Below are 128,581 nucleotides of genomic sequence, written 5' to 3' on the forward strand. Positions count from 1 at the left end.
AAGTGTAGATCAGCCATTTGTAACTGTTGTTTAACATTGTAGTCGTTCTATAAAATGTAGTAATTTTTATATCAAAAAGAAAGAAAAAAAATATAATCCTTTTAAGGTTAGTTTTTAATTTGGGTGAATATTAATTTGGACCTTTATAAGTGAGAACCACGTGTAATTGGGACGTGAAGAGGAAAAATATGGTTTTTTTTTTTTTTTTTTTTTTTCGGTTTTGTTTTTTGGGCTATGCCCCCAGGCATCTCCTATCCCCCGAGACTCGAACCCAGCGGTTACTGGGCGGGCTGTGGTGTCCTAACCACTGAGTTCCCAGGCGAGTGTTGAGGGAAAATATGGTTGGGAGCTTAATTAGAAAAGACAAATATTTGATTTGATAGCATTAAATTACTTAAGTATTAGATAAAAAGGATGTTTAAATATGTATACAAAAGTTGAAAAAGTCAAATATACACCATTAAATTAGATTAATGAAAGGTCTAAATGATTTGTTAAAAATTATTTGTGTGGGGGAATGCACTTCTATAATTTATATAGGAAAAATTGATCATATAAAATGGTTTTTTATGGTGGCCGAAATTTTTATTTTTTTTTTAATTTAATTTAGATTAATTAATATATATACATCTTCTTTTTTATATAGTATTTTTGACAAATAATCTAGCTTTTAAACTAATTTAATTTAAAAAGAAAAATGGCTTTTTAAAAAATCTTTTTAACCCTTCTATACCTATATCCAAACACCATTAATCCTTTTATAGGAAAAATGTATTTTTAGAAAACAAAGGGAAAATGAAAAGAGAAAAAAAAAAAAAATCCAACAATTTGGCGTAAGAACCTATTACAATCCATAGCTGCGTCATCTTTTTGCTATCATGAAATAAAATTGCAGCAGAAATTTGTGTCAATATTCCTTTAGCATTTATGAAATCGTTGCTACTGGCCGTAGCCTTTTCTAGACATAAATTTTAGATCTTTTTCCTCTTTATTTAAAAATAGTAATATCGAGATTGATTATATCTTTAAATTAAAAAATTAAAAAATTAAAAAAAACCAGAAAAGCAAACATATAGAGATGATGCAGGCATGCAGCTATGGATTATAGTAGGCTCTCGGACCAAACGTGATTGTTGGATTTTATTTTATTTTTACAATACGTTTCTTTGGAATTTTTCTGGTAAATACATTTTTCCTTTAATTGAAAGTGTTTGATATGGTAAAAATAATTTAGATAAAAAACAAATTATGGTGTTTGGATCTAAGTACAGGAGGGTTAAAGGGTTTTTTTTCTTTCCTCTTTCTTCCCTTTTTTTTTTTTTTTTTCCCCTCTTTAAATAGATCTCAATCTTTAGATCAAATTAGTTTAAAGGCTTATATCATTTGTTAAATTATTTGTCAAAAACCTTGGTATATGAAACATATCCTATATTAAAAATATATGGGAACAGTTTCCCATACAAAACCTTTTCACGAATAACATAAGCTTTTTAATTAATATAATCTAACCATATTTATTAAACCTATTTAAAAAACCCTAATTCCCTCTATTTTTTACCCATCTAATTTACTGAAATGAAAACATTATATCTCTTTCTCTCTGTGCCCCCTAACTACGTCCCCAGCTATTTGATTTTCAAATTAATAATCTAGACGACAATTAATTTATATTTTACTTCCATAGCAATGATCAAGTAGGGTCTCTCTAAAATTTTACAAAAAAGAAATTTTCTTGCTATTTGATAATTTACAATCCACTTTGTTTTTTTTTTTTTTTTTTTAAAAAAAACCACTTTTCATATTTAGGAAATAAATCTATAAAATCACGAAGATTTTCTTTTTACATATATATATATATATATATATATATATATATATAAAGCTCTTGTTTTACTGGAAACGAAAAACAAAAATAAAAAATTATAACAAAAGTGCAGTAGCTTTGGTGTCAAGTGCAATGGCTTCAATGAGATATATGTGTATTTTATAACAGTATATCCATGCTATTGTCCCTTAATATTTAGTAAGAAATATGTATCAATGTCAAATACTATAACTATGTTTTCTTTTATGGATATTATGGATTTTGTAATGTATTCTACCATTCCGAGTTGTAGTATTAAATAAAACATTCTCTCCTTTAAGAGAGAGAGAGCGAGATAGAGAGAGCTGTATTATTTAAAAAAAAAAAAGAGAATTGTCTATTTCAAAAAAAAAAAAAAAAATTCGTATAGTTAGAGATTATTTTTTATTAACCGGATAGTTAGAGTTGAAGAGCGAATATAGTTGGAGTTTAATTAGCAGAGAGAAAGAATATTTTGATAGTAGTAAATTACTTTGATAAAAAAAAATGGAGAGATTTAATAATTTTTAAATAGGTTAATATAACAGTTAGATTAGATTAACTACAAGGTTAACATTATTTGTCAAAAAAACTTCGTCAAAAAATTTTGTACGGAGAACCCTCCCCCATATATATATATATATTATATAATCATAACTCTATTATATATTTTCAAAAAAAAAACTCTATAGGTTTGAAAACCTCAAATAATTTCTTAGTGCCAAAAGTTGCAAACCAAAATTACATTATTTCGAATTTGACTAATATGATCATTAGTTACCTACCAATGACTTGTCTGCCGGTTCAAAATGACCTGTTTCTCTTTTGGAATGGATCCATTCATATTAAGCAGGCCATGAATCAGGAAACAAAAGCCACAGCCACGGTCAGCACCTATACTTCTTATGTTCAGGCTATGAATATTAATTAATTACATCAGCAAATTAATTAACAAAGTAAAAAAATTCAGGTATGAACTGCCTAAAATTGTTTAAATCTATACCGTGTTCAAATCTGTGGTTTTGCTAACGATATAAGTTCTCCCCAGAAAATGAAAATTAAAAGTTAATTCTTGTGTAGAGTTTTTCAAGCGTGTGACATGAGCTGCTCATGAACAACAATATTATTGTCATCTATATATATATATATATATATATTTGACAAATCATCTTCTCCCTAATTTAATCTATAGGTGATATAACATTGAGAAATAATCCTCTGTATCTGAAAAGAAAGAACAGCTAACTAGTAAAAGAACCAAAAGAAGAAGAAGAAGAATAAGGTGAATCTTATATGGCTTAGAAAAAGCAAAACTAAAGGGCACTAAAAAAGATAAACTACTAGCAAATACATTAAATATATTATATTATATTAAATTATATCCTTTTAAAGATAGGCAATTATTTCAGAATATATGTATATTTTTAGAAGAATATGTTTGAATTTGTATAATAATTTCAAATGGACATTTTTATGAGAGTCGTATTTATTATATATATATATATATCAACATTCTAGGATGAAGAAAATTCGTAAACATAATACAATGAATCATGTGCTATACATATATATATATATATATACGTTTGACAGAAAAAATAAAGTTTCATATTCAGACTGTTTGAAGCAAAAATATGTGAGTAATGTTATACGTACTCTATAGTATATAAATATGTTTATCAAAAATATAAATATTATTATTTAATTGGTTTATATTTAGTAGAAGGAATAATATTATAGGTACTATATAGTATACAAATATGTTTATAAAAAATATACGTGTTATTATTTGATTGGTTTATAATTAATGATATTTTTTTTAAAGATTTATTTATCCATTTATAAATTATATTACTATGTTAAGAAATCAATCAGTGATATATGTAATTGTTTTTTTTTTTTTTAATAATATATAGAAACTGTTGAAATTTATAATCATATACAGTACATCCAACAAAAACCGTTGAAATATAAGCCCACAGTGTAAGTATCCATTCTCTTAAGATAAGACAATTAAATTTAACTTTATTTTCGGAACTATATATATATCTATACTCTAGCCATTACATTGTCTCCTTGTGCGTTAGTTTCTAGTTCAGTCAACACAATTAAAAAATAAAATAAGACTGGAATTAACAACTGATAAGTACAGTAATAAATAATTAAACAACTTTCCTTTGATATATAGGCCATTGATGGCTTTATGTTATGGGGATAATTTAGAAAAAAACAATGGTCAAGAAATGAAATAATTAATTATGTTGTATTATAAATAAATAAATATATATATATATATATATATATAGCAAATGATAGAAAATTTAAGATGATTCTTACGACCATGATTTGCTCAAGATATAAAAGTGAAGTTCACCATAACTTGGACTTAATTATTGACAAAAATTAATCAATAAATTAAAAATGTGATCATCTTGAATATTAATTATTCAAATAATAATTGATATCCTTGCATCATTGGATTCCTGCCCTCCACCAATTTCTGACTTTTATGACAAAAGAAGACAGAAAATTAAACGAAGACAAATTAAAGTTACCAAGCATATCATCCAAATTACATGCTCCATAATGCGCCATTCTAAATCAATTAAACTAACATTTTTTGAATGAGTCACAGCAAGCAATTTGCAGAGATAATGGCAAGGCCACTAAAGAAGGATTGCACTTTTTACTGTTTTTGATTATATTTTATGGTGTGATATATAGCCAAGTAAATTAATTAATATTATTTGACCAAAACAAGGTTAATTAATATTATCATGATGGTCAAAGAGATGATATTTATGTATGGAGGTTAGCTTATAACATCATTTGGTGAAAATTTCCAAAACTGATCACGTTAGCTTTAAGATATTCTTGGTTTTACCGACTTTTTTTTATTCACTTATTTCTCTTTCCAAAAACTCGATGAATTACCTAATGAGTTTTTAACCAAAAAAAACCAGGCTTAGGAACTAGGAAACTCAAGAAAATAATTAAGATTAATCCACACTCAAAGCTTAGAATCTAATTAATGAATGACTCAAAAGTTAGCCAATTAACCCAAGTCAATTAGTTCAAGAGCGAAGTTGGTAATTAAAGGACAAATTTTGAAAAGCAACCACTTATGGACATAATGTTTTCATCACCAATTTGAAGAATATATAAAAGCCCTTCGGATTATGTCAGGAAAATATTTGTACAGATTTTGACTGACTAACTAAACATATGCAACAACCCCCACCAAAACATGGACTAAATTAAGCAAAATCAAAACAAACTGCCTTCCAACAAAATGATCAATTTTCGTTTGATTTATTGCTTTTAATCGGATATATATAATATTAATATCAAAATTGTATCTGGTGCAATGCTTTTTTTGTTATGTGCTTCTATAAGCAATCTACCAGCGAAAGCTTACAAAAGCAAATTAACAGTATTACTTGGAGTGTTCAATCTTAACATTCCAATAGCAGTTGACAATGGACAGTCATAAATATTTAGCCCTTGTTTGGCAATTTAATATAACTTGAAAACTGTGTTATGGTTTAAATGTTTTTTTCTTTTATTATGATTATCATTATTTTTTATTTAGGAAGCAACATTGAGATTTGCAAAGTGATGCGGTTTATGTCTGACATTTTGAATTTTATATGATTTTTAGTAGCCAATCTTTCACGTTTACGTTGAACCCTACAATATTATTGATCTGAATATTATTACATACATCATATAATTAGAGTATAAATTAAAAAAATAAAAGTAGTAGAAAAGTAAGAAAGTAAATGAACGAGTAGGATATCCTTGCAGTCTTAGTTAACCAAACTAGGGACTAAGTCATAAAGATGGAAAAACTCTTATAATTAGCGTCTAATATTCCTATTTATATAAAAAGTAGGATATATATATATATATATATATGTATGTATACGTAACTCACTTTCAACACTCATCTGCAACATGACAGGGCATAAGGTAAATCCATTGTTTCTTCATACCATAATTCCGATTGGATTCTTAATATCCTTAATTTAAAAAAAAATAAAAATTGAGAGGAATAATACGTATGTCAGTAAGCAGTAAAAGAAACAAGAAAAAATAATTAAAATTATATTTTTTTGCTATTTATAAATGCTTGGTTTTGTGATCAAAAGAACAAAAGGAATATTATTGATAGAGGTTGAATTGAAGATACGAACAACAGAAGCAGAAAACCAGAAACTAATTTTGTTTGCAAGCAGTCCAACCTGCATACACCCGTTCTGTTTTGGGCCTGCCCAATTTCTAGACAATATGTTTTTGGGTTTACGAGCTGAAACCTTATCAAACCATGACACGTGTTCTAAAAGAAAATTGATAAAAGAGAATATATATATTTTTACATAATTTTAATATATATAACTTACTTTTATAATGTTAATATTAAGGAAATAAATATATAAATTGGTAATCTAATTATACTAATTTAAAAATAAATACTGTAATTATATAATATTTCCAAACATCTCTATTACCGTCGACATAAGAAGCTCTAATTGAGAGTCAGAAAATAAATAATACAGTAACAATAAATAGTAATTAAATTTGATCAGATTTGGTTGAACCCTTATATATATATATATATATTTGATATTTGATCAGATCTGGTATCATTTTAATTCCGATGAAGGACATAATAATGCCAGATAGGCTGATGATCCAGCAACATATACAAGTAATTTAGGATCTGCATTCTCTCCATTTCCTTTGAATTAAATCAAATTATTTAATATTTGATCAGGTTAGCACATGGAGATCCAGAACAACGAACAACTAAATGGATTAATTTTTTTCTTAAGGATATATATATATATATATATATGTATGTATGTATATATATATATATATAATTTTTTTTTCTGCTATATATATATATACTTTTTTCCTTTTTTTTTTCTTTTTTTTTTCTTTTTTTTTCCTGCCAGACTATGTATTAGACGGTTGAATCCAAGCTTTTCTTAGACAGTTTCGTCTTCTTCTTCTTCTTTTATTTCCAACTGAAATTTAATATGAAAATTTAAATGTTAAGGTAACTAAAGATATAAGTGGAAAAAAAAAAACTAGTAATTGTACATTTAAAATTGAAAAATCATAATTTGGTGAAAGTTAACATAAAATATGCAACAAATTAATAAATAATTCAATATTTTAAAATTGAACTGACAAATCAATCTATAATTTTAATCCACAAAAAAAAAAAGAACAATATATAAATTCAATAAATTTAAAGGTTCATGCAAGGAGTGACCATATCAAACCAGATAGGAGTTTTTCTTTTAGCAATAGAAGCTCAAATGAGATTTGAAAAACTCCTAGAAGTAGGATAACATATAACGCAGCTTCCAGCGCTGAGCCACAACACTAAAAGAAGATAAAGAGAAATGAGAATTATTTGTTCAAAGCAGTAGTTTTGGACGCTTGGTTTGTGAGCTGATACAGATCAGATCAGTTTTATGGAAGCAGGAGTTCCTCTAGCCAGGAAAATCTATCAAATTAAAATTCTACCATTTTCACAATTTGATTATCAGGGAAAGTAACTAAAGGAACGATTAATATGTTTTTTATTTTATTTTGTTTTTTTAGGAATAAAGGAATGATAAATATGTCGAATTGCAGATTTATAAAAAAGATAAACCAAAAAGAACATAATGATACATTTTAGCTTGTCTTTTTTTTTTTTTGGGTAATGGGCCTGCCCACTTTTGTGGACACTACTGGTATAATTCATGGAACCCAATTTATATAGATATAGAAAACAATCACAAATTGTCAAATACATGACCAAGTTGTTTATAAAAATTACTATTTGTTCATTTCTATAGATAATTAGCTATGTTTCATGTGCGAAAAATAAGTGAAATTGTATGGTACCATAATTTATACTACCGTAAAATTATTATCGAAGTTAATGAACGATAAGTTACAGCACTGAACCCATTTATCAAAGGGAACTTTGTGCCATTTAATGTGAGAGAATTTATTGAGTCGCCAACCAGTGTAGTAGTATTTTTTCCATTCCCAAGAATTAACTTTGTCCACTATTCGTCGATCGGTTCCGCTTGCTGACTTTGTCCTGGACCAGCATTGCCTGCAGATTGAACACTCAGTGTCCCTTTCTCCATGGCATGGAAAAAGCACCAATGGCAATATTATCCTTTTCGAAACTCAGATACAAACCTTTGGTCCCAATTGAGATGGAAATAACGTCAACTCCATCTGAAATAGCATCATTTAAAGCAGCCAAGATATCTGTATCGTTGCAACCTGAATTAGGATGATGCAGCAATCCTTGAGGAGGGAACAGCTCCTCTAGCAGTGCCCTTTGCTAATCTAAAAAAGCTTGCAACCTTTACTTGGTTCCCTGCTGCAGTTGAGGCAAGTATGAGTTCCATGTCCCTGGTTGTCCCTTGCAGAATCATTAATACCAGGTGTTGATTTTGGGTTGTACCATGATCTTTTTGTTTCATGAAAAGTTGTTTCCACCTCTACAACTTCCCTTCCACTTTTTAGGAGGAGGGCCAAAACCATCATCATTGAAACTTTCTGATTCAGGCCGGATTCCGGTATCTATAAAACCACTTATGACATCACTCTCCGTTGTGAGATTCCGAATTACTTTCTGGTGGAAACCCATGAAATCCCAAGATCATGTTGTTTGTGGATGAAGATTTCTGATTGGGAAAACCGATATACCACTTCGTTCATGCTTGCTGGTTTGTCTCTTTCATCATCTGCATGTGAGTTTGGCAGCGAATCCATTGAAACTTCTTGAATAACTTGTGATCCAAGCATCATCTATTGAAGCACCCTCGACCGGTACTTGCTGTAGCATACTACTATGGTAATTGGATAGTGTTGAATAATGATCAATATCCTCAACGTTATTCAGTACTGAACCCCAAATACACGACACAATGATTGATCGTAACAAATGACAAGTATGAAAAACTTATTGTTCCAAACTTGGCCATTTTCGACAATAAAATCTCAATCACTCGAAGAGCAATATTTTATAAGAAAACTAAGGAGACAATTAGCAAAGGCTAATGCTATTGTATATCTACCTGTTTTACTTTACTTTGGTGTCTTGTATGACTTTCAAAATCATGCCAAATATAGACTCACCATTTTTTCGAACTTACTCATTTTTTTAAGGATTTTTTTTTTCTTTCAAGGAAATATTTTAACTAATAAAAAAGAATCCAAAATTACATCAGCATGAAGATAAAATTTGTGCCCATAAAAAGAAAGGTTAAAAACAGTGTGAAATATATATATATATATATCTTAAATAATGTATTTGTTTGATTTGCTCATCTTCATCATCATCATCCATCATCCATCAATTTTAACTAACTTCAGGCTCTGCTTTTGTTTTGTTTTCTTTTGTTTTTTGAGCTTGGAGGGGATCTATGTTGATGTCGTTGTATATTCTGGTCCTAAATGTGGCGCATCTGGCCTCACCGATTGTGTGAGCCCCTGCTTTGCATGAAAATGAAAAATGAAACACAAAAATCATCAGCAGAAATTAGAATATTTAATTATAGTAATGAATTTAATAAAAGACAAACCTGATAATGTTTTCACAACATTGTATAATGGTTATACTATCAGTAAAATAAAGATCAAGATAATTGTACATATAAATATATATAATTAGCTAAAGGGGAATTTAACTACATGGGTGTATGGAGAGCTGGGCCACATTAGAAGCTACTGAGGAAGCTAGGCAGCTCCATAGGAACATCAAGAGCATTAATATGGAAGAAAGTCCAACTTCCCTTTAAATACTTTCCCCATTAACATTTGTCTCACCGTTGATGACAGTTGGACTTTCTATGCTGTAGGCTTGAACGAAATCTGGATGGCCCTTTCTCTAACAAAAATACGAGGAAGATTTATAAAGGCTAGGAGGAAAGGAATTGTGTTTCCTTTTTTTGTTTTGTAGTAGGGAAATTGTCTAGGTACAAATTATAATAACACAAATCAAATATTAAGAAGATCAATAAATAAGAGAACCAAAAAATTAATATCTCGTGAGATTAATTAAATTGAAAATATAACAAAAGGGGAAAAAAAATTTTAAAAATAACCTTGAAATCGGTTTCCTAGATGAGTTGAGACTATCTAAAAAAACAAATAACCATCTTTTGCTGTTATAGATATATTAAAGGAAATTATTTTTTACCCAAATATATATATATATATATATATGTGTGTGTGTGTGTGTGTGTGTGTGTGTGTGTGTGCGTGTGTGTGTGTGTATATATATTTATATATTTATGATACTGTCAAATATATTATCATTGTCAAATCGGTTTCCCAGTTTTCTTTTTTCCATGGCATTGTGTAACCACGTACACGTTGTGTTACATTTTTAGCATGACTCTGAAATATGCTTTCCCAGAGGAATTAATTGGGAAACGTTACGGCTGGATAAGCGTTTCAAGTCGTATCAAATATTTAATCCAGGACTCATTCGAATTTATTTTTAAAGAAAAAGTAAATAGGGATTGAAATGTAAAACATAAAGTGTACGTAAAATTTAAGTAATTTCAGCCACAATATATATGGAGGAATCATGCCCTGTATATATGTATATATATATATATATATATATTTGAAGCTTTAGTGATGACTTGTTTTCTATACTTCGCAAGTTATAGTAATATATATCAAATATTTGATCGAAGACTCATTCAAATTAATAATTAAAGAAAAAGTAAAAAGGATAGAAATGTAAGACATAAAGTGTCTATAAATTTTAAATAATCTCAACTACAATTATTTGTGGAGGAATAATGCCCGATATATATAAATATATGTATATATGAAGCTTTGGTTGCAACCTTTTTTTTTTTTTTTTTCCCCCTATACTTTGCAAGTAATAGTAATACATGATCTTCAACCTTTCAACTATATAAGCCAGCATTATTCCCTTCATTTTTTTACCCCCTAATTTATGTCAAATTGTTTTCATTTTTTGAATCATGCCAAGAAAGAAAATTGGAGGCCACAAACTCACACTGCTATGCATATTTAATTGGTGGAGTAGTCCATTAAGGAATATATATATATATATATGTATGTATGTATGTATATATCAATTTTAAGATTAATTGTAGCCACTTGCACCCTATTAATTCTTGTACTCATGTAGAGCTCTTGCGGAGTTGTTTAATTTTGTAATTTCATTGTTTGAATGTTGCAATGACCCAAAACTGTTAAAAAATAAATTAAAAATAGATTTAAGGACTAAAATGTAATGAAAATTGAAATTTATGAATGAAAGTGCCAAAAAAAGTTTAAAAACCAAAATGCAAATATAAACATAATTTAGACACTAATAATCAATTAATCATAATAACCCAAAAACTATATAAAATGCAAAGAGCTAACAATTATGTGCAAATAAGTATTTGCTTATTTAGTAAATTCATGAATAATAAACATACAAACATATTTTTGAAAGAAATTTCCCTTTCCCATTTCGATTTTTAAATGTACAAATTTTTTATTTTTTATTTTTATTTTTTTGCTTTTAAGTGGAAAGTTTAAAACATGTATTAAACATATCATCATATAATACAAGTGGAAAAAAAGAACATATTTTTAATTATTTTTTCTCTTTTAGAATAATATAAAAATTGTGCATAAAGAAATTTTTTTTATTTTTTCTTTTATTTATTTGCTATTTTTGATTTTTTAGTACATTAAACTATCAGTATCTTGCTAATAGTTTTATTTTTATCATGTATATTTAATAATCATAATTTTATGCCATATTTTTTTTTAATTTATAATGTATTATATATGTATGTATCGAATTTATAAACTATTTATTTGGTCAAATTTTTCTTCATATTTTTGAATAAATAAAATGATTGATAGATAAACATATTGTTTATGTACTTTTACCATTACATATTTTTAAATTTGGGCTTATATATAACTCTAAAATCTCAATTTCAAAATAAAAAATTATTATTATTTTTAGAAAGTTCAAAATATATATTCCGTAAAACTAAAGAACAAAAAAACATGCTAATCCTTTCCACTATTTATTATGTTATACCAAACAACCAGAAAATCTATATGTTCCATTATTGCTATTAAACTAAAGAATAGACATAATAATTCTATTCCATCATTTTTTTTTTTTTTAACGAGAACTACTAGTCTTATTTCTTAGGATTAATTATTCTTTCAAACAAATATGCCCCAAGGGATTTTTTTATTTGTTAAGGTGATAATAAACCACTCATATTCTAATACTTTTTAAAAAGTTTAATATAGATTGACAGATTATAATATACATGATCGGTCACCTGTAATATATTTTTTTATTTTTTATTTTTTTTAAAAAAGGTCAATATGTCACATATATATAACAAACCAATATTTTTTTCTCTACACAATTAACTTATTATTTCAATTATTTAATAACTAATATTTAATTACAAGGAAAGCTAATAAAATATAGACAACCAAATATGTAAATATAAAATGAATAAAACATTATTTTATAAGATAAATATGGCCGGCTGATAAAATGATAAGGCACATGTTTTAAGATAAATATAACTAAATATAACATTATTTTTTTCTTCTTTCCTTCTTTTTCCTTATTTAAAATGACACATCATCACTTGGTTCACATTTTTTTTTTTTAAAGTAAATCACTTGTTCTACATTTGTCAAAATCTAATAAAGCACTTCTTTTTTCCGCTGAGATTTTAATAGAAAACCCAATAATAAACTTATCATGAAGAGATTTACAAAAAAAGAAAAAAAAAATATATATATATATATATATCTTCTTCATAGAGCCGGAATTATTGTTTTTCCAATTTTTTATTTTATATTTATTTGGTTCATATTGCTATTGTTGTTTATTATAAATAAAATTGCAAGCATAATATTATTGTTAATATTAAAAATTTATGCAAATATGAAATAAGTTCTGATGATATATAATTTTTCAAAAACATATATACAGAGTAAGACGCATGATTCAACAACTTTTCCTTCAAAGTTTCAACATTTGTAACTTCTTTTTGTGGAACATTCTTAGCCCCGGTTCCAAGCACATGGCATTTACAACCAAATTTATCTGCATTATATGCAAGTAAAGCAGTAATAACAAAAACAAAATAAATCCTAAACTTATAAACATGGACTAATGAAAAGGCAAGGAACATAGTTAGCTGCAATAATTGAATAGTAAAATACATGATCTAATTAGCTACACATCCCAACAGCCTTGCAAAACCCCTTCATGGTTTTCTTGTCATCCATCAAATATCAATCCACAGACGAACTGGTTTCTGCAGTTTCATCATCCTCACTAAAGCTAGATGGCATCTCCATGGTAGATCTACAGAATGGTCATTGCAGTCAGAAAGCAGAAAGCCATCCATAAAGTGTTTATGAAAGATGAAGGAATAAAATTTCTAGCTTCGGTGTTACTATATTTACAGCACAGACAAAAACCATAAACTCTTTAAGCAATGAAAAACAGTTTTTTCAAGGACAATTTATATTGTTTAAGGGTGTGGGATGGATGATAGAAACTTGTCCTTTATTCACCTGATCAGATAAACACATTGATAACATGACTTTGTCAACATCGGAGTTATAGCGGCACCACTAACAGGATTGAGCCTAAAACAATAAAATCTAATTACTTTGTTTATTGAGACAAGCATCTAGTTGACGGGTGTTGTGAATTAAACGACAAGATGTCAGGACTCTTGGAGCAGGATAATTGCTATACATTAAAGATTTCATCTATCATTTGGTGTAAGATATGGTAGTGAAATTTTCCCTAGTTAAATATTGTCAAGTTACCCTTATAAAAAGTTTTGCCGTTAGAAAGTGGCTGCAACTACATATATCAAACTGACAGCACGTTAAATTAGGGATTAGACAAATCAAGGCTTTGAAACATGCTAAAATTACCCTTATTCCCTGAAGTTTTTGATCCCTATGTAGATCAGAGCAACACTAATAGACAGATTTAGCAAAATGGCAGCACCACTTTCCTGTACAATTGGAAGTTTATCATGGTAGAGGAGGGGATTTCAATTACTGTACCAAGAATGTAAGACACCAATCATCATGAGTAGAATACAACTGTCCTTCAATAACAGCCCGCCATCAACTGTATTTGTATTTCGGTTTGACACATTAAATCAACAGTGACAAAGTAATTTCATAAGCTATCTCAAAAGAAAGCCCCAAGCAAAGATTGAGAAAACAAATGAAAATTTTGATCAATCAAATTTGCAAGAGAAATACAAGCACGTAGCATACGATGCATACTGGTGGAAACATGCATCTAGAGATTTTGAAGATACTTTTGTACGAAAGAGATTACAATCATAGCAAAGATCATACTAACCCTATAACGAGATGACTACGTGGCGGCAAAGGAGCAATGGAAGAATTTGTACCATAATCTTGCTGTGAACAATCAACCATAACTTTCTTTCCAGCCTACAATATTGAAGAAAGAAAATGAGTGTTAGTGGCAAATTACATGTACTTGCATACATATTATAATTCTTCAAAAGTGAACTAATTTTACAAACCCACCATCATCTCATTTGTTGGCTTCATCTTTACTTTAACAGGACTGCATTTCTCTTTTGTGGCTTTAGCTTCTTCATTATATATATCCTCCTGAGCCTAGCGGTAATAGACAGAATTTAAAGCAGGTAATTCAACATGGTTATATATAGAACACATAATTTGCGAGGTGTAAAGCAGAAATCCGACCTTTGCCATAATCTTAGATTGCCTTCTGTCCTTCATATCAAACATCTCATGGCCATAACGTTTTGAAACTGAAGGCTTCAATTTTGAGTACTCACTCCTTTGGAGAATTTTTGGGCTTGTGTTATTATCCTCATCTAACCAAGGAACTGATTGCTCCCTAGAGATTTTCCCACTATATTGACCATGATGTTTTAGGGCAGAGTCAGATATCATCCCTTCAACACCATGTTTAGAGCTCATCCTACTATTCCTGTTGTAACCGGATTCATCATATGTATTCAAGGTAGAGTTTCGTCCAGGTAAAGAACTAGTACGATTAAGATAAGTTGATTTTTTCCTTGACTGGTTGCCAGATTTAATCTCCTGACCTTCAAATACATGCATCATAGGAGCTTCGTGAACATAGGAGTCCTTTGAACTGACCTTTGAATTATATACTTCATATCTCTGCACAAGCATGAAAAGAAGTAAATAAAGAAATTAAGAAGAAACTACAGTTGTGAAGATAAATATTATAAATAACGTTTCAAGATTGTTGAGCATGCAATCCATTACATGTTAATGCATAAAGCAAGCCACAGGTAGACTACAGTTTGACCAAAAATCAACATTATGAAATATTATTACATGCTGCAAAGTTTAGGAGTAGGGGGAAGCACAAAAAGATAAGCCCAAAACCAAAGGGCCTCTTCCTCTACCTGAAACCCCTACATAAAATGGCCATAATAGAAATCAGAACCTGAAGTGAAGCACCAGGCAATAATTGATATTCAGAGACCACAACCTTGTTTCTGTCAAAGACAATGAAGTTACATCCAAAGCTTATACACCGAAAAGATTTAAAACATATTTCCCATGAAAAAACTTTTTATTTAATCATTTATTCATTTTGGTTGCAGTAGCCTGACCGAAAAGGAAATAATATCTTGATTAGTTTCCCAATCGATATCTGTAGAAACCTAACACATGTTCTCCTTCAGAAAGGTATCCTTATAGCTAAAAAAATGGAGAATAATCATTCAAAGTAGACATGAAACAATTTAATGTATCGTCAAGATTAGACAATAAGGAGACAACACTAAACAGATCTAATAAACACAGTATTTGTCCTACCATATTTTAAAATATAACAAGAATGTCTCAGATTTACTTACAGTGCTAGGACTGGGTTGCCTTTTCACTCCAGAAATGTCAGGAGAATCGGGAAGAACAGAATTCTCAACGTAGTATCGCTCTGCCATGGCATTCAGCAAAAGAAATGTTATATAAGTAGTGAAACAAAAATATTTCTAAAAAAAAATCTAGAAGACTGTGAAATTTACTAGCATGCAAGACAGAAACTTTACATGCAAAAGGGCAGAGAAGAGCTACCTCAGCTCTTTTAACCAAAGTAGCAAATACATGTGGCTTTCAACTAAACATTTTTCTTCACTTTAATTTCATAAATACCTTACTGCCAGAATATTATTCCACAGCAAAAGGTTAAAGATGTAACATTCTCATAGTTATTTGATTAGTTGATTAAGAAAGATACTCCTATGTTCTTTAAAACCATCTCTCTCTCTCACTATCTTTTTCAATCTGTTAAAACAGAACCCAATATCATCTTCCAACTAAGAAAAAAAGAGAACCAAGTACAAAGAAAAAAACAAAACTCGACAGGAACATTGCAGCAGCAAAAAATCAGTAGGAGACATTATGCATATAACATTTAAAACATTAGCACTATTGCTCTTAGTTTCGTTTTCCTTTTTCATGTGTTTCATATAGTCTAAATTGTATTCCATCATCCATGGTCTGAGTTTATTTCTTCTCGAATACAAGCGTACAGCTATAAAACGCATCACAAGAGAAAACAGGACAAACAGTGCAAGTGTAACCAAAACCAGCAGTTTGGTTTGGCTGTAACTGGGAATTCCCATGCCCATACAATTAAAAAACCAGTCCACACTTCAGGTGTCAGGTTACGAAGTTCTCAGTGTCAGCTAAAAAAACCAACCTTTTATGAGAGAAAATTGAAATAGATTTCAGAATGACAAAAAATCACAACAGCTTCATCTTAAGGAATTGAAACTATGAAGCATTACCATATAGCACAATTTAATAATTCCAAATGTTCCAAATGAGACCTAAATAGTTGTTCAAACATACACAGAGGATGAACAGAAAGAAAAATTAAGATCAAAATTACAAGGATCCATAATAAATAAATAAATAAATAAAATAATAATGAAAAATAAATAAATAACATGAAGTTTGAAACAACAGTAAGTAACTCACCATGGCCGGGATCCCCTGGGGATTCAAATGCACCAGGAGGAAGCGGTTCAAATTCTACAGCGAGTGGTGGACCATCCTCCCGATAATGCCTCCCCAATTGCCTCTTGACAGCCGTAACAGCAGCATTTTCTATTTCACCCTTAACTTTCAGATATCCTGAGGGCTTATATCCCATGTTTCTTGAGACCTTTGGATTTGCGCCTGCAATAACTCCATCATGTTTTAGGTACCTAGAAGTTTCCATATCATAAGGATCGTCACTTTGAGAAAACAACCTATCTTGTAACGATGAGCTACTTTCTGAAGATGTATTATCTACACCACTAACTCTTTCGGTATAATGACTTCTTTGATCATGACTGAGTTCCGCAGTCGGAAAATCATGCCCATAAAGCCTTCGACTTTCAACTTCCCTTGGATCGACATGCCTATACTCTGCATTCTTAGTACTGCCACATGAGTCTTGCCCAAGTCCACTGCCACGATCCTGTATAATTCCGCTTGAACGATCTTGTCGTCCATTAGTGAACTTTTCATCTCTCAACAATTTTTTATCCTTTAACCTCCGGTGGCAAAACCATCCAGATATCTGCTTTTCTGTCAATCCTAACTCCTCTGCAAGTGCTGATTTCATTTCCTCTGTAGGATATTTGTGCTCTGTGGAAGTCAAACAGAAGAATCCATAAAAGATTATAACTATGTTCTTTTTTTTTTTTTTTTTTAAGTTGGGATTAATAATTGCATATGAATTTCTCAATGGTTATTTAGATATAATTGTCAGGATAAGCATCCTTACCATTATAAAATTTCTCTAAAGCCATAACCTGGCCAGGTGTCTTAAGCCGTCTCTTCTTGTTATTATCTTGAGAAACTTTATTGTCCTCAGAATGCGCTTCACTTAGTTCTAAACATTAATCGAAAAGCAGAAATTAATCTATTAGCAAGAGAAGTAATATCTGTAGTATGTTAGCTAATAAATATAATATGCAAGGGTCATATCTAAAACAAACGTTTTCTAGCAGTATTAACACAAAATTAGTAACACATGCTGCAATATAGAGCCAATTCTCCATTTGATGATGGGAGACATGAAAAAATTTCTTTCCACAGGATAGACAATTTGTAAACTGTCTCCATGAAATTTTAGTTATTATTAGCTAGCTATGCAATAAGGAATGTATGGTTTAATTTTAATTAACACTTTCATATCCACATTTTTCTCTTTCACAAACATAACTGCCTTTTCTGCACCACTCATGCACGATCTTTGCAACTAATATCACTTCAATTTCCTATTTTTGTTTCATGCAGTGGTTACAACTTAAATAACTTTCTTCATCTTTTATCCAGTTCCTAAATGTCCAATTTCCCGATGAGATCATGAAGAGAACATATTCTGTAACCTACTTTGTATTTCATACATGTGAGCCATAGTTAAACTTCTAAAAGCATCCAGTTTTCACAGGCTCTTTCAATCATAACAATTTCTATTCCCTTCAATTCTATAAAGCAATCAATGATATACTTCTATTCTATCTATACCAGTGCATCATTATATTTATAAACTCCAAGCAACATTATCAGAGACCAACCATCCACATCTTACTTGTCACATATATTCACTAGAAAAACTGGAAAACTTGCTCTGCATAAAATTCCTTATTCCATAATGATTTTAGATAAACGGATCACATCAATTGAAATTTGGCATGTTGATATAATTAGAGATTTCAAAATTTAACAATAACACAATTCAGATGCGTATACTTTGGTTGAAGGATTATTAAAAAAGAAAAAAAAATTAATGCCCAAGTTGGTTTCAAAGTAAATGAAGAAAACTGGAAATATTAGTAACACATTGAACTGTACCATCTAGGGGACGGGAGAAGGGAGCAAAGAAACAAGAGAAGACCAAGAATAAAAATTTCATTATTTTTCCTTCAATTTTCTCAGCAGCCAATCTAAAAGAATTCAAAAGTCAAGATGTGTCCTTGTATCATTGTAAAATCTGTTGCTAGCATGAAAGTGATTCAAATTCCCAAATATTCAATCACAAAATCAAAATGCAACAAACCCAGAAACACAACGGGAAACGAAAACCCAAATCCCTAAACTGATATGAGATTGAGAAAATTGCATCAATACCTTCCATGGTTTGTGTCAATTTCTGAAAGTCCCTCTTCCGTTAAAAGAGTTTTCTGACTTCTACAGGCTCAAAAAGCGAAACCCATTAGACAAAAATATTGAAGCAAACAAATATGCAATTGGGTTTTGCATGTTTTTGTTTGCATCTAATTAATTCCTATGCTGTAGAGAGAGAAGGCAGAAAGGCAGAGGGAATTTTTCTTTTTTTTTTTTATAATTTTCTCTTCTCCCTTTTTCCCCTTCATTTTAGTTTCTTCTTCCAATTAACTTTTACAGTTGGAGTTTTGTCCTTTTTATTTTTTTATTTTTATTGTTTTATTTATCTTATTTAAATCTAATTTTGGCTCTTTTTTTCATAGTAATAGTATCCGTACTTTTTTTTTTCCCCCAATTGTTTGTTTTCCCGGAAATATATTTTAAGAAAATATAAAATAAACGCCACGTTTTTCTTGCCATGAAAGGCTGAGTTGTAACGATCCTATAGTTCTTGGAAGGGTCAGATCAGATTTTGGACCCACGTTCAATTTTTTTCCTTCTATGGTTCTAATGCTAGCTCAGGCTACCAATCATGCTGTTGCTTCGTTATTCTCCATCTTATATTTATATACATTTATATGTACCATCACAGGAACAGATATATTAGTTTTTAGGTCAAGAAAACTTAAACCTTTTGATTTGTAATATATTCATTGGATTTGGACATGAAATTTCCGCCACTTCTCTGTCTTTAGAAAAAAAGAAAAAAAGAAAAAATGACATGGTCTGCCCATTGAAGTAACAAGAGTCTAATAACCAAAAAACAAAAAAAGTTACAGAATCTGAATATAAGATTGTATTGAATTGTGGGTTTTCTTGCTTTTTAGAGTTGAAGAGTGAAAAATACATGAAGTTTCATAAAAGTTACCCCCATGACCCTTGGTGCTTATAAAACTGCCTATAACCCAACAAATTATGTTACCCCTTTTTCTTCGGGTACATCAAGAGGGGAAACTAAATCAAATTCGGTAAAAATGGAAAAACTTGACCTTTTTTTTTTTTTGTTTTTCTCTCCCTTTTTGGTGAATGGAAAAACTTGACCTATTATGTAATCTTGATAAACATTACATTTAATCTTAATTTTGTAAATGTTTTCTTTTTCTACAACTTTTTTTAGTTTTAGAGATTGCAATTCATTTGAAGGGAAAAGCTGGATTCTTTGGAGAGATTTGTTGTCACTCAAGCTATCTCATGCCATGCATGAATAAAAGAGTTTTAACTCAGCGTATCATACTAGCATAAATATTGAGAAAACTGAAAAAATAGGAACCATAATTACATTGCTATGGGCTCTCAATTGATGTGAGATATCAGAAATGCTACAAATTCCAACTTAGCATCCTAATTTTTTTTTCCTATAAAAGTCAAAAATTATAACCCCAATATATGATTGGAAATTAGAGTGACAACTCATCAAACTTTACAACAACATATTCAAAAAAAGAAAAAAAAAAAAAAAAAAAAAAACTAACAACACGATCTCCGTTACATTGAAATTATGTATACACCCATCACTAACTCGATGCACACTGTTGAACTTAAATTTTCGTGCTTAAATAGTAAACCACCTTAATTTTTATTTTTGGTGAAGTAAACCACATTAATTTTACGATAAAGAGTAATACTAAAAAATAATATTAAATATAATAATATTTAATGAAATTTTTTAATTTATATATTTATTTTATAATTTATACTCACAAAAGCATCCTTAAGAGTAAAAAATATATATATATATATATATATATTAGCAGCCAAAGATCATTGTTTCCGTCTTCTTCTTCTTCTTTTGTTTTTCAATAGAGAGAGTAGATCCTTGAATGGGTTTGTGGTGTTTGTCCATGTGAAGAAAGATTTTATATGTTTTATTATTATTTTTTCAACTATACTAATTTTACTTATTCCATTTTTATTTTTATTTTTATTTTTTATCATTAGTTATAATCTAATTAGTTAAAAAATTGATGTTCTTATCAAATTATTATACCGTTGAAGGGTTAATATCCAAAACTATATATTAGTATTGGAATAATATAAACAGGAAGACAAGCAATAGGAGGAAAAAAAGCAGAATAAATAATAATGTAAGGATGGAAATCAGGAAATGCAAGACAAGTATTTTTTTTTTTCTTTTCTTGGTGAATAATTGGAAGACAAGTATGATTTATAATCCGTTTTGTATCTTTTATTTCTTTATACATGATAAACTGGGGGATAAAAACAAGGACAAATATTGTGATTTTTATTTTTGAAAATACTAAAAATGGAAGACAATTATGATTTATATATATATTTTTTTTTCCTACAAAACTAAATGACAATTACATTTTTTTTTTCTTTTGTATTGACTTGATAATATGCCTCGCTATCATTAATTGATATATTTATTAATTAATTGAAGAATGAAGAGAATATAGTAGCGTATGTTTATTAGAGAAAAAAAAAAAAAAGAAAGAAAGAAAGGAAGAAATGTCGCATGTGTAATTATTAAATTAATTTAATAAATTAATGAATAATTCAAAAATAAAAGACAAGTAAAAAACAAGCAAAAGCAGAAAAATGGACAGGTTTATAATTTATAAATAAATAAATGATTGGATGAAGAAAAAGACGATATTCCAGACACACTTCACAAAAACCCATCTGTAGAATGTAAAACCCTCCATTTTTAACTCTCTTTCCGAATCCATTGTTATGGTTTAAGCTTCTCAAATGGCGGCTCAACGACTACATTTTCAAAACCTCACTCTCAGAACTCCCAAAACCCTCGTAAAACCTTCATCAAGACGACGAATCTTCTTCCCTCGCGGAGCTCACTCCCTACCTTCTCCTCCAGACTTCCATTCCAACCATGAGCTTGGAACCCTGCAAAACCAACAATACCCAGAACAAGTTTTCTCGTCGGATTCTCTATCGGACTCTTTCTTCGTGGAGAAAATTTTGCTGGGCTTGAAGCAAGGTAATCCCAATTCCTTGCGAAATTCTCTTTCCCGTTTGAACCAAGTAGTTGTGGTCGAAGTTCTTTATCGGTGCCGTGAAAATTTGCAACTGGGTCTGAAATTCGTTGATCAAAGTTTGTCACTTTGTCCGAATTTGAAACATTCTACACGGTCTCTGAGTGCGATGATTCACGTTTTGGTGCGTGGAAGGAGGTTGTCAGATGCTCAAGCTTTGATTCTTAGAATGGTGAGGAGGAGTGGAGTTTCTCGAATAGAAATTGTTGATTCATTGGTTTCGACTTGTAGTGGTTGTGGTTCGAATTCTCTGGTTTTTGATTTGTTGGTTAGGACTTATGTGCAGGCTAGAAAGTTAAGAGAAGGGTCCGAGGTGTTCCGGATGGTGAGAAGCAAAGGGTTTACCGTCTCTATAAATGCTTGTAATAGTCTTCTTGGTGGGCTTGTAAAGGTTGGTTGGGTTGATTTAGCTTGGGAAGTATATGGGGAAGTTGCTAGAAGTGAGATGCCTTTGAATGTTTATACACTCAATATCATGGTTAATGCATTGTGTAAAGATCACAAAGTTGATAGTGTTAAGTTGTTCTTATCAAAAATGGAAAAAAGGGGGATTCTTCCTGATATTGTGACATATAATACACTAATCAATGCGTATTGTCGCGTAGGGATGTTAGAAGAAGCTTTCGATTTGATAAAGTCTATGTCTTGTAAAGGGTTGAGACCTGGACTTTTCACATATAATACTATAATAAATGGATTGTGCAAATTGGGAAATTATGCAAGAGCAAAGGAAATGTTGAATGAAATGTTGCATATTGGATTGAGCCCTGATACTACTACATATAACGCATTGCTCGTTGAGAGTTGTAGACAAAATGATGTTTCAGAGGCTGAAGGAATTTTTAATGAAATGTCTTGTAAGGGTGTTTCTCCAGATTTAGTTAGCTTTAGCTCTCTAATTGGGTTGTTTTCAAGGATTGGTCATCTTGATAGGGCATTGGAGTATTTTAAAGCTTTGAAAATTGCAGGTTTGGTTCCAGATAACGTGATATATACCATCCTTATAGATGGGTATTGTAAAAATGGCATAATGTCAGAGGCTTTGATGATGTGGAATGAAATGGTACAGCAGGGCTGCGTTATGGATGTGGTTACGTACAACACTCTTTTGAATGGAATGTGTAGGGAGAAGATGCTTGCTGATGCAGACCGTCTGTTCAATGAGATGGTGGAAAGAGGTGTTTTCCCTGATTTTTACACTTTAACCACACTCATTAATGGATACTGTAAAGATGGGAATATGAGTAAAGCACTTCATTTATTTGAGATGATGTCGGAAAGAAATCTCAAGCCTGATATAGTTACGTATAATACATTGATTGATGGGTTTTGTAAAGTAGGTGAAATGAAAAAGGCTAAGCAGTTATGGGATGATATGATCTCTAGAAGCATATTCCCCAATCATATTTCTTATGGAACTTTGATAAATGGATATTGTAGCATGGGTCATATATGTGAGGCATTCAGGTTGTGGGACCTAATGGTTGAAGAAGGTATCAAACCCACGCGTGTAACTTGTAACACTATCATAAAGGGCTTTTGCCGATCAGGTGATTCAGCGAAGGCAGATGAGTTTTTGGAAAAAATTATTTCACAAGGAATTGTTCCCGATAGCATTACATATAACACTTTGATTAATGGATATGTTAAGGAAGAAAATCTGGACAAAGCTTTTGTTTTGATTAATAAGATGGAAAAACAAGGGTTATCACCAGATGTTTTTACATACAATGCAATTCTTGAAGGGTTCTGTAAACAAGGTAGAATGCAAGAAGCTGAGTTAGTGTTGCAAAAGATGATTGAAAGAGGTGTAAATCCTGATAGATCCACATACACGTCGTTGATAAATGGACATGTGTCCCAGGACAACTTGAAGGAGGCATTTCGCTTCCATGATCAAATGTTGCAAAGGGGATTTATACCGGATGATAAATCCTAATGTGCTTCTCTTGTTGCTTGAGGTAGGATGTCTTAGATCATATTATTCATCGTAAGATATATATGCCTTTTCAGTCTTCTGGAGTATTTTTCTTTTGTAGTATGTATTTTGAGGTTCTTAGAGTGTGTACAAATTTTGGAGATTGGTATATTAAGATACAGATCTGGTTGCAGGAATTTCTGGAAAGCATTGAAATAAAAAAGAGAAGGATTTTGGGGCCGCTTCAAAGTGCTTTATATACGTTTTCTTTCATACTTGGGAAACGAGTTTGTCATTAGTGTGTTTTCAAATATCCAGTGAAAGGGATCCGTTTAGGTAAAATGTAAATATGTTGTTTTCTAAGATATTTAAGCTGTACACATAAATGGTCATGTGAAAAAAGAATATACAAAAATAAAGAGTGGAGATTTTCTTAGGTAAAGGGTGTTCAATAAATAAACATGGTACTTATAAGCAAAACTCCATTTTTATGGAATTAAATAAAAATAAATAAAGCTGACATTGCTAGTTCAAGTAAGTCTAGGTCTAGAACTTTGATTGGCTAATAGTGCTGCATCAATAAGTAGGTGGAAGAGACGAACCAACTAAACTAGGTAGGTGGAAGAGCTGAGTTGACATGACAAATTGTATTTGCTTCTTCTACTTCTCTCTCTCTGTGTCTCTGTTTCCCTTTCAGTTTATTCTCTTTATCAATGTTCTCTTTCTCTATCTTGGATCTGAGGTCAAGGTTGGCGAGGGAAAAAGATTATGCAGTATATGTCCTATAATAGTTACACTTTTTTCATTGTTTGCTCATTAATACTGAGTTTGACATATTTGTTCTCAATCTTTGGCAATAAACCTGTAATCTCAGGTGTGTTCTCTTCTTGAATAAGTCATTCCTTTTATTGCATAGGTAGATTGGTTTTTATCTTGGTGGAGTAAGATTACTAGTCTACTGTCTCAGACTATGGTTTTATTGCTTTTTATATGTCTCTCTCAACATTGTTTGTATATAATGTTTGTTAAGAAGCAGTTTCTCAGTTGCAGGTTTTAATTGTGGCATGTTCTTGTTATCACTTGGTATTAGATCTATGGATACTGCTATGGGGCTAAAGAAAGACAACTTAAGCTATTATAGGAGAGGTCAATGGCAGGTGCTCGTGTGTGCTAAGATTATACATATGGAATTGGAAACCCTCTTATAGCCCCATTACATGCGGTACGTGGTGAAGTTGGCTGCTTTTGTAGCATTTTGCATGAGCCATAAGTTGAACTTTACTAAAGTGTTTGGTAAGTGCTTTACTTAAGAGCATAATTTTCTTTGGTGGAGATATTAGGATTTGTTTTGCCTCATAATCTAATGTCGTTTCCTATTAGGCTTTGTTTTGCCTCTATGAAATCTAATTGTCATTTCCGGGTATGCTCCGCAGAAAATGAGACTTAACCACTGAAAATACATTATTGGGAAGGGTGGTATCTTGGTGGTATACAAAATTATTTGGCATTGGTTTGCCATACTGCTGCAGCTCTGCTCAAAGTTGGGTCATTTCTCTCCATTCCAGTAGGTCAACGTACACTAATTTTTTTCTTTATTGTTCCTCAGTTAAGCACTGATGGGCTTCCGATATCATATTTGAATATGAGACAATTCTAATCCTCTGCATTTTCTCTACTCTGCAGAATTTTGAAATCAAGAAATGAGAAGTTGCTTCAGATTGAAGAGAGCAAATTCGAAACTGGGGACATTTGGTAGCCAGTGCTTGGTATATAACATGTAATGGATATTCATGGAGTACAAATTATTCGAGGCAAGCTCAGGGCAGCATATTTCTAGAAGGGAAAAGCTTTCTTGGAGATTAAAAGGTTGAGGGTTTAGTTTCCACGTTTGGATTGATATCGTATTCTGTCTAATAAAAAGATAGGAACTGATTCCCTGGTGGGTGATGGATAAATTAATTTTCATCCTTTTAATGCTTATACATAAAGAATTCGAATAACATAGATTAGAATCGAACTCCTTTTTTTTTTTTTTTTTTTTTTTTAATTTCAATGCACGTATCATTTTAAAATATATATATAAAAAAAAAAAAGAATAACAAACAAAATGTTTTGTTATTATTATTATTATCATTTTTTATTTCGTATTTCTGTTTTTCTTCTTTTCACAAGGATGTGTGCAATTCCAAGAATGAAATGTGTCATTATTAAAAGATAGATCCATTAGGACTTTTAAATAACAAGAAAATTTTGATAAAGTTTTGAGTTTTAAAAGCACAGCCTGGTATCATTCAAAATTACTCATCAAGTTAATTTTTAGAATTTATATTTATTTGTGTGTCATAATAGAATGTAATCTATAAATCCGAGACTTATCAGTTATGTGCTATCATTTTTTATATGCTAATGCTATCATTAACAATTTGTTTTTTTTTCCTTAGTTTTTGTTTGTTTTTTCCTTTTTGGTTTTTTTTTGTTTTTTTTTGTTTTTTTTTGTTTTTTTGTGTATTGCTATCGTTTAACAATTAACACTGTTAATATATTACCAAATAACTAAAATACCCTTTGAAACATACAATAATGTTATGGTAGAGCAAATCTTTAGAGATTCTCCACTAAATATTAAATATTAGCCTAGTTGGTGAAGCCATACCGACAAAGTTAATATGGACAAACTTTCCGTTCATCGATTCGTCAAAAGTTGAAATAGACAACCAAAAAAATCATCAAATTATTTGCCTATTATAAAAATTAAAAAAAAAAAAAACAACAATAACACGTTTATAAATAAGATGAGTAATGTTATACGTATTAAAATATTTATACAAAATGATATGTTTAGATATTATTAATTAATATATTTATATAATTTAAATATAAAAATAAATAAATTTAAAAATAGGATAATGGATGAAAAAATAAATTAATTAAATATTATTATATTATTTAAAATCATTTAGTAAACAAATTTGATAAATATTTAAATTAGTTTTGATTTGTTGATAATATAATTCTCATATTATATATTATATTGGATATATGAAAATGTGACAATTGTTATTTGGTCATGTAAGAATTTTAGTATTAATTCATTAATAGAAATAATTTCTTTAGCCAAGTTACTAGGTACCCATATTATATTGGAATGTCTATTTTATATTAGAAAAATGTTTCTAACAGAATAATTCTTAAAGTATCTCTAATGTATTGTATTTTGCCATTGCAATGCAAAATTTTGGTACAAATGGTGCATTTTATCTCTTCAACGGGACATTGCAAAATTTGTGTCTTGATATAAAAAATGTAGTTGCCAAATTTTGATAGTAAAACATAATATAATAAAGTTTGTGAAGCTCTCCATTATTTGATACATTCTTTTTTTAATTAATAAAAATTAATTCCATCATAATTTAATAATATTTATAATTTATTGATGTTATAGCATTGGAGAATCAATCTTAAAATTTACAATTGACATAATAATGTTTATTATGAGAGAGCACATATAAATCAAATTTAAAAATTGTTAATGATATAATACATTTGTCATTAAAAATACTATTTTATTTTGATTACTTTTAACATTATTAAATCTAAATAAAGTTAAGAAATTTAAATGCACTTATAATAAATAATGTTAGCGTAAATTTTGTCTTTTTTTGCTATGAAAGTAAAAGTAATTATCCTATTTTATCACTCACGATAATGGGATATGATGGGCCCCATGATGTTTCCACACACACACACACACACTGCTCCTCTGCACGAGAAAAACGGTCCCTAATATACATATAAATACAAATATCTTTATATAATATATTATATTCTATATATATATATATTATTGTTAAAAAATATTCCCAAAAAAAAAAAAAAATGATATGATAAGCTCATTCAGTTCAGTAATTATGTCTCGTTTCTTCAGAAGCTAAAATAGCTGCTTCAAATTACAAGGTAAGAAACCACACAGATTTTCTTTTTCTCATTTCTAGTTCTTCTTTTTTCTATTATAATTCTCTCATTTTCTTTCTTCCCATTATTAACTTTCTCTCTCACCAATCAGATCTCTAATGGATCTATCCCCAGAAGAGCTTCAATTCTTGAGCATCCCAGATATAGTAAGGGAATCGATATCAATCCCCAAACAATCTCCAAAGACATTCTACCTTATCACCCTAACCCTAATTTTCCCTCTCTCATTCGCAATCTTAGCTCATTCACTCTTCACCCACCCACTTCTCGCTCAGCTCAACAACCCATCTGCCGACCCAAGCCAGACCCACCATAGATGGACCATTCTGCTCATCTTTCAGTTCTGCTACCTCATCTTCCTCTTCGCTTTCTCTCTCCTCTCCACTGCTGCGGTGGTCTTCACTGTGGCCTCCCTCTACACCTCCAAGCCTGTTTCCTTCTCATCCACTGTCTCCGCCATTCCCAAAGTCTTCAAGCGCCTTTTCGTCACCTTCTTGTGGATTTCCCTCTTGATGGTCGTCCACAATTTCCTCTTCGTTGCTTTTCTGGTTCTGCTTCTTGTGGGCATTGATACCCAGAATGGGGTTCTGTTCGTATTCTCTGCGGTTGTCATACTTTCCGTGTTTGTGGTTGTTCACGTCTACATCACCGCGCTGTGGCATCTGGCCAGTGTGATTTCGGTACTCGAGCAGGTTTACGGCTTCGTGGCGATGAAGAAGAGCTACGAGCTGCTGAAGGGTAAGATCCGGTGCGCCGCGGTTCTTGTTTTTGGGTACTTGGCGATTTGCGGCACCATCGGCGCGGTTTTCGGGGCGATTGTGGTGCACGGAGGGGATAAGTATGGCGTGTTTGTGAGGATTGTTGTTGGTGGGTTCTTGGTGGGTGTGCTTGTGATTGTGAATTTGGTGGGTTTGTTGGTACAGAGTGTGTTTTACTATGTATGCAAGAGCTACCATCACCAGGGGATTGATAAGACTGCTCTGCATGATCATCTTGGTGGATATCTTGGAGAGTATGTGCCTTTGAAAAGCAGCATTCAAATGGACAACTTGGAGATGTGACGAGGAGGAGGAGGAACATTTTTATGTGTAAGTTTATATGTACGAAATGCTACTAGTGTATCGCTTTGTGGATTTTTATCTTTTTTCGGTAGTGTTCCTAAGTAAATTTCCGTCCTTTAATTGTTTCCGTGAATAATATTGGCAAAAATAGCCACGCTCTGTTGCTATTCTCGGATTTAGATTTTCTCTGTACTTTTTTTTTTTTTTGTTTTTTTTGTAATTGCCATGAATGTCGGAAGTTTGCTCTGTTAATATAAAACTATTTTTGTAAGAAATTACTATTGGTTTACCTACCATTTAATGTTTTTTGCATCTTAGTTATTAGGCATAAAATCTGTTTGACTGTATTTTTTTTTCTATATGATCTTTCATAGAATTAATTGATTTGAGGAATCTGATGCTAAGATATCTTTAAGTCCATGTGTAACTCACTTAGAAGCATATTACTGGGGTTAAGTAATTGTGTCGTTAATCTTTAGCTTTTTGTTGTATTTTAGGGATTACGTTATGTTGGGCAGTTGAACCTTGGAGGATGTTTATTATATATATTAATGACACAAACGCAGGCGCACATAAAAAACCAAAATAAAAACTGTAACTGTCGAAATGTAAGTACTTGTTATTGCTACCATTTTTATTTGTTTTTTTCTTTGTCTATTGGGTACTCAACATCATTGCCTGAGGCTGTCTCCAGCGGGACGCTATGTTTATCTTATGCGTTGCAGTCTATTTACCCTATGTTGAATATAATTAAAGAATCTATGTAATAAGAGAATTTATTATTATATTTGGCAGATAACATGTTCATGGTTTATGGTCAATATGGCTTTTGGGATTGCTGGGAGTAAACGTATAACTATTATTTTGTAACTACTGTTTTGTACTTTTTGTTTTGCCTTTGGTTTCTAAACATTACTGTCAATTCTAGTGCTTAGTTCTGCACTATTTTAGGTGTCATACTAAGTTTTGAGCCTAGAATATATATCTATGCCAGTGACCTTGCACCTTCGGAACTCTTGAGTTCCTCTGTAAAAGAGAAACAAAATGGTATTTTTCTCTTGCTTGCTTGTAATTTCTTCTCTTTCAGTTATCATACTCATAAGTTGATTTTCATCCACATGTTAGGGTTGATTTCTGCTTCTTTGCATTTTCTTTTATTGGCTTGTAGTTTTCAAATTTATGGTTAAGTTTGAGTTTGGTTGTATGAGAACATGTATGGTTTGTGGATTGATGTGTTTTTGTGCTGTGGAGGAAATGCAAGAACAAAATTAATGGATATTTGACAAATTTGACCCGGTAAATATGGAGATAAAAATTTTGTTTTTGTTCTTGAACTTGTTCATGCTGTTGCTTAAGAATTCATGTGTTTGATTTTGAACTAAAGGGTGTACTTTTTTCTTATAAGAAAACTTTGGAGTTATATTTCTTTGTCATTAAACAGTGGGTCTTACAAGTAGGCTGCAGGATGGGTGATCATTTATCCTTGTCACTGTGTTAGTGAATGCCACTGCCACAGTCATGTTGGTCTCATAGGAGCGTTCACTGATAATAAGCAGCAATATATGCAACAGAGTTGGTTTGGTTGATGAAAAAGAGGGGTGTAGAATAGAAGAAGCCGAAAGAAGGGGTGGGATGAGAGTTAAAGAAGGGGGAATAGGGAAGGAAAGAATAATGGTTTAACTGTCTTTATTTTGGGGAAAAAAATAATAACAAAGAGAGATGAAGTGAAAAAATACAAAGAGGGCCAAGCTTCGTCTTAGTAATCTTTCCAATTCTTGATTGAAATTATATAGTTTGAAAAATATTCAGGTGAAACTAAAGTTATACGATTTTCAGTGAAATGTAATGTGAACCTGATGACTTGAAGTTTACTAGCTACAAACTGAACCCAAAACCATTGTTCTATTAACAATGCTGTAACAGTCAGGAGTGATTGAATGATAATTATTTATGGCTAAAATGACAGGTAATTTGCAGAGTTTATGGCTTATGGTATCATGTTGTAATGCTATAGGAGTAGGAACCAATATAATCATACCCCTCCTCTCCCCCCAGTTTAGAACCATGTAGCTAGAGAGCTTCATGGATTGTGGACCCTCTTCTGAGGTATGCTTCTCAGACCATTACAGGGTAAAAAGCGCTCCTAACTCCTAAGGGATTCCAGAACAGAAATTGCTTTAAATTCACAATTTTGGAAATTTTGTTGAGGATTATGCTGTTGGATTTTGTTGTTTTGCTCAATAGTAGCCGTGAGAGACGGTGCGAAAAAGGTATAAGAGACTGTAGGCTATCAATTCTTAGAACAAGGACAGTCCAAATAATACATGTTTTCTTTCGGACTCTTGAGTAGTATGCTTAAAAAATGGACGTCCTGAAAGAAATTTAAGAACAGTTAAAGCAAAAAGTTTGCTTCTATGTTTTTCAAGTGAGCAACCTCCATTTGCTTGTTTGTATTAATGTTCGTATGCCCTAGTTATGCAGAGAACATGAATCAACAGTTGGTTCGAAGAAGCCTTATTCTAGAAAGACTAGTTTCATACTTGATACTATGGTTTAAAGTAGTTAATATTAGTATACAAGCAAGATATACTCACAGTATTAGGGTTTAAAGTCTCTTGTTTTCCATATGTAAATGGCTCAATAAGCATGCAGAGATTGCTCTTTCAAATGTATAGATGTCTCCATGATATAGTAAGTCATAGTTCATAACTTGAGATATTTCTGGCTGATTGACATTCATTCTTATTACATTTCTCAAACAAGATTGACTCAATTGATACGCCTTTCACGCCTATACCTAGGAGATCATGGGCAAAATGGCACTTATCAATGGAGATACTCTTAAGTGCATGCATGCTATATTTGGCATTACAATAGCAAAATGCAATGTCATTAGAGATGCTCTAGCAAATTCGATGTTGGACGATGCTATCTTATGTTAGAGTGGACTGACTAGAAAGCATAAATCTTTGATTGGTGACTAGAAGATTGCAAAGTAGAAGCTAGTTTCTTTCTCTTCAATTTCACAAGAAATGTAGATTGTGGTTTAAGGATTAAAACCAGGTCTCCCCGTGTAAAAATAAATTCTACTTGCATATTTTCAGCCCTAAAAAAATGGAAGGGGGAATCTCAGACAAACCAGCAGCGAAGTCTTGCTTTTCTTAGACGTTAATTTTGAATTTGAACGGTATTACCACAAATTATAAATTGGAACCATGTGACTGGTTTATTTTTATGCTAGTGCTCAGCATGCATTCACTACATACAAACAAAAAGTGGTTTTCCAGATCTGATCCTTTTCCATATTTACAACATTTCTCAGTCATATATAACATCTGGCTCCTCGCACCTAAGCTTCTTTTCGATGTGAGAGGAAAAATGTTTCCACGGGATGCCACGTGCTTATCCATAGTCACCAAAAGTAAAGAAACAAAAGAACATAAGTACATATATATGTAGAACATGATCATTGATTAAGGGGATAATTTGGAGAAAGCCTTCGTGTTCAAAAATAGAAGGTGTACATACGGCAATTGGATCATGGTGATCATGATGTGATTAGAAGAACCACCCTAATTTTATTATTGATTGAATTTTATTTTGGTATTCTAAAGTTTTAGATTGCAATTTCAGCTATGAACTTTTAATTTGTGTAAATTAGATCTTAAAATTTTTAAATTCATTGCAAATTGGTCAAATTTTTAACATGGTTTTTTAATTGATCAGGCTGATTATGCTGATGTTATTATTATTTTTGAAAAATAAAAAATATTTTTTAAAAAATTGAAATTTTTTATTTTTTTTTATTTTTCTATTTTATATTTATGGTTTTCTATTTTATAGTTTGTATCAGTGCCTTTTAAGTGTGGGTATCGATTCGGTTCAGTTCAATCGAATTGATTCTTTTTGTGTTTTTCAAACCAAATCAAATTGTATTATAGAGGAAAACAAACCAAAACTTGCCTCGGTTCGGTCAGATTGAATATTTTAATATATGTTTTAATCTTTTAATAATTTTTTTAAAATTATTATATTTTTTACAAATTTAAATTTAATATTATTAATACATTTAATTAAATAATATATAAATATATTAAAATATATAATTAATTATATTGAATAAAAACCAAAACCAACCAGTTTGGTTCAATTGGTTCGGTCTGTCCGATTTTTGTCCATCCTTAATTCTTTTGCATATAAATTAAAATATCAATAATCATAATTAAATATTTTTAGATTTAAAATTAGATCAAAAATAAAAATTAAAATGAAATTGCAATTTTTGATCTAATAAAAATAATTTTGTGAGATTAAAAATTAAAAATAATTTTTAAAACCCAAAAACAAAAAAAAAAAATTAGATAAAAAAACCAAACTAAAAATTAGATCAAAAACTAAATGAGAAACAATTTTTTAAAAAATTGAAAAAAATAAATTTGTTATTGTTTTATTTTATAATTATGATTTTTTATTCAAAAAATACTGTCTATTCCTTTTTTATTTAAATTAAAGTACCTACCATTATAATTAAATATTTTTTGACCTAAAACTAGACTCAAAAATAAAAATTCCAACGAAAACGGAATTTTTGATCTAGTGAAAATAATTTTATTAGACCAAAATATCAAAATAAAAATTACAGCAAAAATTATAAAATGAAAATATTTTTTTTTGAAAAATAATTTTTTCAAAAAATTGAAAATTAGACCATTTTCTTAAACCAAAATTGAGGCAAAAATGGAAAAATTAATTAGAATAGACCAAAATGGAAGAATGGAATATGTCTAATTTTTGCTATAATTTTTATATTTCTATTTTGAGTGGCTTATTTTTTACTCAAATGGAAAAAAATTTCAAAAAAGGAAACATAGACCTTAATTTATTTTTGTATTGGTATTTTGGTCTATAATACATTTGTTCAAATGTAAAAAATAAACCACTTTAGTCCCTTTTTTTTTTTTTGGGGGGGGGGGGGGGGGGATTGGTCTATAAGATGAAAAAATAACAAATATATATATTTTTTTAAATTATTTTTTTATTTCTTAAAAATGAATTATTTAAAAATTTAACAAAAATTTTTTTTATTTTTTTATTTATTTATTTTTTAGTTTTGGACCTAAAAAGTTATTTTTAATTTTTTGTCTAACAAAATTATTTTTATTAGACTAAAAATTTCAATTTTATTTAAATTTTTTGAATCTAGTTTTAGGTTCAAAAATATTTAATTATGATTGTGAATATTTTAATTTAGATAAAATAGGAATAGAGATAATTTTTCAAATAATAAACCATAAATATAAAATGAAAAAATAACAAATGTATTTTTTAAAATTTTTTATTTTAAAAAATAGGTATAATATCACCATGATATAGTATAGATGTTTGCATCATCAATTTTAATATCACCTTTAAAATTAGACCAATTTAAGATGATTTTAAAATTTTAAAACCTAATTCACTCAAATCAAAAATTTACAATCCAAATTGCACAATTTTATAATTTAAAAATATCAAATGCAATTTACCATTTATTATTTGTTTTAACTTTTCCTTAAAGATATTTAAGCTATCAATTGCCATTTTTAAATATGTCTTTTAGATGCTCATTACCTTTTTGTCCTTAGCAAATACAAGGGGAAATAATTACGAAAATAATAATAAATTTAAGAATGTCGAGCTGCTTAAGTAGGTTTTTAACGGTGAGGATTACATAGACAATAAATTTTGTGAAAATCCTAGTATTATTGCTTTTCTTTTTTTGTTAGTTAATTCCTTAGTTCAATCTTTGTCCTATTCCAGTTTTGGCATGCATTCATATATTTTTAGAATGATATATCCTTAGTCTATACTTAGTCTATATGCTTATTATAAGCGAGAAGTGGTATGGAATTTTGGTCCACTCATTGTTCAAAATAGTTAAAAAAACGGCTATCTCTTTTGCGTTTTGACTTTAATTTTTATTTTTTAAATTAAATTCATAGAACGTCATCGTTTCAATGTTGAAAAGCCCAGAATTGGAATGACAACTGTTTAAAACTTTTGAATTCCCCTTAAAATTACATAAATAATTTTTAATTAAAAAGGTTAAAATTGGTAGTTTAAACTTTTATATCTTTCCAAGTTAAAATCGATAGTTTATGCTTTATAATTTATTTATTTATTTTATCTAAATTTAGCATTGCAGTATGCTTTTATTATTATTTGCTTTTTTATGAAATTGATATTTCACTACTACTAGAATTATATTGATTGAAATCAACTTTTGTTTTTGATAAAATAAAAAATGTATTTTTTAATTTTGATTTTATTCCTCTATAATATTAGCAATATAATTTTAAAAATTAAATGCAATGTCAATGTGTGTCAAAATATTAATATTTTGAAATCAAATTTTTAATTATCATCTTAATCTAATATAAAACTTTTAAAATAAATATTTTCATTGTATATATATATATGTGTGTGTTAATGGAAGTTCTAAAAAAATTATGATATATTTTTTATATTATTTATTAAAAATTATGTTGATTAATTAACACTAATAAATAAAAAATATTTTGCTTTTTTATTGTGGATAAAATATTTTAATCTCTATATAAAGTAATTGTTTTTGTTTTTGGAAGTGTGAATATATATATATACACACACATATACATGCTTAATACTATTACATATCAACACATATACATGATTAACACCATTACACATCAACACATATACATGATTAACACCATTACACATCAACACAGGTACGAAGCACGTGGCCAAACCCAGTACTAAATAAAAGTTCCAATTTACCAAGAAAACATATATATATGAAAAGCTGTGGTGCCAATATTTACCCAAAAAAACCAAACAAAAAAAGCTGTGGTGCGAATTGCGAAGTGTGAACTCCAATTATAAGCACCTGGCCAAACCCAGTACTAAATAAAAGTTCCAATTTACCAAGAAAACATATATATGAAAAGCTGTGGTGCCAATATTTACCCAAAAAAACCAAACAAAAAAAGCTGTGGTGCGAATTGCGAAGTGTGAACTCCAATTATAATTTGCTTCTTTGTCATGGGAAAATTTCAAGTGTTTCCAGAGTACTTAGCACTCAAAACTCCTGATTTACAAAAAGAAAAATTTCAAGTATTACTTTATGACTAATAATTTTTTTTTTTAAGGAGTACTGAATCTATTTTTACAAAAGAGAAAAATTTCAAAAATTACTTTATAAATTACAAAAAGAAAAAAAGAAAAATTTCAAGGATTACTTTATGGCTAATATATTTTTTTTTTTTTTAGGAGTTATGAGGCTTACGTACTCCGGGAGTACTTGAAATTTTTCTCTTTTCTCATATAAAGTAAAGCCTCGTTTCACTCATTAGTCTACCGCCGTGTGGAAAATGGGTAAGCTGAATTCGGTGGAAGGTTCAAGGAAGACAGACAAGTAATATGGACCCCCTTATTTAATTTTACTTTTTCACTAATTAGAGGAAAAGAATCTCATATTTATATTATGATTTCAAATGAGTAAGAGATGAAGCTTCTTCCAAACTGCTTTTTAATTTTATCCCACTCTCTGTCCAAACACAGAAACAGAAACAAAAAGCTTTTTCGGACGGGCACTGGAGAAGAGCCAGCTTGGTATTTTATCTCCATTTACAATGAGTTGTGTATATATACATATATATATACATATATATGTATAATTAAGGGAGTTTCCATTCGCACTAATTCACTTGTGGATTTGCTTGCAGGTTATAAATTAACATGGTTGTTGGTAACCAGATCTGGCTATGTCTTAGCTTAGTTTTGGGGTCCTTGACCCTTACCCAGATCTTGCTATGTCTTAGCTTAGTTTTGGGGTCCTTGACCCTTCTTTCTTACCAAAAGAAGAAAAAAGAAACTAACAAGCCCACTTCTTCTTCTGATTCCTCTTCTTCTTCTTGTTCTTCTGAATCCTCCCTTTGTTCTTCTTCTTCTCCTTCTTGTGAAGAAGAAGAAAAGTATGATGTATTTCTTAGTTTCAGAGGTGAAGACACCCGTCATGGTTTTATTGGATATCTTTATGAGGCTTTGTGTAATAAGGGTATCCATACCTACATGGATGAGCAAACCCTTGAAAGTGGTCATGAAATTTCACCGACCCTTATGAAGGCGATTGAGGAATCTAAGATTTGCATAACAGTTTTGTCCCAAAAGTTTGCGACTTCTCCGTGGTGTTTGGATGAATTGGTGCAAATACTTAAATGCAAGAGAAATGAGAATGTCCTACCTATTTTTTATGGCATAAATCCATCCACTGTACGGGAACAGAAGGATAGTTATGCGGAAGCATTTGCTAATCATGAACATCGTTTTAGGGGCAACAAAATGGAAAAGGTGAAGCAGTGGAGGGATGCTTTAACAAAAGTGGCTAATCTGTCCGGTCATGATTCAAAAAATTTTAGGTAACTTTTTTATCTTACTCTTTAATAAATTGTACAAAATAATTAAATCATATTTGCTAGAGAGAGTAATAATTAACAATGTTTACTGATATTCGAAAGCATCAATAATTTTGCAAATGACAAAACTCTTAGCTACAAAATGTAAGAAGTTATCCATGAAAAAAATTTGACCGACAAAAGTTTTTATGTAGCTAATTTATCACAATAACTCCATCACTAAAATTATCTAGTGACAAATTTTATTGTTTTTAGTAATAAACATTTCTAGTCGCTAAATATCTTAATGATATAAACCTTTTTGTCACAAACACATTTTTTTAATGATAATATTTTCGTTGCAGCTAAGAGTTTTGTCTCTATAAATTAACCTTTTTGTAATGTCATTTTCTGATGCTATGGATTTTTGTCTGTATTGACTCTATTTATACTAGTTCCTAATGCTTCTTATTAGACACCATTTCTATGGTTTGCATTACTTTTTCTGTTCACCCTGTTACTTTGGTCGGCTACTGAGCATAAATTTTATGTTATTCAAAATTAGTACTTGTACAGCAGGTAAGTAAAGTTTTGGTTTTTCAACCCCAAAAAAACTAAAGTTTAGGATGCATTGGATTGAATATTTCAGGTGGCAAATTAAGCTTTAGGGGTAATTAAATATTTTTTATTGTTTTTACCCCTAAATTTATAGATTAGCCTTTTTGTTGTGCCATTATCTTGGTCATTTTTTGATCAAATCAATCTAATTCATATCGTTGTCAAAAAAAGAAAAAAAAAAATCTTGACCCATAATAACATTTTTCAGTAATGAAAATTGTGGGATAATTTGAGAGAGTGTTTTATTTGGCGAAGCAAACTACAAAATGCAGCCTATGACCAAAAAAAGCCCTTTATAAGATGCAATAAACTGTATATAGGCCTGTTTGGTAAATAGTCGTGGAATGCACTTGACTGGCCTGGGCTGGAGAAAACTTTTATTTAGTTCCATAATATCTTTGGTGTACTATCAGACTAAGAAAAACTGAATAAACTATACAATAATATTTTATGCTGAGAAAATTATATATTAGCATTTTTTTTATATTCGTATAATTTTTTTTTTATATATTTGATTAAACTTTGATTTTATATATAAAATTAGACTATAAAATATTACATGTAATGGTTAGTATACTTGGTAATAATATTTAAATAATTTTAAATTGCCAGAAGTATATATTAAATTCTTGTCGATCCTCTTAAAAGGTTGGCTAATGTGATTAAATTTTTAGAAGTATGAAAAGTAATTATATAATGAAATATATTTAATTATCATTTATGTTATGAATAAAATTAATTAGATAAAATGTTTACCTAAATTTTTTTTTATTCAAATGTTTACTTTCATTTGGACGTTATATCATATGATCGATTGAAGTTATTTAATTATACAATAAAATGTGTTGTAAAAATAAATAAATAAATAAAAAATAAAACTGCTGTTATATACAATACGATGAACTCATTCTTTATTACCAAAAAAAAAAAAAAAAAAAAAACTTGTTCTAAGAAATAATTTGAACAACTAAAATTTGTATGTCAAAAGAAGATAAAATAAAAGGACCAAATAGGAAAAATTCTAACAAGCAAGTGCATTCAGAAAACGAACATACGCATTAATGCTTTCGCTTTGAAAGTAAAAAAAGAAACTTGATACAATATAATAAAAAGTGAAATCAATTAAGAATATTATTCAATCGGTAAGAACAAATGCAAATATTGAATAAAAACTTAAAATAATCTGGATATATAACATATATATTGATTGTTGACATAGTCTATATTTATTTCTTTTAAATACCAAAACTTATATTAAAGGTTTTTCGTTTCTAACAATTTGTAATCGATTATTTTGTTCGATTTTGTTAGGTATGAGTGCAAGTTAGTTGAAAAAGTTGTTGGAGACATTTTATCGAGATTGCCTAAGTACCAATTAACAAATTATGGGAACCTCATTGGAATTGAAAAGTCTGTCAAAGAAATTGAAGCATTATTCAGCATTGACGAAATGGATATTCGCATCATAGGTATTTGGGGCATGGGTGGCATCGGTAAGACTACACTTGCTAGCATTGTTTTCCAAAAATATTCATATTCTCATTTCGATGCTTATTGCTTTCTTGAGGATACTCCAGAAGAAGGTGGTAATACATATCATTTGAGATGTAGACTTATTTCCAAGTTATTAAAGGATGCAGATCCTCTATGCACTGACACTCCAGGTGTAGGGTCAAGATTTATTCAAGATAGATTCCGCTACAAAAAGGTTTTTATCGTTTTAGATAATTTGAATGGAAGAAGATCCAAATTGCAAAAGTTACTTAACGGATATCAGTTTGCTAATGGAAGTAGAATCATTGTTACAAGTAGAGATAAGCAACTGCTTAGTACATCGGCTCATGCAATTTTTACTCATGCAATTTACAAGATGGAGGGGTTAGATGAACATGATGCTCTTCAGCTCTTCCGCTTCCATGCTTTTCCATCAAATTCACATGCAACAGGTTATGAGGCTTTATTAGAAAGTGTTGCACGTTATGCAAAAGGCAATCCGTTAGCTCTTGAAGTCTTGGGTTCTTCCCTTAAATCCAAAAGCATTGAAGAATGGGAAAGTGCATTGGATAAGCTGAAAACATATCCAGATGCTGACATTCAAAAAGTGTTGAGAATAAGTTTCGATGGATTAGGTGACAAAGGCATCCAGGATATATTTCTTGACATGGCATGCTTCTTTACTTTTCCTGTATTTAGAGAAGATCTAGAAAGCATATTAAATCGCACTGAGTATTCCGATGCAGCAATAGGAATAAGTGCTCTTATTGATAAATCCTTACTAATTGAATATTTGTTTTCAAACGGAGCACTTTTGGAAATGCATGGCTTACTACAACAAATGGGCCAAGGGATTGTTTGTGATGAAAACAAAGATTTAGGAAATCGTAGTAGACTGTGGAAAACTAAGGATGTCCACCATGTATTGGAAAAAAATACAGTAAGTGCAAATACATATTGATTTATCCATATAAATATTTTAGTTAAAAATTTCCTTCATATTTAAATAGTATCCTTATATATGATAATGGTTTGATTGTCAGGGAACATCTACAATTGAAGGCATATTATTGCATATGAAAGACCTGAAAAAGGATGTAAAAGTGAGCCCTACAGCATTCTCAAAGATGCATAATCTACGATTTCTTAAAATAATGCTTGAAGATTACTTCTCTCTCTTTGAAACGAGCTACGAACTTTACACAGAAAAATGTCACGGACGCATAAATCTTCTTGATGGGCTTGAGTCCTTTGTTTCTGATGAGATAAGATGTTTTCATTGGGATTGTTACCCTCTGAAATATTTGCCATATTTTAGTCGAGACAATCTTGTTGAACTTATTGTGCGTGGGAGCCAACTTGAGTTGCTTTGGAACGAAGCCCAGGTATGTATGCTTAATTTAGTTATATAAAAATATATGTTGTATTAGGGATGTAGTACTGTTTAATTATAAGTAGATGAATAATTCTGTTATTTATTTATTTTTTTGGTTGTGAGCGGCAGCCACTTGAGCTTGTGAAGTTAAAGAAGATCGATCTTAGTTATTCTGAGCACCTTATTCAAATACCAAACTTGTCTCGGGCTATAAATCTTCAACATATAGATATGACAAATTGCGAAAATTTGGAAGATGGCATAGAAAATTTTCCAAACAACCTAAGAGTTTTAAATATGGGTGGGACAGCAATTAAAAGTCTACCAGAAAGCATTTGCAAGTGGAAATATCTGGAAATACTGGATCTTTCTTACACAAATCTGAGAAAGATTTCAGAAATCTCGGCTCCTATGGAATGCTTGGTTAAAATTTTGTTAAGTGGAACAGAGATTGAAGAGTTACCCGAGTCAATTGAAAATCTGACTGTGCTCGAACATTTATTTCTTTGCGAGTGCGATAAGATTAAGTTTCTCCCAAACAGCCTGTGTAACTTAATGAATCTTATGGAGTTGTACCTTGATGGATGTTCATCACTTGAAGAATTACCTCCCCTTCCACATGGTTTGATGACATTGTGTATAAGTGAATGTGAGAGATTGAAATCAATAGCAGAGCTTCCATCATCCTTATATGAATTGTTCGCAGACGACTGCACATCGTTGGAGACAATATCCAGTTGGGGGTGGCTTCCACGCGAGCCATATATTGACTGCTGCACTTATAGCTTTAAGAATTGTCGAAAATTGGATGACCACACGTGCAACAAGGTAATTGCTGACCGAGCACGCCGTCTGTCATTGCTCGGTCGAGATGATGTATGTATATTTCTCTCTCCCTAAATATCTATCTATCTATCTATCTATCTATCTATCTATCTATATATATATATATATGATTTTTTTCGTGGCTCGGATTTTAGTTTCTTCTCCATATATTGCCAGGTAGTTTTTCGTATCACGTATCCAGGAGATGAAATCCCCGAATGGTTCAGCTGTCAAACCGATGGTGGGAAGTCAATCAATATCCACCTTCCTCCAAATTGGTTTAAAGGGGGATTGACAATTGTTTTTTGCTCGGTTTTCTATAATCGTCTTGATTCTAAGAATTTTGAAATCGTTTTCAAAACCAGTGATGGCATGTGTTACAGTCTAGATGATTTTGTGTACCGAAATTTTGCTGAAACCACTGATTCAGATCATGTGTTTATTAATTCCGAGCATTTGCTTACTTCTGATTGGAGATTGTCAGATGTGTTTGGGCCAGATTGGTCCTCCATCTGTAGCAACATTACCGAGGCTTCCTTCCGAGTACGCCACACGTACGGTATAAAAAAAAGCTTGCGTGCGAGGCTTTTTATAAGGAGTGAGCAGGAAGACGAAGAAGGTTAGCGATTGAGGAAGTGATGAAGAAGATTGCCGTTCCTATTAAGAGGCTCTTGATGATCTCTGAGAGATGATGTGCTTGTGGAACTGAACCATTAATTTTGTTGGTCGGAAAAAGCTGACCAGCCAGCAATGGCGAGGGAGGTGGGTTTTGAGAGTTGCTGCTGAGTTTTTTCTTTGTCGTACAAGTGAGTGAAGTTGAGTGGAAGGGAAAGAATCAATCATCAGGGACATGTTCGGTAATCTATCTAAGCAATGTGTAAGCTCCGCTTTTACTGCTCGAATTTGTATAAATTACAGACTTACATTTAATTTTGACTAATTGTATACAATTAAATATTTTAATTTCAATTGCCAAAAAAAATTAAAAATAATAATAATAAATAAATAAATAAATAAAATACAAATAAAAATAAAAGGAAAAGAAAAACTATCTGTAGATCACTAGAGCTCAAAAGATAGTCTAATGGAAAAGTTATGGAAAAGTTTTCTTTGGGCGATATTACTAAACATTGTCCTTTCTTTTTTTCTATATAAATGAAATCGAATGTACATTCATGTCTCAAGCTGACATAAGTATTTTAGATTACATCATATAATATAAATATGTATATATATAGTAACATTTTATCTAAAAAGAAACAGTTATAAAAAATTTTCATAGCTTTATGTTATTTATTTACTTTTAGCTTTTGTTGTAATTCTTTTTAACATTGATTTCCTCATTCGAAATTTTCATAAGGTGACAGACTTTATGGAACAAATAATATTGAAACTGTACCTTCCTGCTCAAACGTGCTGAGAGACATATTCACAAGTAGCTTTTAAGTAAAAAACCATTGACTACATGAAAAACTGAAACAGTATAATATATGATAAGGCTTTTCCATTAATATATAAAAAAGCAACCTTAAAATTTTATATCAATTACATGACTAGCTAGAATTTTGGATCGTGAAAATAGAACTAGTATATATATATATATATTTTCTTGTCGAAAGATAAAGAAATTTTATCGAGAAGAACAATTAGAAGCCAAAATGCAAGCCAACTGAGGCTTGATGAGTAGGGTCCCAGTTTTTAGATATCCAGTCATCAGCCCGTTTCGAAGACCTGGGCACCAAATGTGTAGTAGAAGAATAATGAATGAAAAGTATCACGCAAATAGCGAATGGCAGCATTCAAGGAACCGATCCTCCAATCACAAGCAAGCAAACCATCTGTAAGACCCTTAATAAAGCTGATCTTTATTCTTTTTTAATTAAGGAATAAAAGGAAACCCCATGCCAATCCCCAAAAGATGAAACCAACAGTAGCAGTACCTCCTTTCATAGTCCTTTCATGAAAAGCTCCATCATGCATGCGTTTATTTGTTTCTTTATTTATTTCATTATCAGCAGCAGCTCCTGTTCCCATAGACCCCCCATTTATGTCCAAACTTTGATGAAGACTTGGGAAGTGGTTTTAATTATAATAAATAAAAATGCATAAAACTGTTCTCTTCCTTTTTTTCATTACAAGATAGATTCAAATAACATCCTCCTGACATTAAATTAAAACTCATCCCTCCAGTAGCAACCAGTCACCAATTCTCATTGATAATGCAAACTCAAGCTAAGATCTTGGATGTTATCTACACTAAGGTGCTAAATAACATCTTGGATGTTTCTTACCATATGTACTGGTTTTAATTTGCAGAACATAATTTGTGAGTACCATTCAAGGGAAAAAGGAGCTTCAATTGTGAATCATTTGAATATTTCTGAGATCCAAAAAAAAAAATATATATATATATATATATGTATATGTACATAAAGGCTTGCTATATCTTCACCATGGGATGCAGAAAAATATCAAGAAATAAAGGATCAAAAACCTTCACCACACCTAAGAGTAATTTAGATTCTGGCTTAACAGCTTCCGGAGAATTCTCAAATAATTACAATGCCGAAGTCTGCTGACGGAAGAGACAGAATCAGACCCGGCCATGCTGGTCGTTTTAAATAACAGAATTCTAACCAAATGAATGCAAGAAATTAACTTGCATGTAAAAATCATACATAAGAAATATTAGAATAAAATGAAACGGTGAGTTTCATGCTGTTGCCAACGGTCACATTTTTGGATGGTCTGCAGTGGTCGGTTCTTCCTTCTTCATCACCATGTCTATGGATGAACTCTCCCAATCCCTCCAGTGACAAACACTGCAATGCCAACCTTCAACAGTTTCGTGTCATGAAGTATTCCCAACAAATACAAAACAGACGAAAGCTCAAAATTTGCATCTAGTAGTTTCTATAACCAAACACTGCAGGGGATTTTTTGAAACAATAAATATGTTTAAGAACAGAGATGTCACCAGAGAAGCAATGAACATGATTGCAGAACCAGATAACACAGGCAACATCTAAATAGCTTATTTCATCTAAAAGCTCACATATTACCTTATAATTGTGCGCGCGCGCATGCAAGTGCACATGCACACGCACACGCAACACACACACACACACACAAAATATGGTCTAAGAACACTTCAAGCATGGGTATAGTTGGTAGTTACCCATTTCATATTTCCTACATTTGACACCATGAAACAGCAGACTTCCTATTTCGCAAAAGTATATAGACCTTAACAGCTAGCAAGACACAGGACAATAGAACTTTGATTATTGGCTCTACGTTTGAGATTACTCACAACGTGTGCAATGTCCCTCCAAGCTGACTTTTGAGCTTGGGTACAAAGATTACAAGCCTTGCAAGTTCTTCTGTGCTCGAACCTGCACATAAAATATTTTAGCAAAGCCAACAAATTTAATTACAATCTATCTTGCATATTTTGCAGCCACATTACCTACATTGGCAAACGAGCGAGCAACCCCTGGCCACTAAACGAGCTATATCTGGCCACATCAAATTTCCCCATGGTAAACTAAGCTTATGCGGAAGATGATCCGGAATTTGAGAATATGAGTTTTATCATATTATAAAAATCACCATTCCTCAATCTCAACCAAAGCATCATTAAAAATGAGATTGGGAAAGGATCTAATTAACAAACAAAATTCAGAGATGCAGACCTTATTTTTTTCTTTTGCTCACATAATTAGAATCGACCAGAAACACTTAGTGCTCATGATAGGTTCAGCACTTGAAATGGATTACCATATATTCTTTCTTGTGTCTACAATGCTTCATTCTATCTTTACAAGTACTTATACAAATAAAACTAGGGATCACATCTTGTAAGAGAAATTATACAAAGTATAGCCACTTTTGAAATGGATGAAAATCAATATATTTATTTGCATATTCTATCCTGAACTTTCTCCAGTTCACAGATCAAATCAATTGAAGTCGGCTAATCCCAATAACTCAATCAAGCTTCATAGACTACTTGCAATCATTTGTTCATGAACCGGAAGATAAATTATTACAACTAACATAAGCTACATATCAAAGTGCACATCTTAAACCAGAAACTAGAAGTAAAAGGTAATATAAACACCTACGCATGGTATGCCATCTAAAATTGCAATACTAGCAGGAACAGCTCCTTTCTCCCTTACATTTGCCTCCACCTCCATGATGCGTTCCAGTGTCTATGGATATGGCATCTCTAAGCATAAAATTGAAGTTCTCCCAGTTAAACATTCATATAATATCCGTATACATAACACAATGAAAATAACAAATACATAGCTATTCACACATCTTATGCTGTAGTTATCAAAATAAATCCTAGAATCACCAGAAAAATTACAAACCCATGGTAAAGCCAATGCATGTGACGGGATAGAATCAAACAATTACTAAACTTGAATAAGTGGATTCACTATTCTCCATTAATTTCTCCATAAATTTTAATTCTTGATATAAATTTATACATATAAATACATAAAAGTAGAAGTGGGCAAACAAATTAGTTTTAAAAGTAGGGGGTATTTTATTTACCATGGGAAATGATAATGGATTGAAGGGCAACAATAGCTTGTCCATTTAACAGAGCTTCAGAAATCTCAGGAGAAACCTTGATAAACCCTGCACCCTGTTCACAAAAATAAATAAATAAATGGTCCATCTTAAAAGTGAAAATTGAAAACCCAGTATTGAAACTTAACAAGCAAAAAGCAAAATGAAATTGAAACCTTGTAGACCGAGCATGAGCGTGAAGGATGCAAGTGTCTTTGAAGACTGGATAGCCTGGAAGCAGCTGACGAACAAGAAGAAGGAGACGTCATTTTTATGCTTGTTTAGCTACCGGGTTAGACTAGTATTGTTGTTTGAATTGTTTGTCAGGGCACTTATTCATAACAGCTATTCTATGATCTCAATGAAACAGGATTAGCAATAGAAAGTATATAACCATTCTTTTTGACTAATGACATCATGCAAAGGGTTAAGATCCCTGTAAATGATCAAGTACAGAGAGTTCCTACTTGAGTAAATTATAATAACAATACAATATCGTCCAAGCTTACAACGGCATATAATTAGCTTCCTCTCCATTTCTCAATGGTTTTACAGGTTCCGGAGTATAGCTCGAAAGCATGTTTCTCAGTCAAGGTGAGAATACACGCTTCAATGGTAACGGTTTTAGAAAACCGATTAACAAAGATGAGTGGCAAAAAGGGTTCCAAAATTTAGAGAGCAAAGAAAGCTTAGAGCAAAATTATGTTTGTATTTCCATGATAAAAAAGTTGGCACAAAATATGGGCAAAAAACCTGCAAACAGTTGTGTAAAGAAGTTTGCATAGAAAGAGTATCAATTAAACCAATATATGAAGAGCCTGTACAAAAACAGAGGCAATATTGGATGTGAAATACTGCAGCTTGATGATAATGAAACTATTTCTTTTTGTATGCAGTTACAGCTAAAATAACCACAAGCCAAGATCACACTAGCTTTAACAACTTAAGCTTAAAATTTGGTTTCAACTAATGGCTTAAGCTTCTATAAGGATTTAATTATTCATCAAGGTTTTCAGTGCAACAGCAGTTTTTCTTTATACCATGACCTCTAATCTGGCTTTAGGTTTTATAAGACCCTGCAAATGAAGAGAGACTTGGGTCAACACAAAAGAGCTTTCTGAAACACATAAATCTTATAAAACTTGGTTATTTATAAACCTTGGTCAAGATGTTAAAGTAAATATCCACTTTTAATGCGAGAAATGTGAGAAACAATTTCACAAATAGCTTTGAAACATGCATCGGTTATGATGTATACCATGCTGCGCTCATGATCTTCTTCTATTTCGGTATTTCTCAAGGGGACGAGATGAAATGAAAGACAGGGATAAGGATTGGAGGATAACTGGGAAAACTGAAGATAATGTACCATCATGAAAAGAATAAGTAAGCCGTGAAACTTATCAGAGAGAAAAATACTGAACATAGGTCATCAACCACTACTTGAGAGATGAACAGGAAACGGCCAAAAGCACATTATACCCATAAAGTGCAACATATATGAACGTACAAAGAGGAAATCTGAAATGTAGATTATATGGATGATCTCTGAAATCATTCTACAAGAACCAAAAGATTCATTTAGTTGTTCAACACAACTCAAAATCGACCTCTCTTGATACTAATATCACATTGGAGACGCAAGCATAGATAAAGTAACAAGTCGTTGGATGGTAACTGCATTTTTCCAGCTTCAATACTCAGACTGCACAGGAGTCTTAATCTTAGGAGCTTAAAACAATGTCATCTACTTTGCCATCCATGGATGTCAGAGAATTAAATCTTCTTCCGATGACACAACAATTAATGTTATCATAAATAGAAGGAACTGCAAGTATTATAAAAAATGATACAAAGTTGATTGATTAAACATGCAACACAAACTAAATAACTAATTATTGATTTACAGAAGGAATGAGCACAGACATGGACCCACACAATCTAATACCCGGTGTGAGATATCACATTGTTCGAGGAACCCTAGATGCTGTCGGAGTAAAGGATCGTCAACAAGGACGTTCTAGTGCGTTGTAGATTCTTATCCAAGACTTGTATCGTTTGATAATGCCATGTGAATCGCTAGAAACATGTGAAGTGTATTAGATCATTGTATCGAGTAGTTGGATCATAGTCTCTTACCATAAAAATGGCTGCATGCGCAGCAGCACCAACTATGAGAAATCCACCAATCCACATGTGATGTGTGAACAATGAAAGTTGTGTACCATAGTCAGTAGCTAGATATGATAAGGGGGCATCGAATACATATGATGAGCTACAACAATGGTTAAAGAGCCCAACATAGCTAGGTTAATAGATAATTGAGCACGCCATGACGTTGTTAGGATCTCATATAGACCTTTATGACCCTGGCCGGTAAATGGGCCTTTATGAGCCTCTAAAATATCTTTTATGCCATGACCAATGCCCCAGTTGGTCCTATACATGTGACCTGCTATTAGAAAAAGAATTGCAATTCTGGATTGAGATAAAATTTTCAAGTATAGTAAACTTTCAGCATCGTTAAAGATGAAAATTTCAATTTCACGAATTTATTTCTAAAGTATGGTACTATTTTTTCTTTTAGTTAAAGAATAATCAAGCCGATTGGAAACTCTCATGGGTGAAGTTTTGTTGGTAAGCAGCATATATATTTGAACCACCCGATTTTCACCACCAACCCACCCTAAGCCGCATCTCTCAAAAAAGAGGGAAAAAAAAAAAAAAAAATCATGAATAGATAAACCTGCTCCACAGTAACCCAAAATTTGAAGGCAAAAACCAGACGTAGTTGCTGAAGACGCTAGAATCTGGGAAACTATGATATTTCGAGAAAGCACTCTCATACATTAACCTTTTTCCTGACTTGTGTATTTATTGATCTACAATTTTCTTAGCATATTTTCAACGAATTTTATCTTTCCTTTTCCTCTTATTGCTTCTTTTCAAAAGGTTGTCTTCATAAAAATAAGCATCCACAAACATTGAAAAGATCCACAAAAGGCCTCGAAAATTTATTCTCACAAACAGATAAAGCAGTAATTTTCTTCAAACAGACAAGAAATCAAAAAAGTAAAAAGCAAATTAACAAAAAAAGGAAGTATTTGTTGAGGGTCCATAACTTAATTGTTCTCACAATTTTTTCGAATAAAACCCACTTTATTTTCAGAGTGCCATCAATGTATATGGTTGGGAATCACTCTAAGATTCGTAGGGTTTATCCAAACAGTGTCAACTATCATTTCCTGTGTTCATCAGCCAAAAAAACACAATAATTGTAATTCCATAAATAACTACGACATGCAGCACACAGAAAAGCATTCAAAGCTCAAGAAGAGTTAAAACTTGAAAGGACCAATATGCTCTTAAAGGCTATAAAAGCAAGCATAGCAACATAAATGCAAATATATATATATATATATATAGATAGACACAGAGAGAGAGAGAGAGAGAGAGAGAAGTACCTGCAGAGGAGAAGAGACCAAATGGGAATGGCGTTTGATTTCATCGAAAGCAAAATGAGTGAATTCCTGTAAGAAATTGCAGAGATTTGGATAGAGGGCCGCTTCCGCTTCGAGCAATAATCAATGGTAGAGAATATGATAGTCCAGGTGGTTACTGGTGGAGGCATTTGTGGTAACAGAAGCTCAAGGATGAAGAAGAAGATTCCATTGAAGAAAAAAGCGGAGGAAAAAAAAAAAACAAAAAAAAACAAAAAAACGAAAAAAAAGCTTCCCATAATTGGGGCTGAAGAAGACAAAAGTAGAGAAAGTAAAAACAAAACTTTATTTTCCTTCAGTTTTCTCAGCAAATAAAACCGCACAAAGGACCCAAAAATAAATAAATGGATAAATAAAACTCACCCGGCTCAAAAGCTACATGTTCCATTATTATATATAGTCATGGTGATTCAAATTCCCAGATATTCAATCAAGCAATCAAATGCAGCAATCCCACAAACACAACAAGAAATTCCACGAAGGACCATGATTTTCGATTTTCTGAGACTCACTCGCTGAGTTTTATGACTTCCAGCGGCTCAAAAAGGGTAGTCCATTAGACACCAAAGATCTTGAAGCAAGTATGCATTGATAAGTCAAAAAAAAACAAAAAAGTACGCGATTAGTTTTGCATGCTTCTTTTATTTTTTGCATCTAATTAATTCTTTCTTTTTTTTTTTTAAGCAAAAGAAAAATAACTTCTTTTTCAATATGATTTTCCAGAATTGGATTAAATCCAGAATTGGGCTTTTTTTTTAATAGTTAGTAACTTTTTTTTTTTATTAAGAGAAACAAGTACATCTTTCTTTTGTCAAAAAAATAAAAAACAAAAACAAAAAACACTAGTACGGCCTACAAATTGTGTAAATTGAGTTGGTACACAGCAAATCGAGTAAAAAAGCCGCATCTATAACGCTAATAACACATCGGAGTTTTCACTTTCAGAGACCATGGAATTGTGTTTTGTGTATTCCCTAATTTCTCAACAAAGCAAAATCAAACAGATTATACTTGTGACTTCCCTAAAAAATAATAATAATAATAATAATAATAAAAAAATAATAAAAATAATAAAAATAATAAAATAATAAAAATAAAAAGAAAATAAACAACAAAATAGTATAAAACTGCTTTATATACATATATCCTTTAGTCTATACTATAAGCGAGAAGAGTTCCCAAGTTTTGGTCATGTTTTACTGTTCAAAATGGTTCCAAAACGACTACTTTTCGTGCGTTTTGGCTTTTCTTTTCCTTCCACATTTTATGCTTCTTTTTTTATTTTGCCATACAGGTGTCAGGGGTTGTGGTATGGCATGCATTATGGTTATGATGACTTACAGTATGGTAAGGATAGAGTTGGTGTACTTTATACAAAATTCTGGACTTCATTATTGTACTTCAGAAAAGACTTTGCCTTACCATGTAAGTAAAGATTTTGATTTATAATATTTTAAAGCCTATTTCCTTGGTTTTCAGTATTTAAATGCCATTGGTTTTTTTTCTTTTCTATTTTTTTTTTTTGTTTTCAGCTTTTCTCTCCCCCTCTACTCTCTTTATCAGGGACGACAAAGAACCTGAGGATTGTGTTATTCACTACAAAATTGGTAACTTTAATTTTTTCCATTCCTTTGTGAGTTCATGAATTTCATTGTGCATGGATCTTTGCATTTTTCATTGCTTTTGTGTGCACATGCATATGATTTATATTTCAGTTCTTCACCCAATATCACATATTGATATATAAAAAACCAACATGTATTTATGAACTTCAAGAAACTAAAGCTGATGATTTCCAAAAGTGCAGGTGAGGCAGATCCAATAGCGCTGAATCTTGAAAGTTCTCATTTACAATTTGGTGAAAGGAGTAGGAAGCAGTTTGCCGAGCTTAAAGACAATGCTTAATTTGTTATCATGGGAACCATCTTTTTGTTAATGTGGACATGATAGATTACTATCAGTTCATAAGTAGATTATTATCAGTCTTTTGTGAATTTATAGCATATTTAGACTATACTGTGATAGTTACACTAATATTATTATTTTGTACATTGCAAGATGTAATAGAAATTGATTTAGGTATAACCTAATACATTTCTATTAAATCTTGCAATTTATCTTAGGAAGATAGCAATGATGCTAAGATAGATTCATCTATGACACAAGTATTTTATGACAACTTTTTGTTTAACGAAAGTAAAATAGTAATTATGAGTTTTTATGATTGTACTTATATTTCCTATGATCATTTTTTATTTTTTGTGTTTCTTTTAGTTAATATATAAATCCATGAATAATTAAATTTCATGATAATGGACTAGAATCAAAATAAATTGTTTATGTTTTCATTAGTTTTAAAATTAATTTATTCTCACTAAATATCTAAAACATCTCAATATTGATTGGTGTATAAAAAACAAATAAAATTGAAAGGATGAAGCTAGAATCTATTTACGAACAATAATGGTTTTTGCTTTTTCAAATTTTCTGCTTTTCTAGATTTTCTGTTCATCTAAGAGTTGGTGATGCAATCTTGGTGCCTTTATCTAGAAAGTAATTCATTCTCAAAAGAGCGTGTCCATACCTAAAGATAAAAGACCTGTTTTAAGTATTCAAGTGGTGGAGGCTGATACATCGGACACCCATACATCGGATATTTTATATCGGACACCCATGTCTCGGACACAACTTAGCTCGGACAGACATCAGTTAGCTCGGCCATACACAACTTAGCTCGGATAGACATAACTTAGCTTGGACAGACATCAGTTAGCTCGGCCAGACACAAGTTAGCTCGGACAGACATCAGTTAGCTCGCCCAGACACAACTTAGCTCGGCCAGACACAAGTTAGCTCGGACAGACATCAGTTAGCTCGGCCAGACACAAGTTAGCTCGGCCAGACATAAGTTAGCTCGGCCAGACACAACTTAGCTCGGCCAGACATCAGTTAGCTCGGCCAGACATAAGCTAGCTCGGCCAGACACAACTTAGTTCGGCCAGACACAACTTAGCTATTTCTTTAAAAAATAACAAGTTTTTACGTCTATAGAAGAAAAAAAAACCAAAGTAAAAAATAATTGCTCTTTCTAAGATTCGAACACAAGACCTCATGGGGCTCACAATGCTTAAGCAATCAACACAATCAACAAGGCTTAAGCATAAGTTGCAATAAAATTGCAATGACATTATTCTTATGCACTTTACAACATTAAAAAACATGGACATATCGACCCAAGGACGGCTTGGGGGAATCACCCTCTGCAAGAACCATGATGCCCCATGTCGAAATTCGAATTCTAAAATCCTGAACATGTCCCAATTTTAAAAAAGAAAAAATGGAATTTCCCTCAAATGGATGGAAATCCCTTGTTGGGCACTTAAAAGTGGTTTTTTTTTGAAAATCGGGCGGACAGGTCCCCTTCGGGGACCTGCCACTGCATTCCCCTTCAAATTCCCTTTCTTTTGATATATATTATGGGCCCCGATCCGACGGTCGGATCAAAAGTTATGCCCTTTCAAAGTTTTCCGATCGTTTGACGCATTCTTTTCTCGCCCGCCCCATTCCTTGTGTTCCTCGTTTCTGCCATTCCATCACTTTGGCTTGTGTCTCTTCAAGAGACGATCGGAATCGAGTGGTCGCAAGCCAAAAACGGCCAGACACAACTTAGCTCGGCCACACAGAAGTTAGCTCGGCCAGACACAACTTAGCTCGGCCACACAGAAGTTAGCTCGGCCAGACACAACTTAGCTCGGCCAGACATAAGTTAGCTCGGACAGACATCAGTTAGCTCGGCCAGACACAACTTAGCTCGGACAGACATCAGTTAGCTCGGCCAGACACAACTTAGCTCGGACAGACGTCAGTTAGCTCGGCCAGACATCAGTTAGCTCGGCCAGACATCAGTTAGCTAGGCCAGACACAACTTAGCTCGGCCAGACACAACTTAGCTCGGTGAGACATCAGTTAGCTCGGACAGACACAACTTAGCTCGGCCAGACATCAGTTAGCTTTGCCAGACATCAGTTAGCTCGGCCAGACACAACTTAGCTCGGCCAGACATCAGTTAGCTCGGCCAGACACAACTTAGCTCGGCCAGACATCAGTTAGCTCGGCCAGACACAACTTAGCTCTGCCAGACACAACTTAGCTCGGCCAGACACAACTTAGCTCGGACAGACGTCAGTTAGCTCGGCCAGACATCAGTTAGCTCGGCCAGACAGAAGTTAGCTCGGCCAGACACAACTTAGCTCGGACAGACATTAGTTAGCTCGGCCAGACACAAGTTAGCTCGGACAGACATCAGTTAGCTCGGCCAGACATCAGTTAGCTCGGACAGACACAACTTAGCTCGGCCAGACATCAGTTAGCTCGGCCAGACACAACTTAGCTCGGCCAGACATCAGTTAGCTCGGCCAGACATCAGTTAGCTCGGCCAGACACAACTTAGCTTTGCCAGACATCAGTTAGCTCGGCCAGACACAACTTAGCTCGGCCAGACATCAGTTAGCTCGGCCAGACACAACTTAGCTCGGACAGACATCAGTTAGCTCGGCCAGACACAACTTAGCTCGGCCAGACATAAGTTAGCTCGGACAGACATCAGTTGGCTCGGCCAGACACAACTTAGCTCGGCCAGACATAAGTTAGCTCGGCCAGACATAAGTTAGCTCGGCCAGACATCAGTTAGTTTTGATCCAATATGTATCAAAAAATAAATGTAAAATGAAGAAATGTTCCATCAAGAAATGTTCCATCACATATTTGATCTTCAACAGTTGCCATACTGGTGAGATCCACATTTTATGCTTCTTTTTTTATTTTGCCATACAGGTGTCAGGGGTTGTGGTATGGCATGCATTATGGTTATGATTATACATTGACCAAAAATGTTGTATTTCATGAATTGTTGAGTTTAGTAAATTCTTCAAATAGGTAAGCTCAATGTATGTTACTTATATTATTGATGTTATTTTTATTTATTTATTTATTTTAAATTTTCTGGTCATTTTTTATATATTTGAAATCATGCTTTTGAACATATATGATTGTTTTGTTTTTTTAGGGATTGAGGTCAATTCTATTAGAATATATATGATACACCGGACATCTATACACCGGATATTTTATGATGCGATTTGGATATTAAATTTATGAAAAACTTGGGATAAAATGATTAATTTCTTTATATTTGTTAATAATTTAAGATTAAATCCTTCTAAACAAATTGAAAAATGTTAATTAAAAAAACTAATTTAACAAATTTTTTATTCAAACTTTTCCATATTACTTCAAAGCTATTAAACATTCAAATTTTAATTCAAACCACGTGCATCGCACGTGGCCATACCTAGTATATATATATATATATATGAACTCCAATATCAAATGGTTCTTTATTACAAAAAGAATAATAATCTTCCCATAACAGAAATTAATGCATAAAGAATATCCTATACAGATTATTAATAATAATGATGATAATAATAATAATTTGCATATCAAAACTTGATCTCGAACTCGTTGTCTTTCATATGGTGACGGCACAAGGGACAAGTAGTGTTTCTCTGAAGCCACTTGACAATACAAAATGCATGGAACTTGTGCATGCAACCGAGCGCTCTGGCTTCGTCGTCTTTGCCAAGATCCTCTTGACACACACCGCAAACCAACCCATCTTCGTCCACGTCAACGGCTTTCGTTCCACCGAAAGCCGGGTCTACGGTGTTGGCCAGAATCTTAGCCAGCTGAATCATGACCTCGAATTGAACATCTTTGAGCACGTCTTCGAATTCCCGGTCCGTGGCTCGGGCTCGAGACCAAGCCAGCTTCTCCGTCATGATTTCCAACCGTATGACTTCACGTTCTTCGTTGTCCAAACCGTCGTAGGTTCTTGGATCGTACGAACCGTCGTAAGTGGAGTATTTGCCCCAGTTGCTCAGTCTGTGTAGTAACTCAGCTCTACCCATTGCGATTTGCATAACCTCCATTTGGAATATTTTAATTAATTAATTAATTTAAAAAAACACCTGGAATTTGAGGAAGATGATCAGAGAGGAATAATATGGAAATTCGAAAAGTTGTATGTCTGTATAGGTTTCCAAAGCTGAGCTCTACGTATATATATAAGCTGTATGTTTTTTGGGAAATTTCCTAGTTGAAGTTGATTTAGGAAAGCTTTTCGACCGACTTAAGCTGAGTAGGTCGGTGGTCTATGCAGTGTCAAAATCGGGGTTTTGGGGGGGGGGGGGGGGGGGGGGAGATATTGGTTAAATTACCAGAAACTCCTCCTACGGTTTTCTATTTTATTTTGTTTATTATTTTTTCGGTTGCATATATACTAGGTTTTTAGTAATTTCAGAAGTTCTCTCTGTCATTCTCATTCTTTTCTTTTTTTCTTTTTTTTTTTTTTTAACCCAAAGTTATTTCCTTTTCCGTTTTAGAAAACGTGTTTTTTTTTTTTTGGACTTGTGACGACGTGCTTTTTTTTGGCAGATAACATAAGCAACCCAAAAAAAAAAAAAAAAAAAAGGTTCAATATAAACGTATGTGTTTCATATTTTTCTTTCATTGTCTTTTTGTTTATTGTTTTGTTTGCATATGATTATGAATTGAAAATTGAGACATTAAAATTTAACATTGAATGTAGATCACAATTGGCTTGCACTATCTATTTACAACATACCTATTTTTTTTTTTTTTAATAAAACAAAACAAAATACCCTTTTAGATATTATATAATATATTTCTTGCAGAAGAATATATATTCCTCATACATTTTTGTCCATTAACAAAATATCCTAACATTTCCAATGAGGGACATCTGGCCAGGTTGTTTTCATATTCTTCTTCAATCTCAAATCTTGAAAATAATTCCTGAACAAAAACACTAAATTTTCTAAAATGTGCATAGAGGAGCTTTCAAGATGCTTATCACCTTCAACTTCTGCTAATATCAATCATATACATGCAAGTTTTGCATTGCACAGATAATGATATTAAACCCTTTAATGTCAATTTATGCATAAAATCCAAATCTGCCCACGTCGCTTCTTTATTATATAAGAAGACCAAAAGCTTTCTCCAATTAATTCATTATATACCATGAGCTAATTGAACATCAGGCTAGCTAGCAAATAAGTATAAGATAAAGACAGTCTCCAGCTATGAATTAGAGTTATTTTTTCGTAATGTTTTAGGTAGAGGTTTGGTAATTAGCTAATTTATTCATGTTAATTAACACAATAATATCTCTCTAGTGGGTGCCCATTTCTATCACGAAATACACACCAAAAAATAAAATAAAATAATTGTAAAAAACATGAAGGCTCTATCTTGGACTTGACCAGCCCAATTTGAATGCTACCGGCTAATGCTGTCTTATTGGGTTCAACCAATTTGATCCTCATGTTGATATGTTAAGGCTCATTTCAAAAACATATTAAAAAGTGGGCTAATATTTTTGGGTCTAAACATTGTTACAAGCCCATATATGTTTTTGGTAAATATGGCCATGTTAGTTTCTTACACATTAAAAAGGTTCCATTTTTCATGTACTATCTTCATGACAAGTTACAATGGATAAGACTACGTGAAATCATGTACAGAACATGGCAAAGGCTTTCCATATTGAATTGTTACTTTGGATTTAAAAGGGAAAAGCAATAGATCGAGAAAGAGGTAGAGTGCGATTGGTGATTTGGGTTTTGTAAGGCTAAAGGCCTTGCAAGAACCCAATTTATAGCAATTTTAATAAACAGGTTGCAAAGTTTGTCAATAAAACATGGACTTCTTCGTTTGGGATTGCATTAATTTTTATGTATCTTATCTATATAAGATTCTAAAGCATGCTTTATATGATCCCACCTTCAATAGTCAAAAAAAGAAATTATGGTGAAAAAAAAATAATGAGGAAAAGAAAAGGAAAGAATACCCAAAACAAAAAAGAGATATTCTCTTTAGCTTAACAAATAAACAATTCACAGTTTGAGTAGCTAGGCGTGGGATCCCCCATTGAAACCTGTCCAAACCAAAAAGGCTGCAAAACCAAAATGGATGAAGCTTTCCTTTCCGTTTTTGTAGAGGGCCATACGGGATCACGTTCTGGTACTTTACGTATTTATTTATTTATTTTAGGCCAAACCCAATTTTGGTACTTGAATTGGGAACTTCAAAAAAAGACTAAAAGGAATAACAATTTTGATGATTTTCTACGGGAAGAATTTGATACGAGATTGCAGTGTCAGTTCTGAAACATGCAGTGTATGTAGTTTTGCCTTTAAACATCAAAACATATATATCAAATCTAAATTATTGAGCCATTGAAATTTTCCACAACACCAAATTTCAAGTACTTGAGCTGGCGATGGGTCAAGTACCTAACTCAACTGCTTCTCTGTCTCTGAGTTACTCTCACGACCTTTTTTTTTTTTTTTTTAAAAAAAAAAAAAATTTATTTTGCTAACCCCTAATCTATATATTTTCGTGGATCGGTTCAAAATTAACTCTATGCAAGAATAATTTACCAAAAAAAAAAAAAAAAAAAAAACTCTGCAAGAATAAATAAATAAATAAATCTAAGAGGGTTCCTATAAAGATGTTTGGTAAGTGGTCAAAATCAAGTTAATGAAACTGAGTTCGTGTGGGATAGAGTTTTCGGGCACTCTGTTTAAGCGACAAAACCAGCAATAGATCACCCTACTCGATAAATTTGTGGTACAACTGATAATCAAATCCTATGGCCAAAGCTTGGTCCAGCATTTATTGTGATTGTACCTTACCAAACGTCAAGATGTCATCCACTCATGCAAAGTACTCAGATTAATAAATTCACGATTACAAAATAGATACTTGTCCCAACAAAAAAAGTAAATAAATAAAAACTTTATTTTTTGGTAGATTAATTAAATTAATAATTAGAAAAATCAATGACAGTAAAATCTTTTCGTAACAATATGCTATAAGGGAATAATTTCTATTTAGAAATAAAAAATTTTTATTTCAATCTAAACTAGTTATGAATAAGACTAAATTTTATACAGGGATAAGTTTGAGGGATCCTATTAGGCATTAAGAGCTCAGAAAGCTCATTCTAAATCTCTTATGTGACCATTCGGAGCTTAAAATTCCATCTTAACGAATTTTGCTTCCATATAATAATAATAATTATTTATATTATGGTACATTACATTAAAAGTTTAGTAGGGTATAAAATATTTATATAAAGTTGTTAGGATATTAATTTATTAGTTAGAGTTGTTATGGACACCTTTTTGTTAAAGTTAATATTTCTAACTTCTCAAACATATTTAAAGCTTGGCATAAAATATTTTCTATTTCTGTACTATCATCTTAAATATTATATTTAAATATCAAATTAAATTATTAACGAATTTTTTTATGATAAAGAAAAATTTTAACTTGATTGATTAAGAATTGCGTGGGATGTGTTACACAATAAATTTTTAACTACAGCTTTGCAAAATTATAACATTTTTATAATTATAAAATTAGTTTGATTCCAATAACATAGGTATAAAAATGTTTTACTATATATATATATATACACATTATATGTATACAATTTTGATATTTTATGGAATATCGTCCACCTCCTCCAGAGACCATCTTCTTGTGGTTTGTGATTATATGTAATTGTTGTCTAATCACATGTAATCATGTGATCTGTGATCGGACAGTATGAAATGATTGTTACTCACCATATAATGAAAAATGTTTAACATTTCTATGTAAGAGTGCAATTCATATGATTTAATAAATAATTGTTACCTGCTGTACGACAAGATATGTTGCCAACAATAGCATTTCTATGTATATATCAAAGTGCAATTCATTTTGGTTTGAGTCAATTTAGCTTAAGTTGTCATTTTGCTTTTCCAGATAACTTTAATTTCATGCATAAAGTAATTATGCTAATCAGGAAGCTAACTTTAGGTGTATCTTTCACTAATTTTCTTTGATTTTTTGAAATGTTTTTGACTAGTGCCCCACAGAGAAAGATTCTCTTGGACCTAAAATTAGGTCTTCGATTCAACTCTTGCTTTTATGACCGCCAGATATATATTTTTCAAGCCTTTCAAGGTCTAATTTTCTTCTGAACTTGGAATAAGAAGCTATTTGTTGTGGGTCTATGAGTTTAATTCAACTTATCTTAATTAGCAAAAGATAGGTCCTATGTTCTAAATGTTGACAACCCAAAATGAGAAGAAAAAGGTTTTTTGCATTTATTATTAGTTCAGAAATTTTCATAAGCTCTTTAAAAAGATCCTATTTTGGTCTCGCTCAATCTTGATTCCTCCTTTGGTTGACATCCTACAGTATTTTTAGTGACAATTTAGGTCATCAATCTGACTACCTATACCTAATAGGAAAAATAAATAATTTATAAATATTTTTTCGAGAATCTAGTCATTTTCCCAAATAAAGATTATCTTCTATGAGGCCCACACTAATAACCCACCAGCTAACCAACTGAACAAGGCTTTGAAAGCAGTACTTTGCTTATAAAAGGAGAACATGGGCTGTCTTTCCATGGACTTTGATTATTCTTTTCTCTAGCTTCTCTCAATTTCCAAGTAATGGAAATAAAGATGTAAAGCATTTTTAGCTAATAAAAAGCACACACGTATACACACACACACAAGAAAAAAGAAAAAAGAAAAAAAAAGAGAGAGATATTTTTCATCTAGTTTATATCAATAATTTATATTAAAGGTAGGAAGATTTTAAAATTATTATCCAAAAAAATAATGATTTTGCTTATATTGATTTTTAAGATTCTTAAAAGGCAACAAATTTTTAATTGAAAGTAAAAAGAAGTTTAAATGACTACAATTTTTTTCTAGTTACTACAAATTACCTTCAATGGCTGGAGCTGGTTTACAACTTTCTTGTAGAATCTTATTGGCTAGCTCTGTTGTGCATGGGGTTAACAGCGAAACATTATCTGCAATCTTATCTTTTAAACGGAATGAATTCTTTGTACTCTCAATTTCCTTTCTTACTTGGCCAAGAAATCCCATATTAATTATGATCCTAAGGACGGACCCTCGCATTTAACAATCATTCATTTGGGTTCTTGGAAAACCTAATTGGCACAATCATTCATCTAGATTGTAAATAAAAAAAAAAAAAAACTGTACCAAAAGTAATCTACCGTTTTAATCTATGGACCACAATATAATATGCATGAGCTACACAAACTTTTTAGTAAAGTAGGGAAAAAGCAAACAAAGAAAAATGAGTTTTGCTAACATTGATAGAAGAAAAGGATATTATTTGCCTATCCCACATTAGGAAAAACACTGCCCTCTTATAAAATCTTCTAAAAGATTTGTGTGGGTATAAGAAAATGAATGAAGGGTGAACTTCATAGGTTGAAGCTAAATGCCAAGGCCAATTTGTAGAACAAATGGCTTAGGACTCTTGGGCTTTTTTGGCCCCTTGAACTGGGTGTTTGGGATTGATATTTTGATAACAACTTCATCCCACTATCTGACTTAGAGAGAAAAGTTAGGACCACTTGGATGGAAAAAGGGAACACTGAATTCTGACTTGTGGCTAAGCCACTTTTCGAAAAAGTGTGAACTCCATGGTGTTGGTCTCAATCAATAGGGGTTGGAAAGACAAGTGGGTGTTTGTGAATTTCCAAACCCTCGTGCACATGGTTATAGGCCTATACCCAGCAAATTTCCCATCAAATTCTTGGTCTTAAATTTGCCAAATTTTCAGCTCATTTGGAAATTGTTTACCATCTTCTTTGTAAACTGATTCAGAGTCTCCCATTTGGAATTTGTTTGGTTTCTACTTTTTCAAAGATGCGAAAGTGGAGGATTTATTTTCTTTCCTCTACCAAAGTTTTGTGGAAACAAATAGACTTGTTAAGTAAATTATAATTCAATATCTTTGCTAAAGGTGGTTAAATAATCAAGTTATCTTTAGACAAGGTATCTGGAATAGAATTCAAACCACACAAAAAAAAGTCTCGTTTGAAGATTTCTTTCAATTTTAAAATCTTTTCATTAGAAAAGTATTCAAGCATACGAATAATCTAATATTTTATCATTTGTTTTTTTAACATTTAAGATAACATAAACTCGGCCAATTTCTTCTTCTTCTTCTTCATCTTTTATTTTTATTTTTGTTTTTGTATAAAATTACACGTAAAAAATTTGAATTGAATGGAATAAAATAAATATTTCAATTAATTAAATATAATTTCACATATTCACATTTAGAAACTTTATATTTATATATATCTATATAAACTTTTTCATAAAGTTAAGAAAATATTGGTTTTTTTTTTCCAAAATAAGTTTTCAAAATATATATATATATATATATATATATAATTTAATGTCCAAAAACAAAAACAGAAAAAAAAAATCCTAATTTCTTATGTCTTAGTAAAGTTTTTTTTTGATGAATTCATATTTTAGTAAAGTAAGAGAGAGAAAAATCTTGTAAAGTGATATGAAAATATTATAAGAGCTAATTATACTTTTTTTTTTTTTTTCAGTAATCTTCTAGAAACCTGTTAACAAAGTTAAAATCTTTAGACTTGAACTTGCAACCCAACAAGCGAAATCACAATATCCCATTGTGGTTTTTAATTATTTATTTAATTATCATTTTTACTTTCTTAGTAGTCCCAAAAAAAAAAAAAAAAAAAGGTCAAAAAAATAAAAGATTAAAAAAGAGGTAAAAGGCAGAGGAGGAAACCAAAGTTTTTGGAAGATGAGGACGGAAAGAAAAAGAAGTAAGAATGGACAAAAAGAGAGTGTCAAAAATGAAAATAAAGGGAAAACGAAGGGGAATTAAGATAATGGATTTATCGTTTCACTATTCAACGTTTGTTTCCTTCCTTTTCCTTTCTATTCTATTTTATCAGCCATAGACGACGTTTAACACCACCATTTCCTTATTTTTACTTAATTTAAAAAAATAAAAAATAAAAACAAAAATAAAAAAATAGAATTAGAATTAATTCCATTACTCTCTCTCTCTCTCTCTCTCTCTCTGTGTCTTCGTTAAAGCTTTTTCTCTCTCTTCTGCAACTGATAATCAGATCATAGTTTCCTAGATTTTCCCACCTTTTCCCGCACTTTCTCGCCCAGATTCTCTGTCTTTCTCTCCTTCTATACTCTCTCTCTCTCTCTCTCTCAAGTTCAGTTACGCGGCAGCTCCTGGATCATCGGAGCTCGTGGACTCTACCAGTTTTGGTCCAATTTCAGTTTCAGAGTCTTTTTAGTCCTTGTCAATTCTGAATTCTCAGCCTTTGCACTTTGACGGATCAGTAGTACTCATTTTTTTAACCTTGACAACTTTCGAAGCTTCGTTTTGCTCTACAGTTCGTGCTTGTTGCGTAGCTGTGTAGCTGAGCGAATTGGAGTTAAAAAAAAAAAAAAGAAAAAAAAGAAAAAAGAAAAAAAAGGAAGTCGCTATGACGGTTGATTCGAGTGGCGGTGGCGATTTGGAGATGTTTGGGAGTGTGCGTTTGGGGTTTGAGTTGGAGACTGAGCGAGGAATTGGTGAATGGCAGCATTTGGTTTTGAAAATGGCTTTGTTACCGATTGGGGTTTAGATTTAGGGTTTTTTATTCATAGACCAAAAACGCTTCGCGTGATGTCGCGAACTGATAGAATGGCTTCGGATCTTAGCAGGACTGGCCCCGTCGAGAGGGACATTGAACAGGTACGGCGTTTAGTATTTGTTTCGGTTCTGTGCAGTTTCAATTCTTTCAATTTTTTTTTTAGATGCAAAATGTTTGGCAAAGGCTAATATGCCTGGTGTATAATTTTTTTTGGCAAACGAAATTAGTAACAATATACCCCCAGTTGATTGGTTTGGTTTGGTTTGCTCCATGTGGTGCAATTTTTTTTTTTTTTTTTTTTTTTGATTTGGGTTCTTAGTTGTTACCATGTCATCATAGCACATTCCGTTGGTGGTGGCGTACAGTGCTTACACCATGTAAATTAAATTAAACTAAAATATAGATTGTGCCACATTATATCATTTACTCGCAAGCTTGGATTTGTGACTTTGGGTTCCAAGGGGTGTGGCTATTGAATAGGTAGCAGCTGGAATAGAGGCTGCCAGTGAGACTGAAGTGGTTTAGTGAGCCCTGAAGGACAGTTAACCATTTTTTACAAGCTTCTTTGATTCTCTTCTATTTGGTTAGCATATTCAAGAGTGGTTGATCAAGCATTGTTAGGTTGCAATGTCATTTCCATTTTCATTGGTCTTGCAGTATAATTATTGGGTTAAATAGCAGAAATGTCGCTGGTTTTAGTTTCGGACTGATTGGTTTTTGGAAATTGGCTATTAATACTTTAAATATATATATATATATATATATATGAAATTTAAATAGTTCAATTCCAATAATTTTAGCTCGTGAAACGGGGATTGACTGGTGATTGTAGGACATCCAAAGTAGCAAAGCTCATGGTATTGGGATAAAATTAAATGAAAAGAGCTAGATGTGTTGGCCATGCAAATGGCATTTTCTTTATGTATAGGAGAGCATATGATATTAAATGCTCAAATTGAATGTGACCAATGTAAGTTGGAATTATTGGAAATTTAGCGAGACCAGTAATTGTTTGTGGCTTGGAAGTTAGAGAAAAGATGTCCTATGTTCTCAAATGAAGTATTGGAAATACGGCCCTTGCCCTTGCCCTTGCCCTTTGAATTTTTGATGAAAGAAATTATTCATTATTAGATGAAGATGCTAGGGTCAAATGAGGTAGTCTTGTCCTGTGCATTTTGGTAGGTTGATTCTCACTAAGGAGGTGGCAAAAAGGAAAGTTGGGATTGTGAGGGAATTTTTTTTTTTTTTTTTTGGGGAATGCTTGATGTTTTGGTGTAGGTGGTACAGGCTGGGTATGCTTTTAGCTCTAAATCTTGTCTAGAGAAGGAGAGAAGAGGCTTATATAACTCATTGTTGAGTAGAAGGTATTGCTTGTATAATGAATACCTGGAATATGATCTATGGCATCATTTTCCATCATAGGTGGGGCATTGACTGAATGGTGATTGATCTCCCTGCTCTCTGACTTCCCAGCTTCCCCATTTCAGTTCTTCTTTCTTTCTAGCAATTCAAACTGTGCAATGGAGGATAGAAGCAGCAAAGTACAAATAACACATGAAGCACAGTGGAATAAAAATAGTGCTATAGAGAAGCAGCCCCTCTCATTTACTTCGTCATCTTGGTGACCTTCTTTCCCCACTCCAGCCCCTTTCAATTCTGAAAATCATATTATCCGTGAAGGGAAACATATTCAATCCCAACATCCATCTGTGGAAACAACTTTCATTTCCCTCTCTATATTGTGCATGAATGTATTCATGAGAACTGCATTATGAATTATTAATATTGATTTATCAGGCCATAATTGAGCACACTATTCTCTTACATCACTTTCCAGCATGAAATCATCCTGGTCTGTCTACAGGATTTTTTAGAAATCCTCTCCCACCTAAAGAGGAATTGAAAAGAAAGCTATCAGATACTTCAAGCTAGATACACTTGCTTGGAATTCTTATTCATCATACGCTAATTTCTCAAAATAAGTTAGTTCAATATTTCACTTAATGCATTTTGATTATCCGTGGATCAAAGTCTATGTGATGATGAGTGAGGAACTCATTCTATGATATTTTCTAGGCAAATGCCATAGTGCCATCTAAGGATTGGCTTAATAAAATATATAACGAGTAGGAAATAATATAGGTTAGTATAAACTTGTTCAAGGGGTCTTTCCATCCGAGGCCTCATTTCAAGAGCCACGGGTAATAAACTTAGTTGTTCTTCAGTTTCCAAAAATCTTGTGACTTCTTTATATTCTTTTTAACTGTTTTTATCCTCATTGGTACTATGGTACCATAATGTTTGTGTATACTTTCTTTTCCCACCTGAAGTGTGTAGAAATATGCTTCAGCTATGTTCTTGGTTGATTGTTGCAACAGGCTATTACTGCTCTGAAGAAGGGGGCTTACTTACTCAAATATGGAAGAAGGGGGAAGCCTAAATTCTGTCCCTTCCGACTTTCCAATGTAAGTCTGGTCCTGATTTTCTTTGTCTCTGTTTGACTATAATTTTGTTTATGTTTGTTTGTTGCTAATGTCCTTATTGCTCTTTCTGGAAAAATTTTATGTCATACTTGTTTGTATTTGTTCTACTATTCCTTTTCTTTAGTTTTGTATTGTTCTTTTCAATTTTTGTTGGGATAGAGGGAGTGTTAAAATGAAAGAATGATAGATATATATGTGAGTGGTTATTTGTCAAGATTTTTTCCCCCCCTTCTCCTCAAGGTTTAGTTGCATCCCTAGGCCTTTCGTATTTGTTTATTGTCAATGTCTAAATGGTAAAGTTGGATAATGCTTTGACTGGAGAAGAGCAGTCCTAAACTTGTTTTGGACTTTGCATCCCTGGGAATAAACTAACTTTTTCTTGATAGGAGCATGGGAATGAGATATTGATCAGGGGATTGCAGCCTTTTATTAGGACTACTCATAATCCATGTATCTTTTTGGCATATAGTTAGGAAAAGTTTTATTATTCTCTTCTTTCGCAAGTTGGATTGATCTTCTGCCAATTGGAAGCGAGATCAATATTCATCTATGTTTGATTAGACTTTAGTACCACACAATGTTTTTTGTACTATTATCAGAGTGTAGTGAGGAACTGGAGGATAGAAGTTACTATGAGGGAACAATTTCTGGAAGAAGATCTTCTAGGAGCCAAAGCATAGGAGCTTTTTAGCTGTATGTATGAGAATTGGGTAAGCAAGCATGTTTACACAAATACAAAACAAACTATGAGATAATAGTGAGGCAATGTATTACTTGCCATATAACAGATTGATAAAGTATAATTTACTAATAGATTGTGCAATCCTCCAATATGGAAAGGCTGCTTTAACATTTTAGCCTGGAGGATGAGGATGAGATGGATCAGTATATGAATAAAAGTTCACCATCTTTAAGTTAACATAACAATCCATATCAGGCTTGGTCGAATACCGATAATACCATACGTGACATTCCTATTCAACGGTCTTGAAAATTTTGGTTTCTTTGATGTTTATGCACAAGACAGGTTATGACAGTTATGAAGGGGGAAAAAATTATTTATATATTTGTTTTGAATTCATGCTTCAGTCAGTAGAATCCTTATTTTCATTCCAGTGTTGATGGTTTGTAATACAAGGTTCTTGCTACTAAAATTTGTTGATAATGTAATTACTTTCAGGATGAGTCTGTTTTGATATGGTTCTCGGGAAAGGAGGAGAAACATCTTAAACTAAGCCATGTCTCTAGAATTATATCCGGGCAGCGCACTGTAAGTGTCTTTCTAGCTAGATAACATTATTTATATTTATATGCTACCATTATTTGTTCAAGATTAGATAAGGTTTACATGTTTACAACATCTAATGGTTATGTATAATAGAAGAAGGTTATATTTTATGAGCTGATATCAGCAAGAGAATGTGCTGCTTAATTTTTCTCTAAATAGTTAGCTTGTTTGAGGAAAGTCATGTTGTCTCTCTTTCCATCCATCACAAATGTCTTTATTTGTTAGGAATGGTTAAGGTACACACATCAGGATCCTACTTATCTGGAGTTGCCTTCAATGCTCAGCTAAATGAGATTGGCTATGATTTTTTTTTTTTCTCCTTTTTTTATAAATAATGATAAGCATTTTTTCTCCTTTTGTATATGACAGGCTTGAAGCCATTGACAAGGAAAGCAAGATATTTTATGCATGAACTAGTGTAGCATTATTATGTGGATTTGCTATTTCATGTAATAGTGCTGGTCTCAACATTTAGGGTTCAAGATTTGTAATAATACTATAATTTACCTAAGTTCTTGGTAGAAACCAATGGGAAGGCAACGTTGCCTTGTCTATCTATCACGACTGATTAATATGGTACATTGTCACTATTACTTAAGAATTATTAATGTTCACAATGAATGGATGCCGGAGGATATAAAAGCTTCTAAATACCATTTGGTTGTTTTGAGATTAGTTTTCTAAATATAGTAATTACTAATTGCTCTGGAATTCCCTGAAAAAAACAAAAAAGGTAAATCATATTTTTTTTGCATTAAAGTACTAGAAGTGGCAAAAAACTAATATGAGATGGTCATTTGCTTGTATTGAGGTTAGCTTGTCTCTCTGATTTGGAGACAACTAAGTGAGAATTGAGTAGGATTTTTACTGACTATATGTCTATCTTGTTTTCTGTTAGTAAACATGAGGTATATTGCAGTGATGAAGATTTTGAGTCTCAATTGATGATTTTCCTTAATAAAATTTGTAGTAGCAATCTTGAATCTGAAAATTAAGGAATGCTGGTGACTTAGGAATTTGTACTTCTGTTAGAAACTTCATGGAGAATATATTTAAAAAGTATCTGATCTATTTTTACCCTTTATTTTATATTTTATTTTATTTCTTTATGTGAATCGGACTTGGTGTGCAACTTGAGTAAGACTCACCATAAATGAAACCTCTAATCAATGAAAGTATATAGTTGTTATCTCTAATCAATGAAAGTATATAGTTGTTATTATCTATAGTATATCTTTGCAAGATTTTCTGTTGCATACTGATTAAATATGGATTAAATTTTCTCCAGCCAATTTTTCAAAGATATCCGCGGCCTGAGAAGGAGTATCAATCATTTTCTTTGATATATAATGACCGATCGCTAGATTTGGTAAGAATATTCCTATGCGTTGGGTTGTTATCTGGGTCATTCTTATGTAGCATTCTCATCCTGCCATATTTGTATGTTTGAAAAAAATTATTTCTACTAGTTGCTATAATTGCAAATATGATTTTCTGTTCTAGATTTGTAAAGATAAAGACGAAGCCGAGACATGGTTTAGTGGTTTAAAAGCTTTGATATCCCGCAGCCATCATCGGAAGTGGAGAACAGAGTCAAGGAGTGATGGAATTCCATCTGAAGCAAATAGTCCTAGAACATACACACGGAGGAGTTCTCCTTTGCACTCTCCATTTGGCAGTAATGATAGCTTACAGAAGGTAAATCATTTTTTGTTATATGTTTTTAAACTCAAATTGAGAATGTAAATTGATCGACTATCTTTCATCCAACACAGGATGGTCTAGATCCCCTTCGCCTTCATAGTCCATATGAAAGTCCTCCTAAAAATGGTTTGGATAAGGGAACTTCAGATGTAATACTATATACTGTTCATCCCAAGGGTTTCTTCCCCTCAGATTCTGCTAGTGCTTCAGTGCATTCTTTGTCATCAGGAGGCTCAGATAGTGTACATATGAAGGCAATGGCAATGGATGCTTTTAGAGTTAGTCTATCAAGTGCTGTTAGCTCATCAAGTCAGGGTTCTGGTCATGATGATGGTGATGCCTTAGGAGATGTTTTCATATGGGGGGAGGGCACAGGAGATGGTGTTCTAGGTGGTGGAGCACATAGAGTTGGAAGTTGCTTTGGTGGAAAAGTGGATTCCTTTTTGCCCAAAGCCTTGGAATCTGCTGTAGTACTTGATGTCCAGAACATTGCATGTGGTGCACGGCATGCTGCTTTAGTAACAAAGCAAGGAGAGGTTTTCTCCTGGGGGGAGGAATCAGGAGGCAGGCTTGGCCATGGTGTAGATTCTGATGTTTTGCATCCAAAGCTTATTGATGGACTAAGTAATACTAACATTGAGCTTGTAGCTTGTGGTGAGTATCATACTTGTGCTGTTACCCTTTCTGGTGATCTTTATACATGGGGTGATGGCACTTATAATTTTGGTGTTCTTGGACATGGAAACGAAGTAAGCCACTGGGTGCCAAAAAGAGTAAATGGTCCCTTGGAAGGTATACATGTCTCATCTATCTCTTGTGGACCCTGGCACACTGCTGTTGTAACCTCTGCTGGGCAATTATTTACTTTTGGTGATGGAACATTTGGTGTTCTAGGCCATGGAGATCGAAGAAGTGTTTCTATGCCGAGGGAAGTAGAATCCCTGAAGGGGCTCCGCACTGTTCGGGCAGCCTGTGGTGTTTGGCATACTGCTGCAGTTGTTGAGGTCATGGTTGGGAACTCGAGTTCCAGTAACTGTTCTTCTGTAAAGCTGTTTACTTGGGGCGATGGTGACAAAGGTCGACTTGGACATGGGGACAAGGAAGCAAAACTTGTTCCTACCTGTGTTGCTGCTCTTGTTGATCCTAATTTCTGTCAAGTCGCTTGTGGACATAGTCTGACTGTCGTACTTACAACCTCGGGTCATGTCTACACAATGGGGAGTCCAGTTTACGGTCAGTTAGGAAATCCTCAGGCTGATGGAAAGATCCCAACCCGTGTTGAAGGGAAAATTTCCAACAGTTTTGTGGAGGAAATAGCTTGTGGTGCCTATCATGTTGCAGTTTTAACTTCAAGAACTGAAGTATACACTTGGGGAAAGGGTGCAAATGGTCGTTTAGGTCATGGGGACATAGATGATCGAAATTCTCCAACATTAGTTGAAGCTCTGAAAGACAAGCAAGTCAAAAGCATTGCTTGTGGCAGTAATTTTACCGCAGCTATTTGTCTTCATAAGTGGGTCTCAGGAGTTGATCAATCTATGTGTTCTGGCTGCCGCCTACCATTTAATTTTAAAAGGAAACGTCATAATTGTTATAACTGTGGACTTGTTTTCTGTCATTCATGCAGTAGTAAGAAGTCTCTTAAGGCTTCCATGGCACCAAACCCCAACAAACCTTATCGTGTCTGTGATAATTGTTATTCTAAACTAAGGAAAGCAATTGAAACTGACGCTTCATCTCATTCTTGTGCGAGCAGAAGGGGAAGTGTCAATCAGGGGTCAAACGAGTTCATGGATAAAGATGAGAAGTTGGACTCCAGATCTCGAGCCCAACTTGCCAGATTTTATTCAATGGAATCCTTGAAGCAAGTGGAAACTCGTTCTTCAAAGAAAAACAAGAAACTAGAATTTAATAGCAGTCGAGTATCACCTGTTCCGAATGGTGGTTCACAATGGGGAGCTCTTAATATTTCTAAATCTTTTAATCCTGTGTTTGGGTCATCCAAGAAGTTTTTCTCTGCCTCAGTTCCTGGATCAAGAATTGTTTCTCGAGCTACATCCCCAATTTCAAGGCGACCAAGCCCACCTCGTTCTACAACACCAACACCAACTCTAGGTGGACTTACATCACCAAAGATAGTTGTAGATGATGCAAAGAGGACAAATGATAACCTTAGCCAGGAGGTTATCAAACTAAGAGCACAGGTACCAGTCCTTTTAACTGGCTGAGCTACACTGCATATATTTTGTTTTACTTTGTGAAGAGTTTCTTATTTACTTTCTTAATCCTCTTTATGGTAATTTAAAATTGGTAAAGTAAATACTTCAATATGGTTGTCTGGAAGATTATGATTATGTGTGAATACACTGGCCATTGTCTCTTTAAATAGTTATTTTTAGCTGATGTTGAAAATAAATCCCATGAATGAAGGGATAGTGACGTTCCTTCCGGAATATTGGATAATGACCAAAAGATTCATTATCAAATGGTTAAGTTTGTTTTCACTAAAGTGTTATATTTGTTGAGTGCATAGCATGTGAATTGACACAGGACCAGGAAGGTTAGAGCTCCGTGTATCGACATGTTTAGGATGGCATGTCTAATATGTGTAATTAGTCTCAGAGTGCAATAAAAAATTTGATTACACCTCACCACCAACCAACTTGTATGCTGACTGCAATTTATAAGGTCCACTATAATTTGAATTTCCAAATTATTGACCACACAGCTTATAAAATGAAAGAAATTGAACATGCTGAAGTGGCTTTTAGTTGACTTCGATAAATTGAAGATTTATAGGAAGGCTATCTAGGGTGTCTAATCTTCTTTCTTTGAATTTTCATGGTTAAGTTGCTCAGTTGTATTGTTCTGAACTATATCTGACCAATTTCAATTGCTTAGGTTGAAAATCTTACCCGTAAAGCCCATCTCCAAGAAATTGAGCTGGAAAGAACAACTAAACAGCTGAAAGAAGCAATAGCATTTGCGGAGGAAGAGAGTGCAAAGTGCAAGGCAGCAAAGGAAGTGATCAAGTCGCTTACTGCCCAAGTAAGATGGATGCATTAGTATACTGATTGAGAGGTTTTTTCATTTAATATGACTTGAGACTAACCCATATTGTTCTGCATCCTATTTTCAAATTTAGTTCTGTTATAACTTACAGAAAAACCATTTTCACCCTGCAGCGACCTTATTTAATTAGGCATATGTACTTTTGTGTGGATTGACAAGGAAAGTTTGTTTGTTTGTTTGTTTTTTTTTCCCCTGCTTGATATGAGTGTACTAAACCTGCTGGTTACTAGAAGTAAATGTTCAAACTAGTTTGTTCATATTGAAGATTTCTATAACGTGAAATGCTCAGTTAGTTGTAGCAGTTATTATAATTATCTATATTTTAAATTTTTGTCTCCTATGATATAAAAAATAGCAGTATCAATTTTAGTATGAAGGTTTTAAGTGATTGCTACCTGTTTGATGGTTGTCTTTTCCTGGTGGTTCTTTTACCATCTCTCAGGCTCCCGTCTGCTATTCATTAATATTGACTGATGTCACTCAAGTGCAGATTATGATTGTATTTGATTAATGTTGGTTTCAATATGTATGACAAAAGTAAAATGTAAAGTAATGAGGTTTGTTAATAATGGGAATCAAGTTTTTAATTAGATGGTCCTTTGACTCAGCGGTCTAGTTGCAGTTCCTTAGTTATTATTGCATTTCCTGACATTGAAGGTTTTTAGAAAGTAAATAAATGAATGGGTTATGCATTGACATCTCTTGCTATGGTGGTCATAATTCTGAAGGGAGGATCTGGAAGATGCTTCTTTGGTATCACTAATTGCTGAGTGCCTTGTTGCTCTCATTTGAGATTCTAGGTTTACTACAATCTATCACACATACTATCTGCATGGGATCTCATTTTATACTTGCCTTTCAGTTATATACTTGGCCTGTTAACTACCTCAAGAGATCTAGAGTTCTATTTAGATTGTCATATAACATTAATTTTAATGATTTCCTGTCCCTAGATCTGTAATTGCAATTCACATTGTCATTTTCTATTTTTTTTGGGGAAACAGTTAAAGGACATGGCTGAAAGGCTGCCTGTTGGAGCAGCACGGAACATTAAATCTCCTCCTCTGTCTTCTATGGGGTCTGATCTTGCCTGTAATGATGTTTCCAATCCTTCTCTTGACCGATTAAATGGTCTAGCAATATCCCAAGAAATAGACTCAAATGGATCAAACAGCCAATTGCTATCAAATGGGTCGAGTGCCCCTAGTAATCATAGTTCAAGTCACAGCAAACAAGGTCACTCAGATGTAACTACTAGAAATGGGAGTCGCACAACAGATAGTGAATCTCGTCATGACACTGAATGGGTTGAGCAAGATCACCCTGGTGTTTATATTACACTTACCTCCTTACCAGGGGGTGCCAAGGATCTTAAGCGTGTTCGCTTCAGGTATGTTATACTTAGAACACATAAGAAAGTGAATAGAAATAATCTTTGTTAGGACAGAGCTCTATCAGGATTCATAGATGTCTGATATATTTGGATTGATTGGTGGGACTCCTCTGATAATTAGTTGTCTAATTATTGTTCAAACATATGGAAAGATATCATGCTTGTAGAGAAGTACTTATGATCATTGATAGCTCTGAATTAATTCAGTGTAGAATAGTCTGTGTGAAAAGTGGGTAAAACCCTGTTAATACACTAACACACCTACATATATATGCATGCACGCAAACATATTGTTCATATTGTCAGCAATAACCTCCTGTGTTGACTCTTCTTATAGTTTGTGCTGGTTAGGTGTCAGCCAAGAAATTAAAGCAACAAGCTCTAGATAAAATAATTTATGTTGGTCGTATAGAATGTTCTGAGCATTTTTTTCCCCATTTATGTTTGAGATGGTATTTAAGTTCTAATAAATATCAGTAGTCAATCCAGAAAAGTGAATATAGATAGGGGAACCACATTGTTTGGTACTTTCTGGAAAAGGGAGAGGTCATTTGGAAGTCTTTGTGTGGAGAAAAAGTTGATCAATTACATGCTCAACTCTATTCATGTTTCAAATATACATGGTGTCTTAATTGTTTTCTACAAATTGAGAATTACCGTGGTTCTAGCTTGCTAATTTTGAGCCTTGTAAAATTTTGACCGCAGTCGCAAGCGATTCAGCGAGAAACAAGCAGAGCAGTGGTGGGCAGAGAACCGGGCAAGAGTGTACGAAAAATACAATGTGCGAATGGTAGACAAGTCTAGTGTGGGTGTTGGGAGTGAGGACTTGGGTCACTGACATGTGAAAACAATAATTTGTAAATGAAAAATGTCCATTCTGGATTTCAGCTTGAGTTACAGTGAGGTCATACTGGTAATTTTAGAATTGGCTTCCATCCTCCTAATGGGGGTTGAAGGAAGCAAGGCATGGGTATAGGAGGGATAATTAGGGGGTTTTGATTGTGTTTTCCTTTTTTTTACTTTGATGCTATTTGTTTTTTATTTTTGTTTCTTTTTTTTTTTTTTTTTTTTTTTTTTTTTTTTCTTCTTTGATTCTGTATTCCATTTTTTCCCTATGTGCCTTGTGTGGGTGGGGAGTTGAGGGTGAGAAATGTAAATTCTTAATAGGTTGATGACTATTGTTGAAAGCAGCTGCCATGTAAATTCCATAAAGTGAATGCATCTGCAGATTCTTTTTTACTCGACGGTTTATACAAATTGTTCTGGTCATCCTTATAAAATAGCTGCTGTGAATGTTCGGCCCTGCTTTCTTATTAGTCTGCTTGTGAAGCTGGATATAGCTCACCATGAACCCCATAACACAAAAACAAAAGCAAAAGCAAAAACTCATACACAATGGCCTACCAAGTTTCTCCCACCTCCAATTTAACGTAAGTTGAAAAAAAAAAAAAAAAAATCTTCTTACTTTTACTAGAACCGATTATGGAGACACTCATTAACTGTGTTGTTTGTTCATTAGGCATTTACACAGCTAAGGTGGAAAAAATCTCATATGCCTAAAACCACAAGCAGCACTCTTCTAGCAGCATATGCTTCAATTTTGCAGCAAGAGGTTTGGAATTCGATGATGTCGTTAAATAAATTTAAAAATTTAAAAAGTTTTATTTGATGTAGTTATTTTTAATAAGATAAAAATATGTATTACATATATTTAAAAAAAAAAGAAGAAGATAATTGCACTTGCTACATTTTAAAATCACATAATTTTATTTTGGACTTCTAAAATCAATTTTGTCATATTAATATCTTGTTTTTAAAATTCTTACAAATTAATTCAATTTGGTTAAAATTGACCAAAATTATTAAATAGGGACCATGTGTGACCATGCGATTTCTATGCCTAATTCTTTAATTTATTTTTCATATTTTTCTATTTAAAAAATTCAAAAAAATCGAAAATCCGAAAAAAAATAACGAATGTTTTAAAAAAAAAAATCAGGTATTAAAAAAAATTTCAAAGGTACGATAAAAAAATACCATATATTCAAAAAAAAAATAAAAAATCGAGATCACAAGAAAAGCACGGTGATTGGCTGTTGATTTTTGTCTAGTTGCTTGGCGATGAGTAATATATATATTTAGTTGATTTTTGTCTGGTTGATTGCCAATGAGTAATATATATGTCTAGTTGATTTGTCGTTAGTAAATATGCTGGCAAAGAGCAATATGTCTAGTTGATTGGCGCAAAGTAATATGCCTAGTTGATTTTAGTTTAATATTTTGTTTAGTTGATTTTTCGTTTTTTATGGTTCCTTTTTGGTGATATAATTTTGGTTTCAATGAAAAAGATATGAGTTTATTTTTATTCCAGGTACGAGTCTCATCCGTGGTACAGGAGGCCAACGCATTTTACCACTTGATGAAGATCGTAGTGAGTGATATTCTTGAGATTTTTTCGAGGTATGAAATCAGTGACAGATGGTATAAAATTGAGACGCTTCAAGTCCACTGTGGGTGATGGCGATGTGGGTTCAGGCAACAATTTGAAAATATTGAGGCATAAGTTTCTTCTCTGCAATAACATCTAAAACAGCAATAGCCCCCGACACCATAATAACCAAAGTCTACGAATTTACCACTTCTACAATCACCTTACCTTAATAGAATCCTGTAAGTTAAATGTTTTTTGCTGAAGTCAAATATAGAGGCTTCAAGAGCAGGAAAAAATACAAAACAAGTTATAACCAAATGGATGTCAGAACAGTAAATCAATGCTTTAATTACTCAAAAAAGATTCTAACGAAGACATTAAAATTGATATAACACATCTAGTTTGCAGCTGAATTGTAAATAAACATTTTGTGCAAGAAATGACATCAATAACACTTACATCAGTGTATATTGACAAAAGCTTTCTTATATTGTCCATCAATTACACACGACTCTGCTAATGCCTGAAATAGAGAAAGGACGAATAGTAAATAAAGTCACAGTGACTAAAAAAAAAAAAAAATTCACAAGACGGCTTGTTCATCTGTCATGGATGATGCATTGGGCTGTTGGTTCTATGGCAGAGATAACAGGCAGTGCAGAATAAAATTATAGGTGGCCAAGATTTAACAGTTGAAAAGAGATCCTAATGAAAAGATGGATTTCTAGCCAGAGCTACAAGGGCAACTTGCGGTATGTACAACCAGAAAGTGTAATTCCCCAACGCCAACTTGTCACATGAGAACAACATTTGTATATGGAGATCGAAAGCAAATTGTCTAAACAAACATAATAAGAAGCAGTATCACTTGGTCTTGCGTTTTCGGTTGGTACATATGGAACCAATACGTAGTGTTGGGTTTTCTGCTGGTTAGCAAACCGCAAGCCTCCCCTTATTCAAGTAATTACTGATAACGAGAAGTAACAACACAGGCATTTGGCCAAAGACTATATCTCAACAATCTACCAAGCTACACACATCCCTTGTCAGTCATGTATCTCTTCACTAATCAGCTTATAAGGGCAGTGTAAGAATGCAAACTTGGCCAAATAGAATTTTCCACCATTTTCTTTAAACAATTGATGGGCTTCAATAGCTCTTTCGTTATTCAACCTCGTCAGGATCCACACCAGCCTCAAGCATTCTCTTAAACATATTTTCTGCATCCAAAATTCTTTTCTTTCTGCATAGACAACCTACAATCAAGTCATAAATTGCAACACCGGGTTTCATCCCCCCACCATCCATGTCATCCATAACATGAAAACCCAATCAGGATCACCCCGTGTACAACATTCATTCATAATTACTAAATAAGTAGCTTGGTCTGGAACTATGCCCTTACCTTCCATTAAGTCAATTAAGGACTCGGCATACTCAAAACGTCCCTCCTGGCAAAATCACTTGATCAAGGTACTGTAAGTGAAAATTGAAGGAATGCATCCAAGATTTCTCATTCTATCAAACCAATGCAAAGCAACATCTAAATTTCCAACCACATATAAGGCATTAATATACACACTGAATGCCACAGTAGCCAAATTCAAGTTGCTTTCCTTTGGTGAATAATACTTTGCTATTAAGCACAAAAAGCCCCCCCCAAAAGAGGGGATTACAAAAAAAGCATCAAAAACCTCAGCCATAATAGCTGAACTGACGTCTGAGGGAATAGATAAAAATTGTCATAATTGAAACAAAAATCATAGTTAAGGGACCTTCAGATACCCTTGAATCAGCTTAAAAAGCATCTGGATCACAGTCCGCATTGCCATCTTCATTTCACTTTTTTGGCAATATTCATTACTTTATCTGTATACAGACATTTAGACTCCATTTCTATGAATAACAACTCAGCCTCCGTGACCGGCCCTTCATTACAATGACCATAAAACAATGTTTTGTAAAATGAATTGTAGGTAAACGTCCATGTTTGGCCTTTTTTTTTTTTATTATTATTTTTTTTGGGTAAAGGTCCATGTTTGGCTTTTAGTAATGGTGGATGGTGGAAAACCGAATAGTCTACAACAGCACATGCCAATGCCATTATAAAAGCACCTATCAAAGCGCTTCTCATACTCTTTTTGATATTGCATTTGTGTTTGTTGTAGACACATTAATTAGTGGATTATTGAAATGCAAATGCTTGAAGAATACATCATGGCCAACTGAAAGAAACCAAAACCAAAAACAAAAAGTTGGCATTATTTTCTTGCTACTGTTCTAGATTCCCATTTTGTCCATTTCTTCTACTGCCATTGCTGGAGTTTTCAAAAATTTCACATCCTGTTTTTTGCTCTACCTTAGACCTTCCCAAGACCCATTTCTTCTCAAATGGAAACTCTTCCAAGGATGTTTTCACCGCTTCCAGCAACCAACTCTACCCATCTCCTTCATCCATCCACTCCTCAATTCTTTTCCGGGAAAACCCATCAAAATTCTTCAAAGACCACTCGTTGCAGTATCCAAGCCAGCAAGTTCGGTAACTTCCTTGATTTGAAACCCGAATCAAGACCCGAATTCTTGGATTTTGATCTGCCTTGGTTGGACCCATCCAGACGTTCTCCGTTGGATGTGATCATTATCGGCACAGGCCCTGCTGGACTTCGTCTCGCAGAGCAAATCTCTCGCTATGGAGTTGAGGTATGCTGTGTTGATCCTTCACCGCTTTCTATGTGGCCAAACAATTATGGGGTTTGGTCCGATGAGTTTGAGAGGCTCAAGCTTGAAAATTGCTTGGACAAAACTTGGTCCATGACTTGTGTTTTTATCGATGATGACAAAACCAAGTATCTGGATCGGCCTTACAGTCGGGTCAGCAGGAAGACATTAAAGACAGAGCTTTTGCACAGATGTCTCTCCAATGGGGTCAAGTTCCACAAGGCCAAAGCTTGGAAAATTGAGCACCAAGAGTTTGATTCTTTGCTTCTGTGTGATGATGGGAAAGAGCTTAAAGCAAGCTTAGTTGTGGATGCCAGTGGCTTTGCAAGCCCTTTCATTGAGTATGATAAGCCAAGGAACCATGGCTATCAGATTGCTCATGGCATTTTGGCAGAAGTGGATGGCCACCCATATGATTTGGATAAGATGGTTCTCATGGATTGGAGAGACTCCCACTTGGGGAATGAACCTTATCTGCGTTCTAGCAATTCAACGCTCCCAACTTTTCTATATGCAATGCCATTTGATTCAAACTTGATATTCCTAGAAGAGACTTCTCTGGTTAGTCGGCCGGTTTTATCTTATATGGAGGTCAAGAAGAGGATGGTTGCAAGGCTAAGACATTTAGGAGTCAAGGTGAAGAGGATATTGGAAGAGGAGAAGTGTTTGATTCCAATGGGAGGTCCTCTTCCTAGAATCCCACAAAGAGTTATGGCAATTGGTGGGAGTTCAGGGGTGGTTCATCCTTCAACTGGGTATATGGTGGCAAGGACCATGGGTTTGGCCTCAGCGTTGGCCGAGTCCATTGTGGAGTGCCTTGGCTCGACCAGGATGATCAGAGGGAAGCCACTCTATCACAAAGTTTGGAATGGGTTGTGGCCAATTGAAAGGAGATGTGAAAGGGAGTTTTACACTTTTGGTATGGAAACTCTGTTGAAGCTTAATCTGAAAGGAACTAGAAGATTCTTCGATGCTTTCTTTGATTTGGATCCTTATTACTGGCATGGATTTCTCTCTTCAAGGTTATCTCTTGGAGAGCTTTCTCTGTTGAGTTTATCTCTATTTGGACGTGCTTCAGCTTTATCAAGGTTTGATATTGTCACAAAATGCCCTGTACCCTTGGTTAGAATGATGGGTAACTTAGCACTTGAAGCCATCTAAATGCTCTGGAAGATCACAGCATTTGTAGACTGTCATATATACTTTGAATTTCGATATGGGTTTCAGAGAATGGTGGAGTCTTAGTATTTGAGCTGTGTGTGGGTTTAGCCATTTCATATTAATAAACATGGTCGGAAATGCTTCAAAAAAAAAAAAAAAAAAAAAAAAAAAAAAAAAGAGAAAAAGAAAAAAACTCTTTTTTCGTAAAGAAACAATGTATTACCAAGATTATAGAGTTTGGTACAAAATAAATGTCTGAAATGAACAATGCTAATTAAAGTTTGGAAGAAATTGGCTTCATCTTCATACTCCTCTAAACTGCCCATTGATTTTCAACGTAGAAAACGAAAACAAAAACAAGAGTATATCAAAACAAGAAGATATTTATGGCTAGAAAAGTGGTAGCAATTAAATCGAGAAGATTCTCTAGCTCCATAAACTTAACAGAATATGGCAGCAATTAATTTGAGAAAATATATAATACCCGAAAGTATGTAAGCTGTAAATGTGTCTGTAGATTGTATAACGACGAGAGAGGATCTTTCAGCAAGTGTTGTGGAGGCAGAGAATCTTCTTGTTTGCCAAATTTTTTTGTTCGTTTATCTTTTTTTGCAAGAATTTACTCCCTGCCTCTACGCCAAGTATACCATTTTTTTTTTTTTTTTTTTGAAAAGAAAAATTATTATACTTATTTTTTCATTGATAGTTTCTTGTCAATTTATTCATAAAAAATCTGAACACCATTCCTTCTTAAATTGATTTTAAAATTTAAAATAAAGTTTTGATTTGATGAATAAAACATTACTATTTTTTTTTTTTTTGAAAAAAATTACTTAATAAGCATAAAGAAATAAACAGATTCTTGTAGAAAATATCATATATCTCATAAATATGTGCATTGCAGTTTAATATATATTAAAAAAAATTAAATAGGATACTATGATTGTTTCCTTGGATAAATTCCTTATTGACATCTCATAAACTTCTATATTAGCAGCTTGATTGGTTTAAGTTACTTGATTGGGACATAAACCATCTCTTTGCATCAATTCCAAATGATCATATGCTTTACTGCATCCTTTCTGCACTTCAGTATCCAGAAATGATACCATTGTATGGGTACAAATTTGGCATAAAACTAGTCTGTATTCTGGATCAGCTTCATTGCAAAGCATTTCTTTTCCTCTAAAAAATTAGCAGAAACTCTTTAAACTGTTCTATGTCGGCGTGAGAGTATTCTTATGGAGCAAGCCAAACAACAACTCTCTTACCATGTCAGACTCTCTACTTGGAAAGTGCCACTTTTCCCTAATGGTATTTCAGCATACACCGCTGACCTCTGAGATATACAAGACGTGATCAAAGAGAATCTGCTTCTTGAACATCAAATGAACAAATCTGAAAGCAAATTCAAGAGAAGTATACAACACAGCATTTGGCAAAAGACCATGTCTCAACATTCTACCAAGGAACACAAATCGCTTGTCAGTCATGTTTATTTTCACTAATGCACTTATAAGGGCAGTGTAAGAATGCAAACTTGGACAATGGAATCATCCACCATTTTCTTAAACAATTTGATGGGCTTCAGTGGCTCTTCTATTGTTCAAATAACCATTAGTCATTGTAGAATACACAACCTCATCAAGATCCACACCAGCCTCAAGCATTCTCTCTTGCATCCAAAATTCTTTTCTTTCTGCTTTGACAATCTATACAATCGATTCATAAATAGCAACACTGGGTTTCATCCCTAGACCGTCCATCCATGTCATCTATAACATGAAAGGCCAATTCAGGATCACCCAGTTTGCAACATTCATTTATAATTACTAAATAAGTAGATTGGTCTAGAACTATGCCCTTTCCTTCCATTAAGTCAAATAAGGACTCAGCATACTCAAAAAGTGCCTCCTGGCAAAAACACTTGATCCAGGTGTTGTAAGTGAAAAGCGAAGGAATGCATCCAAGATTTCTCATTCTATCAAACCAATGCAAAGCAACATCTAAATTCCCAACCTTACATAAAGCATTAATGTACACATTGCATGCCACTGTAGCCAAATTCAAGTTGCTTGTTGCAATTTCTCCAAGCAGGACGTGAATTTCTTGCTCCAAATCTCGGCATCAGAGAAAGATCAAACACACAACCATCTTTTGCAATAGCTCGCAAAATCATAAGAGCAGGCTGAAGCTCGTGCATCCTTGGATACTTCTTCACTAGGACAAAGAAGAACATATGAGCAGGAATAACCCCTCTGTCTAGCATGTGTTTGTACAATTCATCTACTTCCGATAATCTATTCTCTTTTTTTCAAGGGGCCTTGATCAAATTGTGTAACAGTGCACACTGGGAATTAAATTCAAACTAATTAACTATGTTGTTCAAAAGCATCCAACCATAATCAATTTTTCCATCCTTGCTGCACTTATTAATCATAATGCCAAAAGTACTCACAGTCGATTGCACACCCGATTCTGCCATTTGCTTGTATATGGCCCATCCCCTATTCAACAAGCACAAGTTCATATACCCTTGAATCAGTGTGCTGCATTTAAAAGCATCTGGATCACAATCCATCTTCAGCATTTTTAGGAAAACCTGGATTGCCATCTCATTTCCTTTTTCTTGCAATATTCATCAACTAAAGAAATATACATTACTTTATCTATATAAAACCTTTAGACTTCATGTCTATGAATAACAACTCAGCCTCCATGACCTGCCCTCTATTAAAATGACCATAAAACAATGTTTTGCACAAATGAATTGTAGGGAAACGTCCATGTTTGGCTTTTAATAATGGTGGATAGTGACAAAACCTATATCTACAACAGCACATGCCATCACCATTAAAAAATAGCCGGTCAAAGCGCTTCTCATACTCTCTTTGATATTGCATTTGTGTAGTTGTAAACACATTAATTAGTGGATTATTCAAATGGAAATGCTGGAATACATTATGGCCGACCCAAAAAAACCAAAACCGAACACAAAAGTCGGCATCATTTTCGTGCTACTATTCTAGGTTCCCATTTTGTCCAGTTCTTCTACTTCCATTGTTCAAGTTTACTTTCAAAAAAAAAAAAAAAAAAAAAAAATTATTAAACTTATTTTTTTCATTGATAGTTTCTTGTGAACTAATTCATAAAATATTTAAACTTCATTTCTTCTCAAATTGATTTTAAAATTTAAAGTATACGTTTAATTTAAATAATAAAACATTACTTTTGAAAAAAAATTACTTCATAAGCAAAAAGAAATAAATATTTTATAGTAGAAAATATCATATATCTCATAATATGTGCGTTACATTTTAATGAAAAAAGAATTTTTGAATAGGAGAATATGATTGTTTCCTTGGTTAAATTCCTCACTGACATCTCATAAACTTCTCTGTCTGGCAGTAGCAGCAGGAAGCCCTGTACTCTTTCTTCGTTTAAGGAACTTACTTAAACAGTTAATTTGCAACTTTATTTCTCTGCTGATTTATGCATTCTAATTCTTGAAATGGACACTGGAAAGCTGATTTTGCTTTTGAAAGCATGCATCAGTTCCAAAACTGTGTTGCAAGGAAAGCTCATCCACCAGAAGATAGTATCTCTAGGCTTACAAAACAATACTACCTTGTGCAAAAACCTTATCAACTTCTACTTCTCGTGCCGTTTGTATGATTATGGAAGTCTTGTTTTCGATTCCGTTAAAAACCCATTTGATATTTCCTTGTGGAATTGCCTTCTGGCGGCTTATACGAAAAACTTCATGTTCATTGAAGCTCTCCAGCTCTTTGAAAGGTTACTGCATTACCCTTTTTTGGTGCCTGATAGTTTTACGTACCCCGGTGTTCTTAAGGCCTGTGGTGGATTGGGTAGAGTTAATTATGGGAGAATGATCCATGCCCATTTGATAAAAACAAGTTTTTTGTCGGATGTTGTTGTTGCAAGCTCTTTGGTGGGTATGTATGCCAAGTGCAATGTGTTTGAATGTGCTATAAGGCTGTTTGATGAAATTCCTGAAAGAGATGTAGCATGTTGGAATACTGTGATTTCCTGCTATTATCAAGACGGGCAAGCTGAGAAAGCTGTGGAATTGTTTGAAAAGATGAGAAGTTCTGGCTTTGAGCCGAATTCTGTAACACTCACAGTTGTGATTTCATCATGTGCGAGGCTTTTGGATTTGGAAAAGGGGAAGAAAATTCATGAGGAATTGACTGAAAAGGGAATTGTGTTTGATGGTTTCATTGGTTCTTCCCTTGTGGACATGTATGGAAAATGTGGATGCTTAGAGATGGCTAAAGAGATTTTCCAAAAAATCCCTAAAAAGAATGTGATTGCCTGGAATTCCATGATTGCAGCGTACAGTTTGAAAGGAGATAGCAAATCGTGCATTGAACTTTTAAGAAGGATGATTGACGAAGGAACTAAACCAACTTTAACTACATTGAGCAGCATGCTAATGGCGAGTTCAAGGTCAGTTCAACTTCAACATGGAAAATTCATACATGGATATATAGTAAGAAATAGTTTAGAGGTTGATATCTACATCATCAGTGCACTTATTGATCTGTACTTCAAATGTGGAAGTGTCTTAGCAGCTGAAAATATTTTCAAAAAAATGCCTCACATAAATGTTGTTTCTTGGAATGTTATGATTTCCGGATATGTGACTGTGGGAAACTACTTTGGAGCTCTTGGCATTTATGACAACATGAAAGAAGGTGGTGTAAGACCAGATGCCATCACATTCACTTCTATCTTACCAGCTTGTTCACAACTGGCAGCTTTAGAAAAGGGCAAGGAGATCCACAAGAATATTATAGAAAGTGAGTTGGAAAGCAATGAACTAGTCATGGGAGCACTCCTTGACATGTATGCTAAATGTGGTGCAGTAGACGAAGCGCTTGATATTTTCAATAGATTGCCAGGGAGAGATATTGTATCATGGACCTCCATGATTGCTGCTTATGGGTCTCATGGTCAAGCTTTAGAAGCTTTAAAGCTTTTTCATGGAATGCAGCAGTCTCAAGCTAAACCAGATGGAGTCACTTTCCTTGCAGTCTTATCAGCTTGTAGCCATGCTGGACTCGTTGATGAAGGTTGCTACTTCTTCGATCAAATGATGACCGAGTATGGAATCAAACCAAGTATAGAACATTACTCTTGTATGCTTGACCTTCTTGGACGTGCTGGAAGATTGGGAGAAGCTTATGAGATTCTCCATAGAACTACAGAAATTAGGGACGATGTTGGCTTGTGGAGCACACTGTTTTCTGCATGCCAATTGCACAGGGATTTCGATTTAGGTGTAAAAATTGCAAGGTTTCTCATTGATAAGGATCCTGACGATCCATCAACTTACATAACACTGTCAAATATTTATGCATCTGTCAAAAACTGGGATGAGATGCGGAAGGTGAGATCAAAGATGAAGGAGCTAGGACTGAGGAAGAACCCCGGTTGTAGCTGGATTGAGACTGATAAGAGAATTCAGCCATTCTTTGTTGAAGACACGTCCCACCCACAAATGGAGATGGTGTATGAATGTCTCACAATTCTTAACAGTCACATGGAGAAAGATGAATTGTAGAGCCAAATCAGACATCATAGACAGGGAGTTCTACATTGAAGTGGTCATTTCATTCGAGTTTAAGGTGTTGAGACCAGATAAACAGAAAGCAGCAAAGTGAAAAACTTGAATGAAAAGTTAAAGAATCACAGTAAAAATATCCATGGAGCTTCACATTCCTTACAAGGAGGCTATATAGACCATAGAATTCTTGTGTGATTCTCAAAACAGAGCAAAAGAAAAAGAAGTTAAAGTGAAGAAATGAAAATGCCCATTATTCATGGCATCTGTACCCCAAAAAAAATGGGCTGCTCTTGTTGCTCAACACCAGTCGGAGTTAGAAAATTGGGTTATACAGGTATATCCAACAACTGGTTTTTTCAATAACCAGAAGCAACATCTAGCAACTAGCAAATCCTGTCATGCATTAGTATTAGTTGCAATTAGGCAAGGAAAGGAGAGATAGAGAGAGAAATAGGGGCTTTTGAAGCTCTTTTTTTTTTTTTTTTTTTTTTTTGGTCCCCAAAGTTGCATTATATTAGCTCAGGCAGCTCAGGCATTCAACATATGTTACATAATTTAATTTTCACATGTTTTTCCCATGATTTTTGTTTATGTAAAATTCTTAATTGTGAAGCTGCAGATAATAAGCTGCAAATTTTTGTCAATCTTTGATGGAGATTTGTTTTTATCTATTTATGTAATTAAGACGTTTCTTCTTCAAAAAACATAATAATTATTTTTATTATTTTTGGATTATTGATTTATTTAATATTATTTTGTTATCATAAACTCTACGGTTTATATTTATTTATTTATTTTATTTTTTGGGGGTGACATTCTTGAATCCAATATTACATGGCAATAAAATGGACACACATTCAATTCAAACATCGATGAAGGTTGACTTGAGCCATCCCTGATCACTCTGTTTTCTTTACACGTAAACGAAGTCGTTTTGGCACTGTGAGGAGAAAAACGAAAAAAAAAAAATGCATTCGTAATTTTCAAACAACAAAGCCGACGTTTCAGTGAGATTCGGATGAAGGAATTCTTATAAAACAAGAAGAAGATCAATTTTCAATTCCTCCTAATAAGCTCGTAAAAGCGAAGCCAGCCGATGACGACGACGACGAAGAAGCCAGCCGAGGAAGCGACCGAAATCCGGGGGTGCGAGCGGCTGCAGCGGGCGCTGATAGAGTGCCACCGGCGTATGCCGGTGGGTCCGGCTCGGGAGTCGGCTTGTAGGCATCTGAATCGAGCCACGGCGCAGTGTTTGGTGTCGGTGGCGTGCCCGGAAGAATGTGAGGCGGTTCGGAGCCTGTGTTCGAGTTCGGGTACGGCACTCAAACGGTCTCAGTGCCAAGCAGCCCAAGTTTCACTCTCCGTCTGTCTCTCTTCCTGTCAACTTAGCAATCCCTCCCTCTAATTCCACGTAATTTATTTACCAAATTTTATGAAACTATTATATGTATTTTTATAGAGAAATTAAGAATAGCAATGCGTGGTTTATTATATTTTTTATATTTATATTTATTATTGTTTCTTTTTTTATTTTTTTATTTTTATTTTTACCTGGTTGATTAGTTATTACATTTGTATTTGCTATTATTATGAAATTCGAGAGTAATATGAAAAGTAGAGTAGAGTTTATGATATTTTATTTTCCTAGTAGGTTCGCTTCATGGCTTCGTTTACTTGTGTTGAAATAAACAAAGAATTGGCATTGTATAATTAGTTTTGTTTTGGTTTTTGAAAAAAAATAAAATAAAATAAAAGTAAAAGCTTGTGGACCACATAATCGATTTTAATTTGTTAATATATATATATATATATATATATATTTTAATCTCCCATCTGTTTCTATAATTTTTTATAGATAGTTTGCCTTTAAAAAAACAAAAAAAAAGAAAAAAGAAAAAAGAAAAAAAATTTTTTTTTTCCAAATAACAAAAAGTTGTCTTAGATAGTTATAAACTATATGTTTTTCATATTTCTTTTTTTTCCTTTTTTTTTTTTTGGGGAGATTCATTAAGTCATTAGTACTTTCAACAGCTTCATAAAAATGTAACTTTCTTTTTTGGACGAATGTATAAATAATAAATCTAACTCTTATTTTTTGGATGTATGTATTAATGTTACTTGATCTACTTTTTCTCGTTTTCTTTGGCACAACAAAACCTTGAATTGGATCTCTTCTTTTTCAATTATTAAATAAAGATTTTATTACAGAGCACGTAATTTAAGAAAATCCAATTGAACACATTTCAGCAATCCATTGTCGTCCAGCGGTTAGGATGTCTGGCTTTCACCCAGGAGACCCGGGTTCGATTCCCGGCAATGGAATTTTTTGTAACTTTTTTTTTTTGACTTTTGTGGATTGATTTTTGACATATCTTTTTATTATTATAAATACTATATATATATAAAACTACATTTTATTATTATAAAGACTACATATATATATATATATATATAAAACTACATGTATACAAAGGTAGGTGGGATATTAAATTTCCATTTCATCCACATTTTCAAGGACATATCAATGCATAACAAGGAGCAATAATTTCAAACTTCTTGTGAGGGAACAATCCATCCTAAGACATTACATATAAAAGTTATGATTACCGCTAATCCATTAACTTTGAAAATAATAATCCTTGAAAGATTAAAAGTTGATGATGTGGTTTTTAGTATCCAATTCCATCCATTTGTAACAAATATTAAAATTGCTTCCAAACATTGATATGGAGCTATGTGGCGTTTAGGTAATAAGGTAATTACCAGGTAACACTATACAATAATGAAGCATTGCCTTAATGAGTCAAATTAGTAATAGCCCAACGCAATAATAACACATCCAAACAGTACTACCTTGAGCAGAAAGTATCAATTATCAAAGTAGACATATGTTTTAATAGACAAAACCAATATATAAACTTTATCTTGAGATTGTTTTGACATAATTTTAATATAATTTAATTTAAAATATTAACATTGAGAAATAAATATACATATTAGATATAGAATTATATTTGTCTTTTTTTATTTTTATTTTTCAGCTGAAAAACAAATCACTACTAATACTGTTTTAGATGTCTTATATAGGGCTACATTTAACAATTAATTGTTTTTTTGGGTCAGTGACACAGTTTACCAAATGGGAGGGATATAAATGGTTAAAATGATAAAACCCTCGCACAAGTGAAAAACCGTGCGTCCCACTCTTTTCAGTCCCTAGAAAAGAAAACAGATACTGCGAAATTCCAAACCTCACAGTTAAGAGGTTGAAACCCTTCTCTCATTCCCCAGTGACAATATATATATATATATATATATATAGAGAGAGAGAGAGAGAGAGAGACTGTGGAAGAATAATCTAAGAGTATCTCTATCGAAATAAATGGCAAGGGATAGCTGCTTGACTCGTGTGGGAGCCGGTGTGGCACTCGGCGGGGCTATCGGAGGAGCTGTCGGTAATTTGGCATACCCTTTTCGTATTTTAGCTTGAACCTATTTTATAGGCTTCTCTGTTCAAGAATTTTTTTTTTTTTTCCTTTCTCTTTTGGGTACATAATTCATGTGGGTTGTTGGTTCAGCTTTTGCTTTGGTTAATTTCTCTTACCACCTGCTTTGGTATTCCGAAAATTTTTTTTGGTTTGTCTTGCAATTTGCTCATCTGGATGTCTCAGATTCTGGGTCGATCTATAAGCAACTTTGCTCTGTGGTGTTTATATTTGAATGAATAAACTGATGTTAGCAAAGAGGAAAAAAAAGTAGAATGACTTTTGTGGAACTTCTATTTCAGTGGTTTTACATAATAATTTATAATTTATAACAGAGGACGTTTTTAGCTGTTGTTTAAATTGCAAACCAAACAGTAAAGAAAGGAAGAAATGGGGTAACTGAAATACGCTCGGTTTAGCTGTTGGCTCACATGGATGGACTAAGCAGCCCGTGTCGTAATTTGTAAGCTTTAATATGGACCTTGTATACGTTCTTTTAATTTTGATTTTTGGTCTGCAAATAGATTTTTGCCCAGAAGAACTCTAGAGATTTTCATTCTTTTATTTCCTGTTCTTTTCTTTTCCAAGTAGAGTTTTGTTGTTTAAGGTTTCACTTGCTTCTATCTCTGTGAGCTTTTTCCTTCCCACCAACACAATTGTGGGATCAATATGGTTTGGGAATTACATTTATTAAAGTAGTTGGTCAGATGTGTGTATTTGAGTTACTGCCCATCTGGATTTACAATAGTTTGGGGGGAGGACACAAGTTCATACATATGGAACATTAACTAGGATTTGAGAAGAATGTTAGTTCGAATATATTGTATTTGAATAAGGTTAACCAGACTGAACCAGGAGGGATTCTATCTAAACTGAATGTTTCAGCACCAGTAAACCATTTAAAGAAAAGAAACTTGGAAAGATTGTGTTCTGGGGTCCTAACACCATGCAACAAATTATTTTCCAATGCATCTCGAAGCAGGTGCCTTAGTGTTGAACAACATCTATTTTGACCTTGACTCCAACAAAACAACTATAACTGCTTGAGCTATGATTTTATGGAAGTTTGAGTTGCAAGTACTAAACTGAAAATAAATAAGTGGGCAAGCCTGAAAAAAGTAGCTTGAATTTATATGTATTTTCTTGTACAGATACATATTTAATTCATTGGTTGAAGTCTATTAAAGTTGGACTATATTGTTCTTTTCGTTATTTTACCTAATTACATCTTCTATCCAGGTGCTGTATTTGGGACATATGATGCAATTAGGTGCAAGGTATAAAAACTCTTCCTACCCCTGATTGATTTTGTTTTTTTTTTTTTTTAATGCTCCTTTGGAATGTTTATTTATCTTGAGGACACCATTGCTAAACTATTCACTTTTATTACAACAAACTAATATATTGTTGCAAACCTTGGTGTATGCTGGTTATTTAACGGGCCTTCTTTAGGTTGACTTCAACTTCAATATGATGGAATTGTATGTGCCTGAGTTCATTATAGGGTAGCAGGCATAGCTACATAGGTACATAATTTGATTGTCTATGGAGAATGATTTGTGGCACGAAGCAAATAATGTGAAAAGCTTTATATGTGACTACTTGTTACTTTTTTCTTTGGACATGAGCTTTGTATTTAACTTGTTAGAGGCCAATATGAAAATCTTGTCCAATTGTAGCAATGAGTTTTAGCATTGAGTATAAACAAGGACACAAACACATAACAAGAAGACACAAAAACACCTTTTAACGATTAATGATGTCTATATGATTACTTATTCTACTGATTTATTTTGAACAAACATCGAGACAAACTTAAAAACAGTCATAAGGCTTTGTTGTGAGCATTAAAGTCCATACAAGAACACAAACACACAAATGCATGTCCTTCTACATATGTGGATGTTTCTTACGAATACATGGGTTACAAGGAAATTGAATTAATTAAGATGTTATGAACTCTTACTTTTATTTTCCTGTGATTTTATGCATTTTAGTCTTAAAAATATTTGTTCTTGAACGAGAAAAGGAAGTATCTCAACATGTATTGAAGCTTGTCTGCTAAGTATCGGTTTGTTTTAAAATTATTAAGATAAATATTTTAGTATCAATTTTAATGTTTCAATATGTGAATTTCAATTTTTTGAGTATGCTAAAGGTGTTATTGAGTCATACATATGCTTGGCGGATGCAGGTACCTGGACTTCTAAAGGTCAGACACATTGGACAGACAACCATTGCTAGTGCAGGCATTTTTGGTCTTTTCCTGGGTGCTGGGAGCTTGATTCATTGTGGCAAGTCCTATTAAGCTTTTCTTCAGTGAATTAAAATAAATTAATTTTGTTCTGCTTTTAAATGTCAGAATTACATACTGTAAGAAGATGGTGAGTCAGGGTGATAAATTTTTTTACTTGAGTTTTCATTTTGTGGGTCTTTGAATAGTTCAATGAATATCAGTTTCGACTTTTATTATGAAAATTTTCTTCTCTTCTTCATTCCTTCAACTGGAAGAACTCCTTCTGGTTACCTAGATGGTGGCTTTGAGCAGGAGAATGCAGATTGAGATCAGGATTGTTTGAAGACAGAAATGTGAATGTGTTTTCTTAATATATAAATTGTCGCCTTTATTTTGAAAGAATATAATTGTAGAAGGTGTATTTAATTTAGAATTTAAAGAATTTTAAAAGTTTTTAAAAGTTTAGAGGAATTCGATTTAGATTTTAAAGGAGTCCATACAAGTCTAATGATATTCAATTCAGATTTTGATAGATTTTATAAAAATCTATTGCAATTTAGGTGTATTCAATTAAGACTTTGTGGAATTCTTTTAAAATCTGATGGTATTCAAAAAGTCATTGATTTTAAAAGATTTTAAAAAATGATGGATTTTAAAAAAATTTGTCAATATGAAATCCAACTTTAAATCCAAAGATTTCCTTGGATTTTTATAAAATTTTTATGGAGTTTGTAGAATTCTATAACAATCCATCAAATCTTTTAAAGTGTATAATTTATTTTAAATCCATCAAATTCTAAATCGAATACATCTCCTGTAGAATATGACGGTTGAACTGGGGGAAGATAATGTTGATTTGAAAATTCATCGACTTATTTATAATTTAATTTCACACTGTCATGAGAATAATATTATCGTGATCATATATGCATACAATGTACGAGCACAAGCTCTAGTCATTGAAATCTACCAGGATCTAATGTGCTAATTAAACCCAAAACATACACAAACGGATGAACAATGGGTACATAATAATGGTCGAAAAGAATATTAGACATGCTATTGGAACTTCTTTATTAACACGATACATGTATCTTTTTGCTTCTGCAACTTATCCTGAAATAGAGCAAAACAAGTGCTTCACCTGTGTAAGACCAGATAAAACATCACCTATTTTGGGATTATTCTTATCCCCTTCAACTCTCAAGCTGCTATCGATGCACCAGTTTGCAATCTCACCCAACTTGGTCAATGCCATGGTTTTGCATCTTTCATTGGGAATCTCCAATCTTCTATCAATGATAACCCCATTTCCAACAAGCTCATTTATCTCTTCAAAGCTCCTGGAATCTTTATACGCCTGTTTATTTACCTGAGGCTCACCTGTTAGAAGCTCAACTAGTAGTAATCCAAAGCACCATATATCTTCAGCCATTTCCGATGGTTGCCCTGGATTTTCCCTGCTGCTGCAATACTTTGCAACCCCAAAACCTCCTAGTTTTGCATTGCAAAACTCGTCAAGAAGAACATTCTCACTGATTATATTTCCATGATATACAGGTGGTTTTACGTACATGTGCAACATTTGGATAGCAGAGCAGACTTGTAATGCTATTGCTAACCTCCGATCCCAGTTCAGATTTTGTCCTCTTTCCTTCAAGTTCCAAGCCAAATCTCCTCTTCCCATGAACTCGAAAAGCAAAAGATGTCTCCTGAGCCCATCTTCAGCATGTCCCACCAAGGAAATAATGTTTGGATGAGAGGAGCATTTAAGCAAAATCTCTTGTTCTAGTTCTGTGTGAGCAGCTCTGTTTCTTAGACATTTGATGGCAATATAGCCATCATTAGAAACGGCTCTATAGACAGTTGCAGAAGGCCCTTCGCCAATTCTGTTTTCTTCTCTTATAGTGTCTATGGTTATCAGCATGAGGCCCTCATCTGAATCCCTCCTGCTTATAAGCTTCCCTTTCTTATTCAAAGCTAAAATAACAAAAGCTAGAGGAACAATCACTGCAACAAATCCTAGAACAGCAACAATGATCACAGGCCACAGTTTTTTGTTATGGTTAACAGGAGAAGAGATATTAAAGTTAGCTGACCAACCTTCCCCTTTGTCTGTCTGAGTGGAAAATGCAATTGTAACAACACCACTTAAGTTCATTCTTGGAAGATCAGAAACTGAGTAGAAGCCGGTAAAATTGGCTATAAGCTGCATTTTTCCATCATAGATTGCAACAAAATCCAAATTTTTGGATATGTTGATATATGTGAAGCTTACAGATACAGGAGTTCCTGGTTTTCCATTGAGAACCCATTGGCAACTGAGTCCTTCTACGTAGGAAATGCTAGTAGACGTGGTGTAGCTGATACTTCCATCACGGTCATAAAGATCTTTCCTTCCATTGCAGAGTCCTAAATGTTTTCCAATTAACTTCAACATTTTATCATGTAAAGAAATTCAAAATATAATCAGCTTCGATGAACTTACCAGCAGAGAAACTGATCTCCCAACCTCTAGACTCAAGAGAAACTTGATTATCAGTCCTAAACTCTATATAAGATTTTGAGCTGAACAACTTGAATCTCCTAGCATTTGAAGGGATAACTGAACATTTCGCACGATCTGATTTTGACTCGCAAATTAGAATTTGATCATTACTATCTGCTGCAATTGACAGATAGTTGATGGAAAAACTGATGAACTTGGCTTTTGGGCATTCAATTTTCCATACACATTTTTGATTTGGGGCATATGGCTGCAAACCATTGGTGTGGTTTACTGTAATTCCTGTACTCAAGTACCCTTTAGGCTGTTTCAAGATAACTGCCTTAGCTCCACAGGTTTCTGCAAATAAAAATAATTGCTTTACTTGAAACAGTAAAATAAAACTTTGGTGGATTATTGAAAAAGGTTGATAGTTTAGTAACTCAACAGCATGCCTACAAATTAATTAATGTTTTATCAACCTTAATTGTCCGCTGATGAGATGATGTTATAGTAAGCATTTTGGTTGTCCATTCACCAAAGGTTCTATAAATAAGGTAAATGAGAGAAGCAATATGAAAACAGCTATAAAATTGGGTAGTTCCTAGTTGATTTTATAACATGTTTTTCTCTCATTGAATGCTTTACAAGTTACAATACCTGAATACTTCAAGGCACAGTTGCTGATCTTTTGGTCCCAAACGTATGGAACCATGTACCTATAACCATTCAAACCAACAACATTGAAACTCACATTCCTCGTTGTATCCTTAAACAAGGGAGGACCATCCATCTCTCTCCACATTAGGGAAGCACAAGAATTACTCACTGTCATACCAGTTCCATCATTTCTAGACCATCCTCTTCCATCTCCATTGGTGACTTCCACAGCAGTATTTCCAAGTACATAACCCACCAGGCTATCGATCTTCTCATTGCCATTTGGAGGGCCCAAGTAAGACTTTCCATTAAACAACATTGAGCATATATCAGCTGCATTTTGAGGTTCTCTTTGCCATACCACATTCACCATCATACCTGCAGAAGCCTCTATTGCAAACTTTCCACTACAGTCCATAAATTTCCACTGCTCTGGGCTATCAAAGAACATTGCAGTATAAGAAAACACAACATGATAGATACCATATTTATTCATTTCAAAAGGACGAGTACAACTCAAGAATTTCCCACCAGACCCTTCACTAGAATTCCAGTTAAAGGCAGACTTCGCAATATCAAAAACTTGATCTTGGGTCATGTTGAGTTCAGTACCAGTATAGAAGCATTCAGCACCTAAATCCACTCTATCTGTCACAGGAACATTATCACCATCCCTATACTGTCTTATGATCTCCCACCAGTTTCCCAATGTAGGTACCCCAGAATCCTTGACATTGTGGTATCGCGACGAAGTTAATGAAGTCAAGGCATTTCTTATTGCTTCTCTACCAGATTCTTTCCAGCCTGTCCCAACCCATAGAAGATAAACAGTTACTGGTTTTGTCATGATCTTCCCTCCATGATAGTAAAGATTGATAGAGCTCTCATCCGGAGACAAACAAAGAGACTGAGGAAGAAAAAGCAGTACTAAAAGAGCAGTAAGAAAGAAACCATGTACCATTTGCAGTTTTCTTAGGAATTATGGTAGATGTTAAGAGGCATGTAAAGGAGGTTTACAAACTTGATGAGGGAAATTAGTCGGAAGGTGAAGCAACAAGAATTTGCCGCCCTAGGTCCATGTAAAACAAGAGAAATGGAACATTTTAGTTGGAAAAATGGGAGTGCAATCCAATGGCCGGCTTAAGGAACATAAATGGTGGTGTTTGAGAGAAAAAGACTAGGTAAACTATATATTAAAGTTGCTGACCGAGTATAAGAAAGTTACATATAGAAAAGACATGGAAAAAAATTAAAAAAAAAAAAAAAAAGTTCCAAGACAACTTTCCGTTGCTAGAGTAGGAAAAGAAACTTCCAAAAAAAGCTATTTTGTTAGTCATTACTTTGCAAGGGAGATTTATGATGACCCAGTTCTAATCGTAGCTTGTTAGTGTCATGGCCTGAAGATCATGTATATTTGCATGGAAATCTTTCGCCGTCCATATAAAACCAGAAAGGTCACCATCAATATGTAATGGAAGGTCTAGATCGATTGTATGGCCATGATCAAGAGGCCAAGTTGTGGATTATCTTTAACTTTACTAGGATTGTACAACAAATATCCGACACTGGAAAAATAATTATAATGTTCAAACTATGTGACAAGAATAAGAAAACAGGAGAGTGATCAAATGTGAAAAAAAAAAAATTGGGAAGAAGAGTTGGTGTCCCACTCTATATCTAATATATGCAATTAATAATTGAAAATATTTTCGTATCCAAGCGGGTTTAAAATGGAATTAACCGTGTCTTCTAAACAAGTCATACAGAATTAAGTGAATAGGAGGAAAGGTCCAGTGGGGTCCTATCATACACAAGTTGTATAACCAAAAAATATCACAAAATGGTCACTCTTCTTGATACCATTTTCTCCTCAAGCAAAACTTTAGTGAACAGCTACAATGGAAACAAATCTACAATTACTGATGGGAAATCAGATATCAAGTTTTATAACAGTAATTCTGAATAATATTTCGAACGAAAAAGAAGTCGATTGCTTGGGTCGCATTTAACATCAATTATCTTCCCTCAGCACAAATTCAACTGTTCCAAATTGCCATGTGAAGGGTGAAGATGGTGGAGAGTCCAATTTCAGTGGAGAACATGGTGGAGAGATCCATTGAGTTGAAGACTCAAACCAATCAGAAAACTCTGACATGGGCAACTCTGCTGGCTCTCGATAGCAGCGAGGGCTTTCGAGGTCATGTTCACTCTAAAGCATAGATAAAAATTATGATTTTACACTTGGAAAAAAATTAGCCATATTAATTCCACTTCCAGATATTTAATGGAGAAATATGATTGAAAAAGATTAATGTAAGCATTCATTTCTCTCCTTACTAAACCACCCAACCTCTTGAAAGACAGATCACTATAAGCAGAAAAAAAAAAAAAAAAAAAAAAAAAAACAAACAAACATATCAAAAGGAGAATGAAAGATATTTCATTTTTGTCCTTTTGAGTATGTATCTTCAGAAGCACATGAGAGTAAAAAATATAGATTATATCCCCATAAATATAAAGATAGAGAGAGAAGAAACACCTTTTTTTGTTTAGACTGGGCTTTTTCGGCATTACAACAGACATCTGCAAAAGATAAAAAAGTTGCTCATTTAAACGGTACTTCATGTTAAAAAACAAATGAATGAGCAGTTTCTACACTTGACAACTATATAAAAGAAGGAAATAATATTTTGAAGAAAGTTGGAAAATAAAAATACTTCTGATTGAATTTAGATCGTCTTATTCTTCTTAACATATTAGTTTCTAAGATCATTTTCATTCGTCTATTTTATTTATTTATTTTACAAACTTCAATACAATTTTAGCATTACTTAAAAGCCCCTTCTCTCCTATTTGATAATGAATACCTCTAAGTTACTATAATAAGCAACCTTGAAAGCAGTATTCTCTTAATTAAGCAAGACAATGCTAAAATGCAAACATTATGCCAATACTGATGCTTGGCTTTCATCTTCCTTGGAATTAATCACATAAGTTTTCAGCCGCAATGGTCTGAGAACACAGATTCATATTTATGCTGCCTTTGCAGGTCTGGTTGTTGAGTTTTCAAACGTATGCATACAAAATATTACAGTAAAGAGTTATAGGAATGTGCTTCCAAACATTGTAAACCCCATCAAGAACCATTTCGAATATTTTTCTTAAGATCTCTAAAAGAACATAATCATTAATATCCTTCTGGTTCAAATTAATGCAAACACCAAAAAAAAGAGAAAAGAAAAAAAAAATTAATGTCCAAATTAAAATATTAGATCCAGTGGAAAAAAAACACACAAGTGGATGAATCACACACACCCCAAAAATAAAAATACAAATAGATTAAAAAAATATATAGGAAAGAGAATGAAAAAAATAAGCAAAAAACGAAGAACAATCGATTTCAGAATACCAATGAACATTCAAATGAAAGGATTTTCCTTTACCGATTCCAGGAAGCACCATTTCCAATTGAAAAGCATTGAGTGCATTTCGTTGTGCCTCAATGCACTTTTTGTGATCATGCAAAAACTTCTCTTCTGCTTCATTGAATTCCTCCTTTGGTAAAGCAGTTTTCTTTGATGATGCTTCATGGTGAATGGTAGATTTGTTGGTGATATCATTGAGAGCCTTTCGAGTTCCAGTCGCCAGTCCACCCTTCTTTGTACTAGCTGTTCCAAAACTCTTGGCCGTCTTTCCATCAACAAAAGGCTCTACAACAAAAATAAAATAAAATAAAAATATCCAACTCAGTAACAAGCAAAAATATTCAGGACTATGGTAAGGGAAAATAAATCTGAAAACCCCATTTGCCAAAGATTCAAAATATAAATTCAAAACTGATTTAGCGGTTGATTCATGAAAACAACCCAAAAACTGTTTATATAATCTCAGGAAATTCCTCTTATATGACTAACTAATCTTAACAACATGAAAAATTTACTTTTTTGGTGAATGCCCAAATTCTCATTGGGAATAATCAGCTGTCCTCCACTCACTCGACCCGCCATTGCGACTGGGTTTTCCTCTTTTCTTCTAAACCCCAAAAGACAATAAACCTGTGGATAATTTAGCTCTGCAACACACTAACATTTATAGTTAGTTTCAATGAACAATTGGGCATGAAAATGATTTCCAAGCAGCCAAACAATAAATAAGGAAAAAAAAAAAAAAAACTTCATTTTCTCATAAAGCTCTGCAATTTCATATATATCAGACCAAAATGTAGAACATACTGGATTTCTCTACTCTCTAGCTCTTATAAATAGCTTCTTTTTTTTTTTTTTTTCAAATACAAAATAAATATGAAAAAATATATTAAAAAAATGAAAAAAAGCAGAAGTTTTACTTGCTAGCGATAATAAATTCGTACAAAAAAAAAAAAGATTAAAAACGAAAAACAATTCACCATGAAAGGATTTCAAACTTACCCACTCTACGGCTTCGTCTCTGTTGAACCGGGATTCTCTGTTTCTGGCTTTCCTTTTTTTTTTTTTTTTTTTTTTTTGGGGACTTTAAAAGGTTATGCTCCGCGCTGTTTTCCCTCCTCAGCCTTCGCGTCCTCGGGTCCTTGTATATATACACCACAAAAGAAACTTTATACACCCAGTTGAGAATTCAAATTTAACTCAAAACGGTAATAACCCAGTCCAATAAGAATATATACGCATAAATCTTATCGATCTGTATTACCATATTAAAAAAAAAAAAAAAAAAGGCATCGTTTCATGTTTCATATATATATATATATATAGAAATTCTATAGTAAAAACGATCTGCATGACGATCGTAGTGTTAGTGATGATTTTTTATAGTATTAATAATGATTTTTTAAAAAATCATCATCAATAATATGAAAAACTATCACTAATACTGTAGTACATCCACATCATAAACGGAATATATATATATAAAAGATATTGAAAAACTAATAATAATAATTTTTTTTTTTTCAAAATATTAATAAACTTTTTTATAAAAAATAACATAATAAACAACTTATATTCAGGATTTTTTTTTTTTTTTTGCAAATTATATTCAAGAGATTTGCAAAAGAAAAATTATAAAGCATTGATCAATAATAATATATAAAGTAATATAATTATGTTTTTAGCCAAAAAAAAAACAAAAGTAATACAATTATGTTTGTCAAAAAAAAAACAACAAACATATTAATTCACCAAACGGGAGAGAGAGAGAGAGAGAGAGAGAGAAGGAAGTATATATGACGAAGCATAAAACTGAGGTAGCAAAGCAAGCCGTAAAATCCCAGAACTTCACAACTTCACTGCTCAGAGCGTTTTATTTATTTATTTATTTATTTTTGGTGAGACTTCACTGCTCAGACCTTGAAATCCTTCTCTCATTCATTCTCCTCTGACAGTATATATATATATATATATATATATATAGAGAGAGAGAGAGAGAGAGAGAATAACGGAAGAAGAATATCTATCAATATAAATGGCAATGAATAGCCGTTGTCGCCGTCGGCGGTGCTGTCGGAGGAGGAGCTATAGGTAATTTTTGGAACAACCTTTCTTATTTTGGCTTAAACTTTTATTATAAACCTTCTATTTCTCTGTTCATATGAAAAGGTATAATTTTTTATTACTTTATTGCTGTATAATACATGTTGGTTGTTGGTTTACTTTATGCTTAGCTAATTTCTTTCACCAATTTTATTGGTCTTAAGGAATATTGCTTTTTTATTGCGATTTGATAATCTGGGTGTTTTGAGTTTCTGGGGTCGATTTGCAATTTTGAGCGCTTTTTTTCCTCTGATTTTCGTAGAGTGTGTAGTGTGTTTTATCTTTAAATGAATAAACTGATATTGGCAAAGAGATAAATTCTAAAATGATTTCTCGACAACTTTTTATTTGAGTAATTTTATATGATTTTGTAATAATAGTATAGGACATTGTGGCCAAAGCTTCAAGTTGCAAACCAAACAGTAGAAGAAAAGAAGAAGGGAGCTAGGAAGTAACTGAAACACATTTGGTTTATTCTTCTTTTTTTTTTTTTTTTTTTTTTTTTTTTTTTTGGGAGCTAGGAAGTAACTGAAACACATTTGGTTTATTCTTCTTTTTTTTTTTTTTTTTTTTTTTTTTTTTTTGGAGCTAGGAAGTAACTGAAACACATTTGGTTTATTTCTTCTCTTTTTTTTCTTTCTTCCTTTCTGTTTTTTTTTTTTTTTTTTTTTTTTTTTTGAGCTCGCATGGTTGGACTAAGCAGCTTGTCTTTTTAATTTATGAGCTTTAGTATGGATCTTGTTATAGCTTTAGTGGACTTTCCTTCTTTAAGGTTTTATTTGCTTCTATCTTTCCTCCGCTCCAACACATTGTGGCACCAATTTGCTTTTGGTCAAGTTGTGTTTATTTGTGGTACTGTTCATTTGGATTTACAAAGTGTGTGGGGAGGACGAACAAGTGTATGTATGGAGCAAAAACTAGGATCTGAGAAGAATGTTAGTTCAAGTACATGGTATTTGAATAAGGTTAACCAGGTTGAGTCAGGAAGGGAGGCATTTTTATCTAAATTGAATAAAGATTTTGTTCGGAGATCCTACTCTATGCAACAAATTATTTTCCAATGCGTCCCAAAGCAGGTGCTGTCAGTTGAGCATCATCTATTTTGTGGAGCCATTCTATCATTATATATCTGTTTCCAAAAATCTTGATATGATCTTGACTACATTAAAATTCGTATAGCTGCTGAAGCAATGATTTTATGGAAGTTTTAAGTTGCAAATACTAAAAACAAATAAGTAGGCAAGCCTGATAAAAGTAGCTTTAATTTATATGTATTTTCTTGTATAAATGCATGTTTTATTCATTGCTTCAAGTCTATTACAGTTGGATTATAGTGTTGATTTCATAATTTACCTGTTGTATTGATTTTCTGTCAATGAATCTTACCAAAAAAACAATAATAAAAAAAATTACCTAATTACATCTTCTATCCAGGTGCTGTATATGGGACATATGAGGCAATTAGGTAAAAGGAATAAAACATCTTCATACCCCAACTTGAATTATGTTTCTGGCTTCTTGTGAATATTGTTTATCTTAAGGAAACCCAACTTAGTAAACTTTCCACTTTTATTACAACATGTTGATTTAATGTTGCAAACCTGGGTATACGATGGTTTATGGATGTGCCAGCTTTCTTTAGCTTAACTTCAACTTCGGTTTGATGGAACTGTATGTGCCTAAGTTTATCATAGGTAGCAGGCATAACCACATAGATAGTTTTTCCAAGTTCTATTCCTATAGCAGGCATAACTACATAGTTAACTTCGAAATACCCTTTTCGTAATTTATCCTAAACCTTTGTTATATAACTTCTATTTTCTCTGTTCTGTTCATATAAAGGTGTAATTGTTTTTTATTTCCTTTTCTATACAATTCATGTTGATTTGTGGGTTCAGCTTTTGCTTGGGTTAATTTCTCTAACCAATTGTTTTGGTCTTCTGGAATTTACTATTAAACTGATGTTACGTCCTCATAATCATCAGGGGATTAAGAAGTCTGTCTTTGTCTGCATGCCCTCACAAGCATACCATTCGAGTGATTGAATCAATTGCTTCTTCAAACTGATATCATTTGTGTGGTTGATTGGTTTTACCTTCTACAATAGATTGATGACGTTTGTCAGTGGGTTTTTGTGAAAAACAATGCTGGGCCTTTTTTTGAGAGTTTGGTGCGGCTTTCAAGGTTTAAACTGTAAAGATCAATTCAACTTCTTTGCTCTGGCTTTTGAATCTTCAAGGTTTTTAACGCCTTCAGCTATCAGGTAATCTATCTTGATACCATCTCAAATCCTACTAAATATACTCAAAGCTCAATTGTTTACTGGAATTTGTTGTGCTTGAGTTATTAGGAAGTTTACATGGCTTCGAAATTAATCCAAACTTCTCCCTATGAGGCCAAAAACCAAACAGAACTTTCGCTGCGACAGGCATTTGAGTTTCTTGAACCAAGATTAAGACCTCCGTTTCCATTAACAATTCCAAACCCACAAGAATACTTGCAGCTCAACCAGGCCATCCTTTATGGTGTTTTGGTTGAACCCCATTTTGCCAAAACCCATATTAAGCACTTGCATGCCATTGTCAGGGATGGATATTCCTCTTTTGTTAATTTTATTATAAAGGTTGTAAAGGAATTGTACATAAAACTTATTGATACAGTGAAAATTCAGTTGATTTGGGTTACTAAGGAAATGATTGATGTTTCTGCTATAGGTGTTAATGATTTATTGGTATTTCTATTGAGGCAAATTATTGCTGGAGACTTTAGTGATGACAATCTATGGTTGTGTTTTGAGGTAGTGAGCATTTTTTTGGCAAAATGGGATTGTCTATTGGAAATAGAACCGATGATTTTGACAAGTGCGTTGTATACTTATCTTAGGTTGTTATCTGATCACTGTCGATTATTTGATAACAAAAGATTAGATGCAATAAGGCAATTGGAGATTAAGTTTTGTGTGAGAGTTTTAAAGGAGCAGTTTCATTTGTGTTTGAGGATTGGGAGGGATCTAATTCGGCTTCTACAAGATTTGGTTCATGTACCTGAATTCAGAGCACTGTGGAAGGATTTGGTATTCAACCCAAATGAGTTTAGGACTCCAGAATTTTCAGATATTTCACAACTTTATTGCAAAAGGACGTCAAGCAGGTATTTTTTACTTCGGATTACTCCTGAAATGGAGGCCCAATTAAGGTTTTTACTTACACATGTGAAGTTGGGAAACCAGAAGCGCCACCAGGCATGGTTTGCTAAGAAGTTTCTTTGTGTGCCAGAAAGAGAGACCCTCATAACGGACATTGTTCGGTTTATATGCTGTTGTCACCACCCACCTAATGAAATCATTCAATCAGAAGTTATTCCAAGATGGGCTGTTTTAGGTTGGTTACTGAAGTCTTGTACAAAGAATTTTATTGAAGCCAAGGTAAAGCTTGCTCTTTTCTATGATTGGCTTTTTTTTGATGAAAAAATAGATAATATCATGAACATTGAGCCTGCAATGCTATTGATGGTACACTCTATGTCCAGATACATTGACGTGACTCATACTCTTCTTGAGTTTTTGTTCCTGCTTGTGGACAACTATGATGTGGAACGAAAAGATCTCTTAGTTAAAGGTGTATCATCATCATTTAATATACTGGTTCAGAGGGGAGTGATTCCCTCACTGGATGTCGTGATCTCGTGTGATGCACTTTCCCCTTTTCTAAAAGAGAGGCTTGGCAACTTTTTATCTGGTTTTAAGGTGGAAATCTCTAAGGAATTGCATCCATTGCATCTTCCTCATCAGTTTGCGACACCTTTGAGTTTGCAAACTCTTTCTTGTATAGAAACTTTAAAACCATCACAAAATGGGCAACAACCTACATGCACCATGGTTGGTGGATCTGCTAAGAAATCTTTTGATGCTTCTAGTTTGATATCAGATGGCTTGGATGCTTCCTGTAGTCCATTAGTTGTAACTGCTGAAAATCCATTTGATGCTTTAGAGAATGCGGTTCAACGTTTTGGAGAAGCAGTTAAGAAATCAACCACAATAGGTCTTAAGGCTTTGAAGGAACTATTACTGTTAGTGAATGTTGAAGACCAAACAGTAACAAGGGGTTCAACTTTTCCTGATGTTTTATCATCTAAAATAGCTGAGGTATATGAATCAAGTGGATACAAACTGTTTGCTCCTCTTGAATCTCATGATAATCAAGATTATGATGATGAAATAGAGTCTCCCACATCTGTAGTAATTCGATATTTCATGTATGCTCAGCATGAGAGGATGCAAGAAATGCTGTTATTCTGGTCAAGGAATGGTTCTCCTGTTGGAGCACGGTTATTATTGTATGCATCAAGGCTAGCTTATGAGGCAGAGATGGCTGGTTGTACTCTAGATGAAACAGTTGCTGGTAAATCCATTAATAGAAGTGATTCATCCATGCTTTTGTTAGCTTTTCATGCTGATGAGTATCACACTTTTCTAAATAACAGAAGAGAAGACTCCCATGAAAATATTCAGTTGTGCTCTAAAATGGACAAAAAATTAATTTCAAAATTGGTAGTTGGTGCCTTTGCTGCTTACAGATGTTTCCTTGTGCATTTAAGAAATATCTCATTAAAAGATTCAGATATATCTCTCACAAAACTCCTGTTTTCTGACTTCTTGTTGTGTTGTGGGTGGGAAAGTAAAAGATTGAAAAACTTGGTCTGCAGTGTCTTTTCTCATCTTTCTGATTTATCTGCTGGGGATGAAAACTTCATTAGGCTACTTGTGAATAAGTTGGATAACAATGCTCTTATAGATATGCATTTTCAGTTGGGCTTAAAGAGATTCTCCATGTTTGGTGAGGGCACTGAAACCATTTCCAACCTAATTAAGAACTCTTTTACTTGGGACTGTTTGGAACAACATAAATTCTGGGGCTTGATTAGATCAGAGCTTGCAGTTTCCAATGTTCAAGTGGAGAAAGTAGTTTTGGATTTTTTCTCCTCAAGTGAATTAGATGCAAATGCAAGTTCCACTGCAGTAGGAGGCCTTCTGACACTTTGTACTTGTCGTGCACCAACGCCAGAGCTTGTTGGGGCAGTCATGTTATTGCCTAATAATGCATTCCAAGATTTTGCAGCTACTGTTCTCTCTACTTGGGTTGTCTCTTATAGGTCGATGTTATTTGATAGCTTGGCTGAATTTGCAGAGAAACTTGGCAAGACTGGAGAAGTTGTAATGTCTAGTTCGGGTGGAATTATGATTAACCATTCTGCCATATTGTGGTTATTGGATTATTTCAATGCACAGGGAATGGATAGTGCAGATATTTTGAGTAACTTTTCCGTTCATCTCCATGCAAAAAAGCAAAGCAGCAGCTGTGATTGATGTAAACTTGTGATATACTTGAGTAAGTTTTGAAGCTGAATTGTATATAATATACTTGTAACAGTATGGTTATTTATTTATTTATTTTTATTTTTATTTTTTTAATTTTTTTAATTTTTTTAATTTTTGGGTAATAAGATAGCATAGGTATGTTGTATTTGTTAAGGCTGGTTTTCCTCATATTGTAAAATGAAAGGTAAAAGCTTAAACAGTCTAGTTTCAACTGTTTGGATAAGACCAAGTACTTCATTTTGCAGAATAATATACCTTATAATAATAATTGATCTAATTAATTGTTCATTGTTCTAGCTCACCATATGTTTTGTTTATCAGCCAAGGCCTAAATTTATGTGGCTGGGTAATCAGCACATCTGCTTTATTATGTCTGTAAACACAATGAAAATGACTACAGATACTGATCAAATATGGTTAAAATAAAAATAGATCTCTCTCTGTTGCTATTTGGTGCAAGCAAGGCAAGGTTTTATTTTTATGATAACTTTACTTTATTATTATTCTTTTTTTTTTTAAAAAAAAATCATAATATAAAAATTGTAAGATCATAATAAGCAATTATTTATGGATCACAAAAACACATGCATAAAAGAGATTATTATATTATTAAAAAGGAAAAATAAAAATAAAAAGTTTTAGAAAGTAAGCCGACGACTCCACTGGGGATCCAACCCAGAATCTCTGGTTCCGTAGACCAGCGCCTTATCCGTTGGGCCATGGAGTCAATCATTTTTGACAGTTAGGGTGACGAAAGTACGTTTATATAAAAATTTTGCTGCCGGAATCAAAGAGTTCCAAAAATGATAGTTTTGGTCCTCCTCCTATGAAATGGAAAGGAGCTTGTAATGGTGGCAAGAACGTTACCTGCAACAACAAGATCATTGGTGCTCAATACTAACAACACGAAGTAGTAATCAACTTTCAAGGATATGATAAGGCTCATGGGGACACCAAATGTTAGCTTCTATGGATTGGCAAAAGGAACTGCAAGAGGAGAGATCCCCTCAGAGAGAACCGCTGAATAAAAAACTCTGTCGAGCTGATTCAGGCTGCAAGGATGTAGAGATGTTTGGCTGCTTTCAACAATGCTATTGCAAATGGAGTTGATCTTTATCACAATCTCCATAAGAAGAGATACCACACTTGATTTCACATAAGATAGCATATCCATTGCAGCTTTTCATGGTGTGCACAAAGATTCTAACAGTGCAGGCTGCAGGAAATTCTGAGTTCATACAAAAGCTTCTATTACCATAAAACAAGCTTGGCACCATGGATACTCTCACATCAGAAGTAAGTAGTAGGGGTTGTGGGTGGTTCATGAAAAGATTATTCTTGGGAATGGATCAACTGCAGTGGGAGTCTCCATAATAGTTTCCTTTCAACCAAAAAGCTTTCTGTCATAAGTGGATGCAATGCTAAACCTTCAGTCCCTGCAGTTCCTGTCCTGGATGACTCTTCTTTGGTCAACAATAGAAAAACTCCAATAGCAGAGATACTACTAAAAAGTGAAGAAATCAAGTGCGCTCATATAGTTGGAGATTTCTCGTCCCAGGGACCAAACACTCTTATATACCTGAGATGTTGGAGCCTAATGCAACTGCTCCAGGTGTGGAGATTTTGGCACCATATTTAATACGTGGAGATGGAATTTTTTTTTTTTTTTAAGGTCAAGTGATTATTGGTGATTTGAATCCAAAACCTCACATATTGAAAACTTGGACAGTGCCATTAAATTGTCCCCAATAAATGGCTGATTCTTGTATAATTCCTATACCCCAAAAAAAAATTATAATTCAAAATTTCTTTTATTATTTTTACAAAATATATATATATATATATTTAAAAAATAAATCAGTTTCAAACCTGATATTCTTCGCCAAAAAGAATGAGAATAAAAACTTTGGTGCTTGTGTTTGTCGCAATGTAAAATATATAAGTTTTATATCCCTTTGAAGGACAAAAAAAAAAAAAGGATTATTTCTAACAATTGATTTCTTTTGAGAAGTAGCGAATGTGAGACTTCTTCAACTTATTATTTTTATTTTTTTTTTTTAAAAACAATGATACTTATTATCAATTTTTTTTTTTTTTTTTTTTTTTTTTTTTGAACTATCATTGATTACACAAGCTTTTTCCACTTTCGCAGCCTCCAAAGAAACACACACAATTGGACAAAAATCGTTAGGAAATGCAAAATTGAGTTGGGCAGAGTCGAAGTTTTGATTTCCAATTCAAAGAGTCTTCTAGAATATGGATATTTATTTATTATTTTTAAAGTCGGTTACTTTTTCCCACCAAATTGTATTCCTTTTTGGATTCGGACCCTACGATCAGACTTTTATTGTCTTCATCAACGGCCTAAATTGTTCCCAGAATCAATACCAGAATATTTAATCCCGGTAAGACCAATAAAACATCGTATCGTGCGGCAGAGCCAGAAATCTGAACTAGAAAAAGAGGAGGAGAAGAAGAAGAGGAAAGATGATAGAGGTGGTGCTGAACGATCGTCTGGGGAAGAAGGTGAGGGTGAAGTGCAACGACGACGACACCATCGGAGACCTGAAGAAGCTGGTGGCGGCTCAGACCGGCACCAGAGCCGATAAGATCCGAATTCAGAAGTGGTACAACATCTACAAGGACCATATTACCCTCAAGGACTACGAGATCCACGATGGCATGGGTCTCGAGCTCTACTACAACTGATTCTCCCCCCCCCCCCCCCTCCCCCCCCCCGCGTACGTCTTCTGTTTTTACTTTTTTTTTTTCTTTTTTTTTTTTTGGTTTTTCTTGAATTCTACAGAATATTTGAGTAATTTGGAGGGTGGTTCGGTCTATTATATTTGTTTTTCAGTTTTTCCCAAGTAGTTCTTGTTGCTGGGAATCATGGCAATCTGAATTGAATTGAAATGAAATTGTGTTTCTCTTTGCTACTAGTTAACCTTCAATCTTTACTAGGGTTTTTGAAAAGCTTGTCAATTGAAAACCATGTTGCCAATAAAATTTCAATTTTTCTGTTTTTGGTGAAATTTTAAAAATTGCTGCCTGGTGATAATTTTCTGATTCGTCTTTGTATTTGTTTTTATTTTTATTAACTATTGAGTACTGATTCTCTTAAAACCTATATGAGGTGCTTGCAATGCGTATTGCCCTTTTGATGATAATGCATATCGCCGTTTCGATGATTAAAAAAAAAGAAAAATGGAGTGAAATGTTGTTATGATGCTGTGTGACCATCTTCAATTCAAGTTTTTGAATGGATGAGTTAATGCAATGCTGACTTCTCAAATTGTGTGTTTTAGCTTGTCATAAAAGCAAATGGGAATGAGATAGCCTGATTATCTATCAAAAATATGCATGAAAGATATTTACATTGGTTTCTTTCAAAATAATTTCTAATACCACTGAGGGCTTTTTCAGTTTTATCTAGAACATCTCCAGATTAATAATTTTGATGAATGGTCTGGTTACTACTTAAAGGAGTATAATGATGTCTGCCCATAACTTATGCTAAGAATTAATGAACAATATTGTTGCATTTACACTCATACTGTCTTAACTTATACTAGAATGTCTATTATACTAGAATGAAAAGCTCATGGCAAGAAGCAGGATTTTGCATCTGCTTATGTAATTTCACGTGATGTTTAGAGTTTTGATTGTTGTATTTGTTTCTGTGCTTCCATGTATCAGGAAATGTCTTTTAACTTTTCGTGATTTATATTTATAACCTGTGGTACGACCCTGTTATTCATGCTGTCAACAACTCAAAAGGGACGATGATCACAGTATACAGCTAACTAGTTAGGTTTGCTTGTTGAAGAATGCGTTATTGTCTTTGGTGACATGCTTGCATGGTTGCACTTTAATTAATTATACTTTTTTTATTTTTTTCTCTGATCACAGATTTATATGCTATGGCAAATGCAATGGATACGGGTTTTCTCAATCTCAACCGTAGTGAAAAGGAAAGCTCCTGCCATTGGAGACACTATCAACTTTATAGCTAGCAATGCGTAGTCTTTACTCCATAATGTTAAAATTGGACATATTTCTTGTTAAGGAAAGCTCCTGCCATTGGAGACACTATCAACTTTATAGCTAGCAATGCGTAGTCTTTACTCCATAATGTTAAAATTGGATGACTGACTTGTTCTACTCGTAATAATCTGTGAATAAGCAACGCAACCTGGGATTAGAAAACTTTTAATATTTTGTAGTTGCTGAGTTTTTGCAGCCCATATATTGCTCATATCATATCACTACACTCATGTAGCTACTAGATTGTTATTGCATACACATGGTAGAATTTGGTGCTTCACGAATCAATCTTTAAAATGTTAATGCAGGGGTTATACCTTTTAATTATCTAAACGAGTTCCTACTTTTCCATAATCTTTTCCTTCTTAATTTATTTAATCTCTCTCTAGTATAGTGAACTTCCAGTGTTTTTCATCATTTTTCATAATTAACCACTCTCAACTTGCATAGTAATTTTCTCAGCAAAAAAATAGAACGTACATAGTAATTTAAATATATTTGAGAATAATAATCATAAAGAAAAAGGTAAGAAATTTTAGTTAGGATCAATTTTAAGGAATATAGCTTACACTGCCAAGTGGAAGTGCATCATGCTGGTGGACGACCGAGAACTCCAATCTGCCATGTAAGGCTTTGGCCATCTAACCTCTCAACATCATTTTACCCAGTCATTTTCCCATAGTCATTTTCCATGTGGGAGATAATTGTTGTTGTAAGGTGTAAATTAACGACTGCTTGTTAAGTTCAACCAAACGAACAAAGATTGAAGTATCATTTATCTTAAGATTTGAAAAGGAAGGCAAATAGCGGATGGAACTAAATGATAGATAGCCTGAACCAATGGAAGAGATGGAAAAATAATATAGTTATTCAAACTTAGAAGTGGGGATTTTGGCTTGTGCTAGGAAATATGGATGGTCACATCGATTGTTAATACTGACAAAGGATTAGAGCATTACCAATAAAAAAATAAGAAAAAGATTTGACATTTTGATCAAATTTAGCGACCAAATTGCTCTGAGGAAACAAATACAGAATTGAAGTATTACAGATTTAGTGGTTAAACTATTCTATATGGTATACGTGATTGAAATAACTTTTGTTAGTTTTGGTTCCTGTCAGAGTGATTGCAAAATAAATTTTGAAGAAAAAAACAAAAATAACAAAACAACCATTTTTACCAAGAAGAAAGACACCACGATATTAATATTTTGATTTACAAGAAAATAGCTATACAACATGAAAGTGCTAAAGATAAAAGACAAGAGACAAAATTTGTAATATAAAGTTGTAAAGAAACAGGAAACGAAGGTTCCGAGGATAAAAGCTTATGTTCTTCCCATACATTTGAGGGGGTGTAAGTGAATCATGAGGGTTGGCTTACTTCTTCCGAGCCACCGCTGCAGCAATCCCACCAGCTATCAGTCCCACAGCAGTAGCAGCAATGCCAATTCCAATAACACCATCTGCATTTCAATCCCAACATCACATACACAGGAATGTCATTCATTGAGTTTTTTTTTTTTTTTTTTTTTTTTTTTTTTTTCCAGCGAAAATTAATCCACTACTACAGTACCATATCGATCCCACCATGACTTCTTACATTCTTTATCCATGTCATTTAAGATGGCATATAATTCTATTTCCTAAATAACAATCCCAAGTTCAAGATAGTAGACATATAAAAAGACAACTTGAATTTACTAAAAACGCGTCTCTTTTAAATGGGGTCATGAATCAACTTGATTAGATTCAGTCAGAGATCAAGAAAAGTAATAGAAATTTAACGTGCTAATATGAAATTTATCAAGATTATCGTTATGATAGTTGCTATGAACTTGAAATTTTGTTGGGTCTTTGACTACATGGGTGTGCGTGCACATGGAAGAAAGAGAAAGGAAAATGGTAATGATTGATTGCTACCTCTTTTGATCCGGTCTTCAAGAGTTGCTTTAAGGGTTTGTGCCTGCCTCCAATCAGGAGCAATCTACAAAAGAAACGTTCACAATGGTTTGATGAGCCTTATGAAATCACTAAAGGAGAACAAAGATTGCTTTTTATCTGAAAAAAGACAGCCAAATGTTAAGGACTTGATCCATACATATATATACATGCATGTACAAAGTGGAGATCCAGAATTTTCTCTCTAGGGGAAAACTTACTAAAAGAATTATTGGCCTATTCCACAAGAATCATTTACTTTCCTTTGAAGGATTTATCCATAACCAAAAGGACACCAATTAAAGCAAAAGGTAAACAAGATTGCTAGTTACAAAATCAAAGACTGGGAACTGATTTCGTACCATCAAACACTGTTCAACAAGTTCCCTGCTCCTTGTATAGTCTCCGCTTCTGTAATAACCAACTGCCAGAAGATAAAGCTTTTCTCTTAACTGCAACGGGCTGGTATCACTGTTGGCCACAGAAGCTGCAAATGGTAGGTTCTCTTAAGTAATTCAAGGTTCAATGAAAACATATATTGAACAAAACAAGTAGCGTAACTGCCTTATTTAAGAAAAAGAATACCAAACCCAACAACTACCTTACAATTTCACTTCTTTGATTAAAGACATCCCCAAAAAAAAAGCAGAAAAGAAAGATAAAGGTGTTTGACATTTAAATGTTTATGTGCACCTTCAAGCATTGCTATCCCACGTTGAACATCTTCAGGAAATCTGGAGTGAACAAGAGCCCATGACAAACGCATGATACACTCTTTCAGCAACTCATCAGAGGAGCCATTTTGAGCCTCTGCAACCTCTCTTTCACAACCCTGTCAATGCATTGAATCCAGAAAAAACAGTTAAACAAAAAGGTTTGGTAAAAAATGCAGCATTTCCATTACAAACAAAAATACCAAAGACATCATCATCCATTAATTCCTTTCTTATCATACCAACCAACAACATACCCATATTTTTTATTCTAAAGCATTCAACAAAAGCAAGTTGTATTATCCTTGGTACAAAATTTAGCTAATCAAGCACAAGCTAGAACTATCATAAAAAAAACACAAGCTAGAACGAAAACCCTTTTCTCACCAAACAAACATCTGCTACCCTATGGACGCAAAAACCATCAACTCTGAATAAATTATTAAAAAAATATATATACTACATACACAAGAGCATTAAAATTGGCTCAATTACACAGTAGCAGCATTCAACTTCAAATCTCCTTCGACACTAAAACTAGAACCACAATTGACATTTCATTTTCCCAGGTTTTCCAGAAAATAAAAACCCTAAAATGCAACCAAATTCTTTGGTATATTATTAAACAAAGCCCAACAATTACAAAGAGATGAAGAACCCTAACGAAAATTAATTCATGAAAAAAAAAAAACGTACAACAATTACGTCACGGTCACACCAAGGGATTTTCTCGCCGCCGGAGAAGAAGTTGCCCACCGACTCGAAAAATTTCCCAACCTTGGCTTCCATTTTTCTGTGTCTCTCTTTCTCTATCTGTTCTGCGCTGTTGATTTTTGCTTTGATATTAGAGTTTTTTCTTTCTTTTTTTATTTTGGGAAGTCTTTTCACTAAAAAAATAGTACTGGAAATATCCTTGGGGTTTTTTTTTTAATTATATTTTTTATTGCAGATCACTCTGTGAACTTGTCAGTTTCCCATTGAGGACTCGGCTTTTCCAGGTTTTTACTTTTAACCCACAGGTTATTTTCTTTACATTTTTTCACTGAGCCTTCATTGCACCGCATCATTTTGATCAGGACCGTCCTTATCATATGAACTTATCATAGAATCTCTCTTATAATTTGATCTTTTAACATATGAACTTATCATAGAATCTCTCTTATGATTTGATCTTTTAACTCTTGACTGTATTTGTTTTTAAGCAATAATGGTCCATTTTACCGAATTCAGATTAATTAGGGCTAAATCCAAATCGATTATATTCTTTAATAGCTTAAAATTCTTCTTCTTTTTATTTATTTATTTATTTATTGATATTATAAATTATTCTAATTTAAGAATCAATTTTTTCATAATAACTTTTTTTTTTTTTTTTGGGCACATATTTTCTCACAATAACGTTAGGTAGCCCAAAAAACTTCACTGTAACCTATCTTTTTGTACATTAAAGCATATTAAAAGGGAAATGGCGTAAGCAGAAGTTTGAAGTAAAGCTGAAACATGAACACCAATAAAGGCATTTATACATTACATTCATTTCTCAGAAGAATCTCAATCTTTGTCAAACTATAGTACTACAAAGAATTACCAACAAACAACCACCCTACAACAACTCATCCCTTCATAAAGCTCTGAAAACAAGAACATCAAAAAAAACCAAAAGCCAAAGGCCAAAGAAAAAGAATAAAAAATTATAGAAACCCAATGATTTTGTCCATGGAGCTTCAGTTTCACATCAGTTCTTCCAGGTTCCAATTGATTTGATGATGTAACAGCCCAGTATTCCAGTTCCTCACAAAAGTCCATGTTGTCAGGTCTTCTAAGGCACCCAAACTTAGCAATAGAGCCATCTTTCCTTATTGTGACAAATGAACAAAACAAACATTTGAGAACCAGAATCTTGGCCACCATTGAATTTTAAAGCCCCTGGAAAAGCTTAAATATGTTATCCATTACTCCACTAGAGTCTGAAATCCCAACGACCATGGAGATGGCTAAACAGCCACCCCAAAATCACTCCTTGTATTTTAATCTGATCAGAACTAGAAGATACGAGCCATCTACTGGGCTATGTTTTGAGCTTGAATTGTCAATGCCCTGCTGCCAAATAAAGTGGGGCAGTATCTTCTTGAAACATATTATTTACTAGGACTCCTGTATTCTTAAGCAAATATCCTCAGTAGGAGGATCATTTTCCTCATTGTGCTTAAACGATTCCCCATTTCCACTACAAAGTCGCGCAGATAATGAAGGGGAGACCGGCAAATAGCTACTAGCGCCACCTATTTCAAAATTTGAGATGAGTCCAAAATAATTCCAAGTTTAAATGATATTGGAAACTGGAAAGAAAATGGTACTAGAGAGATTGATCTCAAACCTCTAAAAGACGAGCTTCTCTCAAGCTCTCTTGTTGTGTGCAACAAGATGGTCCCAGAGAGCACAACAATAAAGCCACATATTTCTGATATGATGTTTCCACCACTTTGATCATCCCAATCCTACAATAATAAGTTCCATTTTTCCCATTAAATTAGATTTACAATCAGCAATTCCTGTTTTTTTCGAAAATAAAAAACAAGTTCCTAAACTGATCCAAGTATCTTAGATATGCTGACTAGATCTGCCTCAGGAAACCTGAAGTTGATAAAATGTCTATATTTGAAGTGTGGATAGGGTCAGTTTGACAACGAATCCCCTAAAACTAAGGACCACATCTATTCTAGTTCCAAACTTCCAATATGAACGAAAATCTGAAATAGTGAACTTGGTTTAGGCTTACAGCTGAGCATGAACTTCTTTAGGGGGCTGGTTGCAATGCATTGTTTGAAACAAGTAATTAGGGAACTCTAATAATGTGTGCTTCATATTAAAATCTCAAACCTAATGCCTCAAATAACAAGAAATTAGATTGTGAAGTTGTTTTCCATTTGATTAATCAAATGTAAAGTTTGAGATGTAGATTGGGGGGTGGGTGGGGCATAAAGGGTATAAACTAATGACATATCTCGCATATCTAACTTTAAATGCCAGAACTGACTTAATCATACCTTGAACATTATGACACTGGCAAGGATTGTGAGTGTCGTAAACATAACATAATAAATAGGAGACACTACTGCAGTGTTGAATGTGTCAAGTGCCTGAAACATCAGAGTTTAATTGTTAGGGCAGAAGATAATTAGAAACAGTAGGAACCAAAACAGAATGGAACTTCCAAATCATGTAAAGATAAAGCATCCTACAAGACAAGAATAAACATTGCATGCACATAGCAGATAATCACACACCAATAACACAATTACTACTAGAATATATTGGATCCGTTACAGATAATGTTTGAGGTAGGCTCTTCTTTCATAAGAAGTCATTATAGAAGGGTCCAAAGCTTTAACATCCCTTACTTTTTCAGGTGATAAAAGTAGGGGACAGTTTGGAAGAAAAAAATTTTAATAAACAAAGAGGAGACATCAATAAGATTCATGCGCTTGCTTTCTCATTTTAAGATCGACAAGAGTTTCCACATAAGCATTCCTCAGTTTTCTTCTTTAATAAACTCAAATGTTCTTTTAGTTATCCACATGCCAATAAGTTTCAGATTTCCCCAATTTTTTTATGTTTTCCACAGTGCAGCAACAACCAATCTTCCATCTTATAGTAACAAGTTTCTTCCTGAAGTAGTGTTGAAATAAGCATAATTTTGGTGTCATTTCTGATTATTAATATAAAACTTATAATATATCCCAACAATAAGATGTGCTCCAGCATATTGAAGGCAAAGATATGGTTTCACACATTTCTAAGATAACGTTAGGGAGGTGCATCTGATGTTACTCTAGCCCTAAATTTACGGCACTTGGATACTATTCGATTGATTACACTTACAACCTCCCTCAGAGGCATCTAGAGATTTCATTTCACATAAATACCTCTTGATTTGGGATATTCGCTCAAGAAGCAGCCTACATGACATGCTAAGGAAGTCAGAGTCAGGCTGGCACAAAGCCATAGATATGGTTAGGATTCGTTAAACAGTCAGAATTAAACAGCTTTAATATTCTAGGATGGAGTAAATCTCCATGTATATTTGATACATTCAAATGAAAAAGAAAACACAAGAAAACGAATTGAAACATAAACTCACAACTTGATCTGTCTTAAGTTGTAACATTTCCTAATTTCTCAATTATTATGGCAAACTTCCAACTCTTTAAACACCATATTTGTTTGTACAAGGTTGAAGAATGAGCACAACAGTACCAAAGGAGTTTAGAAGTGGAAGATGCATGCAAAACTTCATGAAGAGCTCTATGATAAACAAAAGAGTATATTTCATGACAAGCATAGCATAGAAGGAGTAAAACCAAGGCAAAAATGACATCGAGTATGAAATGGAGTTAAAGAAGGGATAGATTCTATTCTCTAGCTAAAACATAGAATTCAAACATGAACTAGTTATTGAATCCACTGTAGCATTTATTAACCTACAGAATGAAATCAAATTTATGTTAAGATATGATAGAAAAGAGGAGAAATAAGACAGACAAAAGAAGGAAGATGTAGGAGAGAAGAGCTAAGAATGGAATGCGATCCTTATCTCTAGGTCTCAAATTTCCAGTCCCTCATTTTTGGGGGAATGGTTCATTCCTTAGAACTGTTAACCACACAAATATTTCCTAAGAGGCTGCATGAACTTAAAGTAGTTTTGTTAGATTAATTAATAAATACTTTCACTGGTTCACTCAAAAAAGCACAAATGAGCTCATTAATGACCAGCTAAGCTAACATATTTGCAAAGGAAACATGATTGTGCCACACATTTGTACCTATGGTAATCTTCAATTCTCTTGATAGATTGTCAATTGAGAGACAATTTTCTTAACAGATTGTGAATTTGAGAATCATTTAGCTGGAAGAAAATTCAACTATTTATACATAGCAATTTCTACAAAATTTTGGCTAAGCCAGGCTTCCACCAAGATAGGAAAAAAAATGAAGGAAGGCAACATATTTATTTATGTTCTCAAAGCTATTTTACCATTTGATATGTAAAAGCATACAGAAAAGGTAAGAAAACAGGGCAAAAATGGAAATTGCAAATACTAAACAAGACAAGTTGGCAGTTTATACACAGGTGCAAGATTATGGACAGGGTCATAGGCGATGATTGGCCAACTTTAACATTCTGGCAACAGTAATGCACAACTAACCTTGTTGAGATAATTCATTTGAGTGATGACACATGTCGCCACAACCAACATAAAAAACCATGTTTCTGGATAGATTAACTGGTTCTTTCCCTCAAAAGTTAATTTGAGAGAAGTTCCAAGGGCTTTAACACTCATCACCTGCAGAATTACAGTAAAATATGCAATATACTTGTCAAAATCAAAATGAAACAAATACTTGAAAGAAAAGGTAAGCTTGTATATAGAGTTCTTCCAAGACAACTTTCAGTGACAGAAATCATTAAAAAGAACTTCGGGGTATACAAAGAAATCTCAAGTGACTCATCTGATTCAATTAAAACCCCACTTTAAATTACATTTGGCCATAGAAAAACTTTAGAGGTGAGGTTTTACAAATGTACTCAAAGAAATTCTTACAAGTATATTTCCTACCTTTATATTGAGGAAAACCGGGCACCTTAAACGTGTTATCATGTCCAGAAACAAACTTATAGTTAACAGGCACCTATCATAAGTAAAAGGAAATCTATGTTCTTTTTTCTCCCCCTCTTTTGGGGGGCAAGGAGAGTGTAATGGCACATTGTAGTTCAATTCTAATAAAGGAAATCTGAATACTCAGGTTATTAGTACTTGACTGAAACAAAATTATAGTTATTAGTTCTCAAAATGACTCACCGAGAGAGAACCCATCAGAGAACAAATGCCAGTGTAAACCAGCACATTTGTGTGCCCACATTGTGGTGAGAAATGGAAGACCAGAATGAAAACTAAGACGATTACTGATCCCACATAAAGCAAAAACGCTGCAAAAGAAATTATTATTGTTAGTCAACAAGAGAAGTGTAATGTATATGCTAAGAAACAGAAATGATGCTGAATAAAACCTGGCTGAGTTGCCATATTCCATATCTCAAGCACAGAAGTGATTGGATGCTCTTGTGGTGCGTGGATAATAATTATTACCGAACCAGAAATACACATCACACATCCCAATATCCCAAGATTGTGTAATTTCTCCTTCAAGATGAAGTGAGCCAGCACAGCACTACACACAACAAATATGAATTTATAAATCTTGTGAGCAACAAGTCACCAGGCCACATTATATCAAACTAGATAAAAGGAAAAAAGTGACCCAACAAGAAATTAGAAGAAATACTACCTGATGATTATACTTAATGCACCAAGAGGGGTAACAAGAACTGCTGGAGCAAATGCATATGCAATGAAGTTTGCAGCCTCTCCAACAATCACTATATCAGAAATCATAAATTTAAGAGGCATTATTACATGACCAATTTCATAAAATATGACCATGGTAGGTTAGAAACTGCACATTTTAACCAACTAGAGCCAATTGCCACAAACTGAACAAGACAATAATTTTTCATGATGGAAGAAGTTCGCTGTCCCAAGAGCAAGAGTACAAACAAAAATGCAAAATTTGAAAAATTGTTGACAATAAATATCCAAATAATCATAATTGACAGCCAGTCTCATTGGTGTTTAATTTGCAGAAGCTAAAGTAGGAAAGAAAATTATGCAATACCCACAAAAGAAATAAAATAAAATAGTTTTTTAGCTTAGATGGGGAAAAAAATATTAAAAATTAGTAACTAACTTGTGATCATGCCAAGCCACCATAGAGGTTCCAGGAGGTAAGAATACCCACCAACACCTACAAACCAAGAGTCAAAGAGACAAACCCAATTGAGAAAACAAAAAACCCAGAATAAAAAAATGATTTTTTATTGAGAAATATATATATGTGAGAAGAAATCCACCAGCTCTGACCCCAGAAGCAGCTGCTGCTCTTCTAAGACCTTTCTTTTTTATGATAAAACTTGCCCCAATGAACAAACTAGACAACAAAGCTAAAGCAACGCCTTTGATATTCTCTCTAGAGAAACCAGCCATGTTCGAATATATTGTGTCTTTCTTTGATCTTTTTTCTTCGTTTCTTCATCGATGGTCTTTTCAATCACAAGCTTTTCCAGCAGATCGTCATCCTCTGGTTTCCTCTTCCAAATTCTTGAATATCCTTCCTTGGTATCTATAATGGGCTGACCTATGTTGTAAAACCACTACACCTTATTTCTGTATGAGCACATCTCTGTTGACCTCCACCTGTATTTTTGTCTTTTTTTGTTAAATTAACCTGTATTTTTGTCTTTCATAAAGAATTTTCCTAATTCATTTTTCGTCTATAATTTAATGATAAAAGAAATTATTTATTTGGTCTTCATACTCATTACTGTATCTGATCTGTAAAGTCTATTTAAATAAGCAATGTATTTAATTTTTTTTTTTTGGTTTTTATTATATATTACATGGATAAAACTTTATAACATACTAAATTTTTATTAAAATATTTTTTGAAAAATAAATTATTGTAAATTAAATCGATGTGTTTTTAAAAATTAAAAGATTGCTAAATATTCTTATACAAAATTTTAAGTATTTCTTTCATTTGTTCAATTTGATAATTATAAATTTTTAAAAAATAATAATAATAATTTAATGGCAAAGGATTTTTCAAATTTAGAATTTTATAATTGGAATATTCAGTAGAGAACTTGAAGATCAAAATTAAATGGTTGAAATTGAACGAGTTCTCCATTTGAAGGGGCAAACAAAAAGTATTTTAAATTCTTATAAATAAATATAAAAAATAAAATAAAACAAAAAAAGGATGGCAGCCTTACATTATTCTCAATCCCATGAAGTTGTCAATTTTGTGTGCGACCCACAATGCTTCCTAATTGGACTGCATCAAAACTTTGCTGGCAGTAGGCTTTTTACTGTTCCTATTTCAAATCATTTGTGGTGCGCCTATTCACAATGATGCTCAAACAAACACACATCAAAACAGAAATTCCACATTTACATGCATATATATCTTCAAATACTGCCAAGCCAGACTGTGAACTTGTTTTATTCTTACTTTTTGTTTATTCTTTTTTATTTTTTATTTCATATCATTGGAACTATTAGAATCTAAAATTTCACATTAGAAAATATGAAGATTTTCATTAGACTCTTAAAACTACTTTTTTTGTTTTTGTTGGATTATAATATTTCACTGTTTCATTTACAGAAGGGCACATCCCAACAACAAAGTAAAGAAAAAATAAAATTATTATAACTATTATTAGCTTTAATATCTTTCACATTCATAAAAAGTATATTATGCTATTATGTTCTTTCCAAATATACATTTCACGATAGTACTTTGATAATTGTTATTATTTTTTATTTTGAATAAATATTGTATAGATATATAATAATGTTATGTTCAATATTAAAAAAAAAAATGTAATCACATTAAAAACTTGAATGAAAGTGAACCTCTCACACATGAAGTTAAACTTTTCAAAGCTAGAAATGAGAGTTAGCATAAACATATACAATACTTGCTATATTAAATCTGTGTCCTGCTCTTTAATATGCATATATAATTGTTTGTGTGTATCTTTTAGAAAATAAGTGTGTAAATAATTTACAGATATATTTTTTTACAAAATACGCGTGTAAATTTTTTTAATATTCACAAATAAATATTTTTTATAATAAAATTATATATATATATTATTTGAAAAAATTGATTTTTACTATAAAGAAACAATAATTTATATCATTGAGATGATATCCCGCATGGATCATTTTTACTATACTTGAAATATGAAAATGTAAGTTTTATATATATACACGAAGAGTGTTCACAATATGAAATCTGTTCAATTCCAACCTTATCAAACTTGAATAGAAAATAATAATTATTAATTATTACATTAATAAATAACAACTGAAAGAGCATGTTGAGCGTACACGAGCAGTACCACAAGCTAGCAACACCCAGAAACCAAGATCCACTTAAATACTTAGACGTGCTGCTTCTGGCAATGCGTCCAGTTGGCATTTACTGAATGGATCCTCAATCCTTTTCTCGCATTGGTCACCAGGCAAACTTAAACCAACAAGAGACGTAGGGGAAACAACCTCATCAATCTGTCCTGTATTATCCCTAACTCTACCAATAGCCAATTGCCAAACTAGCATTGTTAGCCATTGACTGGTCACCTTTTTGTTATTAAATTAATTATCAATCAAAAATTAATCCTACGTATAATTAATTAAGTATGGAATTAAATTTTAATCTTACTATTTTGGACTATTAAGTTCCGACAAGCTTTCATTTGTAAGTTATTTTTTCCATTAATTGTGTCTACATACATAGTGACATTAACTTTTTTTAAGTTGAAAATGATTATTATTATTATTTTATTTGCATGGATGAAATTTGTTAGCAGTTTTTAATAATGCAGAGAATTTATTGTGTTCATATGGAGACAATATAGTAGCAAAGCCATCTAATATTTAAAAAAAGAATAATAAAATAAAAGTTTCCAAAATTTATCAATGTTTATTATCGCTTATGAAAAATAAGTTTATTTTATTTTATTTTATTTACATTTTATTTTATTTACTAACTTTTTAAGAAGGTCTTTAATTTTTTATTGTAAGATTGAAAGTTGATTGAGTTGCCTAATGTTTATGCAACTATAAAACATCTTCCTTTCTAACTAATATCATAAATTTGAATAAGAGTAATTAGTGAGTTTGCTTGTAGTTCACTGATCCATAGACTGAGATATGCATCCTCTATATGTACACTTTAATTTGGATCATATCTCTTAAAAGGAAGATCAATGATGACTGAGATAGTGAAGAATCCAGAAAATTGCAAGCCCTACTTAGAATTGACAAGCCCATGTGTCCTAAAATTGCATTCTCTCAAAAAATAAAAAATAATACATGATATTTTTTTTGTCTTTTTTTAAAAAAATTTTTTGGGTAAATAATTAGTTTTTTTTTTGTTTTTTGTTTATATATATTCTGCAAGATGGCAATCATAGATTTGGTAACAAAGTACACTAGTAAAATATGAATATGAAACTAATTTCCATAATTTCATGCCTATAGTATAAACAATGTAATCCACCATGCATTCACAAACAAACAAAAAATTGTAATACACTAGGCACAATGCAAAATATAGTTTCTTTTTTTTAGGGCAAACTTCATTTACGCACTTTTAATTTTTACCATTATTTCATTAGACTTCACACTTTTAAAAAAGTAATTATTAACATTTCTTTAGTTTTTTTAATATATATTAAAACAGCTCCATTTATTATTTTTATTAGTTAATTTTAATAATTAAAAGCTGTAAATTAAAATTATATATTTTATGATTAAATAATATTGTAAAAATACAATTTTAGTATTTAAGTGTTAAAATTAATTCGATAAGACTAGTAGATTATTTTCTTTTGATAATTTAAAAAAATAAAAGGAGATTAATAATGATTTTTCAAAAATATGTAGTCTAAATGAAATAATGACAAAATTAAAAGGATGTAAATTAAAATTTTCTTACTTTTTTATATTTTGAAATAGAATATTTCCATAATCATAATTGAAGAAATCAACAAAAACACCCTTAGCTACCAAGAAATAAAAGGCCCAAAAGTGTTATAGGTACTAAAAACTTCATCAAAATTTTAAATGAAATGACATAACATCTGATATAATCATTTATTATTATATGTAAATTAATAATGCCGCATAATCGGAAGTAAAAACTCATGAAACGATGATAACCAAAATTTTAATTAACAAATTTGGTGAGTATAAAATTATTATAATAACTAATAATCATTTTTATATTTGATTTTTTTTATATTTTTTTATAAATTATATTTGATTCTAACGAGGCCTCTTAAATAGATAGTTTCCATCTAATAAGTGATAAAATTAATAAAAATCTAATGTTTTTAGAAAATGACAACTTTTCTATAATTGGATATTTATTTGAAGATTAAAAAGTTTGGCTTAGGCAACATTCCCATTTATGTGAAAAAGTATATGGAAAAAAGTTATTTTCATATATGTGTCATTTTGAAATTAATGGAAAACTAGTTTTAAGTTTTTTAAAAAATATAAATTTATTAGATGAAAATAATTTAATTGCTTATAAATTCTAAATTTTCAATTACTTATTAAACATAATAAGCAAAATTTGATTTTTAATAAATTAATTTTCAAAAAATTAAGTTTTAAAAATCAATTTCCTTTCAAATTTTGATACTTTCCTAAGATGCAAACTCTTTCAAAACCTAAAAGCTCACAATTACGCTTTTTATTTGTTATTTATTTTTTGTTGTTAATTTTTCATTCATGAACTTTAACTAAAAAATGTTATCTAATGTAGAATTTGAAAATTAGTTCATGCTATTTTCATATATAGAGTATCAATAAGTGTTAGTTTAGTATTTTTTTAATTATTATTATTATTACCAATAAGTGTTAATCTTTCTCTGAGGAAATCAATAAATGTTGATTTGGAAACAAATTCCATGAACATATAATAAATTATATTATTTTTGTTCATACAAAGATATATAAGTTTTAACTTTATAGAGAAAGAAAAAAGATATTTAGTTTTTTATTTATTTATTTTTGCTAAAAAAAAAAAAAAGAAGATTTAGTTTTTAAAGTTACAATATGTATACATGAGTGGTATTGTGTGAGAAATTGTGTGCCTAGTGTCACGGACTTGTTTGTTTACCCTTCAAGCCGTGCGGCCTTAGTTGCTATTCCGACCCTTTGTTGCAACTAAGTAAGCTTTTTGCCCACTAAAAGAGAAAGCTAAGCAAAGAAAGCTAGAGCACAAAAAGAGTTTGGGAGAATGAAAGTATATTACTTGAAAGAGAGCTTTACAAGTATAGATGAGATTTCTTGGATGGTTTAGCCAAATGAGGCCTCCACCTATTTATAGGCATACAAAGCTTAATCCTACGGCTATAATTGCTTTAATCCTACGGTGGAGAATGGGTGTCTAGATCCTTCCCACCTACTTTCCCACCTACTTTACATAAAATATTTAAAGAAGCATCTAGAATGGATATGTACATGGCTTGACCTATTGTAAGGCCCAAAATAGGTCCAAAGTGGATTACAAGGCCCAAAATGGATTGGAAGGCCCAAAATGGAGAGAATGCTCACCAAGTGTTTGATGAAATGCTTCAACCGTGACATTCTCCCCCACCTATGCCGTTGACGTCCTCGTCGAGCTTGCTTCATGGAACCTCTTGATATGATCTTCAAATTGCCAAAGCGCGATAGCAGGTTCCCAACTTGCTTCGCTATCGGGAAGTCCTTTTTCGCGGGACGTGACACTCTCCCCCACCTAAACTCGCGACGCCCTCGTCGCGCCTTCTTCCTTGCCCGCCGAATGTGATCTTTGAGTTGCCGTTGTGTATCTTCGTGCTCCCCACTTACTTCACCATCCGGCAGGTCCTTCCCCTTCACCAAGTATTTGGTGTAGTTGGGTATGCCTTTATGTTGACCGACTCGACCCGCAGGTGTGGCTTCAACACTCTTGGCGGGTGAAGTCACTATCGTCGAGGGTGCCCCTTTTGAGTTACCTTTCGCTAGGGCCTCCATGCCCCCTTTCCTTACAATGGGAAGTGACTCTTCATAGCGTCGTGCCTTCCCGTCATGTACCTCGTTTTGTTGAGGTGATGGTTTGGCTAAGTTCCCTTCCTTAGCCTCTTCGTGCTTTCTCTTGTCGTCTCCACAACTTGAAGCCAATGCACGCAAGCTCCCTTGGTGCAACTCCTTTGGCACATGTTGTACCTTAGGAGATGTCTTGGCATGGTTTGAGGCATCCTCACTAGGCTTTTGGGCAGCAGCCAAGTTGATTTGCTCCTCCCTCTCAACTTGCAGTGCTGACAAAACCTTGGCCTCCCGCTTACTAGCTTGTTCCGTAGGCACCATGCACGTCGTTCCCCCATCCATGATGCATAGCTTGCTTGCAAATGGGAGTGGGAAAGCCTTTACTTGGTTGAAGAAGTCCATACCAAGGACAACCTTGTAGTCATCCATGGACACAACCGTTAGATTCAATTGGCCCTCCCAATCGCCGATGGTGGTTTGCACACCTCTAGCAACTCCTTGGAGTGGCTTTGCATCCGAGTTCACCGCCTTTACGGAGCCCCTTTCTTTGGTCGCCTCGATCCCAAGCCTTTGCGCCTCCTCCACCGATAGGAAATTATGTGAGGCACCCGTGTCCACCAACGCCTTGGTGGGCACCCCATTGAGTTTTGCCTCCACGAACACTAGGCCACTCTTCTTTGTCTCCTTAGGAGCAACCTTGATAGCGTTTAACAGCTGTAAGGAACCTATTTGTGTTTGCTCTTTAGTTTCCCTCTCTTCGAGCATGGCATTTAATGACTTCCTCTTTGGACAATCTCTTGCCCAATGGGGACCGTCACATAGGAAGCAATCTCTCTTTGGCTTTAGTTCGGGCTTGGCTCCTTTCTCCCAATCTTTGCTAGGTAATGGTGGCCTTCTTTGATGTTCCTTGCTTTGGGGAGTTTTATAGAACTTGTCTCCCCCACCTTTAGTATAATTATTCTCATCTAATTGAGCTTGCATAAGGGACAAGGTTTCAATTACCTTTGTTTGGAAAGCTTGGCTTTCATGACGCCATGCCTCGGTGTTGGCCTCGTTGGTGCTTTGCATGGTACCTCTAAGCTCCCCCACTTGGCCTTCCACTCGGCCATCGAGCTCCTCCATGCCTTGCTCCACACAATCAAGCCGCTCCAACATGTCGGCAACGGCCAACTCCATCTTGACCACCTTGGTCTCCATGGCGGTGAGAACGTCCTTCGACTTTGAACGCCCACGTCCCTTCCTTGCAGCTTCGGGGATGACCTCCCTTCCCCTTGCTTCTTCAATCACAACCTCTGATGAAGACATTTTGCTCTAGATGCTAGCTTTAACCTTGTCTCTGATACCACTTGTCGCGGACTTGTTTGTTTACCCTTCAAGCCGTGCGGCCTTAGTTGCTATTCCGACCCTTTGTTGCAACTAAGTAAGCCTTTTGCCCACTAAAAGAGAAAGCTAAGCAAAGAAAGCTAGAGCACAAAGAGAGTTTGGGAGAATGAAAGTATATTACTTGAAAGAGAGCTTTACAAGTATAGATGAGATTTCTTGGATGGTTTAGCCAAATGAGGCCTCCACCTATTTATAGGCATACAAAGCTTAATCCTACGGCTATAATTGCTTTAATCCTACGGTGGAAAATGGGTGTCTAGATCCTTCCCACCTACTTTCCCACCTACTTTACATAAAATATTTAAAGAAGCATCTAGAATGGATATGTACATGGCTTGACCTATTGTAAGGCCCAAAATAGGCCCAAAGTGGATTACAAGGCCCAAAATGGATTGGAAGGCCCAAAATGGAGAGAATGCTCACCAAGTGTTTGATGAAATGCTTCAACCGTGACATTCTCCCCCACCTATGCCGTTGACGTCCTCGTCGAGCTTGCTTCATGGAACCTCTTGATATGATCTTCAAATTGCCAAAGCGCGATAGCAGGTTCCCAACTTGCTTCGCTATCGGGAAGTCCTTTTTCGCGGGACGTGACACTAGCCTAGCTCAGTGACAACATCAGCATATATATATATATATATATATAGAGAGAGAGAGAGAGAGAGAGAGAGAGAGAGAGAAAAGCATACGTGTTGCTATTTGCTTTTCTTACTTTCACAAAGTCTACACAAATTGACTTTGCAAAAGAATGGAAAAAGGCTTGCATGTGTGTTCCTAATTTATAAACAGTCTATTAGGAAGCAAATTTTCTTTGGCGATGGTTTTTTTTTTTTTTTTTTTTGGAAAAAATTTCTTTCGGGTTGATTACGAACAAATCAATTTTTTAAGGGGAAATTGCAATAATTTAGAACCTACTTATTTTTATTTATTTATTTATTTTTTTTGGTTGAAAATTGTCCACCTAGTTGAACGCATAGCCACAATAATTGCCATTCTATTTAACTCCTCAGCCAGGTTCCATCCTGGTTATGGGCTGTACAAAAAAAAAAATAAAAATAAATAAATAAATTAAAAAAAAAAAAACTATATACACCTCTATTTTATGTCTATAAAAATAAAAAGTGGCAATTCCATGTATCAAAATATTTGATAAGTTTTTTGACAAATTAATATCACCTTAGCTAGTACATCTATAAATCATTTATAATCACTAGATGTACCCATTAATATCAGGTCAAGATAATTTATCTCAGATTCTTAATAAGTAACATATATGTTTAGATTTATATAAATTTTTTGCAATAGTATATGAATATAATATATACAGATTTTGAATATGTTTTTCAATCTCTTATAAATTAATGAATGACTGAAGGCTTCTGTCATGAAATTGACTCGATAATATTGTTTGAAAACTTCAATTTCTAAGATATATACATATACCAAAAGGATTCTACCATAATAAATCCATGATTAAAATATACATCCTATCAAATTTATTTCTTAAATCTTTTGATTGAACCAGTACCATTGAAATGTTGAATTTTGTGGCTCTGGAGTCAATCTTTTGATTAAACCAGTACCATTGAAATGTTGAATTTTGTGCCTTCGGAGACCGGACTGTCCAGCATTAATGTTATTTGTAAAATGAATTTACAGAATTATTCTGCAAAAACAAAAATTTTAGAAAATTGAATTTTGTTTTGTGTTGCATATAGTACTCTGCGTTATATATGATCTAGAAAAAAGGAAAAAAAAAAAAAAATCTACATTGATTCAAGAATTATTCACTACAATACAAACAACGTCTTCTGCTAATCAACTCTATATTAATCTCTCTATACATACACAATAAATCCAAAACATATGTATATATTTATATGCACAAGAAATTAAAAAAAAAAAAAAAGATTAGTTTTCCAAATTTCATCAAAATTTGTAAGGAACAAAAACTCAAAAGGAAGTCATTTCCATAACATAGGTCTTCTTCATCTTCATCAACTCTTTCACAGCTTCACCAAATAAACCTCTCTGTTCTTCGTCTTCTTCATCATCGAAACCTGAAACTTCCAACAGATCACCATGGTCGTTCCCTTTCTTTCAACATCAAGGGGCTTGATCGAGATCAGTGTAGCACCTTTCATCACAAACCCAAAACTAGGCAACTCCAATACAGGCGCATACCATAAAAAATCATAACCAAGGGCTTTAACACTCATCACCTGCAGAATTACAGTAAAATATGTAATATACTTGTCAAAACCAAAATGAAAGAAAAACTTGAAAGAAAAGGTAAGCTTGTATGTAGAGTTCTTCCAATACAACTTTCAGTGACAGAAATCATTAAAAAGAACTTGGGGGTATAAAAAGAAATCTCAAGTGAATCATCTGATTCGATTAAAATCCCACTTTAAATTACATTTGGCCATAGAAAAACTTTAGAGGTGAGGTTTTACAAAATGTACTAAAAGAAATTCTTACAAGTATATTTCCTTCTTTTCATATTGAGGAAAACAGGGCACCTTAAACGTGTTATCATGTCCAGAACCTTACTTATAATTAGCAGGTACCTACCATAAGTAAAAGAAAATCAATGCTCTTTTTTTTTTTCCCCCCTCTTTTGAGGGGCAAGGAGAGTGTAATGGCACATTGTAGGTTCAATTAAAATAAAG

The 128,581-nt window shown here is 33.0% G+C and overlaps 17 protein-coding genes, 2 non-coding genes and 1 pseudogene across 70 annotated transcripts; 12 read left to right on the forward strand and 8 right to left on the reverse strand.

Moving 5' to 3' along the window:
- Positions 1-12,831: 12,831 nt before the first annotated feature.
- Positions 12,832-19,358, reverse strand: LOC107407998 (homeobox-DDT domain protein RLT1). Of its 2 annotated transcripts, XR_007239314.2 has the most exons (9): positions 19,085-19,358; positions 17,736-17,843; positions 16,940-17,596; positions 15,814-15,893; positions 14,660-15,106; positions 14,477-14,569; positions 14,283-14,377; positions 13,976-14,042; positions 12,832-13,256 (listed from the first exon to the last, which is right to left on the reverse strand). XR_007239314.2 is itself a non-coding variant. In XM_016015343.4 (8 exons), exons 1-8 carry the CDS (start codon positions 19,089-19,091, stop codon positions 13,184-13,186), a joined length of 1,560 nt encoding a protein of 519 aa, XP_015870829.2. In that variant the 5' UTR covers positions 19,092-19,356; the 3' UTR covers positions 12,832-13,183. The 2 variants fall into 2 exon arrangements, 1 of the variants encoding a protein (XP_015870829.2); XM_016015343.4 differs by lacking the exon at positions 13,976-14,042 and having other exon boundaries at positions 19,085-19,356.
- A 2,348-nt stretch (positions 19,359-21,706) lies between these two features.
- LOC107405656 (pentatricopeptide repeat-containing protein At5g01110) lies at positions 21,707-26,029 on the forward strand. 8 transcript variants are annotated; one of them, XM_060812439.1, is made up of 5 exons: positions 21,707-24,095; positions 24,247-24,388; positions 25,097-25,345; positions 25,486-25,616; positions 25,736-26,029. In XM_060812439.1, exon 1 carries the CDS (start codon positions 21,833-21,835, stop codon positions 24,071-24,073), a length of 2,241 nt encoding a protein of 746 aa, XP_060668422.1. In that variant the 5' UTR covers positions 21,707-21,832; the 3' UTR covers positions 24,074-24,095; positions 24,247-24,388; positions 25,097-25,345; positions 25,486-25,616; positions 25,736-26,029. The 8 variants fall into 8 exon arrangements, with proteins under 8 accessions (XP_060668422.1, XP_060668421.1, XP_060668424.1 ...); XM_060812438.1 differs by having other exon boundaries at positions 25,103-25,345; XM_060812441.1 differs by having other exon boundaries at positions 25,143-25,345.
- A 1,844-nt stretch (positions 26,030-27,873) lies between these two features.
- Positions 27,874-29,870, forward strand: LOC107410723 (uncharacterized). Of its 2 annotated transcripts, none has more exons than XM_016018193.4 (2): positions 27,874-28,006; positions 28,116-29,260. In XM_016018193.4, exon 2 carries the CDS (start codon positions 28,123-28,125, stop codon positions 29,083-29,085), a length of 963 nt encoding a protein of 320 aa, XP_015873679.1. In that variant the 5' UTR covers positions 27,874-28,006; positions 28,116-28,122; the 3' UTR covers positions 29,086-29,260. The 2 variants fall into 2 exon arrangements, with proteins under 2 accessions (XP_015873679.1, XP_048325184.1); XM_048469227.2 differs by lacking the exon at positions 27,874-28,006 and adding an exon at positions 29,583-29,870 and having other exon boundaries at positions 28,013-29,112.
- A 6,555-nt stretch (positions 29,871-36,425) lies between these two features.
- On the forward strand, positions 36,426-42,780 carry LOC107410740 (disease resistance protein Roq1-like). 4 transcript variants are annotated; one of them, XM_060812403.1, is made up of 7 exons: positions 36,426-36,520; positions 36,667-36,717; positions 36,831-37,523; positions 39,429-40,551; positions 40,655-40,996; positions 41,110-41,862; positions 41,989-42,780. In XM_060812403.1, the coding sequence occupies exons 3-7, from the start codon at positions 36,844-36,846 to the stop codon at positions 42,433-42,435; spliced, it is 3,345 nt and encodes a 1,114-aa protein (XP_060668386.1). In that variant the 5' UTR covers positions 36,426-36,520; positions 36,667-36,717; positions 36,831-36,843; the 3' UTR covers positions 42,436-42,780. The 4 variants fall into 4 exon arrangements, with proteins under 4 accessions (XP_060668386.1, XP_060668387.1, XP_060668385.1 ...); XM_060812404.1 differs by lacking the exon at positions 36,426-36,520 and having other exon boundaries at positions 36,535-36,717; positions 41,110-41,814; XM_060812402.1 differs by lacking the exon at positions 36,426-36,520 and having other exon boundaries at positions 36,536-36,717.
- A 1,514-nt stretch (positions 42,781-44,294) lies between these two features.
- LOC125421183 (uncharacterized) lies at positions 44,295-50,731 on the reverse strand. Of its 36 annotated transcripts, XR_009634587.1 has the most exons (8): positions 50,262-50,633; positions 49,863-50,145; positions 46,575-46,639; positions 46,381-46,474; positions 45,939-46,045; positions 45,285-45,329; positions 45,125-45,206; positions 44,295-44,633 (listed from the first exon to the last, which is right to left on the reverse strand). XR_009634587.1 is itself a non-coding variant. In XM_060812281.1 (3 exons), exons 1-3 carry the CDS (start codon positions 50,284-50,286, stop codon positions 44,484-44,486), a joined length of 471 nt encoding a protein of 156 aa, XP_060668264.1. In that variant the 5' UTR covers positions 50,287-50,649; the 3' UTR covers positions 44,295-44,483. The 36 variants fall into 36 exon arrangements, 1 of the variants encoding a protein (XP_060668264.1); XR_009634576.1 differs by adding exons at positions 47,439-47,474; positions 48,538-48,850 and having other exon boundaries at positions 44,295-46,045; positions 50,262-50,731; XR_009634571.1 differs by having other exon boundaries at positions 45,281-46,045; positions 50,262-50,645.
- A 12,107-nt stretch (positions 50,732-62,838) lies between these two features.
- LOC107410733 (PH, RCC1 and FYVE domains-containing protein 1) lies at positions 62,839-74,689 on the forward strand. Its single transcript, XM_016018203.4, has 9 exons — positions 62,839-63,611; positions 65,889-65,975; positions 67,174-67,263; positions 68,570-68,650; positions 68,785-68,979; positions 69,057-71,189; positions 71,887-72,033; positions 73,062-73,447; positions 74,156-74,689. Exons 1-9 carry the CDS (start codon positions 63,453-63,455, stop codon positions 74,286-74,288), a joined length of 3,411 nt encoding a protein of 1,136 aa, XP_015873689.1. The 5' UTR covers positions 62,839-63,452; the 3' UTR covers positions 74,289-74,689.
- Positions 74,690-74,740: 51 nt separating this feature from the next.
- LOC132799592 (uncharacterized) lies at positions 74,741-76,665 on the forward strand. Its single transcript, XM_060811866.1, has 3 exons — positions 74,741-74,880; positions 74,970-75,062; positions 75,822-76,665. The coding sequence occupies exons 1-3, from the start codon at positions 74,797-74,799 to the stop codon at positions 75,966-75,968; spliced, it is 324 nt and encodes a 107-aa protein (XP_060667849.1). The 5' UTR covers positions 74,741-74,796; the 3' UTR covers positions 75,969-76,665.
- Positions 76,666-77,995: 1,330 nt separating this feature from the next.
- LOC107410724 (capsanthin/capsorubin synthase, chromoplastic) lies at positions 77,996-80,051 on the forward strand. The gene has a single exon (XM_016018195.4). It carries the CDS (start codon positions 78,273-78,275, stop codon positions 79,758-79,760), a length of 1,488 nt encoding a protein of 495 aa, XP_015873681.3. The 5' UTR covers positions 77,996-78,272; the 3' UTR covers positions 79,761-80,051.
- Positions 80,052-83,008: 2,957 nt separating this feature from the next.
- LOC107410727 (pentatricopeptide repeat-containing protein At5g27110) lies at positions 83,009-86,019 on the forward strand. Its single transcript, XM_016018198.4, has one exon. The coding sequence runs from the start codon at positions 83,272-83,274 to the stop codon at positions 85,345-85,347; it is 2,076 nt and encodes a 691-aa protein (XP_015873684.3). The 5' UTR covers positions 83,009-83,271; the 3' UTR covers positions 85,348-86,019.
- A 152-nt stretch (positions 86,020-86,171) lies between these two features.
- On the forward strand, positions 86,172-86,880 carry LOC107410731 (uncharacterized). The gene has a single exon (XM_016018202.4). The coding sequence runs from the start codon at positions 86,447-86,449 to the stop codon at positions 86,753-86,755; it is 309 nt and encodes a 102-aa protein (XP_015873688.3). The 5' UTR covers positions 86,172-86,446; the 3' UTR covers positions 86,756-86,880.
- Positions 86,881-87,600: 720 nt separating this feature from the next.
- TRNAE-UUC (transfer RNA glutamic acid (anticodon UUC)) lies at positions 87,601-87,672 on the forward strand. The gene has a single exon. It is a non-coding gene; the product is annotated as a tRNA-Glu (tRNA).
- Positions 87,673-88,527: 855 nt separating this feature from the next.
- LOC107410722 (uncharacterized) lies at positions 88,528-91,313 on the forward strand. The gene is made up of 3 exons (XM_048469242.2): positions 88,528-88,805; positions 90,075-90,112; positions 91,030-91,313. Exons 1-3 carry the CDS (start codon positions 88,733-88,735, stop codon positions 91,141-91,143), a joined length of 225 nt encoding a protein of 74 aa, XP_048325199.1. The 5' UTR covers positions 88,528-88,732; the 3' UTR covers positions 91,144-91,313.
- A 659-nt stretch (positions 91,314-91,972) lies between these two features.
- On the reverse strand, positions 91,973-95,177 carry LOC107410721 (wall-associated receptor kinase-like 18). The gene is made up of 3 exons (XM_016018191.4): positions 94,217-95,177; positions 93,560-93,916; positions 91,973-93,483 (listed from the first exon to the last, which is right to left on the reverse strand). The coding sequence occupies exons 1-3, from the start codon at positions 95,175-95,177 to the stop codon at positions 92,183-92,185; spliced, it is 2,619 nt and encodes an 872-aa protein (XP_015873677.3). The 3' UTR covers positions 91,973-92,182.
- A 745-nt stretch (positions 95,178-95,922) lies between these two features.
- LOC107410737 (protein PATRONUS 2) lies at positions 95,923-98,791 on the reverse strand. 2 transcript variants are annotated; one of them, XM_016018210.4, is made up of 5 exons: positions 98,644-98,791; positions 98,157-98,288; positions 97,660-97,926; positions 96,756-96,799; positions 95,923-96,425 (listed from the first exon to the last, which is right to left on the reverse strand). In XM_016018210.4, exons 2-5 carry the CDS (start codon positions 98,221-98,223, stop codon positions 96,228-96,230), a joined length of 576 nt encoding a protein of 191 aa, XP_015873696.3. In that variant the 5' UTR covers positions 98,224-98,288; positions 98,644-98,791; the 3' UTR covers positions 95,923-96,227. The 2 variants fall into 2 exon arrangements, with proteins under 2 accessions (XP_015873696.3, XP_048323768.2); XM_048467811.2 differs by having other exon boundaries at positions 98,157-98,298; positions 98,644-98,723.
- A 612-nt stretch (positions 98,792-99,403) lies between these two features.
- Positions 99,404-105,209, forward strand: LOC107410736 (uncharacterized). 4 transcript variants are annotated; one of them, XM_025071029.3, is made up of 3 exons: positions 99,404-99,732; positions 101,730-102,007; positions 102,095-105,209. In XM_025071029.3, exon 3 carries the CDS (start codon positions 102,104-102,106, stop codon positions 105,107-105,109), a length of 3,006 nt encoding a protein of 1,001 aa, XP_024926797.3. In that variant the 5' UTR covers positions 99,404-99,732; positions 101,730-102,007; positions 102,095-102,103; the 3' UTR covers positions 105,110-105,209. The 4 variants fall into 4 exon arrangements, with proteins under 4 accessions (XP_024926797.3, XP_015873694.3, XP_048324560.2 ...); XM_048468604.2 differs by having other exon boundaries at positions 99,405-99,732; positions 102,459-105,209; XM_016018208.4 differs by having other exon boundaries at positions 101,730-105,209.
- Positions 105,210-105,775: 566 nt separating this feature from the next.
- On the reverse strand, positions 105,776-105,848 carry TRNAR-ACG (transfer RNA arginine (anticodon ACG)). Its single transcript has one exon. It is a non-coding gene; the product is annotated as a tRNA-Arg (tRNA).
- A 1,603-nt stretch (positions 105,849-107,451) lies between these two features.
- LOC107410695 (ubiquitin-like protein 5) lies at positions 107,452-109,336 on the forward strand. The gene is made up of 2 exons (XM_016018158.4): positions 107,452-107,862; positions 109,031-109,336. The coding sequence occupies exon 1, from the start codon at positions 107,609-107,611 to the stop codon at positions 107,828-107,830; it is 222 nt and encodes a 73-aa protein (XP_015873644.1). The 5' UTR covers positions 107,452-107,608; the 3' UTR covers positions 107,831-107,862; positions 109,031-109,336.
- A 989-nt stretch (positions 109,337-110,325) lies between these two features.
- On the reverse strand, positions 110,326-112,708 carry LOC107410694 (mitochondrial fission 1 protein A). The gene is made up of 5 exons (XM_016018157.4): positions 112,516-112,708; positions 111,800-111,938; positions 111,469-111,593; positions 111,089-111,152; positions 110,326-110,631 (listed from the first exon to the last, which is right to left on the reverse strand). The coding sequence occupies exons 1-5, from the start codon at positions 112,606-112,608 to the stop codon at positions 110,546-110,548; spliced, it is 507 nt and encodes a 168-aa protein (XP_015873643.1). The 5' UTR covers positions 112,609-112,708; the 3' UTR covers positions 110,326-110,545.
- Positions 112,709-113,320: 612 nt separating this feature from the next.
- On the reverse strand, positions 113,321-119,056 carry LOC107410734 (probable magnesium transporter NIPA4). Its single transcript, XM_016018205.4, has 9 exons — positions 118,790-119,056; positions 118,627-118,683; positions 118,168-118,258; positions 117,890-118,050; positions 117,681-117,808; positions 117,027-117,164; positions 114,867-114,959; positions 114,197-114,317; positions 113,321-114,101 (listed from the first exon to the last, which is right to left on the reverse strand). The coding sequence occupies exons 1-9, from the start codon at positions 118,920-118,922 to the stop codon at positions 113,965-113,967; spliced, it is 1,059 nt and encodes a 352-aa protein (XP_015873691.3). The 5' UTR covers positions 118,923-119,056; the 3' UTR covers positions 113,321-113,964.
- An 8,602-nt stretch (positions 119,057-127,658) lies between these two features.
- LOC107410726 (probable magnesium transporter NIPA3) overlaps positions 127,659-128,581 on the reverse strand; it is a 2,237-nt pseudogene continuing 1,314 nt past the window's right edge.

This window comes from Ziziphus jujuba, chromosome 10 (assembly GCF_031755915.1).
Source record: "Ziziphus jujuba cultivar Dongzao chromosome 10, ASM3175591v1".
In the NCBI taxonomy this organism is placed as follows: domain Eukaryota; kingdom Viridiplantae; phylum Streptophyta; class Magnoliopsida; order Rosales; family Rhamnaceae; genus Ziziphus; species Ziziphus jujuba.

What these genes read in the sequence shown, in the direction of transcription:
- LOC107407998 (XM_016015343.4), bottom strand. An exon ending in TTTAGAGAAATTTTATAATG is followed by an intron (nt 17,597 to 17,735) that starts GTAAGGATGCTT and finishes TGACTTCCACAG; the next exon opens with AGCACAAATATCCTACAGAG. An exon ending in AATCTAAGATTATGGCAAAG is followed by an intron (nt 14,570 to 14,659) that starts GTCGGATTTCTG and finishes TATTACCGCTAG; the next exon opens with GCTCAGGAGGATATATATAA.
- LOC107405656 (XM_060812440.1), top strand. Translation starts at nt 21,833, where the DNA reads ATGGCGGCTCAACGACTACATTTTCAAAACCTCACTCTCAGAACTCCC.
- LOC107410723 (XM_016018193.4), top strand. Translation starts at nt 28,123, where the DNA reads ATGGATCTATCCCCAGAAGAGCTTCAATTCTTGAGCATCCCAGATATA.
- LOC107410740 (XM_060812403.1), top strand. Translation starts at nt 36,844, where the DNA reads ATGGTTGTTGGTAACCAGATCTGGCTATGTCTTAGCTTAGTTTTGGGG. An exon ending in CATGATTCAAAAAATTTTAG is followed by an intron (nt 37,524 to 39,428) that starts GTAACTTTTTTA and finishes CGATTTTGTTAG; the next exon opens with GTATGAGTGCAAGTTAGTTG. An exon ending in TGCTTTGGAACGAAGCCCAG is followed by an intron (nt 40,997 to 41,109) that starts GTATGTATGCTT and finishes TTTGGTTGTGAG; the next exon opens with CGGCAGCCACTTGAGCTTGT.
- LOC125421183 (XM_060812281.1), bottom strand. Translation starts at nt 50,286, where the DNA reads ATGGAACATGTAGCTTTTGAGCCGG. An exon ending in ACATGTAGCTTTTGAGCCGG is followed by an intron (nt 50,146 to 50,261) that starts GTGAGTTTTATT and finishes TGTCTTCTTCAG; the next exon opens with CCCCAATTATGGGAAGCTTT. An exon ending in TGGTCTCTTCTCCTCTGCAG is followed by an intron (nt 44,647 to 49,862) that starts GTACTTCTCTCT and finishes AAACTGTTGAAG; the next exon opens with GTTGGCATTGCAGTGTTTGT.
- LOC107410733 (XM_016018203.4), top strand. Translation starts at nt 63,453, where the DNA reads ATGGCAGCATTTGGTTTTGAAAATGGCTTTGTTACCGATTGGGGTTTA. An exon ending in TTATATCCGGGCAGCGCACT is followed by an intron (nt 67,264 to 68,569) that starts GTAAGTGTCTTT and finishes AATTTTCTCCAG; the next exon opens with CCAATTTTTCAAAGATATCC. An exon ending in GTAATGATAGCTTACAGAAG is followed by an intron (nt 68,980 to 69,056) that starts GTAAATCATTTT and finishes CATCCAACACAG; the next exon opens with GATGGTCTAGATCCCCTTCG.
- LOC132799592 (XM_060811866.1), top strand. Translation starts at nt 74,797, where the DNA reads ATGAACCCCATAACACAAAAACAAAAGCAAAAGCAAAAACTCATACAC. An exon ending in TCTCCCACCTCCAATTTAAC is followed by an intron (nt 74,881 to 74,969) that starts GTAAGTTGAAAA and finishes TTTGTTCATTAG; the next exon opens with GCATTTACACAGCTAAGGTG. An exon ending in CTTCAATTTTGCAGCAAGAG is followed by an intron (nt 75,063 to 75,821) that starts GTTTGGAATTCG and finishes TTTTTATTCCAG; the next exon opens with GTACGAGTCTCATCCGTGGT.
- LOC107410724 (XM_016018195.4), top strand. Translation starts at nt 78,273, where the DNA reads ATGGAAACTCTTCCAAGGATGTTTTCACCGCTTCCAGCAACCAACTCT.
- LOC107410727 (XM_016018198.4), top strand. Translation starts at nt 83,272, where the DNA reads ATGGACACTGGAAAGCTGATTTTGCTTTTGAAAGCATGCATCAGTTCC.
- LOC107410731 (XM_016018202.4), top strand. Translation starts at nt 86,447, where the DNA reads ATGACGACGACGACGAAGAAGCCAGCCGAGGAAGCGACCGAAATCCGG.
- LOC107410722 (XM_048469242.2), top strand. Translation starts at nt 88,733, where the DNA reads ATGGCAAGGGATAGCTGCTTGACTCGTGTGGGAGCCGGTGTGGCACTC. An exon ending in GGCTATCGGAGGAGCTGTCG is followed by an intron (nt 88,806 to 90,074) that starts GTAATTTGGCAT and finishes TCTTCTATCCAG; the next exon opens with GTGCTGTATTTGGGACATAT. An exon ending in ATGATGCAATTAGGTGCAAG is followed by an intron (nt 90,113 to 91,029) that starts GTATAAAAACTC and finishes TGGCGGATGCAG; the next exon opens with GTACCTGGACTTCTAAAGGT.
- LOC107410721 (XM_016018191.4), bottom strand. Translation starts at nt 95,177, where the DNA reads ATGGTACATGGTTTCTTTCTTACTGCTCTTTTAGTACTGCTTTTTCTT. An exon ending in CTGTGCCTTGAAGTATTCAG is followed by an intron (nt 93,917 to 94,216) that starts GTATTGTAACTT and finishes TTTTATTTGCAG; the next exon opens with AAACCTGTGGAGCTAAGGCA. An exon ending in GGAGATCAGTTTCTCTGCTG is followed by an intron (nt 93,484 to 93,559) that starts GTAAGTTCATCG and finishes GAAAACATTTAG; the next exon opens with GACTCTGCAATGGAAGGAAA.
- LOC107410737 (XM_016018210.4), bottom strand. Translation starts at nt 98,223, where the DNA reads ATGGCGGGTCGAGTGAGTGGAGGACAGCTGATTATTCCCAATGAGAAT. An exon ending in TTTGGGCATTCACCAAAAAA is followed by an intron (nt 97,927 to 98,156) that starts GTAAATTTTTCA and finishes TTTTTGTTGTAG; the next exon opens with AGCCTTTTGTTGATGGAAAG. An exon ending in AATGGTGCTTCCTGGAATCG is followed by an intron (nt 96,800 to 97,659) that starts GTAAAGGAAAAT and finishes TATCTTTTGCAG; the next exon opens with ATGTCTGTTGTAATGCCGAA.
- LOC107410736 (XM_016018208.4), top strand. Translation starts at nt 102,104, where the DNA reads ATGGCTTCGAAATTAATCCAAACTTCTCCCTATGAGGCCAAAAACCAA.
- LOC107410695 (XM_016018158.4), top strand. Translation starts at nt 107,609, where the DNA reads ATGATAGAGGTGGTGCTGAACGATCGTCTGGGGAAGAAGGTGAGGGTG.
- LOC107410694 (XM_016018157.4), bottom strand. Translation starts at nt 112,608, where the DNA reads ATGGAAGCCAAGGTTGGGAAATTTTTCGAGTCGGTGGGCAACTTCTTC. An exon ending in TGGGATAGCAATGCTTGAAG is followed by an intron (nt 111,594 to 111,799) that starts GTGCACATAAAC and finishes TACCATTTGCAG; the next exon opens with CTTCTGTGGCCAACAGTGAT. An exon ending in TGAAGACCGGATCAAAAGAG is followed by an intron (nt 110,632 to 111,088) that starts GTAGCAATCAAT and finishes ATTGAAATGCAG; the next exon opens with ATGGTGTTATTGGAATTGGC.
- LOC107410734 (XM_016018205.4), bottom strand. Translation starts at nt 118,922, where the DNA reads ATGGCTGGTTTCTCTAGAGAGAATATCAAAGGCGTTGCTTTAGCTTTG. An exon ending in CTCTGATGGGTTCTCTCTCG is followed by an intron (nt 117,165 to 117,680) that starts GTGAGTCATTTT and finishes GTAATTCTGCAG; the next exon opens with GTGATGAGTGTTAAAGCCCT. An exon ending in CCAGTGTCATAATGTTCAAG is followed by an intron (nt 114,318 to 114,866) that starts GTATGATTAAGT and finishes TTATTATTGTAG; the next exon opens with GATTGGGATGATCAAAGTGG.